The sequence below is a fragment of the Amphiura filiformis genome, chromosome 10 (genome assembly GCF_039555335.1).
Source record: "Amphiura filiformis chromosome 10, Afil_fr2py, whole genome shotgun sequence".
Classification (NCBI taxonomy): Eukaryota; Metazoa; Echinodermata; class Ophiuroidea; order Amphilepidida; family Amphiuridae; genus Amphiura; species Amphiura filiformis.
This window is the reverse complement of record NC_092637.1, coordinates 25,968,850-26,113,028: the sequence shown is the minus strand read 5'-3', so window position 1 is coordinate 26,113,028 and position 144,179 is coordinate 25,968,850. Positions and strand designations below refer to the sequence as shown.

The window sequence follows — 144,179 nt, the reverse complement described above, 5'->3', positions numbered from 1 at the left end:
CTCCATTTGAAGTTTACACCTCCTGTGTGAAAGAATAAGGTCGTGTTTTCCATATGACTTTCAAATGGAATAGGCCAATTCAATCACGTTTCATCTTTTTGGGCGAGAAGCGTACGCGCTTCTCGCTCCTTCGTCTGAGTTTTGACCTACCTTTTATTACTAAATGCAAGGGTCGTTGAAAACAGATTGATCAAAGCAGTGGCAAAAAGTAAGCATGTTAGTGAAGTAAACATAAGATATACCAATTAACCATTATAAAAGCCGCTGGATGAATCAAACGTCTGCGTGATGTAACATACATGTAGCTGTACTGTTCTTTTTCATTTGTTATGAGTTACTTTTGTTTTATAATAAAAAAAAAAAAAAAAAAAAATATGTAATTAATAATACACATTTCTTATAAAATGCCAGAAATGCAAATTTACTATAAACGAAAACAAAGTGGATTATTCCACTCTACCGTTTATTGCGACCACTGTTATGTAGGGCGCCCCCAACAGCGGGAGGAAGTTTCTGCTTACCATGCTCGCTACATGTTTAAGACTGTCTAGTTTGATGGGACTCAAAAATAAACTTTGTATTACAAAGCGTAAGCGTACATAAAATCAATATCTGTATAAAATCTGTAACTAAACGCTTGGTAGATATTCAGATTACGTGATAAGAGGGCTTATCTATGATATCCATGCTTTTATTACATCTGAATGCAGGGTAAACAAAACTCGCCGTAGAAGTGACGTTATAAGAGGATAAACTACCATAGCAATTGATGAATACAGTTTTTAAATATATCGCCCTGCACTACAAACAGATTGCAGGCATCAACTGTGTATGTCTGCAATCATAGATTGGATACAATACCGCTCTTTTCAAAGATACTAATCTTACAGGTGCGAGTGATCAGCATGATGTGAAAATTCTATAAAAGTACGATTCAGGTTTTTAAATCCATGTCCTTTGACATCTGTGGTTTAATACATAAGTACCGCATGAACGTTGTAGTGCATGGCGATATATTTAAAAAAAACTCCAGTTGAAATCGACACAGCCCCAATGTAAGACATGAACTTAATCTCTCACACTGTGGATGTAGACTTCAAGTGGAGTAACCACTGCAGCTAACCCCATATGAAGTGTACGTATTTCAATTGGAGGTTTTGAAACTACATGGGAAGTTTTTGTTTGTCCAGAGACGATAAGTATAGAAGCATGTTATGTTTGAATATTTCAGGAAAAAAGAGCTCCAAGTTCAGTAATTGAAATCAAACCACACTGATCATAGATTGCGTTATTTGTAATGATTATATTTTACATGCAAAACAGTTGAAAATATTGGTCTTAAATATCTTCTTAATGTGTATTCCTTTATATAAAAATAATTGTAACGTTACGATGTATTTTACAAGCCTGTTCAAATTTGTTAAAAATGGCAAACAATAGTAAGAATTGAAGAAGCAGTAATTATTATCGTAACAAATAATGATTTCAGCTCGTACATGTTTTTCATTTAAAAAATATGAAAAACGGAAATTTTATTTAACAAAAGAGAGTGACGTTGAGGCGTGCGTAATGTGTAGCGAACGATTGGTTTCCAAACAATGTAATTACACCACAATTTAATATATGATTATTCATCGATCTTAAAGCACAGACTTCTAGTCGTCGGGTTTCTCTGTATTTTTAATAAATTTGACATAATTTATCGATATAATGGCAGGCAGTGAATGGTCTTTAATTTGATTGAAAAAGAAGGACAGAATCAAACAGACAAATTGGCACTACATAATTTAACCCGAAGGTGACACGATTCGGAGAGAATACATCACTAGGATCCACAGCATGCTCATATATCAGGGCACATTTCTTTAACCCCAATACAGTTGCACCTTCATTGAATGACCTTTGAAAATGTGGGTACACAAACTCATACTGCGCAACTTGAGGTCAAGTTTTGCTCTATGATTATTTAGCTGAGGTTATTGAACTATGGCACTGGGATGAGGCCATTGTGGTCCATAGTACATGCAAGGTTTAGATAAATTACAAATTATACCCCGCGTAATGTAACACTGTCTGTGAAGGGGTTTTCAAAAACTAATAAGTAACAGAAAACTCAAATTTGATATTCAAGATTGAAAATTGAAAAATGTCGACTAGAACGGTGTTAATATATTGATATCTTTTTGCGAATAAAATAGTATAAAAGAATATAATAACTTTGGATCGATGCAGGTGGAAAAAAGGGAGCAAATATATCTTACCCTTCCCAGAATCCTTCGCAACAAGACGCATCACCTCAACACATGACACTACTTTTACTTTGGTACAGGTACTTTGGTCTCTTTCTTTTCATGTTGAGAATACAGTTTGTCCACTCTGAAGTACAAAGTGACAACTCGCGCGTATACAGCGCGTAAACAGTGCGTAGTTATGCGTCTCTGCTGCATGTATGAGTGCCTTCAAAGTCGGCACAATGTGTGCGTGCGCGTCACTACTTTGTACTTCAGAGTATACTGTGTGTAGACTGGCTAAACATGGGTCGATAGTCAATGATTGTCAAAAAATACACAAAGTGTGAAAGTTCTGGATGTGCTCTGTTCATTGAGGTACTTTTTTGTCACTAACAACCCATGTTGCACTAGATAGCAAATCAGTACAGAAAACTGAAATGGAAGAAATGCATTGTGGGAAGGGTAAGATATCTTCTCTGATAAAAGTATGTTTAATCAAAGAAAGAGCAAAACTGTATTTGGCTATTTAAGTTGAATTTCATACACCCCCTATGGAACACATGACATTAATCTCCCACACACAGAGAGTAGTTTTCAAATGGAGTCGCCCATTTAGGTAACCTCATTTGAAATTCACACTCCCTGCGTGGAAGATTAAGGGCATGACATGTCTTCTACAGCTGGTTATGGATTGCAACTGGAAGAGCCTATTACTTATCTACGGATAAATTAAATAGCTGATGCAGTATTTACAGTTTGATCAGCTCGTAATCGGCGGGCCTTATAACATCGCGGATTGATATAAATATATTTTACTAGTATTTGGAGAATTGTCTTGTGACATCTCGCCAGAAGTGTTAAAAATTATTAACTGAGGTTTTGTTCTTTGTGTATTTCTTTAACACGTAAAATATAATCCAGGCAGATCAACTATATCAATCTTACGTGGGTCTACTTTCCGGCGTAGTGATAAAAGCCTAATAATTCCCGCCGATTACGAGCTGATCAAAGTATACTTGGGAAGCAGATATTTTGAATGGTTATTGAGCAGTCTGCTTGTAATAGCCCAGCAAACACAACACGTTTCTGATACAGAAAACGTTTAAATGTTTGATTACACAATGCAAAACATGGTGCAAAACATTCTAACATTATGATATGTAATAATTGATAATTTCATGCAATGTTTCCCAGATAGCGACCAAATTATTTGAAATAAAAATTATTCAACCTGGATTGACTGTTGATAAATGATCACTACTATAATTAAAGACATAGATAAAAAGAATTTATCGCGTCTGACGTCATCTGTCAATCAAACTCAAGCACGGTTTGTTGTGTCGTGATGATGACTTGCTGAACGCGGCGGTATAACCGGGCGCCTTATTGTCTTGCAAACCATCTCAAAAGTTAGGTCTTTATAGTAGGAAACTTTCTTTCGCGAAGGCACCATGTCAAAAGCTGCTTTTTGCCTTGTAAAAGTACGTAATTTTCGCCATTTGCTGCCCGATCAGCACCAGACAGACCGGTCTTCCTTTTGCGCGCTACTAACCTGTGTAAACCAATCAAGGATCGTAATTGACAGTGACATCAGACGCGATAAATTCTTTTTATCTCTGTCTTTAATAATAATCAGATACCTCTATAGATTTTTACATTTCGTTATATTTGTTTTCATCTTTTTTTTTTCAAAAAGCGTTAAGGGAAACTTCATCTGGAATTGAGATAGGGAAGAACACACTCCTGGGCTGTTACAGTGGTGTAATATTAACGACATATTAACGTTTGGCGGTAAAAGATATTTTAAAAGTTTCATGTGCAATACAAAAAACTAAATGTCATGCATATAATTATTGATACACTGCTTGTAGATAAATAAACGTATGCAAAGAAAGTCATAAGTTACTAAAAATGGGCGAGCTTTGAAAGCATTATTTATTAATTTGGATATATTCTTATAATTTTAATAAATTTCTTGTACATTTTAAACACTTTTAAGACATCATAGCAATATGTGTAAGAAGTGTTTTACTGGCATGTGAAAGTGAGTTTCACCTTAAGGTCTCTATCCATGTAAAATGGTTGATTGTGAGAGCCTTCTTCTGGTAATTCACGTTGAAAACTGTCTTTGAATACGGACCTTACATTCTTGAAAATGGTTCCACCTCGGAGCTTATGATATTGTTGAAGACGTTAAAAGCATCACTTGAAAAAACAGATGTGGAAATGGGAATCTAACTGACCAGTTGTAGTCCTACTCATTAGGTTTCACTGCCTGAACAGAATTGATCATGTCTCACATCCTTTTCAACCAAATCGACGGTAATAACTCTTATAGTGAGGGATCAACATTTAACCACAAATTACCTCAGGCGAAACTCACTTCGTTGGAGCTAAATACCACACAATCTCATTTATGTAACTCATTGACCCATTTGTGTTATATACTGCTTCTATATAGCTAAAATGACAGCCCGGTGATCTGGTTAACTCATTGACAGATACCAACCTCAGGAGGGAATTTAATTTTTGATCAATTCTCTTCAGGTAATGAAACCTTATGTATGTAGAGCGTATTGGGTGGTCTAGGGGGAAATCAGACAATAATTGAAAGACCATCCATGTGTTCAAGGTGAAATATACACTTACATATGTTATTATCTTGGTCATTTTCCTGGGAAACACTGAATTTCAATGTGTGGCTTTAAGGTAAGATGTGATTGGTAAATAAAGATCACGTGCTACATACATGGTATGCAGCATTTCTTAACAACGTTGCCTGTTTATTTGCTTTCTTATTGGCTTATTGCTTGTTATTTAACCCGTGTTGACAGCTTCCTTCGACTATACATACTGCAGTTACTGTCCGTTTTCCTATACATAATACACAGTACTCTCACCATTGCCGTGTGACCTCTACAAACAGTGTATGTTATAATTATATGCGCATTGCCTAGTTAACATCACTGTGTGAAAAATAACCGGCCAATATTTAAAGTACTCTCTGAAATTCTAGAAAATATAGTTTTGTAACATGTCCTAAATTTTTAGCTAATTTAGATGTTTGGAAATATTCGCACTTAGGGTGTTTTAGTGTATGTTATAGGTAATCATGGTAATAGGGCATTACCTAGTTAACGTCACTGTGTGAAAAATAACCGGCCAATATTTAAAGTACTCTCTGAAATTCTAGAAAATATAGTTTTGTAACATGTCCTAAATTTTTAGCTAATTTAGGTGTTTGGAAATATTCGCACTTTGGTGTTTTAGTAAGGATATGTAAACGACAGATAACACCAAAAAATATAAAAGAGTTTATTTCCAAACCGTGTTAAGTCTACAACCATTATGTTTCTCATTTTCAAGAATGCTGGTTAACAATAAGCAGTCTATTGTCTCATTTCGCAAACAAAGGCCCACACAGTACTGTTACCTTGCGTTTGCTTTATAATCGTTCACCCAACTGAAATTATAATACCAGCTCATTGCAATATTGCACAGGTAAAACAGAAACATGTGTAGTGTGAATTTAACCAGAGAAGATCTGATTTAACATAGTTGAGCTGTTTTCAATGAGTGTTATCTTGGTTTAATAGCTTTTAATGGTGTTCAAGTCCTGCAAAGGTCGTGGTGTATTCTACTGTAGACATGACTGCATCATGATTTGAAGAGCTTATTTCCAAACCGTGTTTTGTCCACAACCACAAGTTTCGCATTTACTTGTGTGATACAATCACAATTTATACTTTGACAAGTTTAACATTAGCAACAATGAGTTGTACCATCAACAAGCCATTATTTACCACATCAATGCTGGTTAACAATATGCATACTATTGTTCTCATTTGGGAATCAAAAGCGTCACACAGTATTGTTACTGTTCGTCCATCCACTGTTTGCTTTGTAATGGTGCATCCAACTGAAATTATAATGCCTATAGCATCACAACCCATAGCAATATCGCATAGCACAGGTAAATCAGACACATGTGTTTGTGGTATTTATAAATACGCACGTGACCCGTGGGCACGACATACCAAGACCAGCAAGCGTGACCAAATTCTCATGCCATTGAAAAGGTTATATAAACTCTTAACTGGAATGAGCGTTTTGAGCGTTTCGACAGCATTTTTTGTGGGACATGAGAGCACATCAGACCTATCGAATTTTATGAAATTCACGATATAATACAAATTTTATGACAAATTATTAAAATTTGATATTTTTCACATTTGGGAGATATAACAGTCATCGAAGTAAATTTTATCAATTTAATGATATAGTCTTAAAGTTTATGTAGCTGGGAGGAAAAGCCGACGATCAATTGAAAATTTTGACCTTTCATATTGAAGATATGGATTTTTTCCCCAAAAAGACCCAATTTTTTTTTGTGTTTTGGGAAAAAATCCATATTTTCAATTGATCGTCGGCTTTTCATATTACCTACATACACTTTAGGTAGAAATCATCAGATTTATAAAGTTTACTTCGAGTACTGTTAAATATCAAAAGTATCAATTTTTAATGATTTGCCATAAAATGTGTATTACATTGCGAATTTCAAAAAATCAAAATTATTTGATATCAGAAGGCCATTCATCGTATTCAGAATGCAATTTGATATGTCTGATGTGCTCTAATGTCCCACAATAAATACTGTCCAAACGTTCATACCCCAGCCCTTAAGATGAATACAACCAAGTTTAAGTATTAATTGAAAAGCAAAATTATTACACATGGGGGATGGTGTATTCCTAATTTGTAATATGTTATCAAAAACAACATTTTGAAAGTATTTGACGACGGAAATATATTTATCGACGGAAACGTTTACTCACAAAGTTAAACAAAATAGACAATTTTGTTGCACAGCAGGCTCGTGTTGTTTCCCGCTTTTGCATTTAAATGTACAGGAAGACCACCCGCTATTAGAGACTTCCTATCTACAGGAAGACCATCCGCTGTAGAAGGTCACTTCGAGACTTCCTAATCTACAAGATGTAAAAATGCGGAGATGGTCACGTGCATATTTATAAATTCGTATTTATAAATATAGTCGAAGAATACTGATTAGTCATATTTCAATGCACTGGTTACTATAAATATGATATATATTTTACTAACCGTTCAGCACAAAGTTATTTGGAAAATGCTATGCAGTATATATGTTCCGTCGTTTTATCTCTTCAGTTTCTGTTTCCGTATCCGTTTTTGTAAGTCATTGTTATTCTGATGTGGTAGCCTCACAGGTGTGACCAATCTTTTATTCTAGCCTTTTCTCACTTACTACTAATTTGAAGCAAGTCAATATCCGTATTGGTTTCCGTAAGTTATGTTAATTCTGACTTCAAAACTCCACGTAAGTGGGTACGCGTGCTCATTTAGACATTTAGAAGTATCTAAATTTTACGGTCCAAAATTCACGAGAAATTTACGGCTTCATTTACTTGTGTGTACTTACGCCTAGGCGTACCTTGCTCGCGAAAATAGTCTAGCATCGAAATATACTAGTCAGTGTATTATGTGTATTATTAGTCAGGGTTGCCAAAAAGTTTTAGGTATTATATTACAATAGGCCCAACTTGTAAATAATAATAGGACTGATTTGTTCGCGATTACACGCACAAGTTGGGCCTATTGTAATATAGTACCTAAAACTTTTGGCAACCCTGACTAATAATACACAGTAACCAATCAGACGTTCGCGTTGAAGTAAATCTATTAAAGCAAGAAATTCAGTCGATTATTTGAAGCTGGCATGAAAGTTAAAGTAAATTTTCAAACTTCATTTCGCAAACTCTCTAATGTGGTGAGCACAACGATATGTTTTGTTTTTTCCCAAAAGTGCAATCATCTGAATTTGGATGAATTTTATGGCGATCTGATTTCGTAAATCACCAATAATTCCTTTAAAATAGACAAAAATTAACGTTAACGTTTTAATGTTTTAATTATGGTTTTCTTAGATTTAAATAATAAGTAGTTCGAAAAACAAGGATCACTAAAAGAGAACGTGTGTAAAACGTGACTAATAGTCACAAACGATGCAGCTTGAGTGACAAGAAACTATTCTTTCTTTGGCTTTAGTTTTGAAGACTATTATTGTAGTGTGTGAGTTTCATCATTTCAATCTATATATCTGAAGTTATATTGGAATGTTTCACTTAATCCCATATCAAAATTATTTTTAAGCTCTGTATCTGTGCTAAATTTGTGTATTTCCTATAAAAGAATGTAGGATTTCTCACAGTGCGGCTTCATGTGAAATGAAGCCTTTGCGCTGTAATTACACACATGCAGTTTTCGTCCATTTTCAGTAATAGCATTGTCATGCCAAAACGAATCAAGCTATTTCCATGAAAGTCACAGAAAAGTACGAGACATATGTGTCATTGTATTACACTTATTAAAATTAGATACACCGTTGACTACAAATTCAAAGTATAGATATCTGAAAGGCAAACGTTACTGTTAGTTTCACAACATACCATTTACGATCATTGGGTATACCGATCATCAGGCGGATCCGTCTGATGATCGGTATACCCAATGATCGTAAATGAGGGTATGCTGTGAAACTAGTAGTAACGGTTGCCTTTTCCAGAGGTCTATACTTTGGATTTGTTTCTACGCTCACCTGTAATGTGTTTGAGCACTTTTAATTCCAAAGTTAGTCACCTGAAAAATAATACTTGTTATACACTGTTGACTATCTATTTTTAATATTTTGTTCAAACACGGTATAAATCATTCTGGGACACCCTGTAGTTTATTGTTACAAAACATACTTCTATTTTTAACTTACAGTTCGAGATGTTCAAAATGTTCCATCTCATCAAGGCCACTTCTTAAAACGGTTCTTATTATATACAATTGTAACAGTTTACTTTTCTTGTTGATTTTACACACAAAAAAAACTACGGTTATCCGGGAAAAAATGGGACTGTAAAATATACTTTGATACTATCAAGGACATTTGAAGAGCTATAACGACAATACGTTTTCCATCGGGACGAAGCAGCTATCATTTTTCGCGTCATGGTTGTAAATGACTGATTGGATTGTTACCGCAGGGCAGATTAATCTCTATCTTTTCTCCCTCGCAAACATTTCGTCTGTTCTATTTTTCCTTTTCCAGAGGTCTATACTTTGGATTTGTTTCTACGCTCACCTGTAATGTGTTTGAGCACTTTTAATTCCAAAGTTAGTCACCTGAAAAATAATACTTGTTATACACTGTTGACTATATATTTTTAATATTTTGTTCAAACACGGTATAAATCATTCTGGGACACCCTGTAGTTTATTGTTACAAAACATACTTCTATTTTTAACTTACAGTTCGAGATGTTCAAAATGTTCCATCTCATCAAGGCCACTTCTTAAAACGGTTATTATTATATACAATTGTAACAGTTTACTTTTCTTGTTGATTTTACACACAAAAAAACTACGGTTATCCGGGAAAAAATGGGACTGTAAAATATACTTTGATACTATCAAGGACATTTGAAGAGCTATAACGACAATACGTTTTCCATCGGGACGAAGCAGCTATCATTTTTCGCGTCATGGTTGTAAATGACTGATTGGATTGTTACCGCAGGGCAGATTAATCTCTATCTTTTCTCCCTCGCAAACATTTCGTCTGTTCTATTTTATAAAAGATTTTAATTTTTGATAAAACGTATACTGATTGAAGAGAATATGTCATACATAGTTAAATCATGCGATTCAAAATTTCATTCATATTCATATTTTATTACAATTTATCAAAAGGTGACACGAAGGTCAAATTGCGCGATAAAGTTACAGAGACAAAAACAACAAATGTGCAAAATATTTTAAGAATACCATCAATATAATACACAGAATGATATAAAATTTCATTAGCCATGTTTACAGAAACTAATATTGAACTTTAAAAATAGTATTATAAATAGAGGCCTTGTATGCCTTTATCGATTGGCTGCAAACAAAGGATTTGAACCGGTGTCCTTCAGCGTAATCATGGCGCAGCGTAGTCCATTCAATCAAATGTTGTCATCAACCTATTTGATCGTACTTTTTAGTAGTGGATTTGTTATGTGTGTGAGACGAACTGTCGCGGTAGATTGCAATCATGCTTTTCTTGAATGCATTTGAGAAGTCCGCTATATTTACGGGATGATACGTCATATGTACAACCTCTATAAAAAGAAAAAACGAAAATATCGTATAATACACTTCAGAAATGGTGAATAAGTACGGCCACTGTGCATCCAAGATTCAAGGAGTATTAAGAATTTAAAAAAAAAATTAAACACTACTTGTTTTAGCAAGTTCATAAAGTCCTGAATCGCAGCTGGGTGAATTTATGCGCATTGCGAATGGTGCGACCATGAGAGGAAGATGGAGGAAGCAGATAATTTGTACGGTCTGAGTCGGCAAGCCCTTCGGCTAACCTACAACAATGATCTTCTCATCTATCTAAAATGATCCTGCATGCACGTCTTTGGAGGACGGTTGTTTCATGACATGTAGAAGTGTATTCATTTAAAGCAAAGTTGAACAACGATGGCGCTATTTATCTTAAATCATGGTGTATGTAAGGGGTCACTTAATAATGATCAGTAAAATGAGTAACAAATAACAAGGACATTTTCTAAAGTATTTTTTAGCATGAAATGAAATGAATAACTCATATTATTGGGCTAAATTAAACTTTAAATATGTAAATAGCGCCCTGAATTTAAACACAAATGTACAATTTATAGCATAAAAATTGCCACAAAAAGGCATAAAAAGATGAAAAATTTGATAAAGAAAGGAAAATCTATGTTAAAAATAGCTGAAAATTATATGTGTATATTAGTATGATATATAGCGGTTCGTATTATCCAGGTTTAGAATTGAAAATTATATAATATTTGCTAGAAAAATTAATACAAACAACCGTGGGAGTTGTTTTGTTTGATTTGTTGTTAACGACGAGTGCCATACTGGTTTATATAACTCTTGCTAAGGTCCTTGAAATTTGATTAATATCACATTGACTATTTATTACCTTAGTTCCCCAAACGTACCATTCAGTGCCTTGTTTCCAAATCAAAGTCTTAGGATTGGTTTTGATTTTGGTCCCCATGGTATCCGGTTATTCTACCAAAGCTCTTGACGGACGTTATTACCGATGACACTCGAACGTTTCAGGATTGGTTTTGGTTTTGGTTATTTCCGTTTGTTACATAATCGTGTGACCGCAGAATCTCATCCAAATGAATGAAAAATACTAATTACCGTGTCAACGACCTGTCATCTCTTGGTTCTCATGTACTCATTACAAGTGTTCAAACTAATCTATGAAGACCACAACCTCCAGTGCGTAAATTTCGGATTTAAATTTAAGGCTCAAATATTCAAAAACGATTGATGAGTGACCCCTTTGTTGTACTTGGGTTTAACTTACCAACAAGTGCATAATGAAACCTGATTTATTGATATAGTGTAAACATGCTATGTTACTACCTACATTCTAAGTTCAGCATGTGCTCCGTTAGCTTAGCGTTTTTTTCTCAAGTGTACATTATGCACCACTTTGATCGTGCGCGTAAAAGTATTTACAATCACCAAGTAACGCTAAGGCGACGAAAAAAGAAAACCCTGTTCTACGGGCCCGACCTACCCAGATTTTGAACAAATTGGGAAAAAAATTTCTTGTACAAATGAATGCCGACCGACCCAAATTTCGGAAATTTCAGGAACAATTTTTTTTCTCTCAAATTGCAAATTATTTACAGATTTTGGTGATTTTTTGGGTCATTTATAAAAAATATTGACAGCCTAAGAGGTGAATGGTCAATTTTTTTTGCTCCGAGTGCACGGTTGTTTGATGTACTGTAGAACTGTGTCATTTTGAAGAAAAGTTGAACAACGATGGCGCTATTTATCTGAAATCTTGTTTGCATCTTTGTAAGGGGTAGACACTTGTATGATAGCCCTAGTATTAGAACATCAGAAAAAAGACTAACAAATGACAAGGAATTTTTCATCAAACAACCGTGAGTGATATCAAAACTGTAAAATAGTTACGCAATATAAAACCACAGGCAAGCCACAACTGAGTCGGCGTGTCTATTGCGCCCGTCATTTCTACGTACTTAAAGCCTTAATGTACGATCTTTTTAAAATTTTTAGATTTTTCTTTTTTTCTTCTAAAATGATAATATACAATCATTATGAAAGTTCCCAATACATTTGGACGCGAAAAACATTGGGAATTTGCAAAGAAACAACATCATAATCTTCACCTCTATCACTCGAAACATCTCGCACTATTTGGATTATAGACAGCGAGTGCGGCTTCATAGTTAGTCTCCTACGCGGCCAGTTTGGTTACGCTCCCTCCACATGTGGAGGGAGCGTAACCAAGATAGTTTTGAACGAGACTACGGTTTGCGATCGTGGCCGACATAAAGTCATAATCTAAAAAAATTATGACTTTATGTCGGACCAACAGAAAATCGTCCCGTTTTACTACAAATAGGACGAATTTGACAGTTTGCTCATAGATTTAAGTTATAACATCTGTAAGTATTACAAATATGCCAAAAAAATCGGTTTTGAAAAAAAATAAAGGTAAATTTTGAAAAAAGATCGTGCATTATGACTTTAAGAAAAGTGCGCACAGCGTGACAGTAATTGCTATGGCATCGGGAAGTAGTACTACTCCAATTACCTGGGGAATCGTACTACTATTTCCCGCTGCCATGGGAACAACCTTTCACTTCAAGAATAGTTAAACTATTTCATGCCACGTGACATGGTTTTAACCAATCAAAATGACGAGAATCTATGTATGTGGTATATAATCTCAGTGTATTTTACCCATAGGAAAAATCTTTCCGTACCATGCCTGTACAGATCACTGACAGTGACGCAATGAACCAATCAGCATTCGGAAAACCGTTGACCCAATGACGTCATCCCTGGATTTCCATTGATAAATTTACAGAATCGTTCAAAACATGATTTTTAATTGCAGACATTTATTTTTTGTGTGTATGAATGTCAATGTCTATCTCAAATTGACATGATATATTATTGTATATAGCGTTGAATGCGCTGCAGCTTATGAAGCGGGTCTGTTGCAACTTTGGCGGTTCTTTTATTTTTTGTGACATTAAAAATCCATCGTTCGCATGGCAGGCTGTGGGTGTGTGGGGTGCGTGGGGGGTGTGTGAGTAGGGGTCAGCTATGCGCGCATCGATTCTGTTGATAACGAACTGCATGCAGAAACACTAATACTGCTGGCCGAGTGTACCAGTCATAGCAGGGTGTAAAATATACAAAAAAAGTCAATGTTTATTGTCAAATATATTATGGTGTAAATATAAGCATTTGAATAATTTAACAATAATTTGAACCTGAAAAAGAATGAACATGATAATTCATGAGTGATTTTTCAACATATTTGACTGTTGGATAGATGTGGGTGCTTCAGCTTTGGAGCTAAGGCAACATGGCGTATTACTTTGAAGTTGGTAATGGGTAAATTACACTGTGATGTGACTTCAACCAACCTATATTTAAAAAGCCATAAGCTAATAACCTAGGCTAACATGACTACAAGTATCACAAGGATTTAAAATAATAGTGGATGGAAACCAGAGAAGACATCTTACACTTCCCACAATGCATTTCTTCCATTTCAATTTTCTGTACAGATTTGTTATCTAGTGCAACATGGCACAGTGTCATCGCCCCGACATCGTCATGGCAGAAATCGCCATGGTAGGTTGAATCCACAGCCACGCATGGCCATTTTATTCCGACCTTTGAGACGCATAATGAGCCGAGGGCTACTGACAATTACCTGGTAATTGACCTCTCTGTGTGTGAGTGAGCATGTATACGCCATTGATGAGGTCGATGGTCATATGCTTTTAGACTGCTTGCATGAGTGAGTGCAGCTAGCCTTCGCTGCGCTATAGTTCGGCACATATAAAATTAGAATATTTTTGTCAGTTTTTGAGTTCAAGACGCAATGGTTCTTTCTGAAGACGCAAGCTAAGGACTATCATATCCGTTGAACACATATTTTCAAGTGCACGGAACAAAATCTGGTTTCTTTAGACTAAATAAATTACGGGAGATATTCATCGTTTTCTACCCCGGTAACCAAAGATTTATCGTCTGAATATCAAATCGTGCATAGCACATTCACGTGTATCGATCCAGGGTATTTATTTCAGTGTCTCTGCTGTATCATGTAATTATTAACCGGGCGATGTCGGTGTAGTTACAAAAAGGTACCTCAATGAGCAGAGCACGTATGCAGATCATGCAAAATATGTTAATTTCTTGACTATCGACCCAAGCTTAGTCAGGCTATGCTCAACATGAAAACTAAGAGAACCTGTACAAAGTAATAGGAGTGTCATTTGCTGTAATGAGGTGATGCATCATGTTGCAAAGGATTCTGGGACGGGTAAGATATCTTTTCTGGATAGTAACCATCATATCGAAGGAAGAAATCTTGGCTATCCAGGTAGATTATTTCTTAAGGGTCACTTCCGTAACATACCAGGTGTTACTTAACACCATATCAAATTTTAACCAATTTATTTATCCCATCTGGTTATATAATTCCATGTCGTTCCACAAAATCTACGTTTACATTAATGACGTTAAATAGTGTAATACCTGGTGACCAAATTAATAGTGTTGTTTTAACATGATATAGTCTTTCAATATAGTTTCGCAACTTCAGCTAAGCTGTATAACATAAATTCGCGCTAAAAAGTGTTTCTTACTGAACAGACTATAGTGTTATTTAGCTATGATATGTATGTAACATTTTATGTAATAATTACACTACAGCATACAGTATATAGGTCATGTTATGCAATATAGACCAAGCCTTAGTAACCAAAGTTCTTTATAGACCAACATATCTTTATCATGATTCAGTGGCACGGTTTTTTGATGTATATAGAATTGGATTTATTATTAACTAAATGCAAACTATAGATGGCGCTATTTATTCTAAATCATATTTCTTTATTTGCAAGGAATAGGTGAAACAAGCAACGAGGAAATTTTATAAACATATTTTATCAAACAATAAAAGGAATTATTTGTATTAAAAGCTTGAAAGAGTAATTTCCAGTAACTAAATAGCGCCACCAATTTTGTTTATTAATAGATACATTTTATATCCGAAAAAGCTATAAAAATGCTATTAAAGTGAATAATTTTGTAAAAGAGGGAAATTAAAGTTGAGAATGATATGACTATAAAGTATCTGTATACATTAGCATGATATCATATTTAGCTGTTTAAGCCTAAAATTTGATTGTACATGATGTTTTGTTTGAAAAACTTATAAAAGATCTATTCAAACAACCGTGGTGTGCATTACTAATGGCAGGGTGGTTAGGCTGGTCCCTGGGGTCACTCCCATTGTAGAGGAGACGCTTACGTGGGGTTTATTAAAATAACACCCCCTTTTTTAGTTGTCACCAAAAGAGCCAGGCTATTTTTCCCATTCAATCTATCGTCCTGAATTCAAAGCAATAAAAGTAGTGTAGCGAATCCATTTGAAGCTATTTGGAACTATGAATTCAATATTTGCGGTTTCTGTGTTTAGGTATCATCCAAAGGCACAATTTTTTAAAGTGATGATCCCACTTAATGTCCCCTAATTTTGGTTCAAAAGTGGCCCATATTATTTACATTTGCCAAAACTTCTTACAACAATGCGATATCCTGCTATTGTCCATATTTAGAACTCCCATTGTAGAGGAGACGTTTACGTGGGGTTTATCAAAATAAGACCCCCTTTTCAGTTGTAAACCAAAGAACCAGGCTGTTAAAAATATCAGGCCGTCGGGGCACCACTCTTCGTCTGTTCTTGTCTTCCACTGCCCTCTGTGTGTTTTTCTGTCTTCCTATTTTTCATTCATTGTACACTGTAGGATTGTCTACTAACCCAGAGGAGCGAGAGATGTGGCCGTACCAACGTATTTCACGGTGCCTGACTGTTGGTAGTAGGTCGTCATAAGGACCGATAGCTTGTTTCACTTGGTCCGTACCTCCTCATTGGTCACGTCGTCTTCATGAGATATTGAGGATGTTTACGGAAACACCTCAACTCCAGTGCTTGTACTCTCCTTTCAAGGTCTGCTGTCAGTATCCACGATTCACAAGCATACAAGATGGATATGGCTAGAGTGCGCATTAGTTTGATTTTTGATCCCAGAGAGATGTTCTTGTCGTTCCACAATGGCTTTTTTTGCATGGGACTGGTTGTTTGTGCGATCCTGGAGAGCACTACAGGTTTTGACCCTTCATCTGATATCATTACACCGAGATATTTGAAGCTGGTTACTGTGCATTACCTTTGGTAACTTATTTTCACTGCTTCACTGATTCCTGATGGATTGTTGGTCATCAGCGTTAATTCAATTCTATACCTCTGTGATGTTTGATGGAGATTATTAATCTAACTGACTTTAGTTCTTGCTCAGCCATCTATATCATAAGCGGAGCGAAGATTGGATACTGCTCTGCCTCCAATGCTGACCGTTCCCTCATGGTTCTCAAGTGCATCAACCATGATTATTTCAAGGATTAAGTTGAAAAGCGTTGGTGATAGCAAACATCCTTGTCTAATCCCGCTGTTGTTCGAAACCAATAGTCTATGCTTCCATTTGCCAACACTGCACTCATGACATTGCTGTACAGCTGTTCGATGGAACGTGTTGGGTTAAGGTTATTAATTATTTTTAACTGTTGTGATTTGGTAGTTCACAGCATCTTACGAATGGTAGTGAGCTTTGGCAAATACTGCATTGCTCAATTCATAGAGAGTGTGTAGAAGAATTAAAATATCAGAGATATACTTTTATAGAAGCTGCGATTCTTGAGTTACGTTGTAAAGAGGGCTGAAACAACAACACTTTTGTAAAACGTACATAACTCATTAACAACAATAAATTAAGCAAGTTTGCAAAGTATACGATTTGTAGAATGAACTTTTGCAAAACATTAATGTGTTATTTTTCAATAATATATTGATCTAGATAATGAAAATCGATTTTTAGGTTGCTTCGACCAACAATACCTCGTCTACCCTTAATCTTTATGGTGTGTATAATACATTGAACAATGTCAGAAAATGAGCTCAAATTTAAATGAAATTTAACGCCATCTGTAAAAATACAATTGGTTATTTGCACATGAAAGAATATAATCCTTTCTTGGCGCATATGTCAGATATGTGTATAAAAGATATAAAAGAAATTTATTCTCCCTTAATCTGAGTTACGCAATCATTGGATATAACAAATAATCCCTTATTTTTCGTTGTAAAAACTGTACATTTTTGTTGTTTTGTTTTAAGAAAATAAGGTTTTTTCTTCTGTAGAAGAAACAGAAACGTCCCGTAAAAACCAGAAAAAAGTTCTATAAAAGATAGAAATATTTCGTAAAAAGCATTCGTACATTCTAATTACCAGGTGTTCCTTCTTCGTTTTAAAACATTCCAATTCTTAAAGAAACACCACAAACGTTCCGTAAAAACCAAAAAAAAAGCAAACAAAGTCCAGAGCTATTAAGAATTCTATAGACATCTAAGGTAGAAGCTTATTATCCTCTTCAACAATAGGATTACTGATTGGTTTAAAAGATGTTTGACTATCATTTACGGCTCATTCGTGCTGTACGGTCCAACAATAGCAACGACCTTCCTCTTAAGTCTGTCGAGCTTAACGTTTTTGGATTTAACAGGAAACCCACTTATTTTAAAGTTCTATACGCCTTTCACTAGTTTTACTATAAATATATATAGTATCGTGTTTTTATAAACAAATAATTAAATTCTTTATAAATGTTTACCATCAACGGAGCAAATATTTGCGTTAAAAATAAAACCAACTCGATTGACCGGCTCAATGGCTGAAACAATTTACGAGAATATATTATTTGTTCAGTTTTTGTCTCCTAAGGGTATTTTAAGAATAAAAGAGGATTTGTAAGAAAGTCGTAGTTATGAATTAATGCTCTGCCACAGGCTTCAACATAAAAAGTCAAAGTTTTGAGATATTTTCTTAAAATATCAAGAGTTAGGCCAAGTAAAAATAAAAACATGTTTCTCGTCCGGGTTTTTAAAAATTAGGGAATGAGGGCCTTTTATTTTCTATTTTTATTGGAAAACGACGCTAAATACCTGTATTTGGCACCATATTTCGGGTATTCGACATACAGATTGATATCTGAGAAAAAGGAGGAGGCCCTTTTTATTTTATTGTTTTGAGAGGTAGACCCCTTTAGTGATCACAAAATTCTTCTTAAATGATGTATTATGCATTTACAAAGCCGTAATTAATAAGTTTCAACTTCTGAAACATCTTTTTCAACCAATTATAACTGAAAGTTTACAAAATAAAAAGAAATTTGAAAAATGAGGAGGGCGCGGACGAGAAACATGTATTTTTTTTTAACTCGGCCTTATCCCGAGAATCACTGAAATAATACCAGGCTTGTTGGTACTCATTTTAATGCATTTTTCTTGCTGATTCCAAATATGGTCATGACAATGTACAATTTTGAAATTTTTCAAGTTTCAATTTTTTTTTAACTTGTCTGCAGTGGACACTCGCGTGACGAGAATTATTTTTTTATACTCGTTGTTATGAATTAAACATGTTTGAATCAGATCAAACAGATCACAACTTATCGTAGAATTATCTTGAGCTCTTGGAGACAGTATGACGTCATACTTTCAAAAAATCATTTTCAGAAACAGACGTCAAGAATAAGAATGATAATCAAAAGCAGCCTACATCTTTGTACTATAAATAAAATGTACGGAAGTAACTAAGGGCCGTGCGGTTCTTTTTGTAACTCAGGAAGTCAAGATCTTGTGATCACGAATCCCGATTTCTTGTGTTCTTGACTTAGCCAGTCTCAAAAACTCATGAAATGTTCACGGCGTCATCATGTTGGCGCTTGTAATACAAGCTCTAAGCACGAAGTGAGGATTTCGAGATCCTAACTTCGTGACTTTAAGTCAAGAAGTCACGAACTCGAGCGCGTGGATGGGTTTACAATTAAAGTACTGACGCCGTGAAAATTGAACAGATTTCATGAGTTCTTGAGATCCGGAGTTGGGAGTTGTCTTAACTACTTCTTTATTTTCATATCTTGAGTATTTCTTTATTTCAACTGGCTAAGTCAGGAACACAAGAAGTCAGGACTCGTGAACACAAGATCTTGACTTCCTGAGTTACAAATAGAACCGCATGGCCCTTAGTTACTTCCCTATAAACGTGTCTCACTACGACCAAACAAGCCCATATGCCACTGTCGAAAAATGCTGCAGCAAATGCAAATGTTAGGGCAGAGACCAAATAAACTGAGCTCAAAAAGAAACTTATAATTTTTTACAACGTGTGAATCACAAGGTCATATCTTAAAGCCATATTATAACATTTGCTGAGGAGAACGCCCTCAATCATTTCCAAAATTCTGTTTTACATGATTATATTGTACTTTATTAAACTAACATACCCTGAAAAAATCAAGACTATAGGTGCTGTAGTTTTGTCATAATCCGAGATTTTGAATAAAACGCCGGATTCGGCGTTTTATTATTACGATGGAAATATTAGTCGAACGCGTACACGATATTGACAACACAGTACGTGCATTGCGTGCGGGACCACGGATATACACATTCAAAGGTTAGTACCGTAACACAACCGACGGAGTGATAGACATTGGCGACATCGGCGCTGGTAGTAAATTCCAATTTTCTTTGCTTTACCTCGGTTGTTTGGCTCAAAATTAAAAGGGGACATATCTGATAATAAAAGCTAATATTTTATGGCAAAGAAATACTTGTCTATTTTGAATGAAAATGTTATAATATGGCTTTAAAATACTGTCAATCAAAATGAACCAAAAGTATTCACAGGATTACCTTAATACTCTACTCAAAGCACATGTCAGTAACCAAGCAGTTGTCCAACTGACACAACAGCAAAATGCACTGTCATGGGACAGCTTCCTGGACTTCCTTCACTTTCACAGCCCAACATTTGGCACCCAGGACAAAAAATCTGTGAGAATGCACACAAGATCCTTGCACAGATGATAAAACAGTGCTGCTTTCTGCTTTTCATACACTTTTTCCATGAAACAGGACTGGGCTGTGAATGTGGTGCAGGAAGCTGTCCCATGTCAGTACATTTTGCTGTCGTGTCAGTTGGATAACTGCTTGGTTACTGACATGTGTTAAGAGTAGAGTATTGAAGTAAATCTGTGTGTAATTATGGTTCAATTTGATGGACAGGATTTCAAGATATGACCTTGTGAAAAATTATCTTTCTTTTTGAGCTCAGTTTATGTTGAGCTGTAAAATATTCGAATCAAAATGTTTTGACATAATGGTCAATTTGTCACATTCACAAGACGTGTACTCAGCCGTGAAAAAGGTGATTATTTCAAATGTGGTGCCATTGTAGATTGGAAGAAAGAGGCTATACATTGACATGCAGCACATAAGATATAGATGCTTGACAAACTTTTGTTGAGGAGTTTATTTACATTGACAAACCAAATTGCATTCTGAATACGAGGAATGTCCTTCTGATATCAAATAATTTAGATTTTTTTCAAATTCGCGATATAATACAAATGTTATGGCAAATATGGTAAAAATTGATATTTTGATATTTAACAGTCCTCGAAGTACAATTTATCAATCTAATATTAGGTACATAAAGTGTTTTGGGGGATTAAAGTTTATATCTTAAATACGAAAGGTCAAAATTTTCAAATGATGGACGGTTTTGAAATTCGCGATATAATACAAATTTTATGGTAAACATGGTAAAAATTGATATTTTGATATTTAACAGTCCTCGAAGTACACTTTATCAATCTAATAATAGGTACATAAGGTGTTTGGGGGATTAAAGTTTATATCTTCAATTCAAAATGTCAAACTTTTCAAATGATGGACGGTTTTTCCTCTCAGGTAGTTGTAATTAAAGTACATAATTATCATTAGATTTATAAAGTTTAGTTCGAGGACTGTTAAATGTCACAAATATCAATTTTCAATAATTTGCAATAACATTTGTATTAGATTGCGAATTTTTTTTAAAAATATCAAAATTATTTGATATTCAGAATGCAATTTGACGTATCTGAAGTGCTCTCATATCCCACAAAAAATATTGTGCAAATGTTGCTATCCGATAGCTTAAAATACCAAACAACATTTACGTTATTATTAGCATTAGAAAAATAAAAACTTTTTTAAACACCATCGTATATGTGACTGGACACTACAAATCAGCCGTAAAGTCGGCCCGGTCAATTTTGTTTTATTTCGTGTTTAGGAAGCCTTCATTAGCTTTAAAATGGTATATCATTTGACTTCAAACGATATCAAGAAGCGGGGTTATGGTTTGTTGAACTCTGTTCCCTTAACAAAATTGTAGCTTTTTTCGGTTCTACATGTGTCTCTTTTTCCACATTTCTGGTAATAAACATCAAACAGTCATAATTGGCGGTCATTTCAAATCATCCCCAAGTCAATAAGGTTCAGGAATGTCCTCTCATTGTTAATTGTTGGTTATACATCCAATGCTTTGTTATCCACCACTTGAACAGGATTTAGCCAAAGCAAACAAAGACGAACTATTCTATAGAAATAGGTAGAAGCCTATTATCCTCTTCAGTAATAGGATTATTGGTTTAAACAGTGTTTTATGAGATACTTGTCGCACCTTATTGGGATACCTATGAATACGACCTTCACGTACATTTTACACTGTAACTCAGAATGCAAGTTGCCGCGTTTACGGCTCATTTTATTCGTAGTATCCACTCACATAAGTAGTTTCTTATGAATCAATTTTATATTTCATTTCAACGTATTTATTTCATTTGGTATTAAACATCAACACCACATCATATAACGTTAATAAAAGTTCATACATTAGTAACACGCATAAAACAATTATGTGATGCGATCAAGCAAAAAAGGTCGGAACTCGGAAATATTGATTTTGAGATATAGCCCAACAAAGGAAATATTTCCTTTTGTTTCCTCCTGTTTAGGAAACTCTTTAATTGCTCATATCTTTGGAACGGGTTGTTCAGTTTCAATAGGGTTGTCTGGAAAATGCAGCTTTGTAAATGTTTTTTTACCATCCTGTAAGAAACTGAAAATTTAATATCTCCAAGTTCCGACTGATTTTGCTTGATCGCATTACATTTAGAGAACAAAGACTGTCTGAGATGCCCCAAGAGCTATTGTAAGGGCTCATCTTTATTTTTTTTTCATCCAGTTTCTTAAACATACCAGTCTGTGTATGAAGCTATGAGGGCGATATTGCGATGACTTTACCGGGTGAAGGTAGTGGTTTTTTTTTAATAGCATGGGAATGATGGAGTGAGCACTAAAGAATATTAGTTGATAAACTAACATCCAAAATGATCGTTTTTATCCCCTTATGAAAAGTATCTAATTTTTTTTTTATTAAACTCACACGCTACACAAAAATATTGCAACACTGCCGAAAAAAAGAATAATTTTGCCAACTGTAGTTTATCTTTCATCAATATTCTGTTGATTTAACAATACGTACTGGATAGAAATAATCTTTGCATGATATATGTAAGATTGGGACAACCAATGGGATGGAAAATGTCACTTGTGGTGAAAAGTTTTACCATATTGATCAGAAACCTACATACAGACGCGACGTCAACATGGGGGGGGGGGGCGTGATTGTATGGACCACCCCCCTGTCAAAATATTGGGGGTATTAGGACTCTCAACTTTGCATATTTCTTGTCAGGAGCAGGGTTCATGGTCGCAACCTACGCAATGCTAACAAATAGTGCCAGCTTTTTGCCAGAATTTCGCGCTTCCAAGGCAGCCTCATCCCTTTTTTACTAGTTTATTGAATGGCTAGTTTTTTATGTCACCTGCCCACACTAGGATCCACAGCATGCTCATCTATCAGGGGAACAGTCCTTAAACCCCAATACATTTGTACATTCATTGAATGACCTTTGACGATTTGGGTACAAAAACTCATATTCTGCAACTTGAGGTCAAATTTTGCACTATGATTATGTAATTGAGGTTATTGGACTATGTCATTGGGATGAGGCTCTTGTGGGCCATAGTGCCAGGGCTGTACTGCTAACTAAATTTATTCACCTCAATATTTTATATGTCATTGATATGATTAATATGAAATTTTATTACTTTTATATTTTTGTATACCTGACTTTTAAATTTGCTATTGTGATAAATTGTGTTTTTATATGTGTCAACTTCATAATGCAATATAATTTTGATTGTTGTATGTCGATCATAAATATTTTGATGAGTTTTTAGATTCTGATTTTTCATTTAATTCAGCCTTGGGGTTGCGAATAAATATACATTACTATATTATGTAATAGACCTCTGTGTGTGAGATTAAGGGCATGTCTTTCATATAGGGGGTGTATGGATATCAACTTAAATATTCCAATCCGCGAAATGAATATCAATGCATAAATAAGTAATAAAGTTAAATTAAAGTAAAACAGGTCGATTTCCGTGGCCTCACAATCTTGTTTTTTGATCAAGTGTATCCGTATAATAATAACACATAATAATTTGTTTCACGATCCCACCCACGATTCAAATTGTGCAGATCTGATTTTATTTTCTAATCATAATTACATTTCTCTTACTTTTGACCTACTTACGTAACCCTAAGGAGTATCATCCTGTACCTGCTTAATCATCCATCACATGCTGTACAATGTAATTATACTGCGCCAATAAAGTATCCTTACACTTAGAAAAATAATCACAATTTCCAAACTGACCCATATTGGGGTAAATTTGGTTTTTTTAATAGATGCACTATCTAATCCTGCACATTATGACACCGCATTGAATCCAATGTGAATTCAAGAAGTAAAGTTACAAGCAATTGAATAGACGAAGGTCCAGGTTTAAAAGTGACAAACTGGCCTATCACTGCAAAAACAAGTGTTTATATTTAAACACCATATTGTGTTTATCAGAGCAACACTTAATAAACACATAATTCATGTTAATGGTCTAACACTAATGTTAATGGTACTAACACTAATGTTCATAAATTAACACTTGGTGTTATATTACAAACATTAGTGATTGTAATATAACACCAAGTGTTAATTTATGAACATTAGTGTTAGACCATTAACATGAATTATGTGTTTATTAAGTGTTGCTCTGATAAACACAATATGGTGTTTAAATATAAACACTTGTTTTTGCAGTGTACAAGGCGCAAAAAGATTCCAACAAGCGCAAGAAAGAGACAACACAGTTTCGTCAATGAAAGGTTATTATTTAAAGCAGTTTTTTTAGTTTTTACTTCTCTGTACTTTTAATAACTTTCGCTTTATTTGCCAGTTCTTTTGTTTCAGTTTTCTTTCGTTCCTTTTGTATTAAATTAAAGCCAAACGCATTAATTAGCCATTCACCACTCTCAAACCAGATTTGTGGTCTGTGGCGTTTTGAATAGGCCAGTTTGTAACTTTTGAAACTGAACCTTCGTCTAATCAAATGCTTGTAACTTCTTGAAGTCACATTGGATTCAATGTGGTGTCATAATGTGCAGGATTGGATAGTGCATCTATTAAAAAAACAAATTTACTCCAATATTGTTCAGTTTGGAAATTAAGCCTTTGCGGGTGATGTCGTCAAGCAGATGCGCACATCGTTACTGCGCATTTCACGGCTTTGAAATACGCAGTGAGCATTGTTCGCTAAACGATGTGCTCATCTGCGTGACCTCAAATGACGACAAAGGCTTATGGGATTTACCGAAAAAAAAGGTCAATTACCAGTAGTGAGAATGGTGAATATTTGAGTAAGATGGCTGCCGCTGGGACACAATGTCCTTGTATTATGTCACAATAACAAAATAGTTAATCAACACAATCGACTAGAGATTCGTTTATGCAATAAACATAATTATCGCTATTACACTCGTACCAGGTGGAGAAAGATACAACTTACGTCATGGTAAATATTTTTGTTATGATTACTGAATTTATAACCATTTCTTCTTCATCTTCTTCTTCCTTATTAGTGCCTCGCTCATATGTATGAGAATTATCGCACTGCGTGCAGACAAGCTGTACTTATTTTTTACTCTGACTCTGGAACCTAGAGTAGATAAGTGTATTTTTGAAGTACAGTCAACAGTACCGGGATGATCCCCTGCTCTATTCGAATAGCCTGTGATGTTCTTTAAAGGAAGTGACCGGCAATCACAACATTATGTCTGATATGTTGGAAAAATAATCATCAAGCACGAATCACATGGTTTTATTTATTTAAAAAAACCTCATATGATATTAACCATAAAAACGAATAAAAACAGCAATCTCTCAACACGCGATATTCAAAATTCCCGCGCCAAAATTTTCTAGAGCAATGACGTCCTGAATCAAAAACTTCATCCGGGTCACTGCGTGTATTATCATTGCTAATTAAGTGAAACATTTTGAAAAGCAAACACGTGGACAAAAAAAAAGCTCACGGGGCAAGTTGAAGCCTGTGAAAATCGAAAATCTTACACTAGAAGACTAAATTTCACACCTAAGTTAAAACACCGGAGTTTGAAGAAAAAACAGTACCAAGCATTGTAGTTTTCTTCTGGCATTTACCAAAGTAATGAAAATTATTGCTTTTCATTTGACCGAGAAAATTAATTATGAAGTGCAACGGTGTAACCAAAAATTTTGCTAATTTCAACACCGAATTCGATCGTTTCAAGCGCCTAATTATGTGACTGAATGGGTCTTGTTTAACAATAGCCATCGACAGACTAGCGTTCTGCGTGTTAATGGTTCCATGTAATCCGCGCGCGAGACTTTAGTGTTGTCAACCTACGTTGCTCGAAGTGTGATATAATAAGTTATTGAGTGACTGTAATAGCATTTTCAAGTTGACATATATTTGGTCAAATGAAATTATGAACCTAATCTACGGATGTTCACCTAGCTAGCTCGGGGCGCTAATTGATCTTTTTGATAACAAATAATGCTGCATCCTCATCAGACAATCTGATCTTCCCATCATGCATTTCGTCAGAGTCTTAAGGTTGAGCAACTATTTTAAACTGTTTCGATTTGGTAGTTCACAGCATCTTGCTTTGGCAAAAATTGCACTGATCATTTCATAGCGAGTGTGTAGAAGAATTCAAATATCACAGATATACTTTTGTAGGTCTTGTGGTTCTTGAGTTATGTTGTTAAGAGGGCTGAAACAACAACATTTTTGTAAATGAAGATACCTCAACAATAATAAATCAAGCAAGTTTTCAAAGTATATGATTTGCAAAATGAACTTATACAAAACATCAAAGTGTTATTTTTCAATAATATAGCGGGTAGAAAGCCAGAAAGCCTCAACTCACAATCACCTGCTCTCACAGAATTTCATAGCGAGTGTGTAGAAGAATTAAAATATCACACTTTTGTAGGTCTTGAGTAATGTTGTTAAGAGGGCTGAAACAACAACACTTTTGTAAATGTACATAACTCAATAACAATAATAAATCAGGCAAGTTTCAAAGTATGATTTGTTGAATGAACTTTTGCAAAACATCAAAGTGTTATTTTTCACTAATATATTGATTTAGATCTAAACATCTTTAAAAAATTTGGCTGCTTCGACCAAAAATACCTAGTCTACCCTTAAACCAACACATCTGTAGTATTGTATAATTTAGAATACCACTTACAAGTTCTAACACAGAGTGCTTTCCTTTCCTGTTACATAACATATATCTTGTATAATAACAGTAAACTTAATTAGATTCTATAGAACTGACATGCGTAAAATATTGAAAGTGTGTGTAAAGGGATACTTAACAAAATCAACCAAATGTAAGCAAAAACACCAAGTTTGCGTGAAATACAAGGACAAGCTATTCCCTGAACTCAGTCAAATTCAATCATACAATATTCAATAGACAAAAATCATATTCAACGATCATAGTGATCAACAATAACATCACTATCAGCATAGATAAGCTTAAATTGAACTCGATAAAATGTGTGGGTGAAACTTTACCTGATTACACATGGTTGTCTAAATCAGACAAGACATTCATCTCGTCAGATCTAAAAATCAAAACTTCCTGGTCACTGCATGTAATAATTGCTAATTAAGTGGAAAAGTTTGACATTGGATGGATGGTCACCTTTTCAACAACGCCTACAGATTTTAGTCTTGGGAGCAGGGATGGGTATTCAGTACAAATGCCCATACGGCAACACGGGGATATGCCACAAACACATTTTTAATGGATCATATCAAAACTCGACCGCTAGTTCCCGCGCGTGCTGTCCGAGCTGAGGTCATTGTATAGGAATATTTAAGAATGCATGAGTAAAAAAAAGGTGAGCTACGCACAGGCACAACGCCTAGACGTTGATCCACAAGCCTCAGCACACTTTACAGGTTGTTGCTGACCACTACGACACACATCATTCCATAAACCATTAGACAACAATTCAGGGACTTTGCTGCTTCAAGAGCGCATACCCTAGACTATCCACAAATAACCTTCGCAACCAGGATCAGCTCCCCGAGTTTCGTACGGGTTACAACGAGACAAATTAGCAGTAAGTTCCTTGTCCGGGAATTTCAAATTAACTCTAATTTTCCACAAGAGCGTAATAGGGACCGCCAGGGTTCGAACCCGCAATCTCTGGCACCATACTTGAACGCCTTATCGATTGAGCTAACTTGACTGCTAACTTGAGCAGTAACCGACGGTTGGTTTAAGCACATAGCCGGAGAGATTAACAAAATGTCGATATGATTTCGCGATCACAATAGCGCATACTTGAAATTTCACGGTCACAATAGCTCATACTTGAAAGCACTATAGACGGTGATCGACTTTTCTTAGTCGTGGGTCTATTGGCTTATCACCAAAGCAAATTGTTTTGGGAAATGATTACTTGTTCATGGTTAAAATTGCTTGAATATATCACCATTGTTTAGATCAGTTAATCTATGTTCAGAACAGTGTTTCAATGATTTTAGAAGTTATGAATTAGTTAGTAAACGGGGGAGATGGTAATAATTATAATTGGTATTACTTTTCAATCCTCAATTACGCGGTTGACGAGTTACCATTGTTGCCTTCGGGCACCAAAAAGATATTTTAGCAACAAAGCTGAGTTTTTAATGAATTTTACTATAATATAAATACCTTTGCGTATTTTTTGTACCAAAACACGCCATATCTTCAATACGAAAGTTTTCAATATTGATCGTCGGCTTTTCATCCCAACTACCTACACTTTAAAGGCGCATATTGGAATGTCATCTTTCCCTGGGTAAGACCTGACACCAGGCCAGCACATGGCCAGAGGGTAACATGAGTAGGTTTGTTTCACCTTGAAGGCAATGATAGTCTTGCAAATATGGGCTAATTTCCCCTAGGCCATCCAATATATGCCATATACAGTAGGACTACAACTGGTATCTACTGGTCAGTTTAAGGGTTGACGAGGTATTGTTGGTCGAAGCAATCAAAAAATTGATTTTTATTATATAGATCAATATATTATTGAAAATTAACACCTTGATGTTTTGCAAAGGTTCAGTCTACAAATCGTATACTTTGCAAACTTGCTTAATTTATTGTTGTTAATGAGTTATGTACGTTTTACAAAAGTGTTGTTGTTTCAGCCCTCTTCACAACGTAACTCAAGAACCGCAGCACCTATAAAAGTATATCTGTGATATTTTAACTCTCCTACACGCTCGCTATGAATTGAGCAATGCAGTTTTTGCCAAAGCTCACTACCATTCGAAAGATACTGTGAACTACCAAATCACACAGTTTAAAATATTGAATAACCTTAATACTCCTTTTTCCACATCTGTTATTTTTATATGCTCCTTTAAAGTACATAGACCTTTCATTAGATTGATAAAGTTTACTTCAAGGACTGTTTTAACAGTCAGGGACTGAAGTTTACTTCAAGAACTGTTTTAAAAATATCAATTTTAATCACTTGCCATAAAATGTGTATTATATCGACGAATTTCAAACAATCTAAATTATTTGATATCAGAAAGATATTCTTCGTATTCAGAATGCAATTCGATATGTCTGATGTGCTCTTACAGTCATGTCCCACAAAAATACTGTCCAAACGTTGCTACCAGTTAAGGTTTGCAAAATGGGATCCCAAACAGTTGGCATGTGCAAAGGGGCGGGCAAAACGATTTTTTGCAGGCCGAGGGGGGGACAAGCAATTTTGGCACGCCATTTGAAAATTTTACCCCCGAGGGCTCTTAATTATTGTACAGTTCCTTACATGTACTATAAACCTAGTGCTGAGATATCATTCTGTTTTCAGGTCAAGGGCTCGCTTTAGCAAGGAAGTTAATAGTTATCTTGGCGATTACTTCCTTTTCTGCATAGTGGTCAATGGCATGAGGATTTGGTCACACTTGCTGTTCTTGGTATGTCGCGCCCATGGGTCACGTGCGTATTTATAAATACGCACTGCTTTATAAATATAGTCGCAGGTAGCTGTAAACCAGCACATCATATCTGTAGTATTGTATAATTGACACTTTTCACCCTAATGTGGTAGTGACGTTAGTACGTATTTCATTGGGCGTAGCTTCAAATCATCAACTTTCGCTCACGCCTAAAGACGCAGCATAGATACGAGCACGAAACAACTTCGTTGACGTCTAATCGACATAGGGGCGTAGCCAGCTTTCTTGGACGGGGTTGCGGCAAAATAACAGGGAGGGTGGGCGCAGACGAAAAATTGCAGTTGCGTCATACGTACATATACCAGTTGTTGTTTTTTAGATAGACTGTAATGTCGTTTTCTCCAGTAGTTTTTCACTACACTTGTTTGCTGTGTAATGTATAAATGTTTACTCCAGTAGTGTTTTATTTTATTTTCTATGATTTTTTTCTGTGTTTTCTTTCTTTTTTCTTTGCAAGTGAAAAAACATTCTAATGAGCAAAATAAGTGCACGTGCTGTGGGAAACAAACTTTTTTTGCCTAACAATGTTCTGCATACTAATTTTAATGCTCAATTACGCGGTTGACGAGTTACCATTGTTGTCTTCGGGCACCAAAAATATATTTTAGCAACAAAGCTGAGTTTTTAATGAATTTTACTGAAATATAAATACCTTTGCGTAATTTTTGTACCAAAACACGCCATATCTTCAATACGAAAGGTCAAAGTTTTCAATTGATCGTCGGCTTTTCATCCCAACTACCTTTCATTAGATTGATAAAGTTTACTTCAAGGACTGTTTTAACAGTCAATGACTGAAGTTTACTTCAAGGACTTTAAAAAAAATATCAAAAATATCAATTTTTAATCATTTGCCATAAAATGTGTATTATATCGACGAATTTCAAACAATCTAAATTATTTGATATCAGAAATAAATTCTTCATATTCAGAATGCAATTCGATATGTCTGATGTGCTCTTATATGTCCCAGAAAAAAATACTGTCCAAACGTTGCTACCAGTTAAGGTTTGCAAATTGGGATCCCAAACAGTTGGCATGTGCAAAGGGGCGGGCAAAACGTTTGCAGGCCGAGAGCGGGGAAAGCAATTTTTGGCACGCCATTTGAAAATTTTACCCCCGGGGGCTCTTAATTATTGTAGTTCCTTACATGTACTATAAACCTAGTGCTGATATATCATTCTGCTTTCAGGTCATCACGGGCTCGCTTTAGCAAGGAAGTTAATAGTTATCTTGGCGATTACTTCCTAGTGGTCAATGGCATGAGGATTTGGTCACACTTGCTGTTCTTGGTATGTCGTGCCCATGGGTCACGTGCGTATTTATAAATACGCAGTTACACACTGCTTTATAAATATAGTCGCAGACGCAGGTAGCTGTAAACCAGTACATAATCTGTAGTATTGTACGAGGGGCTATCCAAAAGTTTTTGACATCACTCAGAAGGAAAAGAGCTATATTGCAAAGTGGGTGAAAATTTTGATACATTGAATTAGAAGAAAAAATTATTTAAACATGCTGGTTTGTCTGCTTTGGTGCATTCATACTAATGTTAAAAATATAAATAAACAAACAAACAAACAAACAAACATCAACCAGAACAAAAAGTAAACAAGATACCAGTTGTGTGATTATACTTCTTTATTATTAATTTATTGTACATTTTTATATTATGTTCATGTGCAGTTCATACAATGTTAGATTGAAAAATTATGCCTCTAAACACACTATTCACATTGAGTTATTCCATATGAAATCCATACGCCCCCTAAGGAAGACATGACTTTAATCGTCCACACAGGGAGTAAGGAGTTCAAATGGAGTCACCGATTCGGTTTAACTCCATTTGAAGTTCACACTCCCTGTGCGCAAGATTATGGTCATGTCTTCCATAGAGGGTGTATGGATTTCAACTGGAATAGCTCATTAATTTTCATTTTTTTTTGGTTAACAGCTCTTATTTACATGATACACACATGGACTACTCAGTGCCAGAAGTGGGTAAGTGCAATAGCTGCCATGAGTACCTGAATGTGTAGATGAATCCAATATACTGCATATAAATTGCCAAATGTTCACAGGGCAGCTATTGCACTTGCCCAATTCTGGCATTGAGTAGTCGATATACATGATACACACATAAGTTAAATTGCACTTTATCTTTGGTTATGTCATGTGAGAACTATTAAAAAAATAACATTCTATCTAATAAAGCACATGGGGCAGATATAGAGGATTGCATTTTTCCTGAGACGAATATACCTAGGTATATTCGTCTCAGATTTTTCCAAAGAGAAGCAATCATCATCTTCCCACACCCCTGCCACACACACACCCACATACAAACACCCCAACATTGAATTCCATCTACAAGCATATGCCTATTTTTTTATGTCTCTTTTTGACAAAAAAAAAGAAAGAAAAATCACCATTTTGCATTGAGCAAATATCATTTAACCTATAATCTCACACACAGGGGGGGTAGATTTCAAATGGAGTCACCCATTCAGGTACCCCATTTGAAATGCACACTCCCTGTGTGGAAGAATGAGGTCATGTCTTTCATAGGGCTGTATCATGAATACAACTGGAATACCATTGACAATGATACAACCAAATGCCACTTTTTCAATGCTTTCACTTAAAACATAATTTCCTGGAAAATCTCTCTATTTTAGGAAATTCCTAAAAATGTCTGTAAACATAAATACCAAGCTATGGTAATAATAATGCTGAGTACAAATGATAATAAATGACAAAACAATTCATCATACAAAATATTTCTAACAGTAAACAAATGAATAAAAATATATACTAAATGTGATACCTTTGTCAAAATGTCTGCCTGTCCAATTCATGCAACGCTGGCACGGTTGTTTGATGGCATGTAGAATTGTTTTAAGCAGAGTTGATTTGAACACTGATGGCTCTATATCTTAAATCTTGTTTGCATCTTAAGGGGTAGACACTTGTATAATGACATTAAAACATTAGAAACATAAGTAACAGATAGCAAGGAAATTTTCTAAAAACTTTTTAATCATGAAATGAAAGGAATATCTCATATTATTGGGCCAACTCAAAATTAAAATATATATAAATAGCGCCCTTAATTTTCACAAAGATATACCAAGTGATCAGTAGATAAGCTACAATAAACAGATAGGAACTTTTCAGACAAATATCATCAAAATTACTACAAATGTATAAGAATAATTCTTTACACATAAAAATTACCACAAAAAGGAAACAGGCAAAAAAAGGTTAAATATTTCATAAAGGAAGGAAATTCTATGTTAAAAAGAGCTAAAAATATATAGGTCGTATACATTATTTATAATCAGTGCACAAAATGTGTAAAACATAGGTAGTACAACAACGCTTCGGGTTTAAACCCTTCAACGGTTACAAAGCAACTGGCAATGATGGAAATGAACATGACAACAAGACCATAAGAAAAAAAGGAAAACAATGAACAAAAATCAATGGTGTGAAAGCCGCAAAAAACTTAACACTACAGAAAAAATATAAAAATATATATATGTATATTAGTATGATAGCTGTTGGTCTTGTCCAGGTCTAGAATTGAAAATTATTTTATGTTTTGCTAGAAAAATTAATACATGATCACTTCAAACAACCGTGCTGGCTTGTTGTTAAGGGAGCTCAAAAGTGATTCGGTATCCAAGGGATCTTGCCAGTTTGTAGGTAAAATGCATAGCCAAGTAGCTGTGCATTTGGGCTTGCGTTTTACTGCAAAGTATATTTTGTTGCACAACACTTGTCACAACCCCAAGTCATCATGCTTGCGATTCCCATCAACCTGCATCTTCACTATATGCACATGAAGCTTGGGCCCAAGGCCTAGTTCACCACGTAAACTTGTATGGCTCAAAATTCGGACCACTCGCCATTAAGTTTACTGCTTTCTGTGTTTTGAAATTTGTTGACGTTTTAATAATCCCTGATTTCCGGTCGATTATTTTAGCTGTGTCACATCACGTGCATGACGTTAGTGGGTACCAGCCAAACTTCAGAAAAAAAATCACGATCGCCGATAACGATGTGATATGGGACTTACATAGGATTACACAGAGATATTTCTTGCCAAAATTTGACCATTTCTAGGTAGCTTGGCCCTACTTTGTCTGCGTATATGAAAAAGGACAGTCTTAAGTAAGTAAATGTGCAATGCTTTTGATGTTTTGATGTTTTGGGAGACTGGGAGGGATCAGAACAAAAAAATGATGGAGCCTATTCTTGACTGTGTAATATTCCTTCACCACACTGCTGTACAGCAATAACCTTATACGATGGACAGATAGTATCAGTTTGTGAATGAGGACATCGTATAAGTTCCTTGTACTACCCAAGACCCCACATTCAGTTTGGTCATATAACATTATTGGTGCCTCAATATGTACCGAGGGTAATTTCTCTTGTCCCCTAGAGATGTAATACAATACATTCAATCAAACATGAACATTTGCAGACTCATGATCAATTAACTTACGCTATTTAAAAGGCACTTAATTTAATGCCCATGTGACCCAAGTGCCGCCATACCAAAACCACCAAGTGATCAGTAGATAAGCTACAATAAACAGATAGGAACTTTTCAGACAAATATCATCAAAATCACTACAAATGTATTCTGTCGGTCCGTGCCACGTCACTTCCGGTTGACGATGAGACTCAAATTTGATTGAAAACAAGTCCTTGGTTCGATTTTTTGTTGATGATTTCTGTCATTTGTGTTGTGTATATTTCGATCGCAAATAGTCAGTGGAATCAAACAAGTTTCTTAGTTTTCAGAGTGGAAGTTACTTACTTGATTTATCGTTTTATATAATGAAAAACCGACAATTAAATTCCATGGTCGAGTGTTGGTTTTTCCCGAAATTGACGATGTTATCACTCCAGTCTGGAGTGGCAACATCGATAGTCTCATTCACAGCTTGGATATTTTTTGCTTGGATATTCAAAGTATCGAATATCTTCTCGATGATATAGTCTCATTCACAGCCGGTTTCTGTCGTTGATTACAAACCGTGAGCCACGTGAAGCTTGGGCCCAAGAGTAGAAGCTGGACCGACAGAATAAGACTAATTCTTTACACATTGGGAGATTCTGAATTTTGTGTATGTTTTCAAGAACTTTCCTGACTGAAAAAAAAGTTGATCAACAGAAACTGTTACAATACTGTGAAGTTGCACAAAAATGACAAAATTTGCTAGAAAATCTGGGCACAGATGCTGCACTTCCAGTCGCTGTCCCAAAGGTCACTTTTCCAGACTTCCTGTCTACAAGCTGTAATGTCAGTGCCCATCATTAAAGTTTTTGACTACAAATCATATGATTTAAGATAAATAGTGCCATCAATGTTCACCTTTTCTTAAAAATGACAAAGTTATACATGCTATCAAAACACCGTCAAACATGGTGCCTTGTTATAATACCATACATAATACTAATACTGTTGGTAATAAAATTGTTCAATACTAATAACTATATAATATCTCACTATATGAGTGACACTTCTCATAAATTATGACTTGGGCGGACAAAAAATAATACTATAGGTCTTAAAGGAATGCATATTCTGTTTCTTTGATATATTCATCTACCGTATTGTTTATAAGCACCCCGGTGGCGTTTCCAAAGACTGGCCTTTATGAGAAATGAATTTTCAGTGAAAAAATGGTCAAATGGTCGCACGCACGGAACCGCATGGAACATGATATTTTCATGGTAAATACAACAAAATTGCATCCGTAAGTGCATCATCAACCAAAAATGAAAGTAGTGAAATTACTAGTCAGGGCTCGAAAAAATGTTAATTTCCCGGGAAGCAAGCTAAATTTCCCACAATTAAAGTCATAATGTACGATCTTTTTTCAGAATTTACCTTTATTTTTTTCAAAACCGATTTTTTGGCATATTTGTAATACTTACACATGTTCTAACTTAAATCTATGAGCAAACTGTCAAATTCGGCCCTATTTGTAGTAAACGGGACGGTTTTCTGTTGGTCCGACATAAAGTCATAATTTCAGATTATGACTTTATGTCGGCCACGATCGCAAAAACCGTAGTCTCGTACAAAACTAGCTTGATTACGCTTCCTCCACATGTGGAGGGAGCGTAACCATCTTGGCCGCGTAGGAGACTAACTCTGAGGCCGCACTCGCTGTCCTAATCCAAATAGTGCGAGATGTTTCGAGTGATAGAGGTGAAGTTTATGATGTTGTTTCTTTGCAAATTCCCAATGTTTTTCGCGTCCAAATGTATTGGGAACTTTCATAATGATTGCATATTATCATTTTAGAAGAAAAAAAGAAACATCTAAAAATTAAAAAAGATCGTACATTAAGCTTTAATAGATGTTTTTAACTTTTTATATACAAAAAAAGACACAATTTCCCTCCAAATAACAGAATTTCCTCCATACACCAACATTTCCTGGGAATGAGCTTCCCAAATTCCCCACTTTTTCGAGCCATGTTACTAGTATATATCATAAGCAGGCAATGAATTGGATGGAAGGTTGAGTCCTAGGTTTTGTGATCAACACTGACATGAGTGATGCAAGTTTTAATCTTACTCACAGCACAATATGGCATGGAAATTTTTGCATTTTTGTCCATTTTTCATTGAAAAATTGGGGGGGGGGAAGAGAGGCGTTTAATAGAGGGGAGCGTTTAATATGAACAATACGGTATTTATCGTTTTTGTTTTGTATTTGTTAATATAATAACTTGCATCCTTTTTATCATCTATAATTGCTTTAAAAACGTTAATTAAGATATTATAATTACAATTAAATGTGAGATTAGCAGTACAATAAACACTTTTGGGCAAAAACAGTGAATTTTTTCTGTGCAATCCACTCAAATTTGCTTTTTTCTGCGGAATATGCTATTTTTGTGCGCAAATTGCTGGTCCCTGTTCATGATATCATCTTCAGTTTCCCTCTCTATATTTACACACTGAGGTAGAACCCAAGAGTAACAACTCCGGCTTGTTTGCATCCCGGTTTGCATGTCACTCATGGAGGCCAAAATACTGTACATTATTTTGGTATGCACCCAGGAAACTTTTTATTCAAAGTGAGTTGTTGTTTGCATTTTGCTTGTAACATACTGTGCACGCCAAAAATGCATGCTATATGCATAAATCTTTCAAACGCTTAAGCTTAAAGACACCAATTATTGCTCTTTTGGGCTATTCCATTTAAAATTCACACTGCCCCTGTGGAAGATTTAGCTAAAGTCTGCCACAGAGGGCGTATACGTTTCGAATAGAATAGACAGCTGGGTAACTTCCATTTAAAATACTCACTCCAATGGTGAAGGATATAGGTAAAGCCATAATAAATGGGGAGTAGGGGTTCCAAAATGATTAACTCTGACCAATTACATTTGAAAAACATACTCCCCATGTGATAGATATTTCCAAAATCTTCCACAGGGGTTAGGTAGTGTGGATTTTAAATGGAATAGCCCATTCTGGGCTTTAGTCAACAAACAACAGAGGTACAGTGACAAGCCAAAATTGCAGATTTACAATAGCATTACACACAGCGCAACTTTGAGTCGGTACTCTTTGGTCCGTATGCACTAACTTTAAAGACCTGATCTAACTATGGAGATTAGTCCAATGGAGAAGAACCTTCTTCATATTTACAAACCTTATTCTATATTATTGCAGATCTTATTAAGGGCAAATACACACAGCATAAAATTAGATGGCTGCAGCACTGCAGTTGAACTTTTGCAGTTTGCTAGGAGTAAAGGTGGAAAAGAAACCAAGTAAAAGTGTCCCTCCAAGTCTAACCTCCATAGTTTGACCAGGTCTAATGTTAGAACTCGCCTTACTTGTTTGCGCATAAGGACCAATGGGTGATGGGTCTAATGGATGGTATAAAGTTTGTGAAAGGACTCAAACAGTAATGGAATCTGACTCAAAAGCAACAGTCAAGGACTTTGTCTCAGACTAGAGTACCCGTGACTGATTCAGACACTTACAACACTGGAGTTGGAACATAAAATTGCGTATTATGGTTTTAAATCAGGACTAAATTTAGCACCTTTGATATTACACCACCTTAAGGCACCAGAAACAAATTTGTTCTATCTTTGGATCGACCGTCGATGCTGCTTGTTATTAATGAACTATCAACTAATTGATCAGAATTAATGCTAAATTTATATAAATTACTATGTTATCACAATTAACAATAGTAAATCAATCGATTTCATAAATAACAAGGATCGACTATTCATCGATGGTCGATCAAAAGATCAAACTGATTTGTTTCTATTGCCATACGTCACTAAAATTCATCGACAGTGAACCTATAAATAAGTTGCCTATCATAAAAATCATGCTCTTGTTCAACATGCTCAATGACCCTGCATATAACGAGATTCTGACCATATTTGACTGCATCTGGTCTGTCTTTAGCCAATCCTTGCTGAACCAACCAATCCACCAAGTGCTTACCATAGAACACATTGTTAAGTAACTGTAACTTGTGTCTGAAATGCAAGAAAAAAACATTGGTAGTTAGCAGCATGCACGGCCGTTGCCATGAGGGGGTGTGACACCCCCTGGCGATCCCTACAAAAAAAGGAAAGAGAGAGAAAGGAAGAGAGAAAGGGAAGAGGAGGGAGAGGGAGGGAGAGAGATGGGGGAGACAGGGGAGAGGTTGAAGAGGGTGAGAGTATGTGACGTGTCTCTCACATCACTTGAGAGAGAAGGGTTATTCCTCCATGTAATTTTACATAAAATTAGGGTTAGGGTTAAGGTTAGGGTTAGTTTAGGTTTAAGGAAATTTTAGAGCATATATATATATATATATATATATAATACCATTTTTTGAGACAGAGTCTCTTCAGCAGTTAGTTTGGTTCGCTCTTTCCACACAAACAATGTTTGCATGAATGACGCGAAACCAAACTAGCTGTTGAGGAGACTAGTATAATGAGACTATAATTTATTGTGATAAGCCTGCACAGAAATCAAAAGTATTTATAAAGGGGTAGCCACCAGGAAGCGGGTTTTTGCATGAATTCTCCGGAAATACATCAACTTTTTGGAGCGTCAAATTTCAGGATAGTAATGAGAAAAATATGATCTATTGTGTGATACCAATAATTCATCAACAATGAAAAAATTCGGGGAATGATGTTGTCGGTCGAGTTACGGACCTTTAAGACATACTCAGTTGGCAAATACACTACCAGATTCCTATTGCTGCCACCCCAGAGGTACACTACTGCCCAAATGCTTCATTGGTACCATGACATTGGTACCTGTGTAGGTACTCAAGAGTACACACATCAGAATCACACATACAGATGTACACACATCCTCCTCCTTTATATGGCCCATTCAAAAAAATTTCAATGAAAATATGACAAAAATGCAAGAACTTGCCATGTGAGTATAGAGTAAGTTTAAAACTTGGGAGTAAGCTTAAAACTTTCATCAGTCATGTCAGTGATGATCGCTAAATTGGATGGACAAAACCTACTCTAACTTCCATCCAGTTTATTGCCCAATTATGGTAGAATTTCACTAATTTCATCAGACTCTTGTTGATGATGCACTTATGAATGTAATTTTGTTGTATTCATCGCAAAAATATCATGTTCCACACGATTCCGTGTGCGCCGCCATCTTCAATTTGAACCCGAAGTGAGTGATTCTTTCTTGTCTTATTTCATCTGCGATTTTGAAGCTTTTTTTCCCACTGAAAATTTACTTCTAATAAGATGTAACACCTCGGGGCATTTAATACAAACAATATGGTACACAGTACATACAACCAGTGGCGGTGCCATTGGGGGGGGCATAGGGAACTCTTTCCCCTGTTGCCCCCAGAAAAACCCAAAATGACATTTCCACTTTTTGTGGTAATTTTATGCATAAAATTTGTTGATCTTGCCCCCCTGAAATTCACTTAGCCCCCTGAAATTCACTTAGCCCCCTAATGCCCCCGAAAAAAAATCCTGGTGCCGCCACTGCATAAAACTGGTAAAAGGATATTGTATAAAACCATTTCGTCCGCAGAGTGCAACACTATCGTAAGTGCAGTAGATGTAATAGCTGCCTTTTTACTAAGCTAACCCCAAGATATCACCTTTACATGTAGTTGGGTGTTTTTTGTAGTGTTATTGATTAGAAGTAAGTACATATAATGAAATGTTGCAAAAGGCAGCTATTGCATTCTACTGCACTTACGATAGTGTTGCACTCTGCCGATGATTTGTCATCTTACCTGATATCTCTGACAATACTTTGTATACAATGCTGAAGGTGGTTACTTTTAAATTCCTCACACATATCAGTAACTTCTTGACTTATTTCTGACTCAGGTGGCAGCTTTAATGTTTCTTTTCCACGAATCAGATGACGAAAACTGTAGAGGAAATATTAACAAAGTCATGTCATGTTAATTTATTCATATGGCAAATGACATCAAAATACAACAACAAAACACAATGGGTGAGGATACAGAATTTGGAAGCCATGGTTACTATGGTACTGGGGATAGCAATTTACATTTATGTACATAAGAAACAAATGTGTTTGATCTACGATCGACCATCGATGCTTGGTTGATCCTTATTATTTGATGAAATTAATTATTTTTGTTAATTTTGACAACATATGAATATTTGCCTCTACTGATACTGACCAATATAAATTTAGTATCATAACTTTGATTTAGTTGTTAGTTCATTAATAACAAGCATCGAAGCAGCATCTACAGTTGACCCATGCAAGGATCCAACAAATTTGGTTCTGGTGCCATACAGAGCAATGGTGCCATTTGCAATGCTCAAACAAAATAGATATAAGATATTATGATCAAATTTACTAATGCACATTGTATTTTATTGTTGATTGTTGGACGTTGGTGGTGCAGTGCAGCAAACAGTGGCTGTGACAAACACTTTTTGCGCCAATATTGAGCAAACTTTGTTGACTTTGCCCCCCCCCTTGAAATTCCTTCCTCCCCGAAAAAACACACAGAGTACCTACACAGTACCAATGCTGCTACTGCACAGGACCCACCAGCAGTACTGGTTCTGCACTGGTACTACACAGGTACTCCCCTGGTACTGCACAGTATACCTTGCAGACAGTGTACCTGTGCAGGCGGCCCCAATAGGAATCTGGCAGTGTACAACTTATTTGCAAAGCTTATTTGCAAAGCTCTATTCTGATTGGTGATTAAAGTGAAGATATCATGTAATTGACCAATCAGAGGCAATGTTAGATTGGCAGGTAGTGCTCAGGGGGTTAACTGAAGGCCATAATCATGCACAATTTATTTTGGTAGCATTATTTAGTCCTGGCACAATGAACTTTTTTCAGAAGTGATTAAAGTGAAATCTGGGGGGGGGGGGAATCATAAGTTTGGATCTCTTTGCCCCAAATAGTGAGGCCCGGAGTTTGAAATGAATGCGATACTGAATTGGTAACCAATGCACATAGACGTGTGACACATGGCCCTTGTGAGCATGCGTGCAGCAGCATTTTGAGGCTGTTGAAGTTTATTGAGTTGTATCTGCTCATGGGTGTATTTCAAGCAGGGGCGGCAAAGAAGAAGGGGCGGCAAAATGAATTATGAAAGAAAAAAGGATGAAAAAATTATGAAAAAGTTTAGAGAAATTATGAAACCAATGGAATTATACATCAAATTTTTTTGCTTTTAGGTCGCTAGCACCCATAACCCTTTCTTTTTATATTTTTTGCTCTTCACTTTTTCAAACCATCAAAAAAAATTGGGTCAACCTTTTCGGGCTGTTGATGAAGGGGGCGGCAAAATTTACCTTTTCTGCAGCCCCTGGGCAGGAGCGGCCACAGTACACATGCTGCTATGTTGCAGAGGTGTAAGTGAGGTAATGATCAGGGGCTTGTCTGGGGAATAGGCTGCAGGGTATCACCCCCCTCAAAAAAAGTGTTTTTGGCTCATTTTATGATGAATTATCATCATCCAATCCCGGAAATGTTAAAATATCTCAAAACTTGGGACTTTTTATGTTCAAGCCTATGGCTAGCATGCAGAGCATTATAAGATTAGCAACTAATTTAAACTGTTGCGATTTGGTAGTTCACAGCATCTTGCGAATGGTAGTGAGCTTTGACAAAAATTGCATTGATCATTTCATAGCGAGTGTGTAGAAAAATTCAAATATCACAGGTATACTTTTGTAGGTCCTGTGGTTCTTGAGTTATGTTTGAAGAGTGCTGAAACAACAACACTTTTGTAAAATGCACATAACTCACTAACAACAATAAATCAAGCAAGTTTTCAAAGTATATGATTTGTAGAATGAACTTTTGCAAAACATCAAAGTGTTATTTTTCAATAATGTATCGATTTAGATAATGAAAATCTATTTTTTTTGCTGCTTCAACCAACAATACCGTGTCTACCCTTAATGTCTACCTGTGCAATACATCACTGAACATATAATGTCCATCTCATACACATCATGCAAACAAATGTCACCACCATGCACATCTAAGATACCTTTTAGTAGGAAGTGTTAATTGTAAAAGAGATTGAAATCCAAGTCTGTTAGCCAAGGAGGAAATTAGAAAAATAAAAGAGTATTATAATGAAGGATTGTCTCGAGACATCAGGAAAACACACAAAACAATGATTTTAAGGGGGTACTACACCCATGTGGTAAATTTGTGACTATTTTTGCATTTTTCTCAAAAATAATTACACACTGGTAACAAAAGTTATGTATATTATTGGGGCAAGGATTCCAATTACTACACTGAAATTTCAGTGACCCAAGACAAGCGGTTTGTTATTTATGATCAGAAATAAGGTACCGCTAGGATGTACCTCGTTTCCAGTGTAGTAATTGGATTCCTTGCCCCTATACATAACTTTTGTTACCACTGTGTTATTAGTTTTTGAGAAAAATGCAAAAATAGACACAAATTTATCGAGGGGTGTAGTACCCCTTAACTGTTCGAAAGAGGAAATGCAAGTGCATCACAAGAAAACTATGGCCACAACAAAGGAATGGAAAAAAGAATGGAAGACCTGATTGGCTGTCCACCACTTAAGTGACAGCTGAGTGGCCAAAAAATTGGGCTTATTGCTAAACAACAATAACAGCCCTAAACTATGACCTGAATAGCTTGAGGCCAGAAACTCTGAAGTGGGCTCAAGTGCAAATTGAGAGGATAAGCCTCTGCACCCACAATCCCCGAAATATGTCTTGAAACATTAAAGCGTCTTTAGTGGAAAATAAGTCCCCCCACTCCCCCGTGCAATGTTGAAACGTGCAAATGTGTTCAGCGTGTCTCCAAAGTGTCGCAACATTGAATGATGGGGGGTGGGGAAGGAAAAAAAGTGTTAATTGATGGCCCAGCTTTCTTCTAATTCCAAATATTCAACATTTTTATCCACATTAAAAATACACTTTTGATTTCATTCAAGATGCCTAAAGCGTTTCAACTACATATTTCGGGGATTGTCTGAAAAAAAAAAAAAAATTAACATCTGATTTTAATCTTTTGGCTATAACTTTAAAACTACTTCGGGGATTGTCTGAGGCAATCGCAAAATTAACATCTGATTTTAATCTTTTGGCTATAACTTTAAAACTACTTGATAGAATCACTCCAAATTTTCAATGAATATTAGTTAGTGCATAAGCTATGATGTGGGTATAAAATAAAACAACTAATTGTATCAATTTTGACTATATCGCCCTGCACTACAAGCAGGTTGCACCCATCACCTGTGTATGTCTACAATCATAGATTGAATACAATAGTGCTCTTTTCAAACATACTTTGAACTTTTAAAAACGGAATTATTGTTGTAAAGTCTTTGTGTAACCACGGGTGTATAATGTTGCAAGCTGTAATTTCTCCAAGGATAAATCATATAATACGCAAAGATTACTGACTCATAATTGGTACCATATGCAACGCTGTGACATATCCACTATCTTGGGTTTGTCGCTCAAGGATGGGCAGATAATGTACCGCTGGCATTTTTCGGCAAGAACCACATATGACCCATAATATGCATCTTTAAGCTTGAAAGTTTTGTTCATACAGTGCTTAGCGTGTGCACTGTGTATACGAGGGGGTATCCAAAAGTTCTTGAAATCACCCAGAAGTGAAAGAGCTATATTGATGAAATTTTGTCAGTGTAATCACTGGTCCTTAAGTACATTATGGTCCAAAATTCATTTTCTTTTTCAAAAAGCAAAAGTGCCATATGATGGACAATGAGCATTGTAGGCCTAACCCTTCAAATGCAGGAACTTAATCACACTGCATGCCTCAATTTTCACCATCTTGCAGGTTATGCGCCTACTGGCCATCTAGCGCCACCTGTAAAGAAAGGTGGTACCTGGTACCTTACAAACAAGGCTATATGAGACCATTTTTAGACCATAATGTACATAAGGACCAGTAATTACACTGACAAAATTTCATCGATATAGCTCCTTCACTTCTGGGTGATTTAAAAAAACTTTTGGATACCCCCTCGTAGGTGTTTGCCGGGAAATTTCGAAGTACTCCAGAAGTACATTAAGTTGCCTCCATGTGCAAAACACAAACATGGCAGAGTCGGTACTCTTTGTTTCTACCTCAATGGTTTTTAGCATTAATTCTGATTAATTAGTTGTAAGTTCATAAATAATAATCATCGAAGCAGCTCTGGTAACTTACAAACAAGGCTATATCATCCAATCAGAATAGTCCGTAGGGCTGAAGGGGATTAAGCTTGAAATAGCTGAGCTCTAAAGCCCAATTTGGATTAGGTTATTTTAAAAAAAAAACAAGAGGAGGTATACAGCCCTGTCACTCAATACAGTGAGCCAACAAATTAAGGTACCAGTTGTGTTCACCCCTGTATATTCTAAATAAAGACAAATATGTCAATATTAAAACAAACAGCTAATAATTGAACTCTTTACCTCTAATTCAAGACCTTATTTGTTGAAATTGGTTGAGAATTAAAGAAACGGTGATCTAAAACCTACTAAAGAGACAAAATCAAAAGTTGCACTTTGGTGTTCTAATCAATGAAAGCATGACGCTAGCTTTTTGTGCTAATCAATGGAAGCACGGCGCTAGTTCCCGTGTTCGCGAACGCTTTGTGTACAAATCAATAGCACATACAATAGAGGAAACTGCAACTTTTAAATTGGCACCTTCCTTGGGGTTTTGGATCGTTGTGTCTTTATTTCTTGAACAATTTCAACGAATGAGGTCTTAAATTCGAGCTAAAAGATGCAGCTATTGGCTACTGGTTCCAATTATGACATAGCTGTCTTTGTTTAGGATATACAGGGGGTAAACATAACTGGTACCTTAATTTTTTGGCTTAATGTATAAAAGACTGTCACATGAATCAAGAGAAAAATACACATCATAAACTCAAGCAAACAAGCACAAAAACAAACGGTTTATCCTTAGTGTTAGAGAGCACGAAATACTAATAGGATTAGAATTAGGGTTAGGGTTAGGGTAGGATTAGGGTTAGGATTTAGAGTTGGGATTTGTTTGGTATCCTCTTACACAAAGGATACACCAAACAAACAGTTAGTATATACTTTGGCTTATAATTGGCAAAAATTATTTGGTTTTTTGTTACTGCACGCATCAACAAAGTCCTAACTTGGCATGTGTAAATTCACATAAGTGCGTTCGAGTCACGCATTGGACAAAACACAACTAGCATACAGGCAGGTGCTGCGTCCAACTGAGTGCACGCCCTTCTGTAATAATGGGCTATTCCATTTAAAATCCACACTCACTCCCCATGTGGAAGATGTTGGAAATATCTTCTACAAGGGGAGTATGGAATTTCAAATGGAATGAGCACATTAGGCAGCTCCATTTGAATTTCATACACCCTCTCAGAAAGATTCATCTCGAATCTTCCCCCAAGGGAGTGTGAGTTTCAAATGGAGCTGCTAATGTGTTCATTCTATTTGAAATTCATACTCCCCCTGTAGAAGATATTTCCAAAATCTTCCACAGGGGTAGTGTGGATTTTAAATAGAATAGCCCAATCCACTTACGAGTCTTCGCCAATTATAAGCCAAACAAAGTATAGAACAGTCTCATCCCATTGCCCCACACACATACACAATGTATACTTACAAATTGATTACAGGTACAATAACGTTTTTGGTATCAAACCCAAATGTAGCCAGCACAAAGAATCCCTGCCCATAATCAAAGACAATGTCAAGGAACTCTAGCTCTAATGACACGCCTGACTCAGAGTGGTTGAAAATCTTCCATAGACATACAAAAAGACCCTGCAAAGCAGTAGAAAATGTATTATCAGTGCACTACCATAGAAATCAGTGGCGTGCGCAAAGGGGGGCAGGGGCGGCACGTGCCCCCCCCCCTTTTGTTGGTCATTCGGGGGAAAACGCTAAAACCGCACCTTACACACCTAAATCAGACTCCATTCGGGGGAACTGAACAGCCTGCCCCCCCACTTTCAATGTGCTGCGCACACCACTGATAGAAATGTTCTAATTAACTACAGTGACCAGCAGAGGTACACTCGGAATGCTGTGACTGACATCAGGGCAGAGGCCCAGTGTGATTGCGTGATGATCTGTACAATTACAGCATATTCGGGCTGATTGACAAGACATCGGACCAAACATTCCGAGTTTATCCAAGCTGATCACTAGTAAAAGATTTATACATAATACATACATACGGTACCTAATTTATTTAAGACTATTCAACTAAAATGCACCAATAAGATGTTCATGCGCATAAAGCAAAAGTCCCAAAGTGGGGAGTGCATTAGATGCACAGAGGAGAAAGAAAACAGAAAACAGAGAGCATACCACCAGTCAATGTCTCCGCATGATGAGGGCCGATTGTTCCATGACGTGCGGTAGATGAATTGCTGCGTATTTTCATGGTCTATCGCATAATCGTGAAAGTACGCCCAACGCAACGCTGGCGTGATTGTTAGACACAGCACGATCGAACAATCGGCCCTCATCAATATGCGAGAACTCACCGCATACAATACCCGGGGACTTTGACTGGTGGTACGCTATCTGTTTTCTTTCTCCTCTGTGATTAGATGTATCAATATCTCAGTACAATCAATGGCCTAATTAGTTCCTTCCCTTTACCCAATAAAGCAGCATGCTTTGGAATAAAATAACAATACTAATACACAAAATACAAAAGGCAGTGGTATCCTGTCTTGTATTTGAGGTTAGGTAAATAAAAAAGTTTGTTTCCTGTAGCGCTGGCATTTTGTTTTGACAGCTTTTTTAAAGCGCATTTAGATTTTTTTTTTCACTTTTGAAAAAAAAAAAAAAGCGGAAAAAATTCGCAAAAAATAATATAAAACACTACTGGACTAAACATTTACACATCACACAACAAACGAGCTTAGTGAAAAACTACTGGAGAAAACATCGCACATTTTTTTAATACTTTTTTAATCTGCAGGTTGAAAGGGGATCATAAATATTCTTGAAGAAATATGATTTTTTTTGTGTCAGAGAGACTCACTGTAAATTTCCATTCCAATTTGCAGCAAACAAGGTTTTTTTTTTCATTTGAAGACATGGATTATAAAAAAAAAAAATAAAATAAAAAAACGCATTTTGCATTTGACTTTTTTGACCTGCTACAGGAAACAAACATGTTTTTTTTTTTTTTTATACTCACAATAATCATGGAAAGCAAGAGTAATAACAGCAGCAATACATGCCGACCCATCTGATGTCGTTCTGATTCTTCAAAGTTCTCGCGTCTGCCTCTTCAGGTGCCGTAAATGTCGCACCCACAGACGCCTCCGACAAGTGTCGCGTTGCATTGAGTCGCAACCTCTGGAATTGGTGCACATTTGATTCTGTATTGATGGAGAGCCCATTGAGAGGTCTTCGATGTCTGTGACACTACAGCGTGGTGATGGGTGATCTAAAAAAATATGGAATATTTTTAATAAAGAGTATTGTGTGGTGTGCAAAAGGCCCCCACAACACGTTTCATCAGAGACACCCCGGTGCTAGTTTGAGGACAGTATATGCGTGATGCCATTTTGTGACTCAATTTCTCTCAATGTCCAACATAGAATATTATAGGCACACCACACCACTCTTCGCCATACATACATTCTCCCAGCCACATTTCCCTAACATAATATGAAATTTAAAAAAATAAATGAAATTTATTTTGTCAAAGGCGCCGGCGGGGTTCGAACCCACGCTGCACTCAGCCGCTATACTGTACTCCTATACGATATTGACATAACACCAGCGCCTTAGACCGCTCGGCTATCAGGCTTGATGGTGTCATGATGAAAATTTTAAAATATAATCGCAACTTCATTACTTCAACCATGGAGGTATATAAATAAATGGAGAATGATCTAGCCAAGCATCTTTTGTACTACGTTGGTTATGACCAATTATTGTTGAATAGGCAATTTCAGGGGATATTGATTATGCTAAGCTGATTTAAATTGTTAAGTATGTTTCACTGGTCATTTATTTCAATGGGGTGCTAAATGCAGTTACTTATAATGTTTATTGGAAAGTGCTCATGTTTCAGAAAATTTAATATCAAAATGTCATTTTCGCCAAAAAATTGCATTGAAATCAGTCTTTTTGAATAAAATAAACACCCTATCTGTAGGCCTATATCTGTGGTCATATTGTGACCCCCTACATTTTGGTCATGATTCTTGAAAAATTAAATTAGGCTATGACCCCTATTTTTCTTTCCAAAAGTTATGACCCCCCCGGTATAGGCCTATTTGGAACCCCCTCCAAAGAAAATGATGGCCCCTAATAATATTAATAATCATTTAGGCCTAAATACTGATAATTATTTATTATAAAATGAGAAGTTTAATGATGATGAAAAGATTTTAGCTGAATTCAAGTACTTCCGGTAAATTTTACTCGCTTTAACTAAATTGGCCCAAATTGGCCCAACATAATTTTTTCACAATCGGAAGGTAAAAACGTGTTGCTTTCATGTGCACTATATTTGAACTCCTCAGCCCCCCTTAAAAGCTTAATATATGAACATGAAAACTAAGTATATTTGTCAAGTTACGGCACAACTAGTGTTGAAAACAGTTTCATAACTTGAGAACAGAACATCCAAATTTCATCGGGTTTTCGCACAATCATACATTGAAACTATAAGCTATCAAAACTGGCGACTTTGAACAGCTAATTGACTAGCTGACGTCATTATACAGTCTCTTTTACAAGCCTTCCGGTGCGGGTCAATGTAGGGTCAATTCCTATGAGGAAATTTTGGGAGTGACGATCAATGAACCATGGTAGAGTCTCATAACCATCGTGGAGATCAATAGCTTGGCTGAAGTGGCTAGTCATTCAAGTTTGGTGACTCATTGAATAGAGGTAATCGGATAATCTCCACTTAAGAGATTAGAATTCTGGCGATCATTCTCCATTTATTTATATACCTCCATGCTTCAACATACCAAGTGACAAGCAACGACAGAAAACGTAACATATTTTGGAATTTTATTTGTTTAAAAACATTAATGTGTATTAATAGCGCTCAATTGTTGATAACTACATGTTTTATAAATGAGGCTATACACGCACAATAGTCGGGACAATAGTATATCGATTTTGATTCACACGTGTGCTACGAACTCGCCGTATACTAAAAGCATAGATTATCAATGTGGCGTGGCCTACCATTTTTCTTGTAGCTTCTTTTATACACGTCGATGTTTTCATCAATTATACAATTAACCCACATTAGACCCATAATTTTATTTCAGGAAATAAAAGATTAGATTACCATAAAAACGAAACAGTAATCATTCGTTGGGTCTAATGTCATTTATACATGGAATTTTCAATGTTTTTTCTATCGCCATTCTCGCTCAATTAAAAAAATATTTTGGCGTGTATATAATTGAAATAAAATTCTCTGCCTCATGAACGACATCAAATGTGCCACAATTGGGTATCACGAATCGTTATATATGATGTGCAGTTAATATTCATATTTTCTTTTATACAGAGGATGCTTCAGTTTTGACAGGAAAAATATTTTCTTGAAAACCCTCTCACTCGGTTATTTTAAAAAGGTAACCACGCTTCCCTAGAATGTGCAATAAATTAGCATTAAAATTTTTCTTATTCTAACAGCAAGCGTTTCTAGAATGCATTATGGCGAAATGTGGTGTATAGGCACACCAACATATGTGACCGTACACCACGAATGAGCCGTAAATGTCCTCAATTGTATTCTGAGTTACAGTGTAAAATGGGCATGAAGGTCGTATTCATAGGTACCTCAATTTGGTGCTACGTGTACCTCATTTAATGAGATACACGTAGCACCAAATTGAAATACCTATGAATATGACCTTCATGCCCATTTTACACTGTAACTCAGAATACAATCGAGGACAATTACGGCTCATTCGTGCTGTAATGGTCACATATATTGTAAAATAAATTTGTGACTATTTTTGCATTTGTCTCAAAAAAACTTGTCGGTCCTGTGTACATGCATATTTTCTCACATTAATGTAGTGTGCATGTTAAAGAACATCACAGGCTATTCAAAAAGAGCAGGGGATCATCCCGTACTGTTGACTGTACTTCAAAATACACTCTGAATCTACTCTAGGTTCCAGAGTAAAAAATAAGTACAGCTTGTCTGTACGCAGTGCGATAATACTCATACATATGAGGAAGGCACTTATAAGGAAGAAGAAGAATTATACTTCTCACCAACAATATGCCTCCAAGAAGTCAAACCACTGCATTGTGCACGACAAAATAGAATTGGTTCAGATCTTGCAAGCAATGCTACATTTTTTGCAAGTATCGATGAACATGAGGAAAGATGTCCAAGTATTTCAAGTATTATCGCCATCATCATGCTTCCAAGAAGCTGAGCTCAGGCAACCACTGTGCAAGACAGAATAGAATTGGTACAGGTTTGGCAACCGATGCTACATATGTTTTAAAGCAAGGCATCAGATACCAAAGCTCAGCTGGGGTGACTGGTGCTTGTGACATTTAATGCCACCATCAAAACCAAATTGCACAACTAAAGGAGCTTTGGAAAAAATGAAGATTAAAGGTAGAAAGAAGATGGACAAGTTGGCCCAATTAAAGAAGTATTCGAAGGTCACGGTGCACACCGACATCGCCTGGCTAATAATTACTTGGTACAGCAGAGATACTAAAATGAATACCCGGGATCGATACACGTGAATGTGCTATGCACGATTTGATATTCAGACGATAAATCTTTGGATACCGGAGTAGAAAATGATGAATATCTCCCGTAATTGATTTAGTCTAAAGAAGCCAGATTTTGTTCCTTGCACTTGAATATACATGTTCAACGGTTATGATAGTTGTTAGCTTGCGTCTTGAGAAAGAACCATTGCGTCTTGAATTCAAAAACTGACAAAAATATTCTGATTTTATATGTGCCGAACTATAGTGCAGCGTAGGCTAGCTGCACTCACTGTGCAAGCAGTCTAAAGCATATGACCATTGACCTCATCAATGGCGTATACATGCTCACTCACACACAGAGAGGTCAATTACCAGGCTATTGTCAGTAGCCTTAGTCGGATTTCCCTCGGCTCATTATGCGTCTCAAAGGTCGGAACAAAATGGCAATGCATGGCTGTGGATTCAACCTACCATGGCGATTTCTGCCATGAAGATATCGGGGCGATGACACTGTGCGGTGGTGGATCTCCCAAGAAAGGAGTCTTCACCACCAGACGAGTTGGAGGCATTTGTGGTGGAAATGTTAGTAACATCTGATACCAAACCAATTCCAAATGAGTTTGAAGATGACACATCTGGCATGATGTCTGACTTGCCAAATGATCCCAGAGAGCCAGATGCAAGTGTTGATGACCATGAGGAATTAGGTCCAAATACTTCAAGTATTGGCCTACATGTAACAGGGCTGTCAACTCTCACGCATTGGCTGTGAGTCTCACGCATTGGGTCACTTTCTCACGGTCTCACGCCTAGGTAGTATAATCTCACTCCTAGGTAGTAAATCTCACGTAAAATGGTTAAAATCTCACGCATCGTCAAAATAATTTGTTGTCCCCCCCCCTTTTCAGATTCTCGAGCGCCATGGCTCAAATAATCATGGGTCAATTGTACTCGATAAATCCCGGTACGGCTCTGTCTCACGCCAAGCAATTCCAAAAAGTTGACAGCCCTGCATGTAAGGACACATAAACATACTTTGCATCCCAATTCATCTATATACAAAACCAAGACAACCTGTGAATAAGGCTACAAGAAAGTCTAAACTTAGACTTAAGGATCACAATTCAACCGTCCCAGTCGAAAACTCTCCGCTATTGCAGATTCTTAGTCAGTGGGAGTGGTCTATTACGTAGACACATAATCTGATTGGACAATCGCATGATTTTGGGTGTCGTCTATCAGGCTGTAGACGACCCCGCGTCATCATGAGTGTTGATAACGCGTAACTCGCACACGCTACATGTAGCAGTACGCGCAACAAAAGATGTGAAGTTGTAAACAAGTTTCGTTCATTTTAGAAAAAGGGGAGTTTTTTTGACGGTAACTTAATTTTTGCCTCAAAAAGAATGAGAATAAACGATAGGAATTTTTATTTTGACTATCCTCTACCTATGATAGACGACAGGCAGGTTCAATATTTTTATCGTTGCGCCGGCATCCACTACTCAAAATATTGGACCTACCTGTCGTCTATCACACGGTAGAGGATAGTCAAAATAAAAATTCCTATCGTTTAGTCTCTAAACATAAGACTGAATCTCACCACGACATTGACTGGAGTTGCCATCCTTGTACAACACCCTCATTTGACCAAAAGTCGCCAATGGTCAGCAAAAGGTTAAATCCAACACAACATCATTGGATTTCATCATCATCATCGAAAGAGAAGAGAACAATTCCTTACCTATGCTGTGGACACTGAGATCTCTAGACACCTGAATGGTTCATTGTCATGTGTGGTGTAAAGGAAACCTACCCACACGGCTCAATATTTAAACTTTGGATCCCATCACACCCTCCAGCATAAGTTAGGCATTGTGAGAACACCCCCACACAGGGCCAACGCTATCATCACACAAGATTAAGACAAACAGCAAGAACTGATCACATTCAAGACAGTCTCCAAAACTTTGGTTACACATTATGGGTGTTTGATGTGAGGAGAGGAGTGAGGGAGACTATCAACATCCACAGACACCCCAGCAATATAAACAAGGACAAGGGATGACACGACCTGGCACCAGTCTACCGCAACATCCTGTCATGTTGTTGACAACAACTCGTCATGTGATACTCATCGAGATCGTTAACATCAGTTTGAAAAAGGCTTAGCCACTGCAAGCTGCGGAAAGCTCACGTGTGACAATACTCACAAATTCATCAATATGCATATGGAACTTGTTCTGATGAAGATGTGTGTCACACATCGAAAATTCAAGGTTAGTTGAATTTATTGTGCTGATGTCAAAAGACAGTTTAAACTTTTGGAAACTTTAGACCAGTTTGGATATTTTTAGGGCTTTGTTCAAAATCTATGGACCTTGACTACTCCACTGGGCTAGGGCCCTCAGAATATTCTTCTGTTCCACAGACAAAAGTCTTTCATTTTCACAACACCCTCCATACAACTGATGCACAGTTATACAGAGGGTTGAGAACCATACGATTAGGCTATTCCAGTTGAAATGTCTTCCCCCTATGGAAGACATAACCTTAATCTTCCACAAGGGGAGTGTGAATTTCAAATGTGGTTACCTGAATGGGGGTGGCTCCATTTGAAATCTACACCCCTTGTGTGGGCCATTAAGGTCATGACTTCCATTGGGGGTGTATGGATTTAAACTGGCATAGCCAATGGGACGCTGATTATACCTTCTCTGCTATCTTCTTCTTCATCTCCTTCTGCATCTACTCTTCCTCTTTGTATAAGCTTCTCTGATTCCTCTGATTCAGATGACACATCCGCTCCCGGAATACCATGGTAACCACCTCTTTTATAGCGGTCATATTTATATAATACCACGAGACAGATGCTTGTAATTATGCTATTAATAAAGAGACTCGCTGCAGATACAGCCAACTGAAAAACAGAAAATAAACACAAAACATTAATAGAGTATGACATGAAAACAAATTATCAATTTTCATATTAAAAACACAAAACATTGTGCAAATTTTTTTTCTTTAGGTCAACCATGAATGATCCTAGCATTTAGGTCTAGTTCCAGGGACACTCCAAAACTAAAAAAATTTTTTTTTTTTTTTTTGAAATTGAGTATAATCCCACCCCCAATTGTGAAAAAATTTCACCTAAAAAACGGGTGGGACTATACTCGGACCAATACGGTAAAAAATGTTTGCTTGCCTCCAGTGGGATTTTTGGTGTGGGTCGGTATGTCGGAAAATGTTGTTGTTTTTTAATGACTCACTGCTGTATAGGCCTGTAGGCAATGAACATTGGTCATGTGGAAAGATACAGCAATACTTCACTTCAGACCTTCAATACGCAAGATACATCATAGAAATTAATTAGACTGACTGCATACTTACAGGCATAAGACGCCAAGTTTATTGGAAACATTGATGCATGAATGGATGGTTATGTTGTTGGCCAAATTTAGCTTTGAAATGAAATTTAGACACAGAAAAAGTACCGGTAATAAAAACAATTAAATTATAAACTAAAAACTAACAAAAAAAAAATTTAAGGGCTGGCGGAGGATATTAAAGCAAACAGTTTTTTTTAGATGTATTATAAAAATGTTTTGGTTTTAGTCAAAACCTTTTAATAACATTTAAATGTCATTTTTAAAACCTTTTGTATCAATAACACTACCACAACATCTTTTAAAATGTTATTGTAAAACATTTTTGGCAAACAATTTTGCAAAATATTTTGTCAACACTTAAATGATTATGTTAGAATGTTTTGCAGCAAGATTTCAAAAATATTTGTGAGTATTATTAAAACGATGGCTTCAACTGGGACTTCATTTTTAAACTCCCCCCTTAGTCACCCCTCCATATGGATGAAAAAAAGTGGCAGATTTTGCTTTGGTTTTCAAAAGCCACGCACAGGGACAAATGAGGGAGGTAATTAAGACTAATTTCCTGGGTTGGCAATTTTCTTTTTTCTTGCTCAAATTTAGGAAAAATAATAAACTAGGTGAGTAGCTGTATTTCATGGCATCCAGGCCATAGCTAGATAAAAGTCAATATTTTCGCGAGAAGATATTTTCGCTATTTTGAAGATTTTGTCAATTGCGCGAGAATCAAATTTCGCGGTTTTGATATTGATACAATAGAAACCTAATGCAAAAGGTTATTTTCGCGAGTTTTTACTTTCACGATTTTATGTCCACTTGCGAAATTCGCGAAAATAAAAACCTCCCGAAAATTTCTACTTTTACAGTATTCCAAAATGTAGATCTTCTTATAGACCTTTCAAAGTGAACTTTGACCCCATATAACAGAACTTTAAAGTGTTGTTTTTTCAAATATCCACTATACTAATAAAAATGTAAATTTTGTTATGTTCCTGGTGTCGTCACTTGACATTGACTATGTGTACGCATGATCGTTCCCAATTTCGCGAAAAAAGGGGTTATTTTTAAACTATGTATGTTTAAAAAATAGGGCTGTTTTTGACGACGGTGTACTCGAAATTAAAAAATAGGGTATATTTTTGTGAATCATGATAATGTTGAAATCCCAAGAAATCTTACCATTTCTCGCGCAATTTACTCCCGGATTTCACTGTGGTGAAACTTTTTTGCCTTCCTAATATCCCGGCCTAAATATTCAGCAACACGCTCGACTCGGTTTTATTTGTTTCATGGTTTGTTTACACTGATTATGTCACTGGGGACTTACCCAGTTTGGCCGCTGATTCCATGGGACTTTTTTCATCGGCTTTATTAATGACGCCCGGCCTCCGGAGCCTTGACAAACTGGTACCCACAAAACCGGGCCACAAACTCTTCAAATGGCACCTGATCATAAAGGAATTGTTCCTTCTGAACCTTCTGAACTATTTGGTGACCGGCAAGCTAGAGGTTTTTCTTGAAAATATCTAAAGATGGGGCTGATATAGTGGTTTGAGTGAGGGAATTCGTGGCAATTGCCAGAGTTCGTAATTTTTGTCAGTCAGTTTATGTATTGGTCACATTCAAGCTTTATTTTGCAAAAAAAAAAAAAAAAAAAAAAAGCGGAGGAAAGATTACATTGTTGATAACTGATCATAAAACACACATGATGCATCCTATTGGATGTATTTGTATATATTTTTCTGCTATTTTCCTCATTTATATATTAAAAGGACAACAGAGTTCTCCTCAGAAAAGACAATGAATCAGAACAAGTGTTTTTGTGTGTGTTCTTGAAATGTTAAAAAAACGGGTACTTTTGTAAAAGTGTACTTGAAATGCAAAAAAATAGGGGTATTTTTTAAGGCTAATTTGTACCCGTTTTCGTGTAAAATAGGGGTAAAAAATGACGAAAATGTTCTTGAAACCGCGCAAAATAGGGGGGTATTTTTGACTTAGGGAACGATCATGCGTTACGCCTTTGAATGTTAAGTGACGACACCGGGGTTATGTTACCCACAAATTTTTAACTTTTTGAAGTTTTCCCCCAATTATTCCTAATGACATCTAAGACAATGATATATATATATATATTTTGGGCTATTTAAAAGTTATGATTATAACCACTAGCATTCAGCACATTTTATGACAAGCACTTGTGTAGCAATTTATTAGTTAAGGGGTGGGGTATGAACGTTTGGACAGTATTTATTGTGGGACATTAGAGCACATCATACATATCGAATTGCATTCTGAATACGAAGAATGGCCTTCTGATATCAAATAATTTTGATTTTTTGAAATTTGCAATGTAATACACATTTTATGGCAAATCATTAAAAATTGATATTTTGGATATTTAACAGTACTCGAAGTAAACTTTATAAATATGATGATTTATACTTGAAGTGTATGTAGGTGGGATGAAAAGCCGACGATCAATTGAAAATTTTGACCTTTTCAGATTGAAGATATGGATTTTTTCCCAAAACACCAAAAAAAAGGTCTTTTTGGGGAAAAAATCCATATCTTCAATATGAAATGTCAAAATTTTCAATTGATCATCGGCTTTTCCTCCCAGCTACATACACTGTAAGAATATATCATTCGATTTTTAACAGTACTCGAAGTAAACTCGAACTGTTATATCAAAATGTGAAAATATCAAATTTTAATAATTTGTCATAAAATTTGTATTATATCGTGAATTAAAAAAAAAGATAATTATTTGATACCAGAAAGACATTCTGCGTATTCAGAATACAATTCGATATGTCTGATGTGCTCTCATGTCCCACAAAAAATACTGTTGAAACGCTTAAAACGCTCATTCCAGATCCCTTGATAAGTACGACTATTAATAAACCAAGGCTTTTCTATACTAGTAATTATTAGTTTCGCTTGGGCCAAATGCATGAAAACAATTCATGCTTTTGATAAAGTTTAATTGTTTAAAGCATGAACTGTTTTCATATTAGTTGGCCCGAGCAGAACTAATAGTGATAACAAAACAATGCCAGGGGAAATTATGATACGCCCTCCGTCATGACCGAAATTGTATCAAACAAATATTGTCACCACAATTCACACCTATTCTAGGTTACACAAACATATTTTCCAGTTTGTTTGTACATTATTTCTGCTTTGAACATTAATAAAACATGAACAGGAAGTCTGAACAGGTAACACCTCTTGACTTTCAGCCTTATCAATAATATATTGCTTCATATTGTGATGAACAACTCTGGTGAGAGCCTTTTGTTATGGTCGCTAAGGGAACTTTCCCACCTTCAGGTTGTGTGTGGAAAATGCTCAGAGAATAATAGGGCTGTTACATTTATAATCCAAACTCCCCCTGTGGAAGATTTTGGAAATATCTGCCACAGGGGGAGTATAAGTTCATATGGAATGAGCACATTAGGCACCTCCATTTGAGACTCACCCTGGAGCTGCATAATAGCTCATTCCATTTGAAATCCACACTCCCCCTGTGGAAGATTTTGGAAATATCTGCCACAGGGGGCGTGTAAGTTCATATGGAATGAGCACATTAGGCACCTCCATTTGAGACTCACCCTGGAGCTGCATAATAGCTCATTCTATTTGAAATTCATACTCCCCCTGTAGAAGATATTGCCAAAATATTCCACAGTCCACAGGGGGAGTATGAGTTTTCAATGTAATAGCCAATTTTAGCTTCCTATTCTTTGATATTATTTTATTCCTGCTCAAAGTTGTTACATAACTTTAATAAAATCAAATTTGTATGTGGTAATGGTGACCAATTTTTTTATGCAAATAATTTAGGACTAATTTACAGGGTGGGCATTTTTGGGCAATGGGCAGGTTGAATTTACTGGGTGGGAAAAATAATTTCCTGCATGGTAGGAACCTTTTTTGGAAATAATATTAGTGAAAAATGATCTTATGATCCATATTCAAAATATTTCAAATCTTTTTCCACCAAAATTATACACACTAATAAGTCTAAAATATTGCACCAAAATGGCTTCAATTGTGCCTAAAAATTTGCCCAATTCTTAGAGCCCCCACCCGACAACTCCTGCGTCGCGCAAGTGTGAACCGTTGGCCGCCATTTCAAACTTTTTTCATATTTATGTAATAGTTTGGCGATCCAACCAATCAAGAATTTGTTGCAATGCATCTGCGAATTTTCTCTTATAAAATCTGAATTCATTTTGTCAAGTGATACAAGTATCCCAGTATCTGGCAATAAATGGCTATGTAAAACATAAATCATATGTACTGATTGCCTACCTTGCAAGCAAACAACATGGTCATGTTATGTATCATTAATTTATTGTAAAGCTTATTTTGAGGAAATTGTGTCTGTCCAATATCTCAAAATGTGTAAACGCTGACATTGGGCTATTCTAGTTGAAATCCACACTACCCCTGTGGAAGATTTTGGAAATATCTTCCACAGGGGGAGTATGTTTTTCCAATGTAATTGGTCAGGGTTGCTCATTTTGAAACCCATACTCCCCCTGTATTATGGCTTTACCTATATCTTCCGCAATTGGAGTGAGTATTTCAAATGGAAGTTACCCAATTGTCTATTCTATTCAAAATTGATACTCCCTCTGTCGACTTTAGCTAAATCTTCCACAGGGGTAGTGTGGATTTTAAATGGAATAGCCCATTATACAACCCATTTGTGCTGGAGGGTCACAAACAGGTAATCATGAAAATGCACAGGAGCTACAATCCTGAAAAAAAAGGTTGGCACACTTTGTCTGTCTTTTGGTATATCTCTGCCCCCACTCCTCCAATTCAATGTTGGACAAGCCATGTTGTCAACAACAGGTCTGTGAGACCCTCCAACATTGAAAGATGGGGAATGGGGAAGGGTGAGATACATGGGGAGTCTGTGCTTCACATATATCGCATGCATGTTTATTTCTCTTGAATTTCCAATTTTGATAGGGCATGCATTTCAATTGTTTAGTACAAATGTGCCAACTATTTTTTTCCAGGATTGAAAGTTTTCCCTGCTTGCCCAGGAATGCAGGAAAAACCTGCTACGTGTTATTGGCCCCTGAACATGTTTAATGCAAAACTGCCAAGACGGTACATAGGAGGTTTTGCGTTAACATGTCAGGGGCCAATAACACATAGAGGTTTTTCCTGCCATACAACACAATATTCTTTCCTACCTGTATTTCACCATACATATATATGACATCTTGAGGATGAAGATCAGAAGGAGTGGCTGCTATTAGAAGGCCTACCATCAGAATGGCTCCACTGAGAACAATAATAATATAGTTGCATATTGAAGTTCAGTCAAAAAGAAAAATATGAATAATTGAATATTAATATCTGATTATGGTGTTCAAATCTCGTCATCTTTGATAACCTTCCTTTTGGGCCTTGTTGGGTGTGAGGTTAATATTGATTACTGACTGCTTACAAATCAAAAATTTGTCCGTCCTATCAACCCAAAGAACTATAACCTACATGTATAGTTGCTGGCTGAGATCAACTCTGAAAGTTGCAGTTTACGTCATTCTTGAGGGGCATAGCAAGTTTCTGCACTCCAAGGGTGCTGCACGTTTGGTGACCCATCAGCTAGACAGCCCCTGTTTCTACTTTAAGTTACAGGTGATTGTCTATAATGCAAAATTCAGAGTTTATCTCTGGCAGCAATTATAGATACAACTTGTAACACTTACCCCCACCCGTACATATAGAACCAGAATCTATATCTCATCACACAACATGTACTCCTACATCGCACTAAACACAGCCCTAATGCCACCATAGCCGTCCAGCTTCTTGACGCCAATACACCGGAGAGAAACACTACAAACTGTAGAATCTCTTGCCAGTACGGCGGATTGGTTATAGAAGTACTTATGATGATGCCAAGTACGGTTAGTAACTGTGCCAGTGCCAATTGTATGGTGAACTCGTGGGGGAATCTACGAGCTCGTTTTCCAAGGATAAAGATCAACATGATCCACAACTGTAAAAAAATATAAATAAAATAGCAAAATGTAATTGTTTTACTGATATAATATTGTTATTTATAAATTGGTTCATTGCGTAAGATAGTTTAATGAAAAACAAAATTGTCACTAAAATTGTTGGAAAATGCAAGCAAATATAAATGCATCAAACCACAAGAAAAATGAAACATCAGTAAGCACTACACGTTGGGGTGCATAACGCCCCTCATGTCACCCGATTTTCTTGTATCTGGTTTTAAAATGTGCCACTTATCAAAATTATAACATACGCCAAATTTTAATTCATTCTGAAGTTGTCTACCGGGTCCACTGTGCACCTAAACATTGGGCGTGATATCCTGCACTATGCAGCACAACATAGTTATAAGACAGCTATTCTAAAAACAAACAAACTATAAAAGTGCCCTCCTGTACAAATTGAAAACAAAAATGCTTAAATCACTTATGGTCTTATTGCACTGACACAACAAAATGTTTCTGATTTATTAATTCTTACATAGTTAAGGTAGTACTACACCCCCTGATACATTTTGTGACTAATTTTGCATTTTTCTCAAAAAATAATTACACACTGAAAACAAAAGTTATGTATATTATAGGGGCAAGGAATCCAATTACTTCACTGAAATTTCAGTGATTCAAGACAAGTGGTTCATTATATATGTTAAGAAATGAGGTAAATTCTAGCGGTACCTCTTTTCTTAACATAAATATTGTACCGCTTGTCTTGAGTCACTGAAATTCCAGTGTAGTAACTGAATTCCTTGCCCCTATAATAGGCCTACTTTTGTTACCAGTGTGTTATTATTTTTTGAGAAAATGCAAAAATAGTCACAAATTTATCAAGGGGTGTAGTACCACCTTAAACCGCACAAATAATGTATTCATACTTACAGATGATATCAAACCAACAAGACTGATGTCAAATGTGATATCCTGCAAAACCTCTCTATAATCATCTTGCGTTGCTATGGGTAGCATCACCAATGTTGCTGTGATGAACATGAGTGGAGCCGATGCGAATGTACATAGAACCAGCGATGTGGCAATCTGCAGCAAACAAAAAATAAAGCAAAACATAAAAAAGTGATTTATAGGCAGAAACCAGAGGCGTAGCCAGCTTTCTTGGTCAGTAGGGGCAAAATAAAAAATTAAGGGGTAAAGACAAAAAAAAATCCCGGTTGCAACATTTTGATCCGGTATTATCGGTGGGTATTATACATTGTTTTTTGAATATTGTGCATGTAAGTCCTTGAGCTTCCAAAAAAGGCTTTATTACTTAGGACAATGTGCACACATAGTTCACATAACATTTGCATTTAACACTTTTTTGGCCCATGATCAGGGTGAAAAGGACTTTATTGGGACAATGAACGATTGCGCGTATAGCGCGCACAAATTTTGGCCCATGATTGTGGTGAATTTGGGTGGAAAACAGGCTCTTTGCCCCTTTTTTTTCCCTTTGCCTTCTGATTTTCTCTATTTTTGTCAGAGGGGCACTTTCACCTTTCATTTTTTGTCTGGCTCTGCCCCCCCTTAGTTACGCTACTGTCAGAAACCCATAAGTCTCTGCATGCACACTTTACAGGAACTGGGGGGGGGGGGGCAACTCGTACCATCAAGCACTCATATACCTGAGTCTAGCACCTTACCAATAGAGGCCGTCAGCCTTTTGCCATCTTGTGGGTACAAATGATCTGCGTGTTCATGCATCGGACACTTCTCGCAGGGCCCAGCTTGCCATGCAGCTGTTATCGATGCGGTGATTTTGCTGTTCACGCATGGAGATCGAACGACCATTGCAGCATGTACCCACAAGATGGCGGCATATGACGTCACGCTGACGGCCTCTAGCTACATACAGGGTCCTTATCATTATATACTTACTATAGTTATAGATTCCTGATAATAAGTTGCAAATAAGAATACTGAAGGAGCTGAAGCAATAGTCCCATATAAGAAGCCTAGCGTGCTGTAAGCCTCTGTCAGATTGGTATCAGCACCACCAGGTTCCATGGTAAACACTAGTTGACGCATTACTAGGGGAGTCAATATCCTGAGAAAAAAAAACGGCATATTTTTAAGGCTCAACTAGAAACATTGCGGTTTTTGACGCAAGACGTTGAATGAGATGCCTCCATCAGGGCCGAATTAAATTAGGAAAGATATTACAATGTTCAGTTAAATATCAAACTCAAACTATATGCGAGGCGAACAAATAAAGCCTTAAATGACCCAAGTTTGATACAGAATTGGATCGATTGAGCCCATATATATTGGTCGAGATAAGAGTTTTAAAATATTGGACGAGACATAGTCGAGTCCAATATTTTAAAACTTATACTAGCGAGACCAATAAATATTGGGCGTAAAGTATCCAATTTTATCATTATTATGTTTTGGCTCCAATAGTTTTACACACTTGGATTCATCAAAACATGATAATGGTTGCAATAGGATGTGAACTGTTCATACAAGACCAAATTTTCATTTACAAGTTGACCTCAAATGACCTTTGACCTGAGCACATGACCTTGAACACCATCTAAAAAAAGTAGCCAGAATTGTTGACCATGACCCACCTATCCTAAAAATCTGAAGTCAATCCAGCCAGGTCATTCACAAGATGCAGCATCCAGAGGTACAAAAGCACAAAATTGACCTCAGTATATGACCTTGAACTTTAATTACAGTTTATGACCATGACCCACCTATCCTGAAAATCTGAAGTAAGTGCCCCAATTGATGTTGCTCTCCTTGAGGGGTGGGGTATGAACGTTTGGACAGCATTTATTGTGGGACATTAGAGCACATATAAGACACATTGAATTGCATTCTGAATACTGAAGAATGTCCTTCTGATATCAAATAATTTAGATTTTTGAAATTAGCAATGTAATACACATTTTATGGCAAATCATTAAAATTGATATTTAACAGTACTTGAAGTAAACTTTATAAATCTGATGATTTATACTTAAAGTGTATGTAGGTGGGATGACAAGCCGATGATCAATTGAAAATTTTGACCTTTTCAGTATTGAAGATATGGATTTTTTTCCCAAAACACCAAAAAATTAGGTCTTTTGGGGAAAAAATCCATATCTTCAATATGAAAGGTCAAAATTTTCAATTGATTGTCGGCTTTTCCTCCCATACATACACTTTAAGAATATGTCATTAGATTTATAAAATTTACTTCGAGGACTGTTATATATCAAAAATGTGAAAAATAACACATTTTAATAATTTGTTATAAAATTTGTATTACATTGTGAATTTCAAAAAATGAAAATTATTTGATATCAGAAAGACATTCTTCGTATTCAGAATGCAATTCGATATGTCCGATGTATGTGCTCTCATATCCCAAATAAAATACTGTCGAAACGCTTAAAACGCTCATTTCAAATCCCTTAAGGCAAATTTAGCACATATCTCTATGGGACTCTGATTTGGTGGTGTGAGCTCTGCATCCGGAGGTACAAAAGCACAAAATTGACCTCAAATGACCTTTGACCTTTGATATTAGTATATGATCTGAAGTAAATCTGCCTATCCATTCACGGGTGTACGGAAGTTTGGACATAGCAAAAACAGGATGCCTCACGATGGAGGCATACAAATTGCTACAGTGTTACTCTCCATAAAGGTCCGTAAACCGATCGACAACATCATCCCCCGATTTTTTTCATTGTCGATGAGTTTTTGGTATTACACAATAGATAATATTTTTCTCATTACTATCCTGAAATTTGACACTCACGGTCGATGTATTTCTGGAGAATTCACGCAAAACATGCTCAATTAGAGGTAGACTGTCCCACAGTCTCGGTTCGGTCCGGCCTGGATAATGGACTGATACATAATTACATAATAGCCTATCAAAATATGCCATAGTCCTTCACCCCCCCACCCCACCCAGATTCCAAATACACAGCGACCAAAACCACTTCCCAGCGCCCAAAACTAATTCCTCTTTCTACAAAATTGATGCCACTACACTAATCACACCTCCTACATTGAACGCTAAAATTCAGTGACCGCTCCCCACGCCGAGACTGTTCCGAAGTGTTAGAGATCTCACTTCCAAATAATCGTTCAACTGAGCCCGTGATTCTGGTGTCAATTATGATAGCCCCGCCCCAGTTTCAATTCAAATTTGGTAGCACAAAGCTATGCCGCGTGATGTGATGCGCTGCGCTGGCGATCGAGCTTGGGACACTTGTAAACAACTGAACGGGATTGATCTCATCTGGCCCGCGCGGTCTGGGGACAAGGTATACGCACACAGGGTATCGCGCAAGGCAACAATAAGTTCACTTTACAAATAAATCCTATTCATGATGATTTTATTTATTGTGTCGATCAGCATTTATTTCTATCTTATTTTAGCCAATTTAACCAATTTCAGGATGCTCAAAGTACTAAAAGCGATTCAATGCAGCCATATTATGGCCTTTTTAGAACAATCTCCCGGGGGGGCAATGACCATACGGGTATATATACGGGTATATCAATGACCCTTTTTTCAAAATTTTCACAATTTTTTTCGGAAAATAGCCCAATTTTTCCTTTAATCTAGCCAAAATTGTCCCAAAATTTTGGGATTCAACTTTCCTTGTAAAAACTAAGACAATTTGGGATTTCCAAATAGCGTGCCAACAGTCTCTTGCCCCCCCGCCTGCCACAAATCGCTTGCCCCCGTGTGCATAATTATGTCAAATTTTGGACCTTACCTATATTGCTAGTGCAGCGAGCGGGAAAATGTGCATATTTAAACATATCCGTACTGTTTTCCTAAGTCTTACAGCATTTTGTTTAAAAGACGTCCAGTGCCGCAGACAAGGGGGGGGGGGGCGGGGGCGGGTCCTATAGGGACCCGTAAAAAGTGAAGAAAACATACTATACTATGGGGCAGTAAAAGCAAAGAAAAGGGACTCAGCAGGGGCCCGTATAAATGGTAAAGAAAAGATACCTTGTAATTTAAGGAGAATTTCGTGATCCTAGCATCCTCTTTTAAAGACATTTTTCAGTAGATATCCACGAAAAAAGCTTATTCCCAAAATTTCAGTTGATTCCGATTTTGCGTGTGCGAGTTATGCATGATTATGTGCTCCATCAATGTGTTGTACCGTAAAACCTTGTCTACAAGCATATTATAGGGTTTTTGATGAAAGCTTAACTTTAACGAACCAGGCGTATATATACCAATACAATAGATTGGTCTTACAATAATACTTGTTTTTATATGCTCGGATCTGTAATTTATTTGCTCAAACTCCATAATGGCGCCTGGAATAATTTAGCTTTCAACAGAAGCACTTTATATGCTTGTAGACAGGGTTTTACAGTAATTTCGTTCTGGTATACACGAATCCGACGGGAGCTGTTTCTACTCCTCAACCGTGGGTGGCGCTGTTGCGTCTGCCATTGCCGGGGGCCAAGTTCGCGCTTGATTCAAGTTCACGTGCACGCTGTATGTTCACCTTTCATCTGTTTTAAGCTATTTTAATCCCGATTTTAATCAGGTTAATACTACAATTTTTTCATGATTAGGTCTACCTTATTTTGAGGAGCTGTGGTCGAACATTTTTGAGCATTTAGACCTACAATTATATTGATGCTCAACTTTAGGCCTGGTATGCTAGGCCTTGGGCCTGACTAGTCATTTATTTTTGGTTGGTAGGCCTACTCGGCATTGACACGGGTAGCCGACCCTAGTATAACTCGCCGGCTCTCACAACCGATATTGGCATGTTGGTAGTGTTATTTTAGACAAGGTTTAACTTCAAGTCAGGGATCTAGAGGTGGGATTCATTCATGATTTATCAATAAACGATCGAAGCATATACTCGGGCCATTGGGCCTACAATAAAAAACGTAACACGTTTTGTGAGAGCAAAGCAGGGTTCGTATGGGTCATGGAATTTTGCTTTTTCATTTTCCAGGCCTGCAAAGTCATGGAATTCAGAAAATCTCTTGAAAGTCATGGAAAGTCATGGACTTTCACAATTTGCTCCCCCAAAAAAGTTTCTCTGATTAATAATATTATTTTAAACCAAAAATGGTAAATAAATTAGCTTTTTCATTTAATACCCTTTTCCGTGTTTTTAAAATCCATTCCGATTGTTAGGCCTACTTTCTAAATCGGAAAGTAAAATCACGCATTTACCGGCCAGCACCTGCTGGGTAAATTATGCACAGAAATTATGCCACTTGCCCACTATTCCGCCTCTGAAGGTATATATTTAGTTAACTATTTAGCTATTTTGGTGCAAAATAATAGGCCTACAAGATGATTTCCGACATCGTTTTCGTTCCGACTTTCGTATCATGCATGCACATTATTATTTTTTTTATTTAATAGACCTATAGAATGATCTCCGATATAGTTAGGCCTAACGTCCGACTTTCAGATGGTTCATGCACATTCACATTAATTTTTTATTAACTATCTAACTACTACATGTACATGCTTTGTTCGTCGAAGGTATTTAGCTATTTTGGTGCAAAATAATAGGCCTAAGATGATTTCCTACATCGTTTTCGTTTCGAATTTCAGATCATGCACGCACTTTGGTTTTTTTATTTTTTAAATGTATAGACCTACAAGATGATTTCCGAAATAATTTGTGACATAATCAAGGGGAATGAGTCGGATGTCGCTAATATTGTTTTTGAGATATTGGCAAAAACAATGTTCAAATTCTTTTGTTTTAGGCCTATCATTGTTTTTAGCCATTGATAAATTGCTCATAACTCGGTAACCAGACGTCCGATTTTGATGGAGTTTGCATCAAAATGTAGCATTAATTTGTAAACAAACAGCTAGAAAATGATGCAAAAACATCTAATTGAAAATTGCCGACAAGTGACTATTCCCCTGATGATGTCACATTTACTTCATCAGACTTTCAGATGGTTCATGCACATACTTTTTATTAATTATCTAACCCGGGTTATCTAACTGCTACACATGCTTTGTCGTCTGAAGGTATTTAGTAAGCTCTATATTGGTGCAAAGTTATAGGCCTACAAGATAATTTCCGATAACCATGCAAAGACAACTGGTATACATGTACATATCCAGTAGAGTTTTCTAATTAACATTAGCATTAGGTTTTTTCTTTTTTTGTTCTTTTTTTTTGTTGTTGTTGAAACATGCCCTAACAAAACCCGATGTTAGGCCTAAAGCTTCTGGTGGGTGGTGCACATGAATCAATGAATTGTTAGTTTATGCATAGGTCATGTAATAAAGCCAGTGCAAAAGTTTTAAAAATGCTTCGTGCATAGTTGAATATGGGAACATGGACATTTTAAAGTGTTGTAACTTGAAAATGGAGCTTCTTTGAAAATTGTTTTGAAAAAAATAAATGCCAATTGCTATTGTCATTTTTTCAATGTGAAGGTGGTTGAATTAAAGCATATTTTGAAAGTAGAGTGCCACTTAGCATGGTTAGGGTTTTGAAGTACACAAATAGTACAATTGTATGAAAATGGTTGGTGCATTATATACCAGAGAAAGTCATGGAATTCTTTAATTTAAGTCATGGGAAGTCATGAATTTTTTTGCTCATGAAGTGTAAGAACACTGCAAAGATTTGGGCCGTCCGGACTTTTTCAAAAATCAGTGAGGCTTTGGCAACACATCATAAAAACGGGGAGGCCCCTAATATTTTTTGTTACCCCAAAGCCCTAGGCCTACCACTAGCTTAAAGAGAGTGTTTGCAATACATGTTTATAAATGGTAAGCAAGAACTTCTAAACATGTCTTTTCATTGCAACAATTTTACCAAGAAAAAGACCAAGGAAGAAAAATAACAAAAATATTTGAAAATCTTCAAAAATCGGTGAGGGGATTTATTTTCAATTGGCCTCATCGGGAAGTAGGCCTACAGCGTCGGACTTTCAATTAAATGGCGAAGAAAATCGTCAGTCAAAGACCGATAATTTTCTTGTTCTTTTGTCGCTTCTTAATTAAAAGCATTCATCATTTGCATTTTTTTAAGTTTAAAACTCTACTTCTGATGAAAATTTTACACTACTTAAAAGTTAAAACTATTTTCAATACACATGTAGGCCAATCCGGTTCTTTAAACCAGAGCTAAGCGACCGATGCTTTTTAACACTTTTCATACGGATGAAATAAGCTTTTGTTTACAATATTTAGGCCTACGCTACGGCGAAAAAAAGATGCATAAATTCACTTTTTTGACAAGTAAATTACCTTGAAATTCTAGTTTTGGCCAGTCTCGAACATCATCTGCCTAAGCAGCCATGGCAATTTGATGATGGTGACAGTGAAGTGAACTTAGAGAAGCATATCCAAAGTATTGTTGTTGTTTGCCTATGCTATGCTGCACAAATGGCCCCGTAATGGCCCCCCGTAATGGCGGCGATGTAAGAGGGCGCCCTTTCGATTCGTCTATACCAGAACGAAATTCAAATTTCACGATATCTTTACTAAACAAATTAATCTGCAAGAATTTTTTTGTACATCAACATTATTTAGCTAGAGGTTTCCGGTGATATAAAAATCTCAACTTTTTTTGAGAAAAGTGGGGGGATGATGCTGTGGATCACGAAATGCCCTTTTAATGCTTTACTATATACGGGCCAACAAAGGTCTCTTTTCTTGTCCATTAGGCCTAAGGTATATCTCTTCTTTGCATTTTACGGGCCCTCTGAGGTCTCCTTTTTCTTTTTATGGGTCCATTAAGGTATCTTTTCTTTGCTTACATACTCACTAAGGTCTCTTTTCTTTCCTTTACGGGCCTATGGTATCTTTTCTTTGCCTCTACGGGTCCATTATAAGGTCTGTTTTATTTGCTCTTAAGCGTACGGCCCATCAAACAACCAAAATTAGCGGGCCCGTAAAAAATAAGAAAAAAAAGAGACGTGCATTAAAAAATACAAGATAGCCTTTGAAGCACACACTCTAATAAATATTTCACTTGATTTTATATTACTGTTTGATCATCCTCGATATAATGAAATCTTTGAGAAATCAGGGGAGTGCAGCTTAATCAATCATGGGAACACAAATTGCACATTTTCGCGCGCTTCGCCTGCATTGTGCCCTTTGTGCCCATTTACCTTAAAATTTGCAATTTTTCCGCGCTTCGCATGGGGTTTGTTTCAATAAGTCTAACCTGGGAGCAAAAGTCGCTAATTCGAATTGCAAATTTTGACCAATTCAACGGTTCATAGGCCTACTTGGATCATTTTAGCTTTAGATTGGCTTTAAATTGGCAATTTGTTTGCACTTCGGTGAACTTAAGGGATCTGGAATGAGCCGGCGTTTTGAGCGTTTCGACATTTTTTTTTATGGAACATGAGAGCACCTCAGACGTATCGAATTTCATTTTGAATCTGAAGCATGTCTTTCTGATATCAAATAATTTTCATTTTTGACAAATTTTCGATATATAACAGTCCTCGAAGTAAATTTTATAAATCTAATGATATATTCTTAAAGTGTATGTAGCTGGGAGGAAAAGCCGACGCTCAATTGAAAATTTTGACCTTGCATATTGAAGATATGGATTTTTTCCCCAAAAGACCCAATTTTTTTTGGTGTTTTGGGGAAAAAATCCATATCTTCAATACGAAATATCTTCATCCCACCTACATACACGTTAAGTATAAATCAAGAGATTTATAAAGTTTACTTCGAGTAGGCCTACTGTTAAATATCAAAAATATAAATTTTTAATGTTTTGCCATAAAATGTGTATTACATTGCGAATTTCAAAACATCAAAATTATTTGATATCAGAATAAACATTCTTCGTAATCAGAATGCAATTCGATATGTCTGATGTGCTCTAATGTCCCAAACGTTCATACCCCTTCCCTTAACTGGGAGCAAAATGCCACTTTCGAATTGCAAATTTGTGCGCGCTTCGCCAATCGCCATTTGTCTCCTTCAATGTTCATATTTGATTTATTGGCAGCTAAACATGCTACTTTTGCTCCGCTGCAACATATTATGTTCAAGGATTTTACACCAACCTCCCTCCCTCATATCACAAAGAAATTTACGCCACTGTTGCCCCCCCCCCCACACACACACACAGTTATCACCATAGGCGTAGATCCCGGGGGGGATGGGGATTTATCCCCCCCAATATTTTGCCAGGGGTGGTCCATACAATCATCCCCGATGTTGATGCCTGATAATGGGTTTCTGACCAAATTAACCTCATATTTGCCCATTTTAGCCCCAAAAGTGTAGAAAACCGTTGGGGCAGTGCGACAAAGTACCCCACTGTAAATATGTTGTTTTTCAAGTTATAACGGCTAGCCGTATATTTTGGATGGGGCTGTCAGCCTTGTATTTTCGCCAGCCTCTTAAAACGTCACGTGTCGCGTGACCTATGCCGCCTGGCCGCCGGGCCCGTAATGGCTCTCCGCGGCACTGGAGACGCCCCGTGAATGTGTGACAAAAATCGCTTGCTCCCCCCCCCTTCTCGGCTGGAAAAAACATTGCTTGCCCCATCCTTCGACTGGGCAAAAAATGTTTTCCCCCAGCTCCAAATTTAATAATTTCTTACAAATTTGTATTCATAGATAGAATTTTAGGAAACTCCACAAAACGAGGAATCTTGACTCCTTTTTTTTTGGGGGGGGGGGGGTTGCAAATTTCCTTCTTCTACGTCCTCATGAAAAGCCAAAAGTACAGCAAGCTTCACTTTGATACAAATGAAGTAAAAGAATATTCTGATTTATGGGCATAAATGTATTATTCACAAAGGATTTTTAGATTTATAGTAGCCCTTTTTCTTGGGGGGTCCTTCACCGAAGACACACTATAATTTCACCGTCCAAAAATGAATTAAAAACAAACAAACACAAACCAATATTTTTGGACATACTTTCTTTCAATGTTTTTAATATTGTTTTCCAAATGTTCTGTCTCCAATCCCACCTCCAAATCCTTCGGGAACTGATCCCATATTCCATGATGGATCAGCACAAAATTCTCAGCAGTAAAAACAGACCTAAAACTCGGGCCTACGACATTAAATATCAACAAGTTACTCCATTCTTTAAACTTAAAGTTTCAAATCAGTAGTAAAGACACTGTACCACTGTCAAAATCTATCAACACTCGACTTGACTTAGTCCTATTGTCCATATGCGTACATATGCGCGTGCGGTTTGCAAATGTTTGCTCATTATTTATCAAGGGAAGCTTCTTCAAATATCGCCGCGCCGCCAAGCTGCATTGATTGGTCGGTAATTGTAGTCGCTTACACCACTGCTTACACAAACGGTGAGGCAGTGAGAACACAGACGTGGTAAATAGAAAGATTGCGTGACTCCAAATCCGTAAAAGTGAACTCCCAGCATTTTGTGGGAGCTGGAAGTCAAATTGCCTACAGACTGGGAGGGTCCGTGTATTGGGTTGATTTTAATGCTATGTAATCTACATTACCAGTCGTTCTCCATGGACCCGAGGGAGGGTCTAAATTAGAGGCTACCACTTCGGACTTCTGGACAGGCATTATTATGAATGAAATCATAATATTCAGTCTCCTCAACAGCTAGTTTGGTTTCACGTCATTCATATTGTATGAAAAGAGCGAACCGCAATAACTGCTGAGGAGACTTCAGATCGACGACAATAGTATAAAGTTTTAAAAATTCCAACGTGTTGGGAGCTGCCTCCGTGGCGCAGTTGGTTAGAGCGTCGTATTTTTGTACGAGAGGTCCCCGGTTCAAATCCTGGTTACCCCCCTCTAACTGAACCAAATTTGGATAATTGTATGTGTAACAGAGATGTAATTGAGATGTATCGTCAAACACCCCATACTTACAACTTTGCTCCAATCAGAAGCGCTGGTACCACAAAATAGAATCCAGATTTGGCTTCAAACATGCCCACCATACTAATCCCTAGATAGAATAGGGCAGTAGCACTGAAGGATGAGGCTAGTACTTCTAAGATGCTGTCCACTGTCTTTGGTAGTGTTTGTTGAAATATAAAATTTGCTGCTATGCCTGCTACTACCTGAAAGGAATTATAGGGATAGTCATTCAGAGATGTGCAGGCCAAATTTAAAACAAGGTTTGTCTCAAAGCTCCCGCGCGCATTAGTTTATTCACCAGCATTAGTAAAAAAAAAATTGTTTCTTCTTTTTATTTTTTTTCTTCAGAAAAAGTGTAAAAAATATGATCGAATTGCCGTTTTTACAATTTCAGACCCCTGCTATTAGATTGCTTCACTTCAAAACAATAGCAGCATCACTTTATTGTTCAATACAACACTTCATACAGAAGAATAGGACTTTAAAGTTTTTTCACATTCGAAAAAAATCTTTGGTAAAAAAAAAAATTTAAAAAAAAAAAAAAAACGCATTTCGCATTAGTTTTTCAGAATTGGAGAGCTTTGAGACAAACCTTTTTTTATAATTTGGCCTAATCACAATCTACATGCAATAATTATTTCTGCACTTTCAGTACATTTAGTATTGTAGTAACTAAGGCCTATAAAAAGCAGATTTGAATTTTCAACTGATCCTAAAATCTGAAAAATAGGGACGGCGGTCCCAGATAGGTTGTCAAAAGATAATGGGAAGTGATCCCACACTACACATAATAAATATTTATGCAAAATATTATTTTTGCATTTTTGTGAATTTTTTCATTTTCAGCCAATTTGACAAGTTGACCTCAAATGACCTTTGACCTCAGTATGTGACCTTGAACACAACCATTACATGGAAGCTCCTGTGATGCAGCTTTGACTTAAGATTGGTTACAATTGGATGTGAACTATTCATGTGAGATCAGATTTTGTATTTTCAGCTGATTTTTCATAATTGGTATAAAATACATGTACACAAAATAATGTTGTGAAAATGTTTTGCCTGTTTGTAACTTATACTGCACTACCCATAAATCATTGTTTACCGCCATATCATGGTATTTTGTGGTGAACTTGCATTTCTTTATTGAATGTGGCAAAAAAAAAACTGACTGACCAACCATGACTTTGGAGCTCCAAATGCAATACTATTTTTTTAGGCCTAATATGCATGGAAAGTCCCCAGGGGGCCACTCATATATGAAAGTTAATTGTAAGCATCCGCGTGAAAGAAAACATGGATTTAGGGTGGTTTTGAAAAGCAAAACGAGGATCCGCGCGGATCCGCGATTAGGGTCTCAAAACACTCATTTTAGTAAAAGAAGGGGTGTTTTTTTTAAGGATGATCCTCGCTTAGGGTAATTATTTTAGATTACCCAATTAACGGACATTAGTGGTGACATATTTATCAAATTATTCGGCACAAAAGAGTGGTTTCTGAGCAATTTTACCAACCAGATTTTTTTTTTTTTTTCGGACCGACTTCAACAGTGCCAATTTTAAGCTTACCGATATCACTGTACCGACACACGCAATGTCTATCCTTGTTTGGGGGCAAATTTCTAACCAATTCCTCCCTAATAAGGTGTTTTTATAATGTCTATTGTTTTAGGGGTAAATTTCAAAACAATTCCTTGCTTAAGGTGTTTTTTTTTCAGTACAATCCTTGTTTAGGGTTAGTTTGACAAATTTTCGACATCCTAGCTTAGGGTCATTTTTGAAAGTCAATTCACGCGGATGCTTACAACTTTTATACATGAGTGATCCCCCCGGGTGGAAAGTGAACATTCCTATTGAAGTTAAATTTCTTGGCCTGCATAGAAATGGTAATAAGTACTTACCATCATTAGTATAGGATTGGTAGCCAACCCCTTTGTGACTCTCCATATCATTTTGAGTCGACTCTGCTGCGCCTCTGGAGCATCGCTGCCTGTCTGTATCTCCAGAGACAGAAACCCAGCCGGGTTCAAGAGACCAAGGGAGATTGGCGCAAATAAGTATAGGTATTGCACAAAGTCTGGGTAATGGTCCTTGTATACTGCTAATACTAGGTAAAGAGGTGAAAGAAATAATTGATTAACACCAACATAACTCATGATACAGAGCAGGGGCGTATCAGGACCATTGAGTCATGGGGAATTTTTTTTTTAATGTCCCACTGACTCATTTACTGGGATTTTAAACGCATGTGAAGTGAGTGAAAGTGTTCAATTTTAATGCTAAAATGGGCTAAAATGAGAACAATTGTGGCTTAAGGTGGTACTACACCCCTGGGCAATTTTGTGCCTATTTTTGCATTTTTCTCAAAAATTATAGCGCATTGGTGACAAGTAAGATTATAGGGGCAAGGACTACAACTACTGCACTGAAAATTTTATTTCAGCACAGACAACAGTTGTGGAGTTACAGTCAAAAATTTGACTTGTCTTGTCTTGAGTCACTGATGAAATTCCAGTGTAGTAACTGGATTCCTTGCCCCTATAAGATACATAACTTTTGTTACCAGTGTTTCATAAGTTTTTGAGAAAAATGCAAAAATAGTCGCAAATTTATCAAGGGGTGTAGTACCACCTTAAAAGCGGGCTAAAGGAAGATACATATATTACAACTTTTTGAGCGTTTGAGCTTTTATCCTTCAGCTGCTTGTCCTTTACATTCACAAGTTTCCCGCGAAGCTTGTTAACTGGTTTGAAGGAAGTGGAGATTCCGAAGGATTTGAAGTGGTTCTTCCTGAAATATAAGGTATCGTAACACAGGCTTTGCTGGTTTGACCACTCGCACCTCCAGTCTTTGGCTCCTATACTCTCCGCTTTAAGTAATCTCATGCATGGGACCGGGCCATCGGGACGATACCTAGCCGTCTATCGTGTGACCAACCCAAGTGATGAAGTCTGGTGGTTCCAGACGCAACGTAGCAATATAGTTTGATCAGCTCGTAATCGGCGGGAACTGTTAGGCTTTTACCACTACGCCGCAAAGTAGACCCACGTTAAGAGTGACATTGTTGACCTGTCTGGTCTATATTGTACGTGTTAAATAAAGTATATCCAAAGGATATGACTTACATAATAATGTGTGATACTTATGGCGAGTTGTCACAAGATATATTAGAAATAAAATATATTGATATTAATCCGCGATGTTATAAGGCCCGTCGATTACGAGTTGATCAAAGTATAGTTGCAAAAAGTAAGTTCCAGTATTAGATTTATTTCCAAAACTCTGAAACTGGAAGCATTGTTATGCAATACGAAAAAATGATAAAAACACAATACATTTTAGTGTCTTCTTGAATGAAAAAATGGTCTTTTCCAAAGTTGCATTCAAATGCATTGAAACAGTTGCTTGTGTTGCCTAATAATTTTTGGAGGTCAGACCAATAATACACAGGTCTAAATAAACTTAAGGTTGGTCTTAACCCTGGATTCATACATACACGCTATGTAACAGCGCGCGTGATTGGTCGAGAGCAGGGCATAAACAGCGTTTATGCCCGGTGTCCCGGATGTTAGATCGCCGGGTAGGAAAAGTGCAGGAAAATCGTGCATTTTAGTAACTTTTTTGTTATTATTTTGATGAAATAAGAATCACAAAATGTTCTGGTATGTATGAGCAGGGTTCATTCATATATTTTCATGACTAAGCGGTTGTTTATGCCCTCGGGCATAAGCGGCCCCTCGGGCATAAACAACCGTTTAATCATGAAAATATATGAATGAACCCCTAAATGATGGAAACTTCTGGGCCTCAAGTCTGGACCTAAAGTATATACAAGGCGGTTCTCGAACCACGAGTCTCGCCTGCTTTCGCGATTGCTTGCTTTTACAATTGCTTGCTTATGCGATGAACTTTGGCAATGGAAGTGTTATTGGCGATATGGAAAAAAATGCATGGTTAATTATAATTATGTGGAATTTCTGCATCATAGATATATAGAGACAAAGTGTAAATATTTGAATACTGTGTATATGAATGTGAACGGAAAATGCAAGTTAAGAAAAAGCAACATGATAATGAAATAGAAAACGTAATGATTTGGTGATGTTGAAGCCAGAATGTATGCACTCCATCAAAGTTGAGTGTGGTTATTTTTGACCCGAAATGCGGATTTGTAATAAATGCCAGGAAGGGGTTGTGACCATTTGGAAGCAAAATATTAAATAAGCTAAAGAGAAAGGAATCCCACCGGCTATTTTGGCCACTGGACATGAGTTCTATGGGAGAATTAATCACTGTCTCTATATGATTTTATGTAGACCTACAAACACAAACAATTTGGTTGAATTCACTTTGGTGTAAGTTGGAAAAGTATAAACATCAAAATCAGGTTTGAAAGAAAATGAACCAATTTCATTTTGGAAACATTTTAAATCAGGGTTTCAATTGTAACAAAGTACATTTAAATGAAAAAATACTGAATTATGTTTTATGAGGGAAATTGTGGCATGAAAGTGGATGGAAATGTACATCAACAAGGGCCAAAATGGCCAACTCAAGACCTGCCTTACATGCTATTCATCCACAATCTGTATTATTCTTGGCTTGTCCAATGTCTGTTTGGTGAAATACGGCATCAAGGAGAGTGGAATGGACAGGTGCTTAACATCTGTTCCCATGGTGGGTGGGTGGGGTGGGGAGTGATGGGGATGGGGATGTGGGTGAGTATGCAACCAGATATGTTAAAAATTTGGAGGGTCAAATGTCCAGTTTTTGGTGTGTTGATTGTTGAAATATAGTGACTTCATGCATGAGCTGTTGGTATCCATAGTTTTGTTGCAGATGAGCAGCAATTTTTCTATTTCCGGTGTTCTTCCCATGCAGATTCAGATTGAAGTCTCCAAAAATGACAACAAGGGAGTTTGGGGGATACAAACTGATGGACATGGGTTATAGCCATTGCGATATTGGCAAGTGTTTCTTTATTCTTGCAGTATATGCAGACAACGGTCATCTAGTGGTGGATGGTAATCATTGTAGCTTCTACATTCTGATAGTTTAATGACCTACATTCACAAGAAAGAGATGGTTTGTAGTAGATACAGCTGCCGTATGGGCTTCTCTGTTGTGTGAAATCATTTCTGTGCAGGTTGAAACCTGGTAGGGTAAATAGAGAGTTGGAGTCAGTGGCACAGAGTTTAGATTCCACGAAAAGGCAAAGGTCAACAACTTGAACATTGTAGTCAGCAAGTAAGGCAGGATGGTGAAGATGCAGGGATTGGATATTATGGAAGTATAGTTTGAGTATAAACTTGTCGGGGAAACTGTACAGTGGTCTGAAATTGAGGTACAAAGTAGCATGTAATCGCAACCTTGCCAGTTCTTTGTGCACTATCTTGTGAACGGTTATTTTAGCAAGATCAAAATCCCTGTCCTGATGATGTAGAGGTTTCCAAGTTTAGTGCCTCTACTCAGAGTGACATAGTGGAGATGTGCTAATTTCTTAGTTGGAAATGGTAGTTCTATGACATCCATTGTTTCCCTCCTTATTGGTTGGATTGGGACCCACTGTTTGTGTATACCAGCATGATTCAAATTTGAATATGCTGACCTAGCTTTGGAACCAATAAATTCATCATCAAATTGGACTGAAATGATGCTGGTCTGAATGTGTTTGGTGGTGCATGGTGATAGGTTAATCCATCTTCAGCAGCCAAATTTACAGTCAAATGTTCGTGGAGTCCAACGGCTGTGTGTACTTGCTTGCCAAATCCCATAGCATCACCTGGTTTTGAAGGAGCTTTCTCCAGTATATATTGTTTGTTTGAATCTGGAATGTCACCAACATCAATGTCTTCTGCTATTTGGGATACTTTTGAGATCGTATATTGATGGAAGAGATTGGTGTTGGGCTGGTTGACATTTTTAGTGTCATACATTAAGTTTGTTGCTTCAGAAAGATAATCTTGTGAAGTGGAAGCAGTCATTCTAGTTTGAAGTAACTTCTCATCTTTTTTGGTGTGCTGCCCTTCACGTCCCAGCATTGTATTCATACTCTTTTCTTTTTTGTCCATATCTACTTACACCTTCAGATATCTGTGTTAAGTGTTTGTGATGGCAGCGTGATATGTTCTTCATGTCTCCAAGGGTAAAACTACAAAATATTTTCTCCATAATGATTGTCTGGATCAATCTGCTTACTATATTTAACATAGCATAGAATTTAACTAGTCTTACATTTTCTCATAATGTCTCCATTATCTAATTTGATTTCATCTGTTTGAGCTGTGTCACAATTGTCTGAACTATATGGGTCATCATCTCTGTTATCTTGCACGGTGTCTTCTGGTAGATCTTTGACTTTGGTTTTGACCTTCTTGTATGTAGATTTCAAATCATACTGTGAAACAAAGTCTGCACAGCACATTGTTTCCAGTGATGGGGGTCGTTGCGAGTAGCGCATGATGATGTTTGTACAGTGTACTTTTAGTATATCTTCACAGTTATCTGGAAGCTCTTTAAGAGTGTCTAAGCTTTTCAATAGAACTGGTCTATCATCTGGGGAGAGGTGTTGATAAACATTCTTCATGCTTTTTTGGGCATGCTCATATAACTCACATTATACATTTTGTACATTATTCAGACATATCCAATAGTTACATATTGTATGTCTGTGTTAGCATGCCATATGCTGTCAAAATGTTGGGGTTGTATCCATTTACACGCACATCACATGGGTTCCTCTTTAAGAATATCTTTGTATCCTTTAGGGAGCTCCTAATGGCTAAGATGTACACTTCTTCTGTCATGTCAAGTGCCTTTAAGAAGGCGGTGAATGTCATGTGCAACATGTCCTCTTCATTTGTGGCAAGAAACTCAGTGATGTTCTCCCATGTTGTAGTATACCTTTCTCTGTCACCAATTGGCAATGGTTCCAACACTCTGGTAGATCGCATAGGAGGAATTGGGAAATGAAATCTACATGTAGTTTTCTTTTTGCTGGTCTTCTTCATGCATGTATGCGTATACCGATGAATCTGGAGCTTCACCACATGTTGATCAATATTGTTAGTTGATATTGTAATGTACTTGTCAAGAAATTCTTAAACATCTGTATGATTGTCAGTAGAGACGTTGAAGGTGCAGTTGAAATAGATGTGTAGTTTGGTGTGTTGAATTATGCCATTAAATTCATGTCCAGTGTTGCCCAAAGTGGTTTGTGATAGCTGTAGTAGGATTCTAGAGTACCTGCTGTAAAACATGTTGGTGAAAGGTTGGTGAAGACCAAGTCAATAGTTGTAAGTCCATTGGTAGTGACTTCATGCATGAGCTGCCGGTATCCATAGTTTTGTTCCAGATTGTCAGCAATTTTTCTGTATCCAGTGTTGTTCCCATGCACATTCAGATTGAAGTCTCCAAAAATGACAGCAGGGGAGTTTGGGGATACAAACTGATGGACATGAGTTATAGCCATTATGATATTGTCAAGTGTTTCTTTATTCCTGCAGTATATGCAGACAAGGGTCACTTTGCGGTGGATGGTAATCATTGTAGCTTCTACATTCTGATAGTTTAATGACCTACATTCACAAGAAAGAGATGGTTTGTAGTAGATACAGCTGCCGTATGGGCTTCTCTGTTGTGTGAAATCATTTCTGTGCAGGTTGAAACCTGGTAGGGTAAATAGAGAGTTGGAGTCAGTGGCACAGAGTTTAGATTCCACAAGAAGGCAAATGTCAGCTACTTGAACATTGTAGTCCGCAACAAAGTCAGGATGGTGAAGATGCAGGGATTGGATATTATGGAAGTATAGTTTGAGTAACTTGTCAGGGAAACTGTACAGTGGTCTGAAATTGAGGTCCAAAGTAGCATGTAATCGCAATCTTGCCATTTCTTGCTGCACTATCTTATCAACAGTTATTTTAGCAAGATCAAAATCCCTGATGTAGAGGTTTCCAAGTTGGGTGACTCTACTCAGAGCGACATAGTGGAGATGTGCTAATTTCTTAGTTGGGAATTGCAGTACTGCAGCATCCATTGTAGCACCTTGAGATTTGTGTATTGTTTTTGCAGCAGCTAACTGCAGAGGATATTGCATGCGGTTTATTTTAGCATTTCTATATCTTCCTACTGGAAATTCTCTCCTGATTGGTTGGATTGGGACCCACTGTTTGTGTATACCAGCACGATACAAATTTGAATTTGCTGTCCTGGCTTTGGAACCAATGAATTTGTCATCAAATTGGACCCAAATGATGCCCGGCTGAATGTGCATGGTGGTGCATGTTGCACCATTGGTTAATCCATCTTCAACATCCAAATTTACAGTCAACTCATTACGGAGTCCAACGGCTGTGTGTACTTCCTTGCCTAATCCCATAGCATCACCTGGTTTTGAAGGAGCTTTCTCCAGAATTCTTTGTTTGGTTGATTCTGGAATGTCACCAATAACTATGTCTCCTGCTTTTTGGGATACTTTGGAGGTTGTAGCTTGATTGAAGATGTTGGTGTTGTGCTGGTTGACATTATTATTGTCATACATCAAGTGTGTTGCTTCAGAAGGATAATCTTGTGAAGTGGAGGCAATCATTCTAGTTTGAAGTAACTTCTTATCTTCTTCAGTGTGCTGCCCTTCACGTAATCTATTAAGAAGTTGTGCAAATGTGTAGTCATCTTTTTGTCTCATAACTTCTGTTAATTCAAACAATTTGAAGTTGTCTATCCACAGGTTTGGTGCAAGAAGGGCATAATCTTCATCAGGTGGGTCAAAAATCCAATGGTCCTGTATTGGATGCAGTTGGAAAAGGTCACCAACTCCAATGACAGTGATGCCCCCAAATGGCTTATTGTTTCCAAGAATATCTTGGAGTCGTAGGTTGATGAAGTTCAACATTCTGTACCCACACATAGAAATTTCATCTATCACTAAGACCTTCAAGCCATCAAGTTTGGTTCTCATGGTATTGAGGTTAGAGCTGCTTAGAGGTTTGTAATTAAAGCCCTGATTAGCCGGTATTCCAAATGCAGTATGTATTGTCACTCCTTTTATTAGATATGCTGCTTTTCCAGTTGGTGCAGTGAGGAGAACAGTTTTCTGTTGTGGGTTAATGGTATGATTTTGATTGAAATGCCGAACTAAGGCTTGGTATACAGCATTAGTGACACATGTCTTGCCAACTCCTGCGCCACCGCTGAGGAAGAGAAAGAACTGTTCTGTAGAGGTTTTCACTTGTTTCAAGACATGAAAGAAAATTTCCTTTTGTTTCTTGTTTAATGATCTCACAAGTTTTCTATATTCAGCATCACTCATCCTGTTTGTCATCAATTCTTCTGCAGCATCACACCCTGCAGCAATCCGTAACCCAAATTCTATCCCTGTGTCATACTCTGTATGATGGTCCTCCTCTAGTGGAAGGTAATTGGACAGTGTCTGTTGTGAATCAAATTGATCTTTTTGATTCAAATGACTTGTGTTTGGTGCAACATCATCATAAATGTCATTGTCATTTGAATCCTGTGCCTGCTGCTCTCGAGCCTGGTCTAACTCTTCGGCATTGTATTCATACTCTTTTCTTTTCTTGTCAATATCTTCTTGCACCTCCAGATATCGCTGTTCATAAGTTTGTGATGGCAGCTTGATATGTTCTTCATGTCTCCAAGGGTAAAACAACAGCATACTTTCTCTGTAATAATTGTCTGGATCTTTCTCCTTACTATATCTAACATAGCGTAGAATCTTACTTGTCTTTCGTTTTCTCATAATGTCTCCATTATCTAATTTGATTTCATCTGTTTGAGCTGTGTCACAATTGTCTGAACTATATGGGTCATCATCTCTGTTATCTTGCACGGTGTCTTCTGGTAGATCTTTGACTTTGGTTTTGACCTTCTTGTATGTAGATTTCAAATCATACTGTGAAACAAAGTCTGCACAGCACATTGTTTCTAGTGATGAGGGTCGTTGGGCGTAGCGCATTATGATGTTTGTACAGTGAATTTCTTCAGAGTCATCTGGAAGCTCTTTAAGAGTGTCTAAGCTTTTCAAGAGAATTGGTCTATCATCTGGTGGGGAGGTGTTGATAAATGCAACACTTCTTGTGGATCTTCTTAAGGGCATTTGCATAACCAGATAGCATGCTTCTTGTGCACTTATTTCTACGTTTCGTAGAAACTTGTTACCAACTGTCCTAACTTGTTCTCTTATATCACTGTTACCTCTCTTAGCTTCTTGGCAGGCATTGCGAAGCAATTCACTCATGCCTTTTTCAGGCTTGCTCATATAACTCACAATATACATTATGCAGGCATATGCATTAGTTACATATTGTATGTCTGTGTTAGCATGCCATGCTGTCAAAATGTTGGGGTTGTATCCATTTACACGCACATCACATGGGTTCCTCTTTAAGAATATCTTTGTATCCTTTAGGGAGCTCCTAATGGCTAAGATGTACACTTCTTCTGTCATGTCAAGTGCCTTTAAGAAGGCGGTGAATGTCATGTGCAACATGTCCTCTTCATTTGTGGCAAGAAACTCAGTGATGTTCTCCCATGTTGTAGTATACCTTTCTCTGTCACCAATTGGCAATGGTTCCAACACTCTGGTAGATCGCATAGGAGGAATTGGGAAATGAAATCTACATGTAGTTTTCTTTTTGCTGGTCTTCTTTTTGCATGTATGCGTATGCCGATGAATCTGGAGCTTCACCACATCTTGATCAATATTGTCAGTTGATGTTGTAATGTACTTGTCAAGAAATTGTTCAACATCTGTATGGTTGTCAGCAGAGACGTCAATCTTTGGAGCATCGTCAATCCAAAGAATACCGTGGATATGTGGTGACCGCGCTGCTGAAACTCTACTCGGTAGAAGAAGTCCACAAGTTTGCCAAGAGGGTTGATGTCGTTCTTCAAGAAATCAGTAAAGAAGCGGTTTACTCTATTATCAAAGAATCTTGATACTGTTACAGGATCTGCGCGTAGCAATCTTGACTTGGTTTCCCATGTCATGTCAGCTGCTGCTTCTTCACTGATAGTTTCCCCATCAACTACTTTAGCTAGAGCAGTCAAGAGTTCTGGCCATCGAGTATCTGCAGCTGATAGACTAATAAACCATGTGGGAACTCCGAGTTGGCGCACCATTGCAAAGGCATCCTTTTGGGCTGCTTCCCAGTATGCTGGTGATCCGCGAAGTGTCCTAAAAATTTTGTAGCCTTCATCAAGCTTAACCATATTGGTAATGGTTGTCTCATTTTGGAAGTCACCAGCTGCCCTTACCAAACACAACTGCCTAATAGACAGTTAATAGGCAGTTCATAGGCAGTTGAAGACAAATGACTGCCTAATCAAACTATCAACAAGAAGTTGCTGGAAAATTAGGCAGTTGAAGGCCTGTGACTTAGGCAGTCAAAGAGCTTGACAGATATGAAGGTCTATAATAGGCAGTCACTATATGAAGCTCTAATACTTTGATTTTTTCAATCAAAATGAAGCTCTAATACTTATGATTTTTTTTTTATCAAAATGAAGCTCTAAATGAAGCTCTAATAGGCAGTCAGACCTAATAGACAGTCAGAAGCTAATTTGCATAAGTCATGACCTGGTCACATGATCACCAACTGCCATTTCAAATTTGCTGTTGGATTCAACAAGCTGCATGTTCTTTAGATGGTGGTGTTTTAATGGTCTCTTCACACAAATCATTCATTCTTTATGGGGAATTTTATACTACAGATGACTATACACCTATTGATGCACAGGTAAATTAAAGGTTTGCAGGGTTGCATGCAAGCAGTATAAATGTTGTAAGCTTATCAACTGCATGTACAGATAATGTGTACACAGGCTGCTGAATTTTGCAGTATGTACTTGCATGTATCCAAAATTAGTTTTCTGTGATAACTTAATTTTTGCTTTCTAGCAACTGCAAATTGGATTCATATATCATTGGCAATAACTGATACATCTAAAAGGTTGGGGATCGGAGGTATAGTGGTACACTATGCCGCAAAGTATATAGCATGTGGTGTACTGATGGGCCCGGTTGGCACCTAGGAATCGGGCTAGGAGTCTGAAACTTTAATTGTTAAACAAAATTGTCCGGTCCTTCGATTTTATAGTTTTGCATTTTACTTTGTGTTATCATGTCATTATATGGTGTACAATTTAATGCTTGATGGGACTCAAAATCATTTAGTGTTTAATCAGGAACAGGGCTAGGGGAGTTTTCACAGGAATGTGAGGAGGTATGTGAGGAGTACTTAGCACAAATACAATTATAGATCTCCTCGAATTGAAGGAAATGCCGGAAAAGACATCCTAACCCCCATAGGGTTCTCCACTTTTAGAAGATCCTTGAATTACTGCTTTTTGGGTCTAACCTCCTCGAATTCCTGTGTTTGTAACCACTCAGCTCCTGGTTTCGCACGCAGTGCACACGCGCATTGGCCGCGAGTCTCACACATTGGGTCACTTTCTCACGGTCTCACGCCAGGGTAGTATAATCTCACTCCTAGGTAGTAAATCTCATGCAAAACGCTGGAAAATGAGTAAAATCTCACGCATCATCAAAATAATTTGTTGCTCCTACCCCCGCCTTTCAGATTTTCAAACGCCATGGCTCAAATAATGGGTCAAAATGAACATTGTAGTCGACAAATCCCGGTAAGAAATTATGGCATGATTGATTGTCAGCTGAGGGCATATGCTACAATCAAACATTCCCCAATAATTCATAACCAAAATGGAAAGTAAGTACTTCGATTCATGAAAACAAGTTTCCACAGCAAATCGGGAGACGTCCAGCGATCTTCCTGTAAAATCACAAGCTTCCGTTTTATTTGAGGCAGTTGACGACTGCAAGGACTGTCTTTTTGGAATTGCAGGAGAACGTTTTAGGTCTGATGGAGCCTTCAAGGAGAGCTGTTTTATAGTGCATTTACAATAGAATGTAAGGAGAAAATGGTAAACTAAGGAGAGCTAAAATCACTCTCCTATATCGGATTTAAGGAGAGCAGCTAGAGTGATTGCTCTCACTCTCCTCAAAAGGCATGTCCCTGCAACTGCTTGGATTAGAGCTTCATCTGAGGCAGTCAACTGCCTAATTTAGAGCTTCATTTGACTGCCTAAATTAGAGCTTCATTAGAGACTGTCGACTGCCTAAATTAGAGCTTCATTTTAGGCAGTCAACTGCCTAAATTAGTGCTTCTTTTGAGGTCGACGACTGCCTAAATTAGAGCTTCATTTGAGGTGAACTGCCTAAATTAGAGCTGAAGGTGAAGGTCTAAGAACTGCCTATAGTGCTTCATTTTGCCCATTTTACATGTCTAGGTACTGCCTATGTGCTTTCAGGTCTATATAGAGCTTCATATATCAACAGCTTCAAGTGACTGCCTGTATTAACTGCTTAACAGACTGCCTAATAACTGCCTAATGAAGGCTTTCATTTCGGTAAGGGTGTGTATACTTTCCCTTTGGTTTTTACTCTGCGCATGGATAGCCAAACTTTGTCCTTTATTTGCTTCATTTGAAGCTTCTTGGCTTTGAAAAAAATGTTGGACAGAGATTTGGCTGCTCTACGATCACGATTGCGTAGCTCTGCCTTACATATGTCACCATAAGAGACTTTGACTTTTCGATATGAAGGTCGCTTGTTACCGCAAAATATAGTTGGGTACGCCAATTCCTCTATATCTTCAGTTAGTATGCTCACAGGTGTATTGTGCTCACTTGGTGCACAGTTCAAAACATGCTGTCCATCATCTGTATATTGAAATGTTGTCATCATAGTTTCTCCAACAGGATTTGGCTCACTATCTGGGTTTTCCTCTGTCCAAGAATTTTCAGTTTCTGTTTCTTCTTCTGAATCAACATCTGGAGGACAGGGGGCACCAAGCTGCTTACTTGCATCATCAGTAATTTCTTTCTGAAAGTCTGTAGCCCAATCCTGATTAAATCCTGCAGGAACGTACAGTTTGTACAAGTCCGAGTTCTGTAGCAGATGTTTTGTTGCAGCAATACATTTTGCTGGTCGAATATTTTGAAACAGAAAATGACTTTTGTATCTTAATCTCCGTTTTAATTTGACCGGTATAGTGTCCGAATCTTGCGTCCGCTTTGGGAGCATTTTAACGGTTTTCAAGTTATCTGCAGGTACATTAACTGCATTGCCATGCACGGCAGCTTGTGCCCCTCGAGGCAGCTCACGGAGTTGAAAGAAGACATTCACAGGGGAGACTAACCTTTCCTCTAGCTCAGTGAGTTCCAGTTCCTTTGGTTGTGGTGGGAATGTCATACCATTTGCAATCGAAAGCTTTGGTATTTTCCCTGTTTTTAATCCATTGCTACAGGTATGGCATAACCACTGACCAGGGACGCTTGGATGGGGTTTAACTGACTCTCTAAACCATAACTGGTTGCATGACGTGCATGCATATGTGCATGCATCCTTACAAGAGCGTCGGAAAGCATCGATTAATTCTTCAACTGAAGCAAAATGTTGTCCCTTCTTCTTGCGTCTTCTGTCTTGTTGCCTTTCTTGTTGGCGATATCCTTTGGTGGCTCTTTTCTGTTTGATTCTAGCTTTATTTTTGGCCCTTTCATTTGTCTTTATTTCTGCACTTGCTCTCTTCTGAGTCATCCGAGCTTTATTTGTGGCTGTTTCTTTTGCCTTGAATTCTACGCTTCTTCTTTTCTGTTTGATTCTAGCTTTATTTGTGGCCCTTTTGCCAGTCTTCATTTCTGCACTTGCTCGCCTCCGAGTTATTCGATCTTTATTTGTTGCTCTTTCCTTTGTCTTGTATTCGGCAGATGTTCTTGTCTGTTTCATTTTAGCTTTATTTGCGGCCCTTTCTTTCATCTTCATTTCTGCACTTGATCTCTTTTCTGTCATCCGAGCTTTATTTGTGGCTCTTTCTTTTGCTTTCATTTCTGCACTTGATCTCTTTTCTGTCATCCGAGCTTTATTTGTGGCTCTTTCTTTTGCTTTCATTTCTGCACTTGATCTCTTTTCTGTCATCCGAGCTTTATTTGTGGCTCTTTCTTTTGCTTTCATTTCTGCACTTGATCTCCTCTTTTCTGTCATCCGAGCTTTATTTGTGGCCCTTTCTTTTGTTTTGTAGTCTGCAGTTGTTCTTGTCTGCTTCATTCTAGCTTTATTCGCGGCCCTTTCTTTTGCCTTCATGTCTGCACTTGATCTCTTTTCTGTTCGTCTAGTTTTATTTTTCTGTCTTTCAAGTTGCTTGTAGTTTTCACTTTTACGTAGTTTTTGCATACGCTGACTCTGAGTTACAGCTGTTTGACTGTAGATACAATTATGCTTTTGAAACTTCTGAAAGGAACTGTATAAGCGGTTACATTTTGTGCACCATGTGCATTTATGATTCATCAGTCTCACCTGTGATGAGTATGATTTGTTGCACTGGAGACAACGATGCAGTTGGTAGTCAGCTGCGACTGGGCAGCTGTGCTTTTGCAACTGAATAGGAGTGCCAAATGTACCTTGACATTGGTTACACTTGTATCCTATGTTTAGAGGCTGAGCTGGAAATGGAATTAATGGTTGACTGCGGATGCAATTATGCTCCTTAAATTTCTGGAAGGAACTATATAAGCGATTGCATTTCTTGCACCATGTACATTTATGATTGGTCAATCTCTGCTTTGATGAGTATGACTGCTTGCACTGGATACAGCAATAAAGTGGGTAGCCAGTTGAGATTGCACTGTAGTGTTTAGCTTGTGTACATTTATGCTGGCAGTATAATTTGTAACTTCCAAATGTATGTTGACATGTTGGACACCATGGACAACTATGTTGTCGTAATTGAATAGGCGTTCCAAATGTGGCTTGACACTGACTGCACTTATATTCTCTGTTTCCATTATAGGCATGTGCCCCTTTATTGGTCAATAAAAAGGAAGTCACAGTTTTATGAAACATGTCCAATGTACAATATGAACCTTCCACTGAAGCGAAATGCTGTTTCTTCCACAGACGTCTTCTGTCTTTTTGCCTTTCTTGTTGTTGTCTTTTTTTGTGTGATCCTAGCTTTATTTGTAGTTCTTTTTAGTCTTGAATTTGGGAGTAGATCTTTGCTGCCTCTTTCTAGCTTCATTTGTGGTCCTTTTCGTAATATTATATTCTGGAGTTGCCAAGTTGCTTGTAGTTTTGACTTGGACGTATAGTTTCTGCATACGGCAACTCATCGAGTTATAGGTGTCAATTGTTGACTGTTGAGATTGCACTGAAGTGTACAACCATGGACAACTATGTTGCTGTAATTGAATAAGAGTTCAAAGCAATACCTGTGGCCCTTTCTGTAAGTTGATTGTAGTTTTGACTTGGACGTATAGTTTCTGCATACGGTGACTCCCGAGTTACAGCTGGTGTCAGTTGTTGACTGTTGAGATTGCACTGAAGTGCTTACCACCATGGACAACTATGTTGCTGTAATTGAATAAGAGTTCAAAGCAATACCTGTGGCCCTGTCTGTAATTTGGTTGTGGTGTTGACTTGGACGTATAGTTTCTGCATTCAGTGACTCCCGAGTTACAGCTGGTGTCAGTTGTTGACTGTTGAGATTGCACTGAAGTGTACCACCATGGACACCTATGTTGTGCTAATTGAATAAGAGTTCAAAGCAATACCTGTGGCCCTTTCTGTAAGTTGATTGTAGTTTTGACTTGGACGTATAGTTTCTGCATACGGTGACTCCCGAGTTACAACTGGTGTCAGTTGTTGGCTGTTGAGATTGCACTGAAGTGTACCACCACGGACAACTATGTTGTGCTAATTGAATAAGAGTTCAAAGCAATACCTGTGGCCCTGTCTATAAGCTGTTTGTGGTGTTGACTTGGACGTATAGTTTCTGCATACGGTGACGCCCGAGTTACAGCTGGTGTCAGTTGTTGACTGTTGAGATTGCACTGAAGTACTTACCACCATGGACAACTATGTTGTGCTAATTGAATAAGAGTTCAAAGCAATACCTGTGGCCCTGTCTATAAGTTGCTTGTGGTGTTGACTTGGAGGTACATGTATAGTTTCTACATACGGTGACTCCCGAGTTACAGCTGATGTCAGTGGTTGACTGTTGAGATTGCACTGAAGTGCTTACCACCATGAACAACTATGTTGTGCTAATTGAATAAGAGTTCAAAGCAATACCTGTGGCCCTGTCTGTAAGTTGCTTGTAGTTTTGACTTGGACGTATAGTTTCTGCATTCAGTGAGTCCCGAGTTACAGCTGGTGTCAGTTGTTGACTGTTGAGATTGCACTGAAGTGCTTACCACCATGGACAACTATGTTGCTGTAATTGAATAAGAGTTCAAAGCAATACCTGTGGCCCTGCCTGTAAGTTGCTTGTGGTGTTGACTTGGACGTATAGTTTCTGCATACTCCCGAGTTACAGCTGGTGTCAGTTGTTGACTGTTGAGATTGCACTGAAGTGTACTACCACGGACAACTATGTTGTGCTAATTGAAGAGTTCAAAGCAATACCTGTGACCCTGTCTGTAAGTTGCTTGTAGTTTTGACTTGGACGTATTGTTTCTGCATTCAGTGACTCCAGAGTTACAGCTGGTGTCAGTTGTTGACTGTTGAGATTGCACTGAAGTGTACCACCACGGACAACTATGTTGTGCTAATTGAATAAGAGTTCAAAGCAATACCTGTGGCCCTGTCTGTAAGTTGCTTGTGGTTTTGACTTGGACGTATAGTTTCTGCATTCAGTGACTCCCGAGTTACAGCTGGTGTCAGTTGTTGACTGTTGAGATTGCACTGAAATGTACCACCACGGAAAACTATGTTGTGCTAATTGAATAAGAGTTCAAAGCAATACCCGTGGCCCTGTCTATAAGTTGCTTGTGGTGTTGACTTGGACGTATAGTTTCTGCATACGGTGACTCCCGAGTTACAGCTGGTGTCAGTTGTTGACTGTTGAGGTTGCACTGAAGTGCTTACCACCATGGACAACTATGTTGTGCTAATTGAATAAGAGTTCAAAGCAATACCTGTAGCCCTGTCTGTAAATTGCTTGTGGTGTTGACTTGGACGTATAGTTTCTGCATACGATGACTCCCAAGTTACAACTGGTGTCAGTTGTTGACTGTTGACATTGCACTGAAGTGTACCACCATGGGCAACTATGTGGTGCTAATTGAATAAGAGTTCAAAGCAATACCTGTGACCCTGTCTGTAAGTTGCTTGTAGTTTTGACTTGGACATATAGTTTCTGCATTCAGTGACTCCCGAGTTACAGCTGGTGTCAGTTGTTGACTGTTGAGATTGCACTGAAGTGTACCACCACGGACAACTATGTTGTGCTAATTGAATAAGAGTGCAAAGCAATACCTGTGGCTCTGTCTATAAGTTGCTTGTGGTGTTGACTTGGACGTATAGTTTCTGCATACGGTGACTCCTGAGTTACAGCTGGTGTCAGTTGATGACTGTTGAGATTGCAGTGAAGTGTACCACCACAGACAACTATGTTGTGCTAATTGAATAAGAGTGCAAAGCAATACCTGTGGCTCTATCTATAAGTTGCTGGTGGTGTTGACTTGGACGTGTAGTTTCTGCATATGGTGACTCCAGAGTTACAGCTGGTGTCAGTTGATGACTGTTGAGATTGCAGTGAAGTGTACCACCACGGACAACTATGTTGTGCTAATTGAATAAGAGTTCAAAGCAATACCTGTGGCCCTGTCTGGAAGTTGCTTGTAGTTTTGACTTGGACGTATAGTTTCTGCATTCAGTGACTCCCGAGTTACAGCTGGTGTCAGTTGTTGAATGTTGAGATTGCACTGCAGTGTACCACCACGGACAACTATGTTGCTGTAATTGAATAAGAGTTCAAAGCAATACCTGTGGCTCTGTCTATAAGTTGCTTGTGGTGTCGATTTGGACGTGTAGTTTCTGCATACGGTGACTCCCGAGTTACAGCTGGTGTCAGTTGATGACTGTTGACTGAAGTGTACCACCACGGACAACTATGTTGTGCTAATTGAATAAGAGTTCAAAGAATACCTGTGGCCCTGCCTGTAAGTTGCTTGTGGTGTTGACTTGAAGGTATAGTTTCTGCATACGGTGACTCCTGAGTTACAGCTGGTGTCAGTTGTTGACTGTTGAGATTGCACTGAAGTGTACCACCACGGACAACTATGTTGTGCTAATTGAATAAGAGTTAAAAGCAAAACCTGTGGCTCTGTCTATAAGTTGCTTGTGGTGTTGACTTGGACGTATAGTTTCTGCATTCAGTGACTCCCGAGTTACAGCTGGTGTCCGTTGTTGACTGTTGAGATTGCACTGAAATGTACCACCACGGACAACTATGTTGTGCTAATTGAATAAGAGTTCAAAGCAATACCTGTGGCCCTGTCTATAAGTTGCTTGTGGTGTTGACTTGGACGTATAGTTTCTGCATATGGTGACTCCCGAGTTACAACTGGTGTCAGTTGTTGACTGTTGACATTGCACTGAAGTGTACCACTATGGACAACTATGTTGTGCTAATTGAATAAGAGTTCAAAGCAATACCTGTGGCCCTGTCTATAAGTTGCTTGTGGTGTTGACTTGGACGTATAGTTTCTGCATATGGTGACTCCTGAGTTACAACTGGTGTCAGTTGTTGACTCTTGACATTGCACTGAAGTGTACCACCATGGACAACTATGTTGTGCTAATTGAATAAGAGTTCAAAGCAATACCTGTGGCCCTGTCTATAAGTTGCTTGTGGTGTTGACTTGGACGTATAGTTTCTGCATATGGTGACTGCCGAGTTACAACTGGTGTCAGTTGTTGACTGTTGACATTGCACTGAAGTGTAGCACCATGGACAACTATGTTGTGCTAATTGAATAAGAGTTCAAAGCAATACCTGTGGTCCTGTTTGTAAGTTGCTTGTAGTTTTGACTTGGACGTATAGTTTCTGCATTCAGTGACTCCTGAGTTACAGCTGGTGTCAGTTGTTGACTGTTGAGATTGCACTGAAGTGTACCACCACGGACAACTATGTTGTGCTAATTGAATAAGAGTTCAAAGCAATACCTGTGGCTCTGCCTGTAAGTTGCTTGTGGTGTTGACTTGGACGTGTAGTTTCTGCATATGGTGACTCCCGAGTTACAACTGGTGTCAGTTGTTGACTGTTGACATTGCACTGAAGTGTACCACCACGGACAACTATGTTGTGCTAATTGAATAAGAGTTCAAAGCAATACCTGTGGCTCTGCCTGTAAGTTGCTTGTGGTGTTGACTTGGACGTGTAGTTTCTGCATATGGTGACTCCCGAGTTACAACTGGTGTCAGTTGTTGACTGTTGACATTGCACTGAAGTGTACCACCATGGACAACTATGTTGTGCTAATTGAATAAGAGTTCAAAGCAATACCTGTGGTCCTGTCTGTAAGTTGCTTGTAGTTTTGACTTGGACGTATAGTTTCTGCATTCAGTGACTCCCGAGTTACAGCTGGTGTCAGTTGTTGACTGTTGAGATTGCACTGAAGTGTACCACCACGGACAACTATGTTGTGCTAATTGAATAAGAGTTCAAAGCAATACCTGTGGCTCTATCTATAAGTTGCTTGTGGTGTTGACTTGGACGTATAGTTTCTGCATTCAGTGACTCCCGAGATACAGCTGGTGTCAGTTGTTGACTGTTGAGATTGCACTGAAGTGTACCACCACGGACAACTATGTTGTGCTAATTGAATAAGAGTGCAAAGCAATACCTGTGGCTCTATCTATAAGTTGCTTGTGGTGTTGACTTGGACGTATAGTTTCTGCATACTCCTGAGTTACAGCTGGTGTCAGTTGTTGACTGTTGAGATTGCACTGAAGTGTACCACCATGGACAACTATGTTGTGCTAATTGAATAAGAGTTCAAAGCAATACCTGTGGCCCTGTCTGTAAATTGCTTGTGGTGTTGACTTGGACGTGTAGTTTCTGCATACGATGACTCCCGAGTTACAGCTGGTGTCAGTTGTTGTCTGTTGAGATTGCACTGAAGTGCTTACCACCATGGACAACTATGTTGTGCTAATTGAATAAGAGTTCAAAATGTGGCTTGACATAGACTGCACTTATAGTCTATGTTTCTATTATAGGCAGGCATATGCCTCTTTATTGGCCAATTATATAGTCTCCTATCTTATCGGGCAAGACAATAAAAAGGGTAGGGACATGTAATAGGGGTGAAATGAGAGTTGATATGTGATAGCTAAATCTTTCTTATTGCGGGTAAGCTTGTGCATGCCTGCAAAGAACAAAAAAGGAAAGAAAGAAAACATTTGTATTGAGAACATGACCCCTCAGAATTGAGAATCTGAAATGAAATTTGTCCCATTTGATATTTGGTGATCGCAGGTTGACTTGTTCATGTTCCCCTTATGCTTTGCAGCAAGTTTTAGCCCAATCAGGCAAATCATAATTATAATGATCCCACTTGACCATTGACCAGTCAGGTAACCTCAGGTTGACTTTTTCGTGTTCCTCATATCAAGGATTCTTTCCACCAAGTCTTAGCCCAATCGGGCCCACTTTTAACATTTGACCTCATTTGATGTCAGATGACTGACTTGTGCATGTCCCCTCATATTCTTTGCACCAAGATTGAGGAGAATCGGGCAAATGTTAACATGTGACCTCATTTGACCTTTAACCCTAAGTAACCTTAGGTTGATTTTTCTATGTTCCTCATATCAAGGATTCTGGCACCAAGTCTAAGCCCGTGGCAATCTGGCCCATTTTAATGTTTGACCTCATTTATGCATTGTCCCCTCATATCACAGATTCTTGGAAGCGTTTAAGGTACATTCTCTGAGAAAGTGTTCAAATTTGGTCTCAGGAATGACAAAATACCAACCACAAGGAATTCATGAATATCATTGAGAATTGTTTAATTTAATAGTTTCCAACCACAAATCATGCATGGGTGATTTTGCAGCAATACTTGATTTTTGAACAATATCACTTGTATGTAGCCTATTTAATAGGGGTTATGTATCTATAGTTATGTGTCTGTTAAACTTTTTCCAGACTTTTTCTGAATCGGGCAAGTATAAAAACGTACTGACTAAACCCATACTTGATTAGTCATCACCCAACATACTTAAGTCTGGTATGATGTTTGGCTGTATTTATCGCAGCGTTTTTTTCCCAGGGGAGTAGAATTTAGGTCACGAATCGGTTACAACATGAATGTAACATAGAATTTAATGCTATATTAAGAATTTTTTTCACCAAACAGTAGCATAAAATAACGTATCGTCCGAACTTTCTAAACATTGGGTGAGAAAGGCCCTTTTTAGTTAATATTGTTACAAATTGACCATTCATTTCTGTGTAAAATTGCAAAAAACAAAAACAAGAAATGGGGAGGCCTCTGATATTTTTTTGATATTTTCCCTAAGCCCTCACAAAAAAATTCAGAAACAAAAGGAGCAAATAGGGAAATAACAAAAATATTTGAGAATCTCCAAAAATGAGTGAGGGCGGGGATGATATAGGCCTACATATTATAGCTTGTGTTACTTGGCTTTATGAGGATAGAGAACAGAAAGAGCTCAAACATATTCTAAATCCAATGATCATGCTTTGCAAGTAAAGGACATGTTGATCAATTTTTTCCCTTAAAAGTCCACATGCCTGAAGCCCTACCCCTAGTTTGAAGAACTTCTGTGCATGTTTTTGCTTCACAAAAAATCCAGAACCAAAGTAAGGGAGTAAATAATAAAAATAACAAAAATATTTGAAAATCTCCAGAAATGAATTTATGTTACTTGGTCTTGTGAGTACAGTCCAGTAAAGAGCTCGAACATATTGACCTATTTTTTTCCTTAAACTCAACATGCCTAAATCTTTGGTCATTTAAAAATTACAACAATAATAGGTTCCAATAATATACTACACCTCAAGTAGGGTAGTGGCCATCAGGAGTAAAAACCAGTCAATCATATCATGGGAAAGCACAAAATACTTTGGTATATTCCAAGAAGTAGAACATAAAGGTCACTGCCCTATTTAGTTGGCATAGCAACATGTTTTCAGAAGTTTAATCTTGAAGTTAATTGGGTCATCAACCAGTGCAATTGCTTGGGTCATTTGCATAATCTACCCTAGACCAGTGCTTGGGTCATTTGCATAATCTAACCCAGGACATGGAGTAGTCAGGGCACATGGATACAGCAATTATATAATGACCTGATTACCAATTTGTTGTGGCTGCATGCTTAATTTTGTAAGCATGATGACCTCTCTAGAGGAGCAATCTTTAAGATAACACCCCAGGATAACACATATTGAAAATAATAAGCAAGTAATATAACATGCAATATCTGAATAAACAAATACATGAATGAACACAATATGAATAAACAAAATATGACGCTTCCATGCACAGAGAGAATGACAACTTTGATGCAACGCATGCCTTTCCATGTGTGTTGTCATTCACATGAATTTGGCCTGAACGGTGCCGTTTTTAAAATATGATTCTCTCTATGGAAATGTCAAACAATATAAAATAATAAGCATACATTTATAAGCAAAGCATAAACATGATAAAATATGTACTGGATTAAAGCACAGTGACTTCTAAAAGTAATAATTTCGATAACATATTGGAAATGAAATGCAATATCTTAATAAACAAATAGGCCTACATGAATGAACAAAATATGAATAAACAAAATATGACGCTTCCATGCACAGAGAGAATGACAACTTTGATGCAACGCATGCCTTTCCATGTGTGTTGTCATTCACATGAATTTGGCCTGAACGATGCCGCTCTTAAAATACGATTCTCTCTATGGAAATGTCAAACAATACAAAATATAATCATACATGAGCAAAGCATACAATATGAACTGAAGAATGACCATCTGATAACACCAGCAATGATACGAAAAAAGAATTGAATAAGCAGCCATCTCAAATTCTCGTTTGTAAAAAGTTTGGTACCATACATCCAAAGAATAAGACATACACTGAACATTATCTCAAGTCTTCTGATTAGAGCTCCACAACAGAATCTTAAATACTCCAAACAAAGCTATCTCAGCTAAATTCTGGTTTGTTAACAGTTTGGTACAACCCAAAAATTGAATGAACAAAGAAATGATATATTATTCAGTCCTTATTATCAGAAAAACAAAGGATAATCCAACAGACCTGTAAATGGTGGCAACACATGTACAAGAAAATGAACCTGGTGTTACAACATGTAGCCAAGGGCTGTACAAACATGATGCAGCAGTGGTGAGTTGTGAGGAAAAGTCATGATTAGTAAACATGGTAAAGAGAAGGGGTTATCATTGGGTTTGGGAATGATCCATTTATGCTTAGAGGGGAGTCTAAGGTAACAAAATGGGATCCTGTTTAGTTACACTGCTTTCCTGTTTATCATGCTGGCCATTAAAGGAGGATTTCGTGATCCTATTATTTCCTAGCATCCTCTTTTTATGACATTTTTCAGTAGATATCCACGAAAAAAGCTTATTTCCAAAATTTCAGTTGATTCCGATTTTGCGTTTGCGAGTTATGCATGATTATGTGTATTACACTGCTCCATGTGTCGTAATTTCGTTCTGGTGCACCAGAACGAAATTCAAATTTGGTGATATTTTTGCTAAACGAATCAATCTGCAAGAAATATTGGGTACATAAACATTATGTAGCCAGAGGTATCCAGTGGTGTAAAAATCTCAACTTTTTTGGGGAAAAGTGGGGGGATGAGGCTGTGGATCACGAAATGCCCCTTTAAGGGCGTAAACCACCAAATAACTTCTCCATTGAAAAGCACGTAAAAATCAACTTTTTTAAACGGCGTTTTCTACCAGGCGTGACAATATTTGTCACTTTTTTAAGTCATCCCTGTATTAATTAAGGACTGAAATTTTATTTAAGCTTCAAGTTTGGAACGCCTATTACTAGCATTAAAACTTGTTCCGTTAACAGTAAAATTTTATTTAAGCTTCAATTTTGGAACGCCTATTACTAGCATTAAAACTTGTTCCGTTAACAGTAATTCGGACAGGGCCTACTTTTCTTATGAAATCGATTTGTATAATTTCATATCTATTTTAGTCATTAATAGGCTAGCAAAATGTTGACTGTACCCACCAAGCCTCATGTCCATACGACAGTTTTACTAATTTGACCTCAGATGACCCCTGGTGACCCCAAAATGATCATCCAAAAATGTGGCTTTAAATGTTGACTGTACCCACCAAGTTTCATGCCCATATGAGTTATTACAAATTTGACCTCAGATGACCCCTGGTGACCGAAATGATCTTCCAAAAATTTGGCTTTAAATGTTGACTGTACCCATCAAGTTTCATGCCCATACGACAGTTATTACTAATTTGACCTCAGATGACCCCTGGTTACCCCAAAATGATCTTCCAAAAATGTGGCTTTAAATGTTGACTGTACCCACCAAGTTTCATGCCCATACGACAATGTTTACTAATTTGACCCCTGGTGACCTCAAAATGACCTTCCACAAATTTGGCTTTAAATGTTGACTGTACCCACCAGGTTTCATGCCCATACGACAGTTTTGACTAATTTGACCTCAGATGACCTCTGGTGACCTCAAAATGACCTTCCATAAATTTGGCTTTAAATGTTGACTGTACCCACCAAGTTTCATGCCCATACGACAATGTTTACTAATTTGACCCTTGGTGACCTCGAAATGACCTTCCACAAATTTGGCTTTAAATGTTGACTGTACCCACCAAGTTTCATGCCCATACGACAATTTTTACTAATTTGACCTCAGATGACCCCTGGTGACCTCAAAATGACCTTCCATAAATTTGGCTTTAAATGTTGACTGTACCCACCAAGTTTCATGCCCATACGACAGTTTTACTAATTTGACCTCAGATGACCCTGGTGACCTCGAAATGACCTTCCATAAATTTGGCTTTAAATGTTGACTGTACCCACCAAGTTTCATACCCATACGACAGTTTTTACTAATTTGACCTCAGATGACCCCTGGTGACCTTGAAATGACCTTCCAAAAATTTGGCTTTAAATGTTGACTGGACCCACCAAGTTTCATGCCCATACAACAGTTTTTACTAATTTGACCTCAGATGACCCCTGGTGACCTCGAAATGACCTGCCATAAATTTGGCTTTAAATGTTGACTGTACCCACCAAGTTTCATGCCCATACGACAGTTTTTACTAATTTGACCTCAGATGACCCCTGGTGACCTCGAAATGACCTTCCAAAATTTGACCTTCCATAAATTTGGCTTTAAATGTTGACTGTACCCACCAAGTTTCATGGCCATACGACAGTTTTTAAAACTTTAACCAAATTTGTCACATCCACACACACACCCCCTCTTGTAAATGCCGCCAAGTGTGGAGGTGTGTGTATATTCCAACTGGGGAGATTCACACACCCACATTCAAACTGGGGAGATTTTTTTACACAAATCTCACAGCAACCGCCATACTGTGGAGGTTGCTCTAATCAGAAAATGACAGGTGGTATACCCCCCTCTATGGCCCCAAAACCCCATTTTTGAGCTTATCTTCAACTGTGGAGCTCCACGGTTGTTAGCAGACTCCACAGTGTGAATGTGACAAGACACACACACCTCCACAGTTGGAGGCATTTACAAACGCACCCCCACATACATACACACATACGGAAAAGTGATTATATAGTCTCCTAGATGACCCCTGGTGATCCCGAAATGATCTTCCAAAAATTTGGCTTTAAATGTTGACTGTACCCATCAAGTTTCATGCCCATACGACAGTTATTACTAATTTGACCTCAGATGACCCCTGGTGACCCCAAAATGATCTTCCAAAAATGTGGCTTTAAATGTTGACTGTACCCACCAAGTTTCATGCCCATACGACAATGTTTACTAATTTGACCCCTGGTGACCTCAAAATGACCTTCCACAAATTTGGCTTTAAATGTTGACTGTACCCACCAGGTTTCATGCCCATACGACAGTTTTGACTAATTTGACCTCAGATGACCTCTGGTGACCTCAAAATGACCTTCCAAAAATTTGGCTTTAAATGTTGACTGTACCCACCAAGTTTCATGCCCATACGACAATTTTTACTAATTTGACCTCAGATGACCCCTGGTGACCTCAAAATGACCTTCCATAAATTTGGCTTTAAATGTTGACTGTACCCACCAAGTTTCATGCCCATCGACAGTTTTTACTAATTTGACCTCAGATGACCCCTGGTGAAAAATGTGGCTTTAAATGTTGACTGTACCCACCAAGTTTTATGCCCATACGACAATGTTTACTAATTTGACCCCTGGTGACCTCAAAATGACCTTCCACAAATTTGGCTTTAAATGTTGACTGTACCCACCAGGTTTCATGCCCATACGACAGTTTTGACTAATTTGACCTCAGATGACCTCTGGTGACCTCAAAATGACCTTCCAAAATTTGGCTTTAAATGTTGACTGTACCCACCAAGTTTCATGCCCATACGACAATTTTTACTAATTTGACCTCAGATGACCCTGGTGACCTCAAAATGACCTTCCATAAATTTGGCTTTAAATGTTGACTGTACCCACCAAGTTTCATGCCCATACGACAGTTTTTACTAATTTGACCTCAGATGACCCCTGGTGACCTCGAAATGACCTTCCATAAATTTGGCTTTAAATGCCCACCAAGTTTCATGCCCATACGACAATTTTTACTAATTTGACCTCAGATGACCCTGGTGACCTCAAAATGACCTTCCATAAATTTGGCTTTAAATGTTGACTGTACCCACCAAGTTTCATGTCCATACGACAGTTTTTACTAATTTGACCTCAGATGACCCCTGGTGACCTCGAAATGACCTTCCATAAATTTGGCTTTAAATGTTGACTGTACCCACCAAGTTTCATACCCATACGACAGTTTTTACTAATTTGACCTCAGATGACCCCTGGTGACCTCGAAATGACCTTCCAAAAATTTGGCTTTAAATGTTGACTGGACCCACCAAGTTTCATGCCCATACGACAGTTTTACTAATTTGACCTCAGATGACCCCTGGTGACCTCGAAATGACCTGCCATAAATTTGGCTTTAAATGTTGACTGTACCCACCAAGTTTCATGCCCATACGACAGTTTTTACTAATTTGACCTCAGATGACCCCTGGTGACCTCGAAATGACCTTCCAAAAATTTGACCTTCCATAAATTTGGCTTTAAATGTTGACTGTACCCACCAAGTTTCATGGCCATACGACAGTTTTTAAAACTTTAACCAAATTTGTCACATCCACACACACACACACACATACATACACACATACGGAAAAGTGATTATATAGTCTCCTAGATGACCCCTGGTGATCCCGAAATGATCTTCCAAAAATTTGGCTTTAAATGTTGACTGTACCCATCAAGTTTCATGCCCATACGACAGTTATTACTAATTTGACCTCAGATGACCCCTGGTGACCCCAAAATGATCTTCCAAAAATGTGGCTTTAAATGTTGACTGTACCCACCAAGTTTCATGCCCATACGACAATGTTTACTAATTTGACCCCTGGTGACCTCAAAATGACCTTCCACAAATTTGGCTTTAAATGTTGACTGTACCCACCAGGTTTCATGCCCATACGACAGTTTTGACTAATTTGACCTCAGATGACCTCTGGTGACCTCAAAATGACCTTCCAAAAATTTGGCTTTAAATGTTGACTGTACCCACCAAGTTTCATGCCCATACGACAATTTTTACTAATTTGACCTCAGATGACCCCTGGTGACCTCAAAATGACCTTCCATAAATTTGGCTTTAAATGTTGACTGTACCCACCAAGTTTCATGCCCATACGACAGTTTTACTATTTTGACCTCAGATGACCCTGGCGACCTCGAAATGACCTTCCATAAATTTGGCTTTAAATGTTGACTGTACCCACCAAGTTTCATGCCCATACGACAATGTTTACTAATTTGACCCTTGGTGACCTCAAAATGACCTTCCACAAATTTGGCTTTAAATGTTGACTGTACCCACCAAGTTTCATGCCCATACGACAATTTTTACTAATTTGACCTCAGATGACCCTGGTGACCTCAAAATGACCTTCCATAAATTTGGCTTTAAATGTTGACTGTACCCACCAAGTTTCATGCCCATACGACAGTTTTTACTAATTTGACCTCAGATGACCCCTGGTGACCTCGAAATGACCTTTCATAAATTTGGCTTTAAATGTTGACTGTACCCACCAAGTTTCATACCCATACGACAGTTTTGACTAATTTGACCTCAGATGACCCCTGGTGACCTTGAAATGACCTTCCAAAAATTTGGCTTTAAATGTTGACTGTATCCACCAAGTTTCATGCCCATACGACAGTTTTTACTAATTTGACCTCAGATGACCCCTGGTGACCTCGAAATGACCTGCCATAAATTTGGCTTTAAATGTTGACTGTACCCACCAAGTTTCATGCCCATACGACAGTTTTTACTATTTTGACCTCAGATGACCCCTGGTGACCTCGAAATGACCTTCCATAAATTTGGCTTTAAATGTTGACTGTACCCACCAAGTTTCATACCCATACGACAGTTTTTACTAATTTGACCTCAGATGACCTCGAAATGACCTTCCAAAAATTTGGCTTTAAATGTTGACTGTATCCACCAAGTTTCATGCCCATACGACAGTTTTTACTAATTTGACCTCAGATGACCCCTGGTGACCTCGAAATGACCTGCCATAAATTTGGCTTTAAATGTTGACTGTACCCACCAAGTTTCATGCCCATACGACAGTTTTTACTAATTTGACCTCAGATGACCCCTGGTGACCTCGAAATGACCTGCCATAAATTTGGCTTTAAATGTTGACTGTACCCACCAAGTTTCATGCCCATACGACAGTTTTTACTAATTTGACCTCAGATGACCCATGGATGACCTCAGTGACCTTGACCCACTAACCAATACAAACTGGTTCTGTCTCGGGTCAAGGTGCACCCACCCACCAAGTTTGAGGAATGTGCGACTCCTAGTCTGCGAGAAAAGAGGCGGATGGCAAACTTTAACCAAAACTTTAACCAAATTTGTCACATCCACACACACACACCCCCACACACACATACATACACACATACGGAAAAGTGATTATATAGTCTCCTGCCTTATCAGGCGAGACAAAAAGTATACATGGAATGGCAAAGACTTGATAAATACATCTGCGAGGTCAAATTCAGGCAAAAATGCTCAGTTTTGGAGAATATTAAAAGTTTGGGGGGGGATAACAGAAAAATTCTTCAGTAAAATAGTTTTTATTAATTTTCAAAACCAGTATAAATATCTAGTACCAGTGTTTTTAAATTTTAATCAACATCACCAAATGGTTGAAATTTGGGCAAAAGTTTTTTTTTTACTTTGTAACGAATTCTTTTGTTATGTTACCCAAAAAAAATATTGGTTAAAAATAACAGCTTTTTGGGATTTTCTCCTATACTGAGCATAATTTGCAAATTACATCTCTACATACCTATCGGGTATCCCAATGCAAAGTCGTTACTCTGTGTTGCAAATATGGCAAATATCCCTGCTCTTCCGATGTTCAAATCCTTCCCCAGCACTAGAGAAAACACATACACGACAACAAATACAATCGCCTTGGAAACCATAATGGCCGACCAAAACAACCAGTTCACTTTCCCAAAGTCCAGCTCTGCCAGGGATTTGAAGATCAGAGCCGGAAGAGCAAAGTAGGTCACATAGCTGCCGAGTCCGCGGGACTGTGAGGGCGCAATAAGGCGTGTGCGCCCAGCGACATATCCTAGCAGGATGATAAGGAAGCATTGCAAGATTGCTGGGTAGAGGTTGTCAAATGTCTTAAGGGTTGGAGTAAGTGTTTCATTGTGCATTATGACTGAAAGAAAGAAAAGACATGTATGAAGAGAAAGGTTAGCGAGTTATTAAACAGTCAGTACAATAGTGATGGGAAGCCCCCCCCCCCCCTCCAAGGATTTTCTTTTAAAAGCATTTTGCTGAAGAGCTCTGAAGGGCTATACTCCATTTTTTCTGTACCCTTTAAATTGTGAATTTTTCATTCTGTTAAGGTATAATGGCCCTGTCAGACGCTGTGGCAAGCGGCAGGACGTACATATTAACCAATGACAAGCCTTGATTGTGTCCGTTTGTCTGCAATATGCATGCGCCACGCCGCTCAGCAGCATGGTAGTATGAAACCAGCATAAAACATTGCACAGCTCAGGTATTTTTTTGTTACCGGTACTTTAACAATGCTTGTCTTAATTTCACTAAATTGTTGACCCCAAATTTTTTAGCCAGGATGGTCAAGAAAGTGGGGGGGTGGTTCAGGGTTTGCACACTGAAAATTTTCTTTATTTATTACCGTACTGACGCGAGTATAGTCCCACCCCGTTTTTGGGTGAACATTTGTCAAAATTGGGGGTGGGACTATACTCGAATTAAAAAAAAAAAAAATTTTAATTTTTTTAAAGTTTTTATTTTTTTTTCGGTTTTATAGTGTCCTGGACCTAGACCTAAATGCTAGGATCATTCATGGTTGACCTAAAAAAAAAAAAAAAAAAAAATATATTTTGTTATTTTTAATATGAAAATTGATAATTTGTATTCATGTCATAGTCTATTAATGATTTCAAAATGCATTCAAATTCAATACATTTTGAAATCATTAATAGATTATGACATGAATACAAATTATCAATTTTCATATAAAAAATAACAAAATATCTTGAAATTTTTTTTTTTTTAAGCTCAACCATGAATGATCCTGGCATTTAGGTCTAGATCCAGAGCTACCTACAGTCATAATCTCATGGATCATTCTCATAATAATATGTGACGTGTCAAAAGGAGACACTTTTGGGTAGGATCATGAATGGAGAAATAGCCAAAAATCTGCCTGGGGATGATTTTTTCACAATTTGGGTTTGTTGCAAATTTGTGATGTTATTTGTTAGAAATATTGTCTGATAGTTTCAGACCGGAATATAACTGGCATCTTGTATTTTTGGAGACATTTTTCCTATTCTCAACATTGTCAATAATATTTTAAAGGCAGATATCTCAATTTCCAATCTTATAATACCATAACTTACGAACTCAATATCTTCGCTTAGGAATGTCCAATTTCATTGGGGAAAATGGCGTTGTGGAGCAAAATATCTCTAGATATAAGATACCGGTACATGTAAAAAACCTTGAAATTGATAACCTGCCCAAAAGTGTCTCCTTTTGACATGACATGTCACATATGGGTATATTTTCGTTGTTTTATACCAGATGAAATCCAAATACTAAACAATAAACAAACAAAAATTATGCTTACCTCAAGTATCGACTCACAATCTACATTTAGACTTGTTTAAAATTGCATCAATTTAATTCTCTTTTTGACTTGGGTCACGAAATGCATATCTGCAAATGACATAAATAGTTCATATTTAAGTTAAAACACATTTACACAATAAATTTATAACTTCCAAATCAAAACAAAATAATCTGGATTAATGCCGGTATAAGCTCAGTATTATTAATGTTAGCCAAGTTCTTTTTGAAATCAAATTGGGAATCAAATCAATGCTTTAAAATCAATGTTTCTTTTACTTTCTAGGGTTTTATTCTTACATGTTATAGGCTATAGAGGAGGAAAGAGAGCAGCAACAGGACCCCCACCACTGATCAGACTTTTACCTGCAACTACTGCAGTCGGACAGCTATCCCGCATCGGCCTGTTTAGTAAATCTTCGTTAGCCAAGCCAAGCCGAGAGAGATAGGCTTATTTTAGATATAGCTGCCTTGTGGAACACATATAGTACAGTGTTATAACCCTAACCTGCCCAGCTAAGGTAAGGCAGCTATTTAATGTAAAAATAAAACCCCTAGTAAAAGTAAAGGAATGCCTTAAAATCATCCATGTATGCCCAAACTGTCCTTTGACCTTGAAAAAGTTCCTCAGGCTCAACTACTAGTCTATACTCTAGTATATCCTTCAAACCTTGTGGAGCCCAAAATGAGCCCACATATTGTGATGTTTCTTATTTGTGGAACAGATGTGAGATGTCAATAGAGAGCCCTGCCTCAAGCTACTGAGTTACATTTACTGGAACTATTAAAATAGTTCCTGAGTTGGTAAACCTACATGTAGTTTTGTAGACTCGCTTGCCAGTAAGGCAGTGACTCAAGCCCGGATATTCGGGTACCCACCCGTTTTTCCCCTACCCGGATACAAATTCCATTTACGGATTACCCGAATTAAATTGATATCATTTTAGAGTATGACATGAAAACTATGTATCAATTTTCATATTAAAATTACAAAACAATGTGCAAAATTCAATTTTTTTTTTTTAGGTCAACCATGATCCTAGCATTTAGGTCTAGGTCCAGGGATACTACAAAACCGAAAAAAAAAACTTTGAAAAAAAAATTTTTAAAAAAAAATTAAAAATTTATTTATTTATTTTTTATTTTTATTTTTTTTTGCAATTTCGGGTACCCGGTTACCCGCCCGAAATTTACCTCGGGTACCCGAATACGTCATTACCCGATAGGTCACAGCCTTACTTGCCAGTCTCGTGTACGGTACGCCGTTTGTACTCACAGAGACTGGCTTTTTGCCATTTTGTGTGTCAATTGGATTTACACACTTCACGTTTTGCGCAGCTCAAACATTTCAACAATTTTTTTTGCTATTCAGTCAATTTATATGAAATTGGTACTCACATATCTGATCTCCAAATCATAGTTATCTTATTCAATTAACACTAGATGTACATGTATCCAAGTAAATTAAACTTTAAATTTTTTAGAGTGTTTCATCGTGACGATCAGAAACCTCAAAAATTTTCACAGTAAAGGGTGTAACTTTTGATTTTTAGGGTCAAAATTTCAAACCACTTAAATATGTTTCTGTTTACTGAAATCATGCATAGAAGCAACTTAAATTCCAGTAAAATAATGTTTCAAGGCTTAAACCTTTTGATTTCTAATAAAAAATTTGACATTTGCATAACATTTTGGTTAAAATCTAAGAAAAATGTATTTTACATAACCTCAGAAAATTATGACATGAAAGCTGGAATACATGTGAAATCCCATTCCAAAGTACGTCAACAGATATAAGTTAAATTTTATACCATGTTTTGCTATGTTTGTAATTTTTAACATCAAGTGTCATTTACAATGGAAATTTCCCAACCTTAAACATGTTTTTTAAGTTTTAATTGGGCTCCTAAAATAATTTGAATGTCTAACTTCATGTACAAATACACTTGATGAAAGGAACCTCCCAGCCAAGTTTCACAGAAATTGGAGTTATTTTTTAGAATTGGCAATTCAAGCGATTTGTGTTTGGAGGCTTCAGTTAACAACACAGGTGATCATAAAAGTAAAATATTTGGCTAACTACTACAAGTTGACATAAAAAAATAGGTAAAAAATATCACAATTACCAATTTTCATGCTTTGCTTCTAAGTATTGAATTTCAGTTGTGACAAAAATTAAATTATCACAGCAAGTCATTTTTTTGTTTTTCGGAGGCTTCATGTTTTAAACAATTGTTAAACATTGCAGAAGTAGTTTTTTTGAAAACAACAGTGTTGGGATCATCTAAGCTGTTATTTTCTTGTGTGTATTGAATCAATGATTCTATGCGGCAGATATTGTAGATTTATCACATGTTAATTTTTTCACCCATTTGTTAAGTATGGTGTTTTTTGCATGTGAAGCCTCCGAAACAGGCTTTTGTGGGTATCAGTATATTTTTCAAACATTAACCATAATGTCAATTTTTTTTTAAATTTATGACATTCTGCACATATCAAGTAATAATTACAATGCAGATATCAGTATGAAACACACCAATTTAGATATGCATAGATGATAATTAATCTTATTGTTGTTTCGGAGGCTTCATTTGTTTCGGAGGCTTCAACTGTTAACGGAAAGTTTGTATTGGGTCCCATTTTCAAACGGTGATATATATCTCCACGATTTAAAAACATGTGACTTGAGGATCTACTTTGCTACATTTTGATAAATAGATTGGATGAGCTCTTTTATTTGCACAAGCTTGCTGAACAGTTTGTTTCGAGGCTTCAAAAAGTTAACGGAAAAACGGCTCTTTGAAGTCAAGATTTTATAAAAATTTTAAAAGCTTGCAAATCGACTAATTTTTGTTACCCATTTCAAGTTAAGATAACAACTGTTATGAATCAAGAAGAAGTGAAGAAATAACCAAGAATTATGAACCAAAGCTACACCCACAAAGTTTGTTAACAATTGTTAACGGAAAATGAAGCCTCCGAATCGACAAATATCGAAGTCTGGTTCTCAAAAATACAGGGCTGTTCACAATTAAATCTAATGTGGCAGTGTTTACTGAACATATGACTGTACTTTCAGGATAAGAAAAATTATCCATGAACTAACTGAAGAAAACACAGGGTTTTACAAAAATGTTACTGTTTTTTATAGTTTTTCAAAATGGCAATATTAAGTACATTTAAGCCTGCTAAAACTGAACGCAGTAACTCCCAAAGCTGATTATGCTACCCAAGGTAGCTGCTAACTAGATGACTTATGTGGCCAAAAATCATGGAATTCTGTGGCTTTATTAGAACACTACGGATTAAAATGTTAAAAATCCAAAGTTACACCCTTTACCGTGAAAATGACCATATAGGTATGCTAGGTGAATTCAAATTTGCCATCAAACTGCATCATTTTATATTTTATATCAAATTAAAGCCCTTGAGTAAACAAAGCCAAAACTGAAAACCTTTTTTTCATAGCACTTTCCGTAGCAAAGTTACATCTTGTCAAAGATTGACTTTCATCAAACAATGTCAAAAAGATTCAGCTAGCAAAATTCCCCAAAACGGCATGTATGTATGTATGTATTTTTTTAATGGAACTGCTATCAAAATCCCTCTTAAATTCCATGTGCGAGTGACTTATCACCATAAAAAGTCATATATTTGGGTCAAGTGAAGTGAAGTATAGAAAACATATTTATGTAGGTTTCTTTCTTCGGCCAGTTGTTTTAAATTTCTATGTAAAAATGCATTGACATTGTCGGCGAATTTGGTTGACTAGCAAATGTGTTTGCCTGGCATACCTATTTAAACGTAGATTGCCTGGCGATCGGAGTGTTGTTATCGTCAGAGCACCTCGGACTAACGATATACAGGTACATTGAAGGATATATATTGGATGGTAAATAAGCCGGTTCTTACATTATGCAGACTGGCAGACTGGCAGACTGTGGCAGACTGGATTGTTGCATGTTCATGAAATACTTTCCATCATTATAAAACTGTAATTTTTTACAACAGTTGCTGTGTAAACAGGTCATACTTAATAATTGTATGTATTCAATTCAATTCAATTATTTAACAAAATACCCCTATTGTATTGAGCAATATATTTGGGTTGACCCTCATGCTAGGAATTCATCCTCTTGTGTTCCTAGTATTATAATGGATAATACACGTAGTGTCACTAGGATCCATAACATGCTCATCTATCAGGGGCACAGTTCTTTAACCCCAATACATTTGTACATTCATTGAATGACCTTTCAAAATATGGGGATAAAAACTCATACTCTGCAACTTCAGGTCAAATTTTGCACTATGATTGTTTAATTCAGGTTATTGGGCTATGCCATTGGGATATGGTCATTGTGGTCCATAGTGTGTGGTGGCCTAGATTTATGATAAATAGGATGGAAAGTGGTTGTCAAATCTTAATAGTGTTAGTGACCCTATCACCCTACAGACTTTTTATTCTATGTAAAATATTTGATGTAACATATCTAACCGTATTTTTTTTAATCTATTCCCATTCTATTTTCAGTATTTAAATGTTTAGGGGCTGTGCAATAATTATGGGCCCCCCAGTGTGTGTGTGTGTGTGTGGGGGGGGGTAAATTTTGAAACGGCTCGCCAAAAAATTGCTTGCCCCCCCCCCCCCCCCCACTCGGCCCGCCAAAAATTCTTTGCCTCCCCCCTTGCACATCCCAATTTACAAACCTTTAATGGTCTTGATAAATGTTGCGAGCGCAGCGAGCAGGAAATTTGCATATTAAAGCGTTTCAGTACCGTACCGTTTTGCCTTTTTAGCACGTTTTATTCAAAAGACGCCCCATGAATGTGGCCAAAAATCGCTTGCCCCTCTCGGCTTGCCAAAATTGCACCCCCTCTCGGCTTGCCAAAATTGCTCCCCCCTTTGCTTGCCAAAAATTCCCCCTGAATTTTACCTCACCCAGGGCTCATAATTATTGCACAGCCCTTAAGTTCTAACGTATGTTTGATGACATAAAATGATAATATATTTTTACCAGATATTATACGTATTCATATATCGATTTTACGTTGTCTCGCTTTCCTTCACACCAATTTTTAAGAACCTGCAACAATCTGTGGCAATTTGAGCCTGTATGACCCTGACATGACCTTGATAATTTTTGTCCACCATTAGGGGTAGTTCTAACCTGACCACTAGTATAACAAATGGTATATTTTGATACTAGTGTCATATTCTAACCCAGTCTGCCAGTCTGCCCCAGTCTGCCAGTCTGCATAATGTAAGAACCGGTAAATAAGCCAAATATTGCAAAAAAATCTACTCGCTAGAATCGTAGCGAGCTCGCAAAAAATTACCGTCCATGCGAATGTAGTATTGAAACGTAAAATCCCTAACCATCATCATCATGCTAAACCCTAGTCACGATTATCGCACTTTCAGTTTCCCACGCGTTTGAACGGGAATTGGATTGCGTACTTTTTCGATGTCTAGTGAGCAAATTTTTTCAATATTTTGAGAAAATGATGTCAAATTTTCTATTCTGTATTGTTTGGTAATAATGTCTTTTGCCAATAGTATGTTTAAAATTGTAATTTTGTGTTTTTGATCGCAAAGATCGGATATTTTCGCTTCGATTCAATTCTGAACCCTTCGCAAGGGTGCCGATTTCGCAGAACTTTGACGATAATTTTGCCTTTTTGGACACTAAAATGCATTCGATCCTTAATTTTGTTTCAACCGAGTCTTAAATTAGCAAGCACAATAAGGTTGGTACCACTTTTATATACATTGATAAAATTTTAAAGATTTTTTTCAAGTTTCTAACCGGCGCAAATCGTTAAGTGTGTATTTCCCATTGACATCCAAAATGGGAAATACGAGTCTGATGGACATAGGAACGGCGTCCATGAGACTCAGCGAGTCTAGCTAAACCCCACCCTCACCCCGTCATACGGCTCGTTAAGCTTACCTGATTCTTGGTCTCTCCAAACCTGCAATAGCTTCCTACACAAACACCATTCTTTGTTCACTTTTCTTTCTTCATGTTGATATCTTCACAACCTTGTCCTTGCACTGATTATTGCTGAATTTCATTGAAGACGATAACAGCTGTTGTGTTTATTTTGTTTACGGTCGACCGACCCACATGTCACTTCGAGTGAGAAAAGGCTTATATGCCCTGTCTTGAGATCGAAAGATGTTTATCAAACAGGTGACGTCATGAAATTTTGCCAAAGTTCTGAATAGCTCTGAATAATATCCACAGAATTAGAGTTTTAATTCTGTGGTAATATCATAAAGTCAAAATAATCAGTATTGTACCGAAGTAAGCGTCACAGCTACAAAAGAGAGTTGATTAATCATTGAGCGACGTATATCGTAGTAGTTTGAAAGGCTAGGACAAGTATTATGGGTAACGGGTGTTGGGTAATTATAGATAGGCCTATCACGAGAACCGCCCAACCCGAGAACCGCGAAATCTAGTTTTTGATAAATCTATTAAGTTAATAATTTTATTTATCCTTAAATTGGCTGTTTTACTTCCTTCCCAATACTTCTACACCCTTTGGATACAATTATACGATACCTCTTTGATGTCATTATTTTGATCTATTGCTAAAAGTGCAGTTTTTTTCCCAAATAGGCCTAGACAAGTCCATGTAGGCCTACTATTCTAGCTATTTGCAATTGCCTCCATTAATTTAGACTTCCACCCTCCTACTGCGTTGTCTTTTTAAAGACAGTTCTTGTTAATGCCGGTTCTGGAATTAAAGGCCCGTTCAGTGATTTGCTCATCTGGAAAATCATCAAAATTCAGATTTTGGTACCTTTGTCATTGTCATAGATGTGCTAACATAGCCTGCTAGTGGTTCAGCTGAAAGCCGTGTATTTAAGACAAAATAAAGCCATTTACATGAAATGTAATTTATAATTATACTGACAGTAGGCCTATATAAATTAGCTACATGTATTTGAATGGGGATTCAACTTCATCAATATTGCTGTGTAACGCGCGAAATTAGTACACAGAATCGTATCCATTTTATATTTCACACGTTGGCTGTTCTTTATTGATGCGGTGGTGGTTACAACAAAACAAAACAAAAAACCTGTAAAACAGATCAAACAAATGAATACAGATTAAGTAGGCCTACATTATGCTTTAAACAAAGTTGTAGTGATACTTTTCAATGTTTAAACCATGTTAACTCAAACTCATAGTAGACAAAAATGTTCATTATTTGTTAAACAGCAAGGATAAATCCTAATTTGTAATGTTGACAATAGTTTGCTTGAGAATTAGTCCAGTTCTAAAAATGAGTTGTTTGGAAAAGTGAAAATATTCAAAACAATAACATTATTTTTAATCTGCATAACACATAGGGGAGAGCGGGGAGTGTTCGCCCTAGGGGCAGGTTCGCCCACCCCTTGTTTCTCAGCACTACAGCTATCGGGGGATTTGGTGATGGCAAAATTAGGTGACATAGGTCATTATAAACTTCTCATATTAGCTACGCGACATATAGGGACGTGTTCATCGAACTGCAGCCAAAACAAAAAAATTACACCAAACGTAATTTTTTGTTGCATTAATAGGCCTAGATAGCTACTAAATCCACACTGATATCAGCAGTAGATAGCTACTTCATCTACACTGATATCAGCAGTAGATAGCTACTTCATTCATACTGATATCAACAGTAGATAGCTACCGGGTACTTCATCCACACTGGTATCAGCAGTAGATAGCTACTAAATCCACACTGATATCAGCAGTAGATAGCTACTAAATCCACACTGATATCAGCAGTAGATAGATACTTCAGCCACACTGATATCAGCAGTAGATAGCTACTTCATCCACACTGGTATCAGCAGTAGATAGCTACTTCATCCACACTGATATCAGCAGTAGATAGCTACTTCATCCGCACTGATATCAGCAGTAGATATAGCTACTTCATCCATACTGATATTAGCAGTAGATAGCTACTTCATCCATACTGATATCAGCAGTAGATAGATACTTCAGCCACACTGACATCAGCAGTAGATAGCTACTTCATCCACACTGATATCAGCAGTAGATAGCTACTTCATCCACACTCGATATCAGCAGTAGATAGCTACTTCATCCACACTGATATTAGCAGTAGATAGCTACTTCATCCATATTGATATCAACAGTAGATAGCTACTTCATCCACACTGATATTAGCAGTAGGTATCTACTTCAGCCACACTGATATCAGCAGTAGATAGCTACTTCATCCACACTGATATCAGCAGTAGATAGCTACTTCATCCACACTCGATATCAGCAGTAGATAGATACTTCATCCACACTGATATCAGCAGTAGATAGCTACTTCATCCACACTGATATCAGCAGTAGCTAGATACTTCAGCCACACTGATATCAGCAGTAGATAGATATTTCAGCCACACTGATATCAGCAGTAGATAGATACTTCAGCCACACTGATATCAGCAGTAGATAGATACTTCATCCACACTGATATCAGCAGTAGATAGCTACTTCATCCACACTGATATCAGCAGTAGATAGCTACTTCATCCACACTGATATCAGCAGTAGATAACTACTTCATCCACACTGGTATCAGCAGTAGATAGCTACTTCATCCACACTGATATCAGCAGTAGCTAGAAACTTCAGCCACACTGATATCAGCAGTAGATAGATACTTCAGCCACACTGATATCAGCAGTAGATAGCTACTTCATCCACACTGGTATCAGCAGTAGCTAGATACTTCAGCCACACTGATATCAGCAGTAGGTATCTACTTCATCCACACTGATATCAGCAGTAGATAGCTACTTCATCCACACTGATATCAGCAGTAGATAGCTACTTCATCCACACTGATATCAGCAGTAGATAGCTACTTCATCCACACTGATATCAGCAGTAGATAGCTACTTCATCCACACTCGATATCAGCAGTAGATATCTACTTCATCCACACTGATATCAGCAGTAGATAGCTACTTCATCCACACTGATATCAGCAGTAGATAGCTACTTCATCCACACTGATATTAGCAGTAGATATATAGCTACTTCATCCATATTGATATCAACAGTAGATAGATACTTCATCCACACTGATATTAGCAGTAGGTATCTACTTCATCCACACTGATATCAGCAGTAGATAGCTACTTCATCCACACTGATATCAGCAGTAGATAGATACTTCAGCCACACTGATATCAGCAGTAGATAGCTACTTCATCCACACTGATATCAGCAGTAGATAGCTACTTCATCCACACTGATATCAGCAGTAGATAGCTACTTCATCCACACTGATATTAGCAGTAGATATCTACTTCATCCACACTGATATCAGCAGTAGATAGCTACTTCATCCACACTGATATCAGCAGTAGATAGCTACTTCATCCACACTGATATTAGCAGTAGATATCTACTTCATCCACACTGATATCAGCAGTAGATAGCTACTTCATCCATATTGATATCAACAGTAGATAGATACTTCATCCACACTGATATTAGCAGTAGGTATCTACTTCATCCACACTGATATTAGCAGTAGGCCTAGATAGCTACTTCATCCACACTGATATCAGCAGTAGATAGCTACTTCATCCACACTGATATCAGCAGTAGATAGCTACTTCATCCACACTGATATCAGCAGTAGATAGCTACTTCATCCACACTGATATTAGCAGTAGATAGCTACTTCATCCATATTGATATCAACAGTAGATAGATACTTCATCCACACTGATATTAGCAGTAGGTATCTACTTCATCCACACTGATATTAGCAGTAGATAGCTACTTCATCCACACTGATATCAGCAGTAGATAGCTACTTCATCCACACTGATATCAGCAGTAGATAGCTACTAAATCCACACTGATATCAGCAGTAGATAGCTACTTCATCCACACTGATATCAGCAGTAGATAGCTACTTCATCCACACTGATATTAGCAGTAGATAGCTACTTCATCCACACTGATATCAGCAGTAGCTAGATATAGGCCTATAGCTACTTCATACTGATATCAACAGTAGATAGCTACTTCATCCACACTGGTATCAGCAGTAGATAGCTACTAAATCCACACTGATATCAGCAGTAGATAGCTACTAACTCCACACTGATATCAGCAGTAGATAGCTACTTCATCCACACTGATATCAGCAGTAGATAGCTACTTCATCCACACTGATATCAGCAGTAGATAGCTACTTCATCCACACTGATATTAGCAGTAGATATCTACTTCATCCACACTGATATCAGCAGTAGATAGCTACTTCATCCACACTGATATCAGCAGTAGATAGCTACTTCATCCACACTGATATCAGCAGTAGATATAGCTACTTCATTCATACTGATATTAGCAGTAGGTAGCTACTTCATCCACACTGATATCAACAGTAGCTAGATATATAGCTACTTCACACTGATATCAACAGTAGATAGCTACTTCATCCACACTGATATCAGCAGTAGATAGCTACTTCATCCACACTGATATTAGCAGTAGGTAGCTACTTCATCCACACTGATATCAACAGTAGCTAGATATATAGCTACTTCACACTGATATCAACAGTAGATAGCTACTTCATCCACACTGGTATCAGCAGTAGATAGCTACTTCATCCACACTGATATCAGCAGTAGATAGCTACTTCATCCACACTGATATCAGCAGTAGGAAGCTACTTCATCCACACTGATATTAGCAGTAGATAGCTACTTCATCCACACTGATATCAGCAGTAGATAGCTACTTCATCCACACTGATATCAGCAGTAGATAGCTACTTCATCCACACTGATATTAGCAGTAGATAGCTACTTCATCCACACTGATATCAGCAGTAGGTATCTACTTCATCCACACTGATATCAGCAGTAGATAGCTACTTCATCCACACTGATATTAGCAGTAGATAGCTACTTCATCCACACTGATATCAGCAGTAGGTATCTACTTCATCCACACTGATATCAGCAGTAGATAGCTACTTCATCCACACTGATATCAACAGTAGATAGCTACTTCATCCACACTGATATTAGCAGTAGATAGCTACTTCATCCACACTGATATCAGCAGTAGATAGCTACTTCATCCACACTGATATCAGCAGTAGGAAGCTACTTCATCCACACTGATATCAGCAGTAGATAGCTACTTCATCCACACTGATATCAGTAGATAGCTACTTCATCCACACTGATATCAGCAGTAGATAGCTACTTCATCCACACTGATATCAGCAGTAGATAGCTACTTCATCCACACTGATATCAGCAGTAGATAGCTACTTCATCCACACTGATATCAGCAGTAGATAGCTACTTCATCCACACTGATATTAGCAGTAGGTATCTACTTCATCCACACTGATATTAGCAGTAGGTATCTACTTCATCCACACTGATATCAGCAGTAGATAGCTACTTCATCCACACTGATATCAACAGTAGATAGCTACTTCATCCACACTGATATCAGCAGTAGATAGCTACTTCATCTACACTTACACTGATATCAGCAGTAGATAGATACTTCATCCACACTGATATTAGCAGTAGGTATCTACTTCATCCACACTGATATCAGCAGTAGATAGCTACTTCATCCACACTGATATCAGCAGTAGATAGCTACTTCATCCACACTGATATCAGCAGTAGATAGCTACTTCATCCACACTGATATCAGCAGTAGATAGCTACTTCATCTACGCTGATATCAGCAGTATAGCTTCTTTATCCATTCTGTATGATATCAAAGAAGTAGATGATACAGGGGCTGTTAAAATGCTCACTGTATTCATGAGGTGACGTCATTAATTTGCATATTTATAGGGTGACGTCATTAATTTGCATATTCATGAGGTGACGCCATCAATTTGCATATTCATGAGGTGACGCCATCAATTTGCATATTCATGAGGTAACGTCATCAATTTGCATATTCATGAGGTGACGTCATCAATTTGCATATTCATGAGGTGACGTCATCAATTTGCATATTCATGAAATGACGTTAGTTTGCATATTCATGAAATGAAGTCATTAAAATGACGTTATTAGTTTGCATATTTATGAGGTGATGTCATCAATTTGCATATTCATGAGATGACGTTATCAATTTGCATATTTATGAGGTGACGTCATTAACTTGCATATTCATGAGATGACGTTATCAATTTGCATATTCATGAGGTGACGTCACTAATTTGCATATTGTGATGTACCATGTATAATTGTATTTCATGAAATAGGGGAAGTTACCTGTATAATCATGCAATAGTTTGTTTATTATGACTTTTCTGGAAATCCCCTGATATCAGTATGTTGTAATAGTGAACAATGATGGCAATGTCTATTAATAGAACATTTGGAAAATCCCAGATGGGGGATAAAACACAATTAATGTTAGTAATAATTCTAGGCAGACCTATATCGATATGATTGTAATGTGAATGGGTGTACCTATAGCTCTCAAAAAGAGAGTAAATAATGTGAACCAACTAAAATCAGGATACTCAAGGAGTATTACTGAGTGTGGCCAGGGAGATCATGAGATTCCGACAGTGCTGTTTAAAACAGCCTCTGAGCAATGGAGATGGATGGATATTTTCACCGACAAGCTGGAAATATGCCCGGGAAATATGGTTATTTCAAAGCTACGAAAATGGCCCAAAGTAAGACATATAGGGTCTACTGCGGACTGTGAAGGACTTTATGGAAAATGTTACAAGTAGCCTACATGTAGGCCTATTATCATCTGGATACAGATCTGACAGGCTGCAATAACCTTTATTATTGTCACAGTTTATAGTGTTGATCTGGGCTAGCTATATGCTTACAGTCCAATTCCTTCAAAGAAAGGAAATTGCAAACCAGAAATGTTTTATGTAGTCAAAGTAGGGCCTACTACTATTTGCCAGTGTTGTCGGATAAGATCTAGAATACGTCAAAGAATGTACTTCTTCCAAGATATATATTCTTCTGTCGACTTGCTGAAGTCTGGTGTTTTGATTCAACGCAACTGTCAACATAAGTGGGGACAACTGCATCGCAGTCCTGCTTCCTGAAGATATTGTGTGAAAGGTGGAAATAGCACCAAGTTTGGAGAAAGCAGCGCAAGGAGTTTAGTATTGGAGAACGGCGCAAGGAGTTTAATATTTGGAGAACTGCACAAGGAGTTATAAATGTGTTTGGAGAACGACGCAAGGAGTTAAGTACTTGGGAGAAAGTAACACCATTTTCGTATGAGGATTTTATACGCAAGGATTTATAAATGCAAGTGTACACTGGACTTCGCTGATTTTCGCAGGACAAGTGAATAAGGATATATTACATCAGTCGTCCAGAACATAGCAAGAACTTTATGATCACCAAGAAGAAGAATGCTGGCTAAGTACTAAATAGATAAAGAGTGATTATATTTGATTATTGTGTAGGCCTATGTGCATTTGTTGTCATATATTGTACCAATAATAACGTGCTTTCAATTAAAGACTTAGATTTTGTTAGCATAATTAAACAGTGTATTTGTGTTGTGCATTCGTGTGAGTTCGGGTAAAAGGTGATTTTGGCCTTGAGTCAATTACGACTCGATCGTAACAATATTCACGAAATGACGTCATTAATTTGCATATTCATTAGGTGACGTCATCAATTTGCATATTCATGAGGTGGTGTCATTAATTTGCATATTCATGAGGTGTTGTCATCAATTTGCATATTCATGAGGTGTTTGTCATTAATTTGCATATTCATGAGATGACATTAATTTGCATATTCATGAGATGACATCATCAATGTGCATATTCATGAGAGAGTTTACAAAAAAAATCAAAGAATCCGATTTGAGGGCAAAGGCTACGTTTACTCTTTCCCTCGAAAAGTTCTGCATTATATAATTTGGAAGTGCAGTACCCTGCTCCAAATGATTCTTTTCGAAAGGGAGTTTTTGCTACTTAAAAGGTCTTTTACTTAAAAAGGTTATAGTTGAGTTGGAAGAAGGGTTAGATCAGAAAAATTAAATGTAGGCCTATAGAAAACAATTATTGAAAAAATTATAAAGAGTCCCTATAGGCCATGGGGTAAACAGTGGTCAAATTTCATACAACAGGGTTGAAATTTAAAATTTGCTCAGATTTTGTCAAAAACCTCTGTTCATAATGATGCAGAAAAAGTATAACTGGACCTATCTGCGACATACCGCGTTAAGCATTCTAGACAGTGCAAACTATTCCTTAGGCCTGAAAAATTTGATTTGCGTAACCCGACCGACCCTAAAAATAGGCCTGATCCTAGACTTTTTTCTTATTTTTTTGCCAAAAAAGAAAAACAATAAACAAAAATATAAATTAAAAAAGAAAAAAAGTTCCAAAGCCTTTATCATTAGCGATTTACAGCTTAAAGTGTGTGTAAAAAAATGCCGACCGACCTACCCTAATTTTTTGTTACGTCAATCAAACAATTTGTTATGGCCTTATTTGACTTCATTTACATGGCCAAAAAAATGAAGTAGGTCTATTGAACCGTCGTCTTTCATTTAACCGTCTTCTAAGCTCTTCTAACATACGACTCTTCGGACTAAAAAAAAAGGTTCGGAACAAAAACACTTCGGAAAACCATGTTCCATGCACCCGGGTTAAATATAAAACTATAGACGAATCCAACGAGCCAAGTCATGGTCAGGATTTGGTCGGCCATGACGGGTCCCCGCACGCACCAAACTGGTGTAGTGACTGCCCAATTGGGTGGATTAAAGCCGCTTAAAATTCGATGTTAAGCAGTATACAGACTTTTTATTGTACGTACTATATTGTATGTACAATATGTACGTTATTTAATCTATTGCCATTCTATTTCCAGTAATGTTTAAGTTCTAACGAATGTTTGATGACGTAAAATCGATAATATATTTCTGCTAGATATTGTATGTAACATATTATCGATTTTTCGTCATCAAACATTCGTTAGAACTTAAACATTACTGGAAATAGAATGGCAATATATTAAATAACGTACATATTGTACATACAATATTGTACGTACAATACTCGGAGTCTGAATACGACTTTAGATTCTTTTGTGTTGTACACTGTCATTATTCTTTTGTCTACGTGTAACACGGGTGATAGAATGCAGTTTAAAATACCCTCCAAGGCCGAATCATTTCACATTTTATGTGGGATGGAGCCGACGGGGACCCAACTTTGGCAGCCATTAAGGTGTAGGAATGCGTGAAATTGGATTCGTCTATAGAGTTTGGTCATTGATATGCACCATCAATTTTGTACCTGTGATCAATATTTCTATAAGGCAAAAATTCACACAAACATGGCAGATTCCTCCCATTTCTGCACAATTTTGTTTTTAAAGATCCATCATCCCATAACGTGTTAATAGCGATCGACTTTAGGGACCGTTCACAAACACTTGTTAGGGGGCCTGAAAAAATGACCACAAATTTTCCTGGGAAAATTGAGTTATATATGCTTTTCTATGGGGTTGACTCATAATTTTCATGTCAAAAGAGGGGGAGGGGGGCCTGAAATTTTGGATGCCTGTAAAGGGGGGGGGGGAATATTTCGCGATGAAATTTTTTGCATCAGCCCCCTTACAAGTGATTGTGAACGGTCCCTTATCTCTTCAAATTGCAAATGCATTGAAAATCATCACCAACTTCAGTTCACAATATGGCCAGGATAGTGGTAAAAAAGACATAAAATTTCACTAAATAAAGAATAATGGGTCGTCGTCCTTGTCCGCTTAGTTAATTATCGATCATACTTGGCTGGGAATCTGACAGTTATAACAAAAGGCTACAATTTTATTGCTACTTTTTGCAGACAAACACAAGTATCTTATATGCAAAGGTTCAGAATAGCGGAATTCCTATATCGTTTAGGATACAAATCCTGTATAGAGTATAGAAGGGTGCTGGTTATAGAGCTTTTTCAGTGGCAGCTCCACGTTTGTGGAACACCTTACCGGTTCATATCAGAAATGCTGCTACTCTTGAATCATTCAAAACTATGCTCAAGACTTATCTTTTTCCCATAATGTTGTTTTCTGTATTTGATCATGTTTGATGTTCTTTTTAATATGCTTGTTGCGCTTTGTAGCCACAGGAAAAGGCGCATTATATAAAAAAAATTATGTTAGTTAAGTTATATACAAGTTATACACATAGATTTAATTAAAACAGTTTCAAGATTAATATTTTTCAAACAAGTTTTTGACATAGGCCTATTTTCCCAAAATATCAAGAGCTAGAATCACTGAGCCAATACATAAGTTACTAGGCTTAATAGTTTTCTCATTTTAATGCATATTTTCACAGTTTCATGCTGATTCCAAATATGGTCATGCTAATTTACAATAATGAAATTTTTGAATTTAAAAACACATTGGAACTTGTCTGCGGTGGAGTAACAATCCATTCTTCATCAAAATACCATCTATGTAAAATTCACTACAGCGAGTTAAGGCGGATGGCCGCGGCTGTGGACCGTTCACAAACACTTGTTGGGGGGTGCAAAATGGGGGGGGTCCTTAAAAGTTTTGACTCTCCTAAGGGGTGGGCCTGAAAAATTGACCACAAATTTTCCCGGTAAAATTGAGTTTATATGATTTTATATGGGGTTGATCCATAATTTTCATGTCAAAAAGGAGGGGCCCTGAAATTTTTCAGACGTGAAAGGGGGGGGGGGCGAAAAATTTTCGCGATACAAGTTTTTTTTATTGCATCAGCCCCCCAGAAGTGTTTGTGAACGATCCCTAACCAAAACTGGTTAATATGACCTGAAAGGGTTCTTACTCGCCTTAGTAAATTGAACATAATAGGCCTACTATAATCCGTTAACGTGGTTATTTGAATGTTTAATACCAGTGAATACTAGTAGGGTACCTGCAGGTAATATGGGACCATTAAGGACGTTTAGCTTATGTGCATAAAAACTATAGAAGATATGCCCAAAAGAGATTGTTATGATGAACAACCTGTCCTTTAAGATTAATAAAACAGGCAATGTTATCTTGTTTTTATGTTTGTTGGACGCTATGACGTCAAAATGACGTCATCGTCAAGTGTCCCATATTACCTGCATGTGCAGGTAATATGGGACACTGTGTTATCTCTATGGTGAAAATCAAAATGTTCAGAAAATCACTCTTTTGTTCTAAAAACATTTTTGTTACATGATTTTGAATGTTAAATGCAAATTTCAACAAGAAAATTCAATTTTCTAAATAGTTTTGCTTTTCGCATTGACAATGCACACAATTTCCTATGTGTCCCATATTACCTGCACTCATTCAGTTGAAAATCAGAGAAAATAATCATTTATAAAGGAAAGTGCCACTTTTCAGTGGAATTTTACCTGCTGATAAGCTTAACCCATCACCTAAAGATCATAAAAAGTGACAAATGCACCCTCAGTACCAGAGTATTTGGATACACAATCATAAAATGTGGCGTCATTGATTTTATATCAGGCCAAAAAACGACGTAAATTTTTGGGCAATTTCACTCTTTTGGCATTGATTTCCAAGAGTTTGATACACTGACTCCAAAACTGCATTTCTAGAAGCACAATTGATGTCTCTAAACACTTAACAAATCAACTTAAAGTGTGTACCTTCTCTAAGCTACTTTTTGTTAAAATGAAAACAGGTGTCCCATATTACCTGCTGTCCCATATTACCTGCACCTACCCTATATACAGGGGCCACAGGGCTGTATAATTCCAGTATAAGGGACCGTTCACAAACACTTGTAAGGGGGGCCTGATGCAAAAAGGGGGAGCCCTGAAAATTTTTGACCATCCTAAGGGGGGGGGGCCTGAAAAAATGACCATAATTTTTTCTGGAAAAATTGAGTTTATATGCTTTTCTATGGGGTTGACCCATAATTTTCATGTCAAAAAGGGGGGCCCTGAAATTTTCGAGGTCTGTAAAGGGGGGGCCCCGATAAATTTTCGCGATAAATTTTTTTTGCATCAGGCCCCCCCGCCCCTTACAAGTGTTTGTGAACGGTCCCTAAAGATGACAAATTGTTATGTCACAGATCATGTTTATTGGATAAACATAGCCCATACAAGAATTTATTAAGCAGATTGACACGGATGATCGTTTTTTTTTATTTGGGAATTGTATTATTCCCGTATTATCATGATTATTCAACACAATTCTACATTAATCTTTGTGATGATAATCTCACCGTTATCTGTATTATTTGACCTAACACCATACAAATCGGGTTTTTTTCAGGGCCTATGATGCATCTGAATGATATTTACAGTCATCCATGCCAGTGGCTTAGCGTGGGTCATCATATTGGGGGGAGGCACCGACCATTATGGGGGGGGCACCGAGTTTGATTGGGTGGTAGGCCTACAAGCCGTTTTTCGGCAATTTTCCTATGGGATTTTTCAAAATTTCAGATACGCCACTGATCCATGCAATGCCTAGGATCTAATAGTTTATAAAATCCATGATATTTTATTGTATTTAAAGAAACCGACAGCAAATTCCAATATTATACAAAAATAAAGCCTTAAAATACGATTTCAGTCAGATTTTAGGGACCGGTCACAAACACTTGAGGCCGGTCACAAACCCCCCCCCCCTTCGGACCTAAAATTAGTTTCCAAGAAAAATGTACGTCAACTCCATATAGAAAATAGTGTAAACTCATGTTCTACGCGAAAAATTAAGGTGATTTTTCAAAAGGCCCTCATTTAGTGGGATAAAATATTCAGGCCCCCATTTTTTCTTAAGCCCCCCCAACCCCCCCTTACAAGTGTTTGTAAACGTTCCTTTACTTTGGTTATTCTTTGCCAAATATGTTATGATCAAAATATTATTAGTTACATCTGTCAGGAATGTTTTCTGGTCAAAAAACTGTTCTATGGGATTTAAAATATGACTAAACTGTTGTCCGAAAAATAAAATGAATATGACTGAATCCAATAGTGTAGACCCTATGTATAAACATTAGGCCTACTAACTAACTCATTTCAAAAAGTTGTCGGCCTACATAATATGGCTTTACCATAAATAAATAAAAAGTAAATAAATAAATATAAAACAGAGAATATTATACAGGTGTTGGAAATTACATGAAAGTATAGGCCTACTGACTCTGTTAACATTAACAGCGCTAGCTCTAGCTGTAAATATTATTCGAGTTAAGGGCTCGGATAGCAACGTTTGCACAGTATTTTTTGTGGGATATGAGAGCACATCAGCATCAGAAATATCGAATTGCATTCTGAATACGAAGAATGTCCTGATGATATCAAATAATTTGATTTTTTGAAATTCGTGATATAATACAAATTTTATGGCAAATTATTAAAAATTGATATTTTTGACACTAAACAGTCCTCGAAGTAAAATTTTGTTTTTTGAAAACTTTTAGGTCTTTTGGGGGTAAAAAATGTATATCTTCAATACGATAGGTCAAAATTGTCAAATAACGCACTACATACCGGGTATCATTAGATTTATAAATTTTACTTCGAGGACTGCTAAAATATGAAAAATAAAAAATATATAAATTTTTAATAATTTGCCATAAAATTTGTACTATGTCGCCAATTTCAAAAAACAAAATTATTTGATATAGCCTATCAGAAGAACATGCATCGTATTCATAATGCAAGTCTGATGTGCTCTCATGTGCTCTCAAAATTCGGAAAAAAAAAATTTTGGAAAAAAAAATTTCAAAAAAAATTTCGGAAAAAAAAAAAAAAAATTCGGTAAAAAAAATTTCGAAAAAAAAATTTCGGAAAAAAAAAAATTTCGGGAAAAAAAAAAATTTCCAAAAAAAAAAAATTTCGGAAAAAAAATTTCAAAAAAAAAAAATTTCGGAAAAAAAAAAAAATTTTCATAAAAAACATTTCGGAAAAAAAATTTCAAAAAAAAAATTTCGGACAAAAAAAAATTCGGGAAAAAAAATAATTTCGGAAAAAAACAATTTCAAAAAAAAAAATTTCGTTAAAAAAAGAACAAAAAATTTCTATTTCCTTCATTCTCTTCAAAAAATCCCAATTTCCTTAATTCTCTTCAATTTCCCTTAACTTCCTCAATTTCCCCTCATTTTCCCAAATTTCGGGACGAAACTCTTTTTCCAGTATGGGGCCGGTATAGGCCCTCCCCCTCACCAAGTATCATAGCCATGCGACAAACAATGTAGACGTAACAGCATTTTTTAGCGTTTGTTACTAACGGACTAACGGACGGACTAACAGACGGAGAGACATGGTGAAAAACAATGATTCAAAAAGGCCAAACCATATCTTCACAAGTCAAATAATTCTTACATAGCATCAAGTCAGGGTTTCATACTCAAAGGGTAACAAAAGATTACAGTGGTTTGTTTTCAGCGGAAGAACCTGAACGATTACAATACCTAGCTGGGGGGTGTAAACCCCCCCAGCTAGGTAAAAAACATGTGCAATTTCACTTAGTTGCCAGCGGAAGAAAACGGGAAGATTACAGTGGTTTGTTGCCAGCGGAAGAACCCGAACGATTACAATACCTAGCTGGGGGTGTAAACCCCCCAGCTAGGTAATGATGGCCAAAACTACTCCCGGGGGGGGGCACTTCAATTTGAAATGGATATAGGTGTAGGGCTGGCGCTTTCGCACTAAGGGGCATTCGGTGAGAGCAACATGTAAAAAATATGGGGTCATTGGGTGAGAGCATGATTTTTGGCATTCGGTGAGAGCAAAATGTAAAAAATATGGGGTCTTTGGGTGAAAACATGACCTTTTTTTTTAAATGGAATCTTTGGGTGAGAACCAAAACAGTGCCACAAAAACCTCGAAAATCGAATTTCTAGTTCTAAATGGCTTCAAATTTCTTTATTTTTTCAAAATAAGTAACAAAATCAGTGATAAATGAAAGTTGCTGTTCAAATTGAACTTGTAAGGGTCTTTGGGTGACAGATCAAATGGAAAAATAGGGGTCTTTGGGTGACAGAGCGCGGAGCGAGCATGTGTTCGTAAAAAATATGGGGTCTTTGGGTGACAGCGATGCTGAAAAAGGGGTCTTAACAGCCCTACATACGCGTCACCTCCAAAGTTGGAGTGCCCCCCGGGAAACTACTATCAAAGCCGTCATATTATATTGGACCAATAATTGTTTTTCGACAAAGTGCTGCGTTCCCATTAGGAAGACTCCTTAAATTAAGGCCTTGTGATCACGGTTGTTTGATGTATATAGAATTGGCTTCATTATTACCTAAATGTAAACTATAGATGGCGCTATTTAACCTAAATCATATTTCTTAATTTGCAAGGGGTAGGTGATCAATACTGCCTTTAAAACAGATGGAATAGGTGAAACAAGCAGCGAAAATTTTTTATACATATATTTCATCAAAAAATAAAAGAAATTGTTTTATTAAAAGCTTGAAAGAGTAATTTTCAGTTACTAAATAGCGCCACCAATTGTCATAAATAGATACATTATTTATTCGAAAAGCTTTAAAAATGCTGTAAAAGTGAATAATTTTGTAAAAAAGGGGACATTTAAAGGTGAAAATGACTCAAAAGCATCTGTATACATTAGCATGATATCGCTTTTAGCTGTTTAAGCCTAAAATTGGGTTGTACATGATGCTTTGTTTGAAAAACTAATAAATGATCACGTCAAACAGCCGTGTGATATTACAAGAGTTTTTTTTTTACTTACAAAAATTGATAATTATATATACACTCAAGAATTTTTATTATTACCATTATTATCTTAATACCAATATCTTAGGAGCTGAACAATATTTAAGTGTACCCCCGGACGCTGTGTGGTGAAAATGGTATGTCACAAATCGCTTGCTCACCCCCCCCCCCTTTTGGCCGTCCCAAAAATATTTTCCCCTTAAGTTCTCCCCTTTACACATTGATAATTAATGAAGGCAAGAAAATGTAAATGGAGAGTTGAAAATAGGTGAGTTACAGAAAGGCGAGTTAAAAAGGCACGGATATCAGAGAATGGGCCTACAAGAAGTTATCAAGGTGAGTTACAGGCAGTAGCGTAGCCAGAGGGAGGTGGGGGGGGGGGGGGTAAAAATGAAAAGATAAAAATCGGGAATGCAAAGGAAAAGAAAAAGGAAGAAGAGCCCGTTTCCCATCGATACAAATTCACCCCGATCAATGGGACAAAATCATGTAAAATACCAAATTACCACATTGTCCCAATAAAGCCTTTCTTTGAAGCTCGAAGAATTTACATGTAGGCCTATATATACAGCCTCTCTAAAACATCGGTATGTTAATGTTTTTCGTCTTTGCCCCCCCACTAAAAACCAGGAAGAATGGGTAACAGCTCTACACCCCATAATCTTATTTTGTACCACCTATTGGTTTAAGTGTTCATAACAATTATGTTCTAATGTATTAAAATGTCTAGCCGTCCTCTAACTTGCATATTTGCGTAATCAATGAGCTAATAAATTGCATAAATTCTATTAATAATGAAATTAGGTCGATTAACTAATTAATTATGCATACACTATCTGAAAGTCATTAAGAACACTTTGACCAAGACCTTTCAACCAAACATTTAATATTCTATGAAATAAGAATGATGAAACCTGCAGAAGACACTATAGTGTAGTGGTGAAACGTCACTAAAACGTGGGTAAATCACCTTCGTTTTTACTTGGAATTGTTCAAAATGAACAAAATTCACGGTTGATATCAAGATTCCTAATGAACTTGTTCAAAGAAGAATGATGATGATTTATGCATTGTACGGTATTTAGCAAAATATTGAAAAAATTCCATATTACTGAGCACTTTCAAGTCACATAATCGGTCATTTATGTACATTGATTTGATAAAAATTTACAAAACAAAGAAATTTAAAATGCCTATTATAAAATTCGTGTGCCATTAGCTTCAATGTGCATTATATATACCCAGTCAAGTCATTTATAGCATTTTCAAAATGCCTCTCATATTCCACCTTAAATATTAATTAACATTTAGGATAATTAAAAACCTCATGTGCCATTCAATCGTTATACAACAAGCGCTAACAAGCTCATAGTTTGATCAGCTCGTAATCGGCGGGCCTTATAACATCGCGGATTAATAGCAATATATTTTATTTCGAGAATTTTCTTGTGACATCTCGCAAGAAACATCACAAATTATTGATTTAATGCCTATGTCTGCTTTCTTTAACATACAAAATATAGACCTGGTAGGTCAGCTATGTCACTCTTAGTGTAGACTGGCCCCAGTCTCGGTTCCGTTCCATCTCTGGATAATGTAACAATAAATAATTACATAATGCCCTATGAAAAAAAATGCCAACTCCCCCCCCCCTTATTTTCTTCAATGCCAAAAACCCATTCCTCTTCATCCACAAATCGACGCCACTAATTACACCCACCACAGTCAACCATGCAGCAATATAGAAATATACTCGTATTATAAGTGAACGCGAAAGTCCATTGAGCGCTGATTCCTCATGTAGGCCTATTGGGTTGATTTTTAATGCTATGTAATCTACATTACCAGTCGTTCTCCATGGGTCTACTCTTAGTGTGGGTCTACTTTTCGGCGTAGTGGTAAAAGCCTAACAATACCCGTCGATTACGAGCTGATCAAACTATTTATAATCATGACTCACCACGTCATACCCAGTAAAACCAAAACATTTTACAGAAAATGTTCAAAAAGATTCAATAACAACATTTTTGAAAACTTGCTACAAAACATTCTCTAGCACATAATATTATTCACGTGTTGACAGAATATTTCGTAAAAATGTTTGTCAAAATTATTTATAACAAAAACAACATTTTTTAAATGTCGTTACAGTTTTTGTGAATTTTATGTCACCCGACATTTTAATCTTAAAAACAAAAAACAAAAAAACAAAAACAAAAAAACACTTTTTCAATGTTTTAAAAACATTTTTGCGTTCAAACTACCGTATTCACAACTCACCGCAACGACTGACTACATTATCTGCAACTTACCAGGAGGACTTACTAAGGCCAAGTAAAACAAAATATTAGTTTCTCGTCCTAACTTTTTTCAAAAAGGAGGATGAGGGCATTTTTTGCGCCTTTTCCAAAGCAACATTTTCCCCAAAGACGATACATCTAGTGTCTTTTCCGCAAGACTTCATAATGTGTCCCGCCATAATGACTTTATAATAATAAGAAGGGAACAAACTAGCTGCAAACGAGACTAGAAAAGGCACTAACAAACAAAATTTCATCTTTTATTGTTTTTTAAACAAACAAACAAAATAAAATCATTTTGATGCTGCAGAAAAAAACGATACAGGGACGAGAAACTAATATTTTTACTTGGCCTAATGGACTAGGCCCTATACGATTGTAGGCCTACTTGCTAAGAGACTACCTTTATCTGCAGGGGCATGGCAAGAGGTAACTTGCCGCACTGCAATTGCCGGGGGCAACTTGCTTTTTTAACTCGACATTTTTTAAACTCGCCCACAATTAACTCTAAAATTGTCCATATCAGTGTTCTATTTATCAAGATCCCCGGTATTGAAATCTCGCTCTTCTTCTTCTAGTAGGAAGTCCAGTATATCCTCCAAGAGGTCTATCTCCCTTCCATTCACACCTGTAATATTAAAAGCAACATTATGGTGGAATGAGTCTTGGTCACAAAAAAGAATAGTTTGCACTATGTGAGACATTTTGTTACTAAGGAAATACAGCATAATTTGTCAGAATCAATAGAATGGGTGTTACCTGCTAATTTCCTGCTTATATGCTTGCATTAATATATCTAAACCAATTATTGCAAATTGGGTTCTCAAATATTTGGCACGTGCAAAGGGGGTTATAGCCAAGACGGGGACAAGCAATTTTTGACATGGGGGGGGGGGGGGGGGGGATTTTGGCATGCCGAAGGGGGGGGGGGCATTTAAATTGACAGGTCAATTTGAAATCCCCCCGGTGAGAGATAATTATTGTACAACCCACTGTCGCCAAGGTACCTGACTGGTACCACAGAATCTGTGCTGGTACACACAGAGTACCTATAACATGATGCAGTCATGTCTACAGCTGAGTAGAATTCACCACGACCTTTGCAGGACTTAAACCCCATTAAAAGCTATTAAACCAAGATAACACTCATTGAAAACAGCTCAACTGATTAAATCAGATCTTCTCTGGTTAAATCCACACAACACATGTGTCTGTTTTACCTGTGCGGTATCGCAATGAGCTGGTATTATAGTTTCAGTTGGGTAACCGATTATAAAGCATACGCAAGCTAACAATAGTATGTGGCCTTTGTTCACGAAATGAGACAATAGTCTGCTTATTGTTAACCAGCATTCTTGAAAATGAGCAACATAATGATTGTTGACTTCACACGGTTTGGAAATAATTTTTTGGTGTTATCTGTCGTTTACATATCCTTCCTAAAACACAAAAGTGCGAATACTTCCAAACACCTAAATTAGCTAAAAATTTAGGACATGTTACAAAACTAAATTTTCTAGAATTTCAGAGAATACTTTAAATATTGGCCGGTTATTTTTCACACAGTGACGTTAACGATAGGCAATGTCCTATACCTATAACATACACTAAAACACCAAAGTGCGAATATTTCCAAACACCTAAATTAGCTAAAAATTTAGGACATGTTACAAAACTATATTTTCTAGAATTTCAGAGAATACTTTAAATATTGGCCGGTTATTTTTCACACAGTGACGTTAACTAGTGGAGGTCACGCGTCAATTGTGAGAGCTCTGTGTATTGTGTATATGTGACCGTACAGCACGAATGAGCCGTAAATGTCCTCAATTGTATTCTGAGTTACAGTGTAAAATGGGCATGAAGGTCATATTCATAGGTATTTCAATTTGGTGCTACGTGTATCTCATTAAATGAGGTACACGTAGCACCAAATTGAGGTACCTATGAATACGACCTTCATGCCCATTTTACACTGTAACTCAGAATACAATTGAGGATATTTACGGCTCATTCGTGCTGTACGGTCACATATAGGAAAACGGACAGTAACTGCAGTATGAGGAATCTAGTGGTGTATACACTTTATAGTGGACAATTTGAAATGAGAATTCTTTCAAAAGCGATGAGAATTGGACAAAACTAAGAGAATTGAAATACTGTCTCATTTCTATGAAACTTTCTAATCCAATTTAAAGAGAAATATTAATTAACGTTTCAACAACCTGTCACGGGTTATAGATTTTCTCATTTAAAACAATGTGACAGGTGGTTGACACGTTAATTGGTATTTCTTATTCATTTGGATGAGAAAGTTTTATATAAATGAGAAAATTCTCATAGTACCTTTATCCAATTCTCATCGCTTTAAAAGAAAGCTCATTACAAATTTCTACCAGTGGTAGTTCCCGGGGGGGCACATCGAAAACTTTTGGTGGGTATCATCCCCCGGAATTTTGTGGTGGTGGGTCTTTGGGAGCTGACGGCGTACCGATAAAAGGGGTCTTTTGGAGCTGCGAACAAGTAAAATGGGGACTTTTGGAGCTGCGAACAGTCCAAATCAAGGGCCTTTCTAGGCTTTCTGGTTGAAAATCGCCTGAAAAAACCTTTTAGAGCTGAATTTATCAAAATCAATTGGGGTCTTTCGGCGCTCTATTTTGGTCAAATATAGGGGGCCTGTCGGAGCTGCGAAATCCAAAAGGGGGGTCTTTTTTTGGGAGCATACCCGGGGGGGGGGGTAGTTACTTACCATTTAACTGTTCACAAAGTGTTCCTCTGAAACCTCGGGAACAGAAACACTTGCCTCCCAGACACTCACCATTTTTACATTTCCTAGTTGTGTTGTTACAACCTGTGTGACGATAAGACAAAAACAAAAATGATTGTTGGCTTGTCCTCCACAACATTTTCAGAATTGGGTCGGTGGGTCAGGGGATTTTTTAAAATTGTTTTTAAAGGTCATAGCCAAAACATGACTGTATGCCTTTAATTAGCGTAGTTGAGAATTGGGATATTTCTCTACTGTATACCACTTCATTCATGTTTTTAAAACAGTGTAGAAGAGTGCATGCAGAAACTGTAAAAAAACCTTTTCAGGATGTCAAGAATGTTGAAAGAAAAAACTTTTTCTGAATTTCCACCATTAGGCCTAAGGTCAGTAGGCCTATTCATTTGTACAGTAAAACAAAACAAACAAAAAGTATTTTTGAAAAGGAAAATAATTTGCATGTTAAATGTTCACAAATATTTATACACACAAAAAGAGTTCAACAGCATTGGAAAAAGTATGTTTGAAAAAACTTTTTTTTTCCAGATTTGGCCTAATGGATAATATTCTAATACTCAGATCAGAGGCTTCGCAAGATTTTCAACATTGTCGACAACTGGGCAGACAAAAACAAATGTGCTAGTAATGACCTGTTCTGGTGTAGCCTTGTTCAAGGCCTTCTAAGATTTCCTCCCTGTTTGAACTATTTTGGGCTCGCGAAGTCAGTGAACAGGTGAGGGACACAGATTACGGCTATTAACCCTAACCCTACCCGTGGTTTTTGTGCTATCGGAAGGGAAAGAAGGAACGAACCTCGGACCCCTCGCATGCCACGCAGAAGAGCCCCAGCATGTAGCTACACAGGTGACGTTGGCCCGGCCAACGATTCCCTGGGTATATATGACTTGGTCTGATTGCGTCATCAAGTCCCGTGGAATCCATGCACGCAGAGTGGTTTTAATACAGCCTGTCTCAAAAAAAAGTTGTGCAAGTGAAAAGCGCTCTCTCTGGCAATAAGAAAATATCGTTGTGACATAATGCTTACATCAAGGTCACGGGCGTAGTCTTAGCTCTCAAATGCCGTTTGTTCTGTTCAATTTGCTTGTTTTAATCTCGAGATATGTTTAGTTAAAGACGAAAGGGTAAAATCACAATTGTGCCACTTTTACTAGGGAAGAGGGCTTTACATGTAACAGTGATAGCATCAAGTTTATCAAGAGTTCCTTCGTGAAATCAAAAGAATGCATCAATTACACACAATACAAAAATTTTTGACCGTTTTTACTGTTTTATCATGATGCAGGATTGATGATTCTCTTTTTCCACTTAAAAGAGATTAAAAGATAAATAAATATTTCACATTCCGCTGTAAAAATTAAATGCATGTGCATGTCAATGGTTTTATCATGGTAAATACTGTTCTCTTAGTCACTTAAGGGCTGGGGTATGAACGTTTGGACAGTATTTATTTTGGAACATTAGAGCACATCAGACATATCGAATTGCATTCTGAATACGAAGAATGTCCTTCTGATATCAAATAATTTTGATTTTTGAAATTCGCAATTTAATACACATTTTATGGCAAATCATTAAAATTGATATTTTTGATATTTAACAGTACTCGAAGTAAACTTTACAAATCTGATGATTTATACTTAAAGTGTATGTAGGTGGGATGAAAAGCCGACGATCAATTGAAAATTTTGACCTTTCGTATTGGAGATATGGATTTTTTTTCCCAAAACACACACAAAAAAAAAAGGTCTTTTGGGAAAAAATCCATATCTTCAATATGAAAGGTCAAAATTTTCAATTGACCGTCGGCTTTTCCTCCCAGCTACATACACTTTAAGAATATATCATTAGATTTATATAATTTACTTCGAGGACTGTTATATATCAAAAATTTGAAAAATATTAAATTTTTATAATTTGTCATAAAATTTGTATTGTATTGTGATTTTCAAAAAATGAAAATTATTTGATATCAGAAAGACATGCTTCGTATTCAGAATGCAATTCGATAGGTCTGAGGTGCTCTCATGTCCCTCAAAAAATACTGTCGAAACGCAATAAACGCTCATTCTGGATCCCTTAAGACATGTTAAAAGACAAACAAATATTGCGCACTTATACATGTTATAGGTTAATGAACGCGTATTACTTGTTGGGAGAGATATTAGACAAAATAATGCACGCTTGCTGATGTTGACGCGTCTAATGCATGCGCCCGAAAGGGGGAGTGCATTAGACGCATCGGCATCAGCTATCATTGATTCACATGTACAGCTCTCTTCCCTATAGTAAAAGTGGCACAATTGTGATTTTACCCTTTCGTTGTTAAATAAACATATCTCGAAATTGAAACAAGCAAATTGAACAGAACAAACGGCATTTGAGAGCTAAGACTGTGCCCGTGATGTTGATGTAAGCATTATGTCATAATGGTATTTTCTAATTGCCAAAGAGGGCGCTTTTCACTTGCAAAATTTTTTTTGAGACAGGCTGTAGTGAGCTTTAGTGAGTCCTAGTTGGGTTAGGGTTAAGGAGGCATATAGGAAAAACATGCATGTAGCTTAATGCGGGTATTAATGACCGTGCGTATGCTGACAAACCGAACTTGGGCTTAGTCTACGAACCGTCTCACCCTATACGGCTCGTAGGCTCAACCCGAGTTCGATCGTCCAACTTACGCATGATTATATGTAGCCGCAATCTGTGCCCTCATATCATGGACTTGGCGAGCCTCAAAAGCAGTGCAGATTATACACCAATCCGAGAAGCGTTTACTGTATTTGGCCCTCTATTGACGGCAACACAGATGTACCAGAGCGGGAGATTTAATTCGTAATTCAATACGCATGATTGTGTATTGAATATCACTGTTGTGTACAATTCCCGGGTACAATACTATATAGCACAAAATAAATAATGGATGGAACCCCCGACCTCGGGACACCGCAGTTTTACATCGGGGACACCGCAGTAATGGCGAAGTCGGATAGGTGTATAGAAACTACAGGATTAAAGTGCTGGTCATGAGGGAGGAAACTTAGAGGGCCTTGAACAAGGCTAGTTCTGGTGGTGCACGAGGTAAGGGGGTCTCCCTCTAGCTGAGTCAGAACTGCCATGTTCCGTTGTCTGATAAGGTTATTTTTGATTCACCTGGAGTTATTGCGGGGGAAGCTAAGCCTTTTTAAATCATATTTCAAATCTATTAATTTTAGACATACAGCTCAAAAATCATTTCATTCATTTTGTTGTAGAAATAATTTTAAGATATTTAGCTTCCTATATGCTATACTAAGGAATAATATAGCATTAGGGCCTACTGTCTGCTATTGATTCCTGGTCTTAAGTATTTAGTGAATAAATGGCAAATGTTAAAATATACATCACATTTGAAATAGCAACAGTTCATTTCAAGGGATATCTTCATGATACTAGTTTTAGTATTTTTGTGGGCAAATTTATTTACTGGGTGGGCATGTTTGAACAATGGGCAAAGTTAAATTTACTGGGTGGGCAAAGTTAAATTTACTGGGTGGGCAAAGTTAAAATTACTGGGTGGGCAAAGTTAAATTTACTGGGTGGGCAAAGTTAAATTTACTGGGTGGGCAAAGTTAAATTTACTGGGTGGGCAAAGTTAAAATTACTGGGTGGGCAAAGTTAAATTTACTGGGTGGGCAAAGTTAAATTTACTGGGTGGGCAAAGTTAAATTTACTGGGTGGGCAAAGTTAAATTTACTGGGTGGGCAAAATAATTAACTGGGTGGGCAAATGCCCACCCAGTTTACATGTTTAATATTTACCTTCTTGTAATGTTGCACATCCGACCTATCCCATGATGAGCATTCTTACCCAGAGGATGATTTAAGAAAGCCCCATCATGCACTGTAAAAGTGTTATCACTAGAGTTTCAACTGCCACTTTACTTTTCAAATCCCATTGAATTCTGTGCAAAAGATGTTGTTTTAGAATTGTGCGTGTGTCATTATTACTTGGTCGATTTTAGATCTAAAGTGATGTATGCATAAAGGATAATTCACACCTTCTGTAGATAACATAAAATGTGAAATCGACCAGCTTTTTGAAGGTGTTTTTATTGTAAATATATCTGTCCAAATTCAAATTTAACCATGTACGTCTATGCAGTGGGCGGGCAGTGGTGTCATGTTCACTCACACAGCTGTGCTAACCGCAAGACTTGCTGGGTAGTGCTTAAACCATCCTCTGATTCTTACCGTAGATGAATCCCGGAGGTGAATTATCAGGAAGAACTAGTCCATCTAGAGGGACTATATCCACGGCGTGGATAAAATCCATCTAGAAAGACTATAGGAAGAACAAACACCACGTATGCACATCTTAAATGTCTTTTAAGACACTTTCGGGATATATAAAGTGTGTGCTAGTGATGATACATCTTAAACATCTTACCTTGTTTCTTTTTACCAGCTGAACACAAATTTATGATGACTAATGAAAACACTGCAAAATATATTAGTAACCGCCCCATCGTCTGCTGTCTCTGCACGAAATCCTGTGAACTAAACACAAAACATATGACATGTATGAGATGGATATTTGTGAGCCTTCCGAGCAGTAAATTATAAACAAATGAGACTGTCAAATGAAAAATAAAAGACATTTTTAGCGTAATAATTCATATTAATGTACGATCTTTAAGGGAAGGGGTATGAACGTTTGGACAGTATTTATTGTGGGACATTAGAGCACATCAGTCATATCGAATTGCATTCTGAATACGAAGAATGTCCTTCTGATATCAAATAATTTTGATTTTTTGAAATTCGCAATGTAATACACATTTTATGGCAAATGATTAAAAATTGATATTTTTGATATTTAACAGTACTCGAAGTAAACTTTATAAATCTGATGATAGCCGACGATTAATTGATATAGCCGACGATTAATTGAAAATTTTGACCTTTCGTATTGAAGATATGGATTTTTTCCCAAAACACACAAAAAAATAGGTCTTTTGGGAAAAAAATCCATATCTTCAATATGAAAGGTCAAAATTTTCAATTGATCATCGGCTTTTCCTCCCAGCTACATACACTTTAAGAATATATCATTAGATTTATAAAATTTACTTCGAGGACTGTTATATATCAAAATGTGAAAAATATCAAATTGTAATAATTTGTCATAAAATTTGGTTTATATCGTGAATTTCAAAAAATGAAAAAAATTATTTGATATCAGAAAGATATTCTTCGTATTCAGAATGCAATTCGATATGTCTGATGTGCTCTCAGATCCCACAAAAAATACTGTCGAAACGCTCAAAACGCTCATTCCAGATCCCTTAATGTACGATCTTTAAAATGAGTTTGGCATATTTTTAATGTTTACACATGTTTATACTAGATTTAATAATCATGATAATAGAACAAAAAATGCTAATACCAATTTTATGAATATACAAAAAATGTGAAAAGATCACGACAATTATAAAGGTGTGTACTTGCTTGCTTAATTACATGTATTAAGGATAGACGAGGTATTGTTGGTCGAAGTTATGTATATTATTGGGGCAAGGAATCCAATTACTACACTGAAATTTCAGTGACTCAAAACAAGCGGTCCAGTATATATGATAAGAAATGAGGTACATCCTAGCGGTACCTTAGTTCTTATCATAAATAACGAACCGCTTGTCTTGGGTCACTGAAATTCCAGTGTAGTAATTGGATTCCTTGCCCCTATAATATACATAAATTTTGTTACCACTGTGTTATTTGTTTTTGAGAAAAATGCAAAAATAGACACAAATTTATCGAGGGATGTAGTACCCCCTTAATTACATGTATTAATAATTAATATAATGATTTTATAATTGACTGCAATATGTTAAGAGGCCGGTCGACTGCATATCCGTCTTTACACGCTTTTCAATACGGAATAAAGGCTAACCTCTCGTGACATCATCCAAGCAGCAAAGTTCATTTCCCATTGAAAAGCGTGTAAAGACGGATATGCAGTTTACCGTTCTGTAAACTTTGCCCTCTCTTCATCTCAGATACAATAAACATCAATATAGTCGGTCTTATCATCATGATCATGGGAAATAGTATATCCTGGTTGTTTCGAAAGTCCGCTATCTAAAGATAGCTGGTACATTGTACTATTCTGACTGAGTACCGTCATACTAATTGCCATGGGTAATTTTATACGGATATCCGATACGAATATATCCGTGTCGGATTATTCTAAAATTAATAAAATAAATGAGTGAAACTATACCTAACAATTATTCTTTCATTTCTTGCATTTTAATGGCGTAATTGTGTAAATAGCCTAATTATTATGATAAGAGGTGCGGGCCGCGCTGGGCACAACGTCAATTTTTGGTGGGTATGTTCCTTCCAGGAGTTGGAGATGGTGGGTCTTTGGGAGCTGACAACGTGCCGGTAAAAATGGTCTTTCGGAGCTGCGAGTGCGAATGGTCAAAATTATAAAGGGTCGACTTTTGAAAATTGCTTGCAAAAATAAGAGAAATTAAGGTGTGTTTAGCCTGAAATTATCCAATCTATGTAGGGTCTTTCAGCGCTCTGTTTTTGGTATGATTCATGGGTGTCGTTTAAGAGGCAGAGCATTTATTTCAATTTCATATACGCCAAAATATTTTTTTAATTTATTGAGAATGACGATAGAAAAAACGTTGAAATTTCTATGTAAAAATTACATTAGACTCCGCCAAAGATTACTGTTTCGTTTTTATGGTAATCTAATCTTTTATTTCCTGAAATAAAATTTGGGGTCTAATGTGGATTTTTTGTATAAATGATAAAAAGATCGACGTGTATTCAAGAAAAATGGTAGGCTCCATATACTGACCCACATGTATTATACGAGTTGCGCACGTGCAGCCCGGCGAATCAAAATCGATATAATGTATTGTGAATGTAATGTGTATAGAGGCTCATACATTGTCGGATTTCTGTATGTAGAACACGCAGTTATCAACAATTGAGCGCTATCAATACACATTAATGTTTTAAAGCAAATAAAATTCCAAAATATGGTACATTTTCTGTCATTGCTTGTCACGTGGTAAGCCTATGTTGAAGTTGTGATTATGTGCAAATAAGTTTCAAGATGGATACCGACAAGTCTAAGACGCTATAGGCTCATTCAGAATCCATGATAGCGGTGAGGCGTGAGTTCGAGCCCCACCTCTGCCGAACTTAAATTACTTTTTTAAATTTTATAATTACGATTTATATTTATAGGGATATGTGGCTGGGAGAATTTATGTATGGCGCAGAGAGGAGTGGATTTGTCTATACATTATTTAATGTTTAGGGGCTGTGCAATAATTATGTGTACCCCCGGAATGGTGAATTCTCAAATGCCCCCCCTTTGGCCGTGCCAAAAATCTTTGCCCTCCCTTTTGACGTGCCAAAATCCTTTGCCCCCCCCCCTTTTGACGTGCCAAAGAGTCTTTGCCTCCCCCCCTTCCTTTACACATGTAAGATTTTGGGGAACCCGAATTTAACCCCTTAAATTGTCTTATCATATAATGCGAGCGCACCGAGCAGGAAATTTTGCACATTTGAACGTGTTCCTAATGTTTTCCTACACCTTTTTATGGCGGTATATACCCAAAATATCTATGCCAAAAATCGCTTGCCTCCCCCCTTTTGACCTGCCAAAAAATCTTTGCCCCCCCTTTTGGCCTGCCAAAAATCTTTGCCCACCTCGCTATAATTCACCACCCCGGGGATATATTGCACAACCCCTTATACAGCCTGTCTCAAAAAAAAATTGTGCAAGTGAAAAGCGTCCTATTTGGCAATTAAAAAATACCGTTGTGACATGATGCTTACAGCAACGTCAAGGGCGTAGTCTTAGCTCTCAAATGCCGTTTGTTCTGTTCAATTTGCTTGTTTTAATCTCGAGATATGCTATAATTCACATTAGACGTATCAACATCAGCAATCATTGATTTACATGCACAGCCCTATTCCGTAGTAAAAGTGGTACAACTTAACAACGAAAGGGTAAAATGACAATTGTGCCACTTTTACTAGGGAAGAGGGCTGTACATGTAACAATGATAGCATCAAGTTTATCAAGAGTTCCGTCGTGAAATCAAAATAATGCATCAATTACACAACAATACAAAATTGTTTTTACTGTTTTTACTGTTTTATCATGATATACATGTATAATGATTCTCTTTTTCCACTTACGACAAATTAAAAGATAAATAAGTATTTCACATTCTGCTGTAAAATTAAATACATTTTGCATGTCAATGATTTTATCATGGTAAATACTGTTCTCTTTGTCACTCAAGACATGTTAAAAGACAAACAAATATTGCACACTTACAGGTTAATGAACTTAGACAAGTTCATGAAATTTGACAAATTAATGAAATTAGACAAAATAATGCACACGCACTGATGTTGATGCGTCTAATGCACGAGCCACGAAGGGGGGGGGGGGGTACATTAGACGTATCAACATCAGCTATCATTGATTTACATGCACAGCCCTATTCCGTAGTAAAAGTGGTACAATTGTGATTTTACCCTTTCGTTGTTAACTAAACATATCTCGAGATTGAAAAAAGCAAATTGAACAGAACAAACGGTATTTGAGAGCTAAGACTGTGCCCCTGACGTTGATATAAGCATAATGTCACAACGGTATTTTCTAATTGCCAAAGAGGGCGCTTTTCACTTGCACAACCTTTTTTGAGACAGGCTGTAGAAACATGCAATGTGGTGTATGGGCCTGGGGTATACGTACATGGGATGTTATACTCCAGGGACAGAACTACTACCATCTTATAGCTACTTATTATTTACTCAGGGTAATAATATTGATCATGGACCGACTGGATAAACAAACAAATACTAACAAAAACACAAACAAGCCAATTGTACCTACCAATAACCTCCTTTATGTCTTGTGGTTAACCTCAACGAAAGTGGCCTATATGTTACATGCGGATGGGCTGGTTACATGCCAAAAGAGAAAACTATTCTCTATACTCTCGGTGTAGCGCTGAGTGTATGCACTGGTAAGTTTCCAAGCAGGTACTTACGGCAGAGGTTTATTCCAAATAGTGATCCAATGGATACGCGAATCTTATATCCAATTCTAGGTGTAAGGTAGAGCGTTGATATTTAGCAGTAGGTTACTATACACTATAGGTCAAGCTTTATCAGGTTGATATTTCATGAAAATTATGTTACCTTAGCACTGACACAACCCAAAAAATCCTACGCATTCATCGGAATTACTGTTGATGAATCATCGACAAAAAACATTATTTCCATATCGATAAACTTCTTTAAAATGTGACAGCTATCTATCTAGTTTCTATATAAATAATTTACACGTGGGTCGGCGGTCTAGTTTACTATATATCTTTGTGCCAGAAGGCGGTATCTGTTATAGCTGCCTTATGGATGTTTGATATTTTTTGCAATCTATATTGAACATAATCTAAAAATATAATCATATGGCAGCTATTGCAGATAATGTTTTCTTGATAACCAAATGGACACAATCGGATTCAAAAGAAAAGTAATTCTGTGACCGCCGCGCCACGGTTTCATGCACGCACTTTTAAGCTCCATAACCTCCTCTCTGCTATTGTCATGGTTACAATATTATTATGTCCAAAAATGCATAATAATAATAATAATGAGGTAAAGTCCTCGAAAATGCACTCAATGAGAACATAATTATTTGAAATATATTTATTATACTGTAATGGAGATTGGGCTATTCCAGAAAATAGATGCACACCCCCTATAGAGGAGTTCGGATATCCGGACTTTTTGTCCAGTCGTGACTGTTGGAAATCCAGACTTTTAAAGTGCCCAAAGGCAAAAATATCCGGCAGAAAAATAGTTCAAAATCAGAAATCCTCAATCTGAGAGCTCATTTTCAACATTTCCGTGATTTTTCCTTCATTTGATTGGATTTCCAAGCTTTTTCCAGTAACATTGGAAACTGGGATTCCACTCATTTTCAGAAAGCAGACTTGGAAATCCGGACATTTCTTCGATTGAAAAGTTACTCCTCTATAGGGGGTGTGCACCTATTTTCTGGAATAGCCCATTAGAAGTCAGGGGTTTCTTTCGCTTGCAAGTTTGCAACTAGTACTGCCCCATCATGGCAAAATCAGGTAAGGGACCGTTCACAAAGACTTGGAACAGGGGGCCTGATGCAAAAAGAAAATTTCACATCTTTTTTCAGGTCCCCCCTTTTAGACCTAAAATTATTTCCAGGGTTCCCCTTTTTTGGCTATGAAAAATGACCATCAACCCTATAGAAAATAGTGTATAAACTCATGTTCTACAAGAAAAATTAAGGTGATATTTTTAAAGCCCCTCCCCCCCCCCCCCCCCCCCGATAAAATTTTCAGCTCCCCTCCCCGTTACAAGGGTTTGTGAACGGTCCCTAATGACCATTATACTATTGAGATATAGGACAAAAAAAACCCCATAAATTTGTTTGATTTGTTTAATATTGAAGAAAATACTCAAGATTATTTGACGTTTTACTCAAGTTTATTAGTTGTAATTTATCAAAATACCAACAACTTTCTTTAAGGCTGATGGCTAATTTACATAAAATGATCAAAAAAAAAAATAATGGTAATTACTTCAATTTGTCATGGTATGATAGGCAGAGCACATAGTAGGCGTAGTTTTTATGTCAGATATTATATCATGGAAATCGTACTATTTTTGTATGGCATGCTTCAATGCGTTAACTAAACATTATGGGGGAACGTGAGGTACATTATGTGAATGGAAGGAAAATATTATTTGTGGCGTTGGTGCTGTTGAGTTTAAATGCTGATATCCCACCATTCATCGGAAAGATATTTATAATGATTAATGAAGATATAGACATTTTATGATGATCCAAGTTTGCACATGAAGGCTTTTAATATTTATATAGCTATTGTATAATTGACAAGCATCTATTATGAAAACCAACGCTTTATGGCTGTTAGGAATTCGCTATTATATAAACAAAAATTATACAAAAAACAACAACAAAAAACACAAACACAAAAAAATCAAAAGGTTGGCGGGGTTACGCATCCTCAAAATAAACACAATGGGAACGATTGCTCACTACAACTTAGGTACCTGAATATATTATAATATTATAATGGGGAAGAGAGAACAAAACAATTAAAGAGACAAAAAAAAAGAACAACAAGGAAATGCGCTGCATGGGATTCGAACCCGCGAACTTCCGTTGTCTTTAGTCGGACGCCTCCACTGATAAACGGTGGTTTATACTCTTAATGGGAGTGTTCCCAACCCCATGAAACAAACGATTTTGTCGTCCAAACTTACTGTCATGTTGTAGTTAGCGTGGCAGCAGGCAGCATTGCAGTATGGGATATCTTAATAATCGCCTTCATTGTGTAGTACGAGTTCACTATTTAAGGTCGTATGGCGATATTCTTTGTCATTATCCAGTCAACGTTGGGCTAAACTTTAGTCACACTTTTATTCGTCGAAGTTATTATTAAACTTAAGTCAATATAATATACCGGTACCAACCGCAATGCTGGAAATAGAAATGTTAATGAACATGATCATGATTTAGAGCCTACATCTTTCTTTTTTCTCTGCCATGTGTAGGCCTATTGTATGCATGCCAGTGTGTAATTCTTATACAAAAAGTCAACTTCACGTGCTGCTTGGTGCATAAAACGGTTACCTGCTTTAGTTAAACAAAGTGAGGTAACAATTTGTGCTCAAGGCAGCTATTGCAGTTAGCACTTTTGTTTTCCAAGCAGTCGATATCTCGACACCGAAGCAGTCAATTTTTAAAATATATAAATGAAGGCATTAGCCTACTCCCTAATTCCAGAAAAATACAGAACTATTTTTTTTTGCTTAAAAAAATATTATTCTGTTTTGCTAAATATAACATGGCTAAATCCCAATCCTTTAGTAAGTAGGTTCTAACTGGCAATAAAAGTCAAATTTTGATATTTTTCCAAATTGAAGGAAAATGGGCCCAAAACATGCAATTTTGCATGTTTTCTTACAATTGCGGTCACAATGCTTGGCACAAGTCTAAGCATTCAAAATCTTGAGCATAGGCTAAGAGTTAGCTCGTAATTTTAATATGTTATGTTATTTTTGATAATTGGTTATGAAAAAGATTAGAAAATGTGTTTTCCAAAAATTAGAATGCATAACTTGAAATTAGTGTTTGTATAAGTCTTTGGGCTTGATTGTCACAGCATATGAAAAATGCCTTAAAAACGCACGTTTTTGGCCCTTATTTCCAAAAATTGGCCGCTAAAAAATTGACTTTTATTGCCAATTAGAACTAACCAAAGGATTAGGATTTTAGATATGTTTCATTTGAAAAAACAGCTAGGATAATATTTTTTTAATCCAAAAAAATTAGTGCTGTATTTTTCTGGAATTGGAAGCATAGGTCTAATACATATAAATCAGTACTTTGCGTGCTGTCCATAAGTTTCAACATAAAAAGTTCCAAGTTTGGAGATATTTTCTTTTTTAAAAATTTTTTTATTAACATCAAAGGTTATCTCAAGAAACACTGAACCAATACTGGGCTTGTTTGTATTCATTTTAAATGTATTTTTCATACTGAAAGTTCAATTCTGAAATTTGTGATTTTTTGCCCCCCCATGTCCTCTCCCCGC

At 37.1% G+C, this 144,179-nt stretch overlaps 1 protein-coding gene across 1 annotated transcript; it reads right to left on the bottom strand.

The window, feature by feature from the left end:
* Positions 1-36,508: 36,508 nt before the first annotated feature.
* On the bottom strand, positions 36,509-110,807 carry LOC140162692 (lysosomal cholesterol signaling protein-like). Its single transcript, XM_072185966.1, is given in 16 exon segments — positions 36,509-38,363; positions 40,109-40,249; positions 42,374-42,418; positions 45,994-46,154; positions 47,548-47,633; positions 47,635-47,799; positions 53,784-53,991; positions 59,674-59,764; positions 60,193-60,485; positions 61,384-61,539; positions 62,377-62,545; positions 72,315-72,508; positions 74,206-74,411; positions 102,843-103,226; positions 104,673-104,761; positions 110,626-110,807. Coding segments are annotated over 14 exon segments (2,499 nt in total). The 5' UTR covers positions 103,222-103,226; positions 104,673-104,761; positions 110,626-110,807; the 3' UTR covers positions 36,509-38,158.
* Positions 110,808-144,179: the final 33,372 nt, after the last annotated feature.